General features: G+C 39.0%; 1 protein-coding gene and 1 long non-coding RNA gene across 2 annotated transcripts; one reads left to right on the top strand and one right to left on the bottom strand.

The window, feature by feature from the left end:
- Positions 1 to 25,836: 25,836 nt before the first annotated feature.
- Positions 25,837 to 34,742, bottom strand: LOC120874297. The gene is made up of 3 exons (XR_005723628.1): positions 34,654 to 34,742; positions 30,962 to 31,162; positions 25,837 to 28,412 (listed from the first exon to the last, which is right to left on the bottom strand). It is a non-coding gene; the product is annotated as an uncharacterized LOC120874297 (long non-coding RNA).
- Positions 34,442 to 133,353, top strand: ANO5 (anoctamin 5). Its single transcript, XM_040255648.1, has 22 exons — positions 34,442 to 34,816; positions 44,469 to 44,512; positions 48,337 to 48,384; positions 59,632 to 59,673; positions 62,529 to 62,642; positions 69,006 to 69,074; positions 70,568 to 70,852; positions 77,469 to 77,582; positions 82,467 to 82,582; positions 88,597 to 88,731; positions 89,939 to 90,044; positions 90,141 to 90,201; positions 100,354 to 100,505; positions 102,512 to 102,586; positions 104,369 to 104,591; positions 108,433 to 108,602; positions 109,503 to 109,600; positions 120,310 to 120,440; positions 122,753 to 122,958; positions 124,605 to 124,783; positions 126,363 to 126,468; positions 131,247 to 133,353. The coding sequence occupies exons 1-22, from the start codon at positions 34,513 to 34,515 to the stop codon at positions 131,475 to 131,477; spliced, it is 3,009 nt and encodes a 1,002-aa protein (XP_040111582.1). The 5' UTR covers positions 34,442 to 34,512; the 3' UTR covers positions 131,478 to 133,353.
- Positions 133,354 to 144,179: the final 10,826 nt, after the last annotated feature.

Here is a 144,179-nt window from a genome sequence, read left to right as displayed (position 1 = left end):
CCATTCTCTTCTCCAGAGGATCTTCCCCACCTAGGATCGAACCTGGGTCTCCTGCATTGCAGGCAGATTCTTTACTGAGCAGACAATATCATCATTTAAGAGAAGGCACAAGAATTATGTATATTTATATATAAATATATATGTATATACACACACACACAAGTGCTCCTGTCACTTGCCACCAATAAATCAAATTTGCTGTATATACCGAACTAAGCTAACAGTGTTTCTCCCTGGTTGAAGTAGAAGTGCAGCCACTTGCCTGAGGTCAGTACCTCTGTCTATGCTTTCAGTCTCATCACCATCACTCTTCTCTGGAAAATGGCATGACTGATTATCCCCCTGAATCTTTTTCTTTTTTCTATATATTGCAACATCGCTCTGATTCGTCTATTAGTATTTAAATATCTTCAAGTCTCTCTAATGTAAAAATAGAAATCCCAGAAATTCCCTGGTTAGGATTCTGTGCTTCACTGCCGAGGGTGCAGATTTGAACACTGATCAGGGGACGAAATGGCACCCCACTCCAGTACCCTTGCCTGGAAAATCCCATGGACGGAGGAGCCTGGAAGGCTGCAGTCCATGAGGTTGCTAAGAGTCGGACACGACTGAGCAACTTCGCTTTCACTTTTCACTTTCACACATTGGAGAAGGAAATGGCAACCCACTCCAGTGTTCTTGCCTGGAGAATCCCAGGGACGGGGGAGCCTGGTGGACTGCCGTCTATGGGGTCACACAGAGTCAGACACAACTGAAGTGACTTAGCAGCAGCAGCAGCAGCAGGGAACAAAGATCCTATGAGCCATGCACACAGCCAAAAAATAAAAATAGAAATTCTCTCCATTCTACATCCTGTACCAGTTAACAGCGTATCTTTTGTCTCATCTTTAAGGTCAAACTTCTATAATAAAAGGTTTCAACTCACCTCCAACTCACTCCTCTAACTACAGCAGTCTAGATTTTTGCCTCTATCATTCTGCTAAAACAGGTCTTCTAAAATGCACTCAGGACCTCCTACTGCTAAATCCAATGGGTATTTACAGGCCTTATCTTCTTTAACTTCTCAGCATTGTTTGATTCTTCCTTGCACTCCTTGAGATACTTTCTTCCTCAGGATCCCAGGACTCAATATTATCTTGATTTGGTTGTAGCTACAGCTGTTAACTTTGAACTCCTTTTGTCTCTTTTACTTAGCTGTATAATGTTGAAGCTCTCGGAAGTTCTGTTCAGTTCAGTTCAGTCCAGTCGCTCATCTGTGTCCGACTCTTTGCAACCCCATGAACTGCAGCACACCAGACCTTCCTGTCCATCACCAACTCCTGGAGTTCACTCAAACTCACGTCCATTGAGTCAGTGATGCCATCCAGCCATCTCATCCTCTGTCATCCCCTTCTCTTCCTGCCCCCAATCCCTCCCAGCATCAGTCTTTTCCAATGAGTCAACTCTTCGCATGAGGTGGCCAAAATACTGGAGTTTCAGCTTTAGCATCATTCCTTCCAAAGAAGTCCCAGGGCTGATCTCCTTTGGAATGGATGGTTGGATCTCCTTGCAGTCCAAGGGACTCTCAAGAATCTTCTCCAACACCACAGTTCAAACGCATCAATTCTTTGGCGCTCAGCTTTATTTGCAGTCCAACTCTCACATCCATACATGACTACTGGAAAAATCATAGCCTTGACTAAATGGACCTTTCTTGGCAAAGTAATGTCTCTGCTTTTCAATATGCTATCTAGGTTGGTCATAACTTGCCTTCCAAGGAGTAAGTGTCTTTTAATTTATGACTGCAGTCACCATCTGCAGTGATTTTGGAGCCCCCAAAAAAATAAAGTCTGACACTGTTTCCACATCTATTTGCCATGAAGTGATGGGACCAGATGCCATGATCTTAGTTTTCTGAATGTTGAGCTTTAAACCAACTTTTTCACTTTCCTCTTTCACTTTCATCAAGACGCTTTTTAGTTCCTCTTCACTTTCTGCCATAAGAGTGGTGTCATCTGCATATCTGAGGTTATTGATATTTCTCCCGGCAATCTTGATTCCAGCTTGTGCTTCTTCCAGACCAACATTTCTCATGATGTACTCTGCATAGAAGTTAAATAAGCAGGGTGACAATATACAGCCTTGACGTACTCCTTTTCCTCTTTGGAACCAGTCTGTTATTCCATGTCCAGTTCTAACTGTTGCTTCCTGACCTGCATACAGATTTCTCAAGAGGCAGGTCAGGTGGTCTGGTATGCCCATCTCTTTCAGAATTTCCCACAGTTGATTGTGATCCACACAGTCAAAGGCTTTGGCATAGTCAATAAAGCTGAAATAGATGTTTTTCTGGAACTCTCTTGCTTTTTCCATGATCCAGTGGATGTTGGCAATTTAATCTCTAGTTCCTCTGCTTTTTCTAAAACCAGCTTGAACATCTGGAAGTTCATGGTTCACGTATTGCTGAAGCCTGGCTTGAAGAATTTTGAGCATTACTCTACTAGAGTGTGAGGTGAGTACAATTGTGCAGTAGTTTGAGCATTCTTTGGCATTCCCTTTCTTTGGGATTGGAATGAAAACTGACCTTTTCCAGTCCTGTGGCCACTGCTGAGTTTTCCAAATTTGCTGGCATATTGAGTGCAGCACTTTCACAGCATCATCTTTCAGGATTTGAAACAGCTCAACTGGAATTCCATCACCTCCACTAGCTTTGTTCGTAGTGATGCTTTCTAAGGCCCACTTGACTTCACATTCCAGGATGTCTGGCTCTAGGTGAATGACCACACCATCATCATTATCTGGGTCGTGAAGGTCTTTTTTGTACAGTTCTTCCGTGTATTCTTGCCACCTCTTCCTAATATCTTCTGCTTCTGTTAGGCCCATACCTTTTCTGTCCTTTATCAAGCCCATCTTTGCATGAAATGTTCCCTTGGTATCTCTAATTTTCTTGAAGAGATCTCCAGTCTTTCCCATTCTGTTGTTTTCCTTTATTTCTTTGCATTGATCACTGAGGAAGACTTTCTTATCTCTCCTTGCTATTCTTTGGAACTCTGCAATCAGATGCTTACATCTTTCCTTTTCCCCTTTGCTTTTCACTTCTCTTTTTTTCACAGCTATTTGTAAGTCCTCCTCAGACAGCCATTTTCCTTTTTTGCATTTCTTTTCCATGGGGATGGTCTTCATCCCTGTTTCCTGTACAGTGTCACGAACCTCATTCCATAGTTCATCAGGCACTCTATCTATCAGATCTAGGCCCTTAAATCTATTTCTCACTTCCACTGTATAATCATAAGGGATTTGATTTAGGTCATACCTGAATGATCTAGTGGTTTTCCCTACTTTCTTCAATTTAAGTCTCAATTTGGCAATAAGGAGTTCATGATCTGAGCCACAGTCAGCTCCCAGTCTTGTTTTTGTTGACTGTATGGAGCTTCTCCATCTTTGGCTGCAAAGAATATAATCAATCTGATTTTGGTGTTGACCATCTGGTGATGTCCATGTGTAGAGTCTTCTCTTATGTTGTTGGAAGAGGGTGTTTACTATGACCAATGCATTCTCTTTGCATAACTCTATTAGCCTTTGCCCTGCTTCTTTCCATATTCCAAGGCCAAATTTGTCTGTTATTCCAGGTTTTTCTTGACTTCCTACTTTTGCATTCCAGTCCCCTATAATGAAAAGGACATCTTTTTGGTGTGTTAGTTCTAAAAGGTCTTGTGGGTCTTCATAGAACCATGTAACTTCAGCTTCTTCAGTGTTGCTGCTTGAGGAATAGGCTTGGATTATTGTGATATTGAATGGTTCGCCCTGGAAACAAACAGAGATCATTCTCTTGTTTTTTTCTCTTAAGATGTAGATTAAAATCCTTGAGTAGTTTACACGATTCTGTCCCGGCCCCTACTCATATCATCTCTCCTCTGGCCTTTGTTTTCTCTGTTTTAGCCACACTGACCATCTTCAGTTAATTAGCGCGTCACACTCCTTCACACCCTGTGTATCTGCGTGAGACACTCCTACTTCTTTGTTTTACTCAGATAACTCCCAACTTGTCTTTAGCTCCCACTACACTCATCTCCCCCAGAAAGTCTGCCTGATATTCCTGTCCAGATCAAATCTCCCAGTCATATGTTCTCCTGGTAACAATGACCTTTCCTTCATTAAATGGGTCACCTTCATAATGTTATATTTTTTATATTGAAACTGAAAGTCACTCACTTGTTTCCAACTCTTTGCAACCCCATGGACTATAGAGTCCGTGGAATGCTCTAGACCAGATTACAGGATTGGGTAGCCTTTCCCTTCTCCAGGAGATCTTCCCAACTCAGGGACTGAAAATGGGTCTCCTGCATTGCAGGTGGATTCTTTACCAGCTGAGCCACAAGGGAAGCCCAAGAATACTGGAGTGGGTAGCCTATCCCTTCTCCAGCAGATCTTCCCAGCCCAGGAATCAAACCAGGTCTCCTACATTACTAGGCAGATTCTTTACCAACCGAGCTATCAGGGAAGCCCCTGCTATAAATGCTTTTTTATATTATCATTTCATTAATCTTTATCTTCCCTACAGGACTATATACTTGCAAGGACAGGGAACATACAAATGTATTCTGTCCCCAGCACCCACCATAAGATCTAAGTTCAGTCACTCAGTCGTGTCTGATTCTTTGTGACCCCATGGACTGCAGCACACCAGACCTTCCTGTCCATCACCAACTCCTGAAACTTGCTCAAGCTCATGTCCATTGAGTCAGTGATGCCATCCAACCATCTCATCCTCTGTCATCCCCTTCTCCTCCTCCTTCAATCTTTCCCAGCATCAGGATCTTTTCCAGTGAGTCAGTTCTTCATATCAGGTAGCCAAAATATTGGAGCTTCAGCTTCAGAATCAGTCCTTCCAATAAATATTCAGGACTGATTTCCTTTAGGACTGACTGGTTTGCTCTCATTGCAGTCCAAGGGGCTCTCAAGAGTCTTCCCCAACACCACAGTTCAAAAGCATCAATTCGAAAGCACCATAAGAAAAAGTTATCATTAACTATTTGTTAAGTATATAAATAAATGAAAAAATATCACTAGTTTCTGAAATGCAAAATCAGTACAGAGAGTTGACTTACTGGCTTGAGAGAAACGTTTACCCACGTGTGAAGAGGAGGCATTTTGTGAATTTCCCTTTTGCTGCCCTTACTGGTCAAAATGTGTTCCTCAAGAACTTGGAAAGCCTTAGAGGTGATCCAGAGGTCAACTAGGAGGTAAACTAGAAGTCAACTGGCAGGGAACCAAACACTTCCTAAGCTCTGTGTTCCATTTGAACTAGATTAACTTTGATTTTCCCTGTGTTTTACACTAGACTTCCATGGGTTTTATAAGTGCCTAGTCTTCCTCTTCCCTCTCAAAACGTTTCAAAATTACTGAACTGGGTAAATTTCAGTGTGCAGATAAAAACTGAAGCCCACATTAAATTAATGAAATAACCCAAAGCTGCAAAGGTGATGAGTGCAGACTCTCTACATTAGATGGAAAAACGAGGCAAATCCCCTAGGAAGAATATGATAGTGGCTTCCCTGGTGGCACTCATAGTAAAGAACCTGCCTGCCAGTGCTGGGGACACAGAAGACACAGGTTCGATCCCTGGGTTGGGAAGCTCACCTAGAAGAAATGGCAACCCATTCCAGTATTCTTGCCTGAAAAACTCAGTGGAAAGAGGAGCCTGGTGGGCTACAGTCTGTGCGGTCACAAAGAGTCAGACATGACTCAAGCAACTTAGCTTAGCACTGACAAGAAAATAGAAATTGTTATTTTCCTTCTCCTTCTTTCTTCTCCCTGGTAGTTCCCTTTCCCTCCTGATGCTTTCATTCTTACATTATAGCCACATTATTAAGAAAAAGACTCTTACAGACTGAATGTGAATATTTCAATTGATGACTTTGTAAAGGAGAGCCATTCCGGTAACTAAGTTTCCCAGGCAATTTTCATTCTGTCATTTGCCAGATGAAAATGCCAGATGCTTTTTAATGCCAGAACGCTCCCAAAACAACTGGCTGTCACTCACTTTTATTTCTGAAGTTAATATGAAAATATTGAAACATTAGCTCAATCTGTATTGATACAATTCATCTATGCCAAGAAATTCCTAATAAGCAGGAAACAAATTGGAGGTAAAATATATTGCTATCCCTTCTTTTCAGACACCAGAGGGCACTAAATACTGAAAAAGAAGCCAGAAATTTTTACAATGCATACATAAATAGATTTTCTCACTAGAGGGAGCAAGAAAAAGTTAAATTAAAATAATATAGTATATGTACTCTTAAAAAATTATCTCTCTATAGAACACATATGCTACTTTAAGAGAACAAGTATTTATGTTAACCTAGAGAATCATATTACTAATAGAAGAATTACAATAAAAGTCAACCAGAAAAGATAATCCTTTCTCAGGTATCTTAAAATGAAAGGAAATTTATATCTACATCATATATTTCATTGCTATCTTCTCTCTGTCTCTCTCCTTCCCTTCCCTTTTCCCTCCCTCTAAACTTATGCCTCTATTTCTATTTACATCTCCATTTACAGGTCCAGCTTTATACCTTCAGTATAATATATTAATGTGTATCTCTAACTCTCTCACTTTGTCTGCTCTTTCTTTCTCTCTCTATATATGATATGTATATAATAGAACCAAAACTGAAGTATTAATGCTGCTGCTGCTGCTAAGTCGCTTCAGTCCTGTCCGACTCTGTGCAACCCCATAGACGGCAGCCCACCAGGCTCCCCTGTCCCTGGGATTCTCCAGGCAAGAACATTGGAGTGGGTTGCCATTTCCTTCTCCAATGCATGAAAGTGAAAAGTGAAAGTGAAGTTGCTCAGTCATGTCTGACTCTTAGCGACCCCAAGAACTGCAGCCCTCCAGGCTCTTCCGTCCATGGGATTTTCCAGGCAAGCATCCTAGAGTGGGGTGCCATTGCCTTCTCCCTTAAGAAAATGAGAGATATGCAAAATATGAATGTACAGACATTTGCCAGAGAAACACAATAGTAACAAAGTAGAAACAAACCTTATACCTTATAGTAAAGAAAATGGTATGATAAACTGCTGTTTCAGCCATAGACCGAATATTATGCTGTCATTAAAATTTATTCAGAAGTTATTAAATGACCTGTGACAACATTATGACATAATGTTAATTTTTTAATAGGAAATAAAACTATATGAAAATATGTTCTCAATATAATTTCAAATGTTATTTTATTAATAGCTGTTAGATTTATGTAGTAAGGTTACAGATAGATGGTATTTTCATTTTAAATTTTTCATCTTTTCTAAATTTTCTTGAATGGGCACAAACCAATCTTCTAGTTAGAGGAAAGAAATATTTGTGCATTTTATCTTAGAAAAAAAAAATCAAAGTTTCCAAAAAGATACAAGAAAAGTAAAAACAGCTCTTATTAGGATACATTTAAGAAATGAAAGTATTCAGGTTAGATGATATATTGCTCTTTACCTGTCTTCCAGTTCATCCATCCAGCCAGTCATCCATCAAGACATACACATCATTGGTGTATCAGAGTACTTATTTTCTTACGTACTTAACCAGCATTGAATAATATAATGTATTTCTGTTTTATGTGAAAGCTGCTCTGTCGTGTCTGACTCTTTGCAACCCCATGGGCTGTAGCCTTCCAGGCTCCTTTATCCATGGAATTCTCCAGGCAAGAATTCTAGAGGGGATAGCCACCTCCTTCTTCAGAGGATCTTCCAACCCAGGGATCAAACCCAGGTCTCCCACATTGCAGGCAGATTCTTTACGGTCTGAACCACCAGGGAAGCCCTTAGTCTCCTTTCATCTAGAACAGTTTATTAGGCTTTCTTCGTCTCTGGCAACATGGATTTCTTGGAAGACCACAAGTCAATTATTTAAGTATAATGTCTCGCAAAACTTTGTGTGTTTTTTTCTTCTTATAATTCAATTCAAGGTACAATTTTGTCTGGGATACTAATGAAGTAATGTTTTCTCCTCAGGGAATCACATCAGATGTCCCATTTTTGGTGACTAGGAGAAGGCAATGGCACCCCACTCCAGTACTCTTGCCTGCAAAATCCCCTGGACGGAGGAGCCTGGTAGGCTGCAGTCCATGGGGTCTCACAGTCGGACACGACTGAGCGACTTCACTTTCACTTTTCACTTTCATGCGTTGGAGAAGGAAGTGGCACCCCACTCCAGTGTTCTTGCCTGGAGAATCCCAGGGACGGGAGAGCCTGGTGGGCTGCCATCTATGGGGTCGCACAGAGTTGGACACGACTGAAGCGACTTAGCAGCAGCAAGTAATTTCTGGGGAAATACTTTGAGATATGTACGTATCCTATTTCCCTTTAAAATTTATGTTATAGCTCTATTATTCTTTGATGATTCATGTCTAAATCAATTATTGCTATCATAATCACAAAATGGTGACTTTCTAAATACCATCATCCCTTCTACTTTTAGTAGTTGACATTCTTCTACTATTATAAGATTTCCTTTCTCTCTCATTTACTTATCAATGGGTTATAATTCATTACTATATTTTTTTTTTTTTTGAAATTTCAATTTTGCCAGCTTTGGCCACTGAAAGCCCCTTCAGGCTTGCCCTTTGTTCTTTGGACACAATCTCATCTTTTTTTTATTTTTTATTTTTTTTTTTTTGAGCACTGTCATACTTTAGGGCACCATAAGATGGTCCAAGTTCATTTGTACTTTTCCTGTTTCAACCCTGGAAAATTCTAATCTGATACTATGGAGTTCTTGTAGCCTTCCTCTATTCCATATTGGTATCTCCCTTCTCCAAGATCTACAACTCTGGTCATCAGTGTCTTTAGTCATTAGCTTAACACTGCAATACACAAAAAGGTAGTTTCTGAATTGCTACCCTCTTGCTACTGTGAAATACAAACTTACCAAGTAGAGCTCAAAATTAGTTTATAGTTCTTTTGTCTTTAGAATAAAGGTACGGTTCAAAAGTTATTAAAATATTATTTAAAGTTATTTGGTTAGTTCTTTTTGTCCCTCCAAGTTCTACAATTTGAAAATATATGTTTACAAAGCTAATTATAATTTGTTATATTTCAGTTCAGTTCAGTGGCTCAGTCGTGTCCGACTCTTTGCGACCCCATGAATCGCAGCACACCAGGCTTCCCTGTTCATCACCAACTCCCGGAGTTCACTCAGACTCACATCCATTGAGTCAGTGATGCCATCCAGCCATCTCATCCTCTGTCATCCCCTTCTCCTCCTGCCCCCAATCCCTCCCAGAATCAGACTCTTTTCCAATGAGTCAACTCTTCACATGAGGTGGCCAAAGTACTGGAGCTTCAGCTTTAGCATCATTCCTTCCAAAGAAATCCCAGAGCTGATCTCCTTTAGAATGGACTGGTTGGATCTCCTTACAGTCCAAGGGACTCTCAAGAGTCTTCTCCAACACCACAGTTCAAAAGCATCAGTTCTTCGGTGCTCAGCTTTCTTCACAGTCCAACTCTCACATCCATACCTGACTACTGGAAAAACCATAGCCTTGAGTAGACGGACCTTTGGTGGCAAAGTAATGTCTCTGCTTTTCAATATGCTATCTAGGTTGGTCATAACTTTCCTTCCAAGGAGTAAGGGTCTTTTAATTTCATGGCTGCAGTCACCATCTGCAGTGATTTTGGAGCCCAGAAAAATAAAGTCTGACACTGTTTCCACTGTTTCCCCATCTATTTCCCATGAAGTGATGGGACCAGATGCCATGATTTTCGTTTTCTGAATGTTGAGCTTTAACCCAACTTTTTCACTCTCCTCTTTCACTTTCATCAAGAGGCTTTTTAGTTCCTCTTCACTTTCTGCCATCAGGGTGGTGTCATCTGCATATCTGAGGTGATTGATATTTCTCCCGGCAATCTTGATTCCGGCTTGTGCTTCTTCCAGCCCAGCGTTTCTCATGATGTACTCTGCATAGAAGTTAAATAAGCAGGGTGACAATATTCAGCCTTGACGGACTCCTTTTCCTATTTGGAACCAGTCTGTTGTTCCATGTCCAGTTCTAATTGTTGCTTCCTGACCTGCATAGAGGTTTCTCAAGAGGCAGGTCAGGTGGTCTGGTATTCCCATCTCTTTCAGAATTTTCCACAGTTTATTGTGATCCACACAGTCAAAGGCTTTGGCATAGTCAATAAAGTAGAAATAGATGTTTTTCTGGAACTCTCTTGCTTTTTCCATGATCCAGTGGATGTTGGCAATTTGATCTCTGGTTCCTCTGCTTTTTCTAAAACCAGCTTGAACATCAGGAAGTTCATGGTTCACATATTGCTGAAGCCTGGCTTGGTTATATTTGGCTTATGTGAAATAGTTAATATGAAGGTTCTTCTGTAGTTACTAACGCATTTCAATATGATATCAAATTAGAAATATTTTCATTTACTTCATTTTTTACAATATTACCCCAGTTCAGTTCAGCTCAGATCAGTGGCTCAGTCGTGTCCGACTCTTTGCAACCTCATGAATTGCAGCACGCCAGGCCTCCCTGTCCATCACCAACTCCTGGAGTTCACTCAGACTCACATCCATTGAGTCAGTGATGCCATCCAGCCATCTCATCCTCTGTCGTCCCCTTCTCCTCCTGCCCCCAATCCCTCCCAGCATCAGAGTCTTTTCCAATGAGTCAACTCTTTGCATGAGGTGGCCAAAGTACTGCAGTTTCAGCTTTAGCATCATTCCTTCCAAAGAAATCCCAGGGTTGATCTCCTTCAGAATGGCCTGGTTGGATCTCCTTGCAGTCCAAGGGACTCTCCAACACCACAGTTCAAATGCATCAATTCTTCGGCACATACATTAATTGTCAATGTGTCCATTACAGGTACAAGCAATGACTGAGCAAGTAATGAGGAAAGAAAGTGAAAGTGAAGTCGCTCAGTCGTGTCAGACTCTTGCAACCCCATGGACTGTAGCCTACCAGGCTCCTCCATCCATGGGATTTTCCAGGCAACAGTGCTGGAGTGGATTGCCATTTCCTTCTCCAGGGGATCTTCCCGACCCAGGGATCGAACCCAGGTCTCCCACATTGTAGACAGACACTTAACCATCTGAGCCACCACCAGGAAAGTCCTATGAGGGACCAGAAAGTAAATGAGGGGCTAGAAATGAATCTCCTATGCAGAAGAATTCCAAACAATCTATGCAGTTTTGTTCCCAAGAAGGTGGAGCCTAACTCCTTACTCCTTGAGTGTGGGTTATGCATTGTGACTTTCTGTCAAACAGGATAGGAGAAAAAGAGATAACACGAGTAAATTAACAGTAAAGAAATCTGCTAAACACTATCTCTGCTAGGTAATTAAGACTAACCTCAATAATGATAAGTCATTCTGATAGTACTTATTCTTGATATATGGGATTAAAATAGCATATCTGTGATCTTCCTCCTCAAAATACTTTACCTCAATCTAACCATGAGAAAAACATCAGACAAGTCCCAACTGACTGATCTTCTAGAAAATATCTGACCAGTACTCCTCAAAACTGTTCCAGTCATCAGACACAAGGAAATGATGAGAAACTAGAGCAAACAAGATGCTATAGAGACATGACCTACTAAATGTAATATGACATTATGAGTGAGATCTTGGAATAGAAATAAAACATTAGGTAAAAAGTAGGGAAATTTGAACAAATATGAAGTTTAGTTAATGATAATATATCAATTTTGATTTATTAATGTATCAAAAATACTCTGCTCATTATGTTAATGCAGGATCCTTGTTGTGGGACATAATAGAACTCTTCCTATCTTTGCAATTTTTCTGTAAACTTAAAGCTATTATAAAATTAAAATTTTATTTTAAAAATCAGTATAAGCTATTTGGAAAATACAAAATGTATGAAGAGGAATACTTAAATCATCTTTTACACAATTCCTACATAAATACCTTTAATATTTTTAGCATATTTCTCTCATTCTCTCTCTCTTCCCTTTCCTTCTTTCCTTTTTCCCAACCTCCCTATTTATCCTTGTCCTTTTATTCCAGGTATTGCAGTGGTAAAGAACCCTCCTGCCAGTGCAGGGGACACAGACCTGAGTCGGATCCCTCGGTCAGGAAGACCCCCTGGAGGAGGGCATGGCAACCCACTCTAGTGTTCTTATCTGGAGAATCCCATGGATAGAGGAGCCTGGGGGCTAAACTCCACAGGGTTGCACATAGTCGGACATGACTGAAGCAACATAGCACTCTATTTCTATTTCTATCTCTTTCAATATTTTTCATCCTTCCCATTCTCTCTCTCACAGTCACGGATTCTCTTTGTGTAAGTGTATGTGTGATTTGACCAGATTCCAAAATAAAATAGATGAGAAATTTTAACTGGTTTTTGAAAGTTGCAACCAAATCAAAAATATAGAAGGATTAGAGAGTAGGCAGAAGAATTACTGAAGAGATTTCCTTAGAGAAAGCTGTCTTTGTACTGTGAGTCCTCCATTCACCCCACCCCACCCCAGACCCTGGCTAAACCTTTACTTGAAGCTCATAGGACCACTCACAAGACTTAAGATTTGTTATGAGAAACTTCCCCAGTGGTACAGTGACTAAGATGCTGTGCTCCCAATGCAGGGGGAGTGGGTTTGATCCCTGGTCCAGGAACAAGATCCTGCATGGTGCAACTAAGGGTTCACATGCTGCAACTAAAGATCCTGCATGCTGCAGCTAAGACCCAGTGCAGCCAAATAGACAAATATATTTTTTTAATGTGTCACTGTAAAAGACTCTAGGTCCATCTACATTTCTGCAAACGACCCAATTTCATTCCTTTTTATGACTGAGTAATGTTCCACTGTGTATATGGACCACATCTTCTTTATCCATTCATGTGTCAATGGACATTTAGGTTGCTTCCATATCCTGGCTATTTTAAATAGTGCTTCAATGAACATTGGAGTACACATGTCTTTTTTGGATTATGATTTTGTCAGGGTATATGCCCAGTAATAGGACTGCTCTCTGGTGACCTAGACGAATAGAATGAGACTGGGGGTGAGAGTATTGAAAAAGATAAAGAAGGCTGAGTGCCAAAGAATTGATGCTTTTGAACTGTGGTGTGGGAGAAGACTCTTGAGCCTCCCTTGGACAGCAAGGAGATCAAACCAGTCAGTCCTAAAGGAAATCAGTCCTGAATAGTCATTGGAAGGACTGATGCTGAAGCTGAAGCTCCAATACTTTGGCCACCTGATGTGAAGAGCTGACTCATTTGAAAAGACCCTGATTCTGGGAAAGATTGATGATAGAAGATGAGATGGTTGGATGGCATCACCAACTGGATGGACATGAGTTTTAGCAAGTTCCGGGAGTTGGTGATGGACAAGGAAGCCTGGCATGCTGCAATCCATGGTGTTGCAAAGACTCAGACATGACTGAGTGACTGAACTGAACTGGGAATGAGAGAAAGACCCAAGAGGGAGGAGATATAGGTATACAAATATCTGATTTGCTTTGTTGTACAGCAGAAACTGAGCCACCAGGGAAGCCCATAACAACCATACCAATTTAAAAAATAATATATGGTTTCAAAGTAAAATTGTTACTGTAATCAAGAAAACTTGATGACCACTAAATGATTTGTGCCAATATAGAATATGGCACAAAGTAGAGAGAGTTACACTGGGATAGGCCTGAACTCTCAAGCTTCATTGAAGTGAGGGGATGAGAGAGTTTTTCCATTATCCAGTTGTAAACCATGCAAAAGCAACAGGCAGTATTGTGTTATCCTAGGGCTTGTCAACAAAGCTGTCTAGAAGGGCAGAGGAGCCCTAGCTGCAAGTAGCCGGATATGGCCAGTACAATCTTGGGGTCTAAGGAAATGTGCTTTAAGCAACCACTTGGAATAATAAGGAGGCAGCCATCAGTGAAGGGAATTGCTGGACAAAGGTGCTCACCAATCACCAAAGGTAGTCACTAAGGATCCAATAACATTTGCTAGCAACTGAGATCATAAAGCCATGCAGCCTAGCCAGGATGCCTCTGTGCCTATTATGGGCTGAATATTTGTGTTCCCCAAAATTCCTATGATGAAACAGAAACCCCCAGTGTGACTATATTTTGAGGCAGGACCTGGGGAGATAATTAGATTTAGACTAGGTCAGAAGGATGGAAACTTCATGATGGGATTAATGCCCCTATAAGAAGAGGAGGAGAGATCTCTCTCTGTCCTCCCACATACTTTGAAGAAAGGCCATACGAGAACACAGTGAGAACGTGGTTGTCTACAACCCACGAAGAAAGCCCTCACCAAGAAGAAACTGGCCAGCACCCTGATCTGGGACTCCCTGTCTCCAGAATTGTGAGAAATAGATATATGTTGTTCAAGACACCCAGTCTGTGGTGTTTGTAACAGCAGCACAAGTTGACTAAAGCAGCGCCTTTTCTCACTTCTACTAGCTTTCTTCTCCTCAGCTTTGCCCCCAGAAACCAGAAACGTCAGTTAGCAAGTGGATTAGGGGAAGGGCAGAGGGATGAAGAGGTCAATCATACAAGCTCTTTCCTAAAGGCAGGCAACTGCCATCTACAGACCTTAGCATGGACGGAGGTAAGAAGTCTTATCTTTAAAAAAATTTTTTTTATGTATTTATATTTTTGGCTGCACTGGGTCTTCATTGCTGCCTGCAGGCTTTCTCTAGCTGCAGTCCACAGGCATCTCACTGCGACAGCTTCTCCTGTTGCAGAGCAAGGGCTGCAGAGCGCACAGGCTTCTGTAGTTGCAGTGTACAGGCTTAGCTGCCTGCAGTACGGGGAATCTTCCCCAGCCAGGGACTGAACCCATGTCCCCTGCCTTGGCAGATGGATTCTTAACCCCTGGACAACCAGACAAGTCCAAGAAGTCTTATCTTTCAATAACAATTGAATCAGTTGATGGATATCTGAAAATGCAAAATTCTAACTACTGAACTGAAATAATATTTTGTAAACATGAATGTAATAAGGTTTTAAAAGCTGAAAAGTATTGACTCATTCCAAACACCATCCAGGGCTAGGCACTGTTTACTTCTATCAAACAAATATTTAAGAGACAGTGAAAGATTAACATGAATTAGTGCTTCAACTGTACGTGAAATCATGCTTGCTCATTATCCTGAATATACATCTGTCATGATCTGAATTGTGTTTGCTCCAGATTTTATATGTTGGAGCTCTAAGCCCCAGTACTTCCGGATGTGACTGTATTTGGAGATAAGGTCTTTAAAACGTTAAAATGTTAAAATAAGGCTGAAAGGGTGGAACTTAATCCAATATGACTGGTATCTTTGTAAGAAGAGGGAACCTGGATACACAGAGAGACACCGGGGGCATGTGTGTGCTGAGCAACAGCCATATGAGAACACGGAGGAAAGATGGCCATCTGCAAGGCAGGGAGAGGGCCTCAAGAGAAACGGAACCAAAGAGAACCTACTAGCACCTTATCTTAGACTTCTAACCTCTAGATCTGTAAGAAAGTAAATTTCTGTTTAGCTACTCCATGAAATAAATATATATGTGAATGTATATATGTGTGTATATATTTGACATGTCACAGTTATTTCCCCAACACCTTCTAGTTCTCTGTTTCTAACCCTAAACACATTCCTCAAACTAATTCATTCTCCTTTTCCTCTGTTATTGTCCTTGGCTTTCTTCCTAAGCTGCAGTTGAAATCCATTCTGCACTAGGCCTTCTTTTAGCCTCTATAGGGACAAAATGAGCAGATATAAATGGAGGCTGGCATTTTTCCTAAAGCCTCTTTTACAGGGCTCCTGCAATCACCAGATGCTATTTTTTTTTCCCCCATCCTCAACCCAAATCCTGTGGTTGAACCAAGCCAAAGTCTGCCAGCTATACCTTAAAAATATCTCATCGACTAATACCCCACCAAGACTAGGAGATGTGAACTTCCCCTAGGCACTGGAAATACATTTGCAAGTCACATAAAAGCTGAACTACCAATTCACATTCTTTGATGGCTCATTAGCACAATAGGATCAACCTCAGGAGAGGAGGTGTGATATCTGACAGCTGCAAATATGCTCTACACCAATCATCCTCTTTTTTCCTTCTACTTTTCTCCTTATGAGATCTGTGTATTGCCTGGAGTAGAGGTGTGTGTGGCTAGGTGACGGTCCTCTCTCTCGCCAAAAGTTCTCTGTGGCTGGAAGAACAGTTTTTTTTTTTTTTCTTTTTTTCAAGAATGAGATGTCAAGTCAATGAAAACGATGGAAAGAATAGAGGCACCGGGACCATGTTTGCTGCCCATCACGCCTCTTGGGTTATATGAGAGCTCCTGGGCAAGAGAAGAGTTAGGGCCAGAGTATGAAGGAGGCCCTACCATAAGGGACCTAGTGAGAGTTGAGGAACTGGCACTGCTCCTATGGGACTCAGTTGCCAGAAAATTGAGCAGAGGATCATTCCCCTCCCTTCCTTAAAATAACCAGTGTTGGCGACTACCTTGGAGAAGGAATACCACTCTGGTATTCTTGCCTGGGACATCCCATGGACAGAGGGGCCTGGTGGGCTCTGGTCCATGGGGTTCCAAAGAGTTAGGTGTGACTTAGCAATTAAATTGGAGAAGGAAATGGCAACCCACTCCAGTATTCTTGCCTGGAGAATCCCAGGGACAGAGGAGCCTGGTGGGCTGCTGTCCATAGGGTTGTACAGAGTCAGACACGACTGAAGCAACTTAGCATGCCTGCATGCATTGGATAAGGAAATGGCAAACCACTGCAGTATTCTTGCCTGGAGAATCCCAGGGACAGAGGAGCCTGGTGGGCTGCCATCTATGGGGTCGCACAGAGTTGGACAGGACTGAAGTGACTGAGCAGCAGCAGCAGGGGACTACCTTGGTGGTCCAGTGGTAAGGCTCTGAGCTTCCAATGGGGGTCTGGGTTCAGTCCCTGGACAGGGAACTAGATCCCACATACAGCAACTAAAAAAAATCCCCACATGCCGCAGTGGAAAGATCCTGCTTGCCACATCTAAAAGCCAGCACAGCCAATAAACAAATTTTAAAACTCCTGCTTTGACCTCCAGGGACCTCAGCACCTTTATTTTAGCTACATGCATGTATAATCACAGGTGCACTGAGATTCCCTCAAGCAACTGTGAAACATTGGGTTTTGACAAGGGAGAGGTGAGTGAGATGTAGCAGGCGCTATACGTTGTTTGCGGCCGGACAGAGAGAGTGAATGCATTTTGAGCATGTTCGACAGGTGCTCTTTGAGGATCCCTGAAAATGGGAAGGGAAGATACCTCGTTGACAGAGGGGACATGGGAGTACACTGGAAGTACTGACTGGGGGTAAAACTAATGTGGAAATCTACTTCCTTTCTGCTTTATCTTTCCATGTAGCTTGTGCCTGCGCTCAGTTGTGTCTGACTCTTTGTGACCCTATGGACTATAGCCCACCAGGTTGCTCTGTCTATGGAATTTTTCAGGTAAGAATACTGAAGTAAATTTCCATTTCCTTCTCTAGGATATCTTCCCAACCCAGGCATTGAACCTGTGTCTTCTGCACTGCAGGCAGATTCTTTACCACTGTACCACCTGGCAAGCCCCATGTAAAATAACTTCTAAATCCACAACAATCTCATCCCAAGATACACAATTACATCTACAAAGAGTCTTATTTCCAAATAAGGTCTCATCCACAAGGACCAGGGGTTAGGACTTAAATATACCTATTGGTGGGGACACTATTCATCCCACTACCTATCCTGTGGAAGTGTTCCTTCAGCTGAGAATCACTTCCTTTTTCGTTCATCCCAGTTAGGCAAGGCAATTTTTGTAGTCTGTATTATCAAAATTTTAGCATTTATTCATTTTCTAGAAAAAATTATATTTAGCTGAACTTTGGTTTTCAAAATACGTCTGGTCTTTATTCACCTTTCATAGGTAGGAGGGGCTTCCCAGGTGGCTCAGTGGGTAAAGAATCCACCTGTAATGCAGGAGACGGGGTTTCGATCCCTGAGTCAGGAAGATCTCCTGGAGGAGGGCATGGCAACTCACTCCAGAATTTTTGCTAGAGAATCCCGTGGACAGAGGGGCCTGGAGGGCTGTAGTCCATAGGCTCACAAAGAGGCAGACACGACCAAAGCAACTTAGTGCACAGAGTGCACACACACAGCATGGGTAGGAAGCCTTAAAACGCCCGCCAGTTACACTGTGCTCTGCTACTTACCAAGAAAGACAGCCTCAGACGGTTCACTACACTGACCAAGGTTGATTGAACTATTTCCTTTTATTCCTGGGCACGGTGCAGGCAGCATTTCCCACTTTCGCTTCCAGCTGGCCCATAAACCCTCTCCTGAGGTCACCCATTCACCTCTCTTTCCCAACTCCCTAACACACTCCAGTCTGGATGTCTAGATTCAGGGCAGAGTTGAAAGATACAGGATGATGATGGTGAATCATCTATCAGTCTGAGTTCCTGAATGATTAAGTAAAACAGAGCTCCCCAACAGTGATCAGGAGCACCACTTTGGAATTTCATGGAGTAAGAAATGTACTTCTATTTCACTCAGGACTAAGTGACTAAGATTTTGAGGGTTATCTATCAGGTGAGTAAACATTTTCTTAATACAAGTAACAAAGGTGATGAGTAATCTATTCAACTGGGTTCTTCCTAACTGGGAAGTGTGAAGCCCAAAGACACAAAATAGAGAGGATAATCTACAAAAAGTGAAAGGGTAAAATTCATACACTTCACAGTGACCCCTTAGAGTCTTAACGAAAAAGCACCTACGTGCCCCTTCTACCTCCTCTCCTGCCATTCAAACTGGTCTCTTTCCTGAACTTGAACATACCATATGCCCTTTGTGTATACAGCTTCCTCCACCTGGATTACTCATCTCTCCCAAGAAGACTTCCTTCCTGGCTGTCCCTACATTTACCATATGCCCCCAACCAATACTTTTCTATCATGTTATTCTGTCGTTGCTCCTATAACCCTTTGAAAGTGATCATTTTATTTTTTTACTTGTTTATTTCTCTCTCCCTAGACACCAGAAGTTTCATTAGAATAAAAAGACCTTATTTGTCTTGGCCATTGTTGTGTCTCCAGCACCTTGAACAATACTAATCAATACCAAAGATGCTCAGTGATATTTGTTGAATGAATGAATGAGAGAAAGGGGGAATATAAAGGAGAGAAAGCAGCAGTAGAACACGCAAGAAGATCACTTGTAATATACTTATAATAAACTATAATAAACTTTCATTAGTTAAGTCCTGAGTGTATCTCTTTCTTATTGTATGAAAGGACTAACATATACTACACTATACTGAACTATGCTATACTATACTATGCTATATATACTATTGGAGAATGATATTCTTTCAAATTCTTACCTATATTTTTCAATGTATGTACCTCATACAGTAATGGGCACATTTCAAAAAGAAGAGAATATTTCATTCAGATCATAGATATCAGAAAATGCTTGAGAGATTGCTGTTCTGGATTAAGCAATAAAAGGAGCTTTAATGAAAGACTACTAAGACTCAGTGGAGAAGGCAATGGCAACCCACTCCAGTACTCTTGCCTGGGAAAATTCCATGGATGGAGGAGCCTGGTGGGCTGCAGTCCATGGGGTCGCTAAGAGTCAGACAAGACTGAGCGACTTCACTTTCACTTTTCACTTTCATGCATTGGAGAAGGAAATGGCAACCCACTCCAGTGTTCTTGCCTGGACAATCCCAGGGATGGGGGAGCCTGGTGGGCTGCTGTCTATGGGGTCGCACAGAGTCCGACACGACTGAAGTGACTTAGCAGCAGCAGCAGCAAAAGCATTACGACTCAGAGATTCAACATTTCACATGAAGGCCAGGTTTAGCAAAGAGACAGGAATCAAAGCAGTTTTGAAAGGCCCAGGAACAGGAGGGACAATAACCATTTTATGATAGGAATGGTCTAGCCAAGATACCTGCCATCCTAGATATTGCTGCTGCCGTCATGACACATCTGAGTATGGCCCCTCTGCTGGATTCCATTTCAGTTCAGTTCATTTGAGTTGCTCAGTCGTGTCCGACTCTTTGCGACCCCATGAATCGCAGCATGCCAGGCCTCCCTGTCCATCACCAACTCCCGGAGTCCACTCAAACTCACGTCCATCGAGTCGGTGATGCCATCCAGCCATCTCATCCTCGGTCGTCCCCTTCTCCTCCTGCCCCCAGTCCCTTCCAGCATCAGAGTCTTTTCCAATGAGTCATCTCTTCTCATGAAGTGGCCAAAATATTGGAGTTTCAGCTTTAGCATCATTCCTTCCAAAGCACACCCAGGACTGATCTTTAGAATGGACTGGTTGGATCTCCTTGCAGGGACTCTCAAGAGTCTTCTCCAATATCACAGTTCAAAAGCATCAATTCTTTGGTGCTCAGCTTTCTTCACAGTCCAACTCTCATATCCATACATGACCACTGGAAAAACCATAGCCTTGACTAGATGGACCTTTGGTGGCAAAGTAATGTCTCTGCTTTTGAATATACTATCTAGGTTGGTCATAACTTTCCTTCCAAGGAGAAAGCGTCTTTTAATTTCATGGCTGCTGTCACCATCTGCAATGATTTTGGAGCCCAAGAAAATAAGTCTGACACTGTTTCCACTGTTTCCCCATCTATTTCCCATGAAGTGATGGGACCAGATGCTGTGATCTCAGTTTTCTGAATGTTGAGCTTTAAGCCAACTTTTTCACTCTCCACTTTAACTTTCATCAAGAGGCTTTTTAGTTCCTCTTCACTTTCTGCCATCAGGGTGGTATCATCTGCATATCTGAGGTTATTGATATTTCTCCCAGAAATCTTGATTCCAGCTAGTGCTTCTTCCAGCCCAGCGTTTCTCATGATGTACTCTGCATAGAAGTTAAATAAGCAGGGTGACAATATTCAGCCTTGATGTACTCCTTTTCCTATTTGGAACCAGTCTGTTGTTCCATGTCCAGTTCTAATTGTTGCTTCCTGACCTGCATAGAGGTTTCTCAAGAGGCAGGTCAGGTGGTCTGGTATTCCCATCTCTTTCAGAATTTCCCACAGTTGATTGTGATCCACACAGTCAAAGGCTTTGGCATAGTCAATAAAGCAGAAATAAATGTTTTTCTGGAACTCTCTTGCTTTTTCCATGATCCAGCGGATATTGGCAATTTGATCTCGGGTTCCTCTGCCTTTTCTAAAACCAGCTTGAACATCTGGAAGTTCAGTATCATAAAGGAATTCAGATCTGTGTGCGTGTGTGTGTGTATATGCACCCACCCCATTTGCTCAGGTTACCAAAAACTAAATTGGTGTATCTAATTGGTAAACTTCCCTGATGGCTCAGTGGTAAAGAATCCACCTGCCAATGCAAGAGACACAGATTGGGTCCCTGGGTTGGGAATATCTCCTGGAGAAGGAAATAGCAACCCACTCCAGTATTCTTGCCTGGGAAACCCCATGGACTGAGGAGACTGGCGGGCTATAGACCATGGAGTCACAAAGAGTTGTATTGTGGACACAACTCAGCAACTAAACAGCAAGGACATATCATGAGACTGGTCTTTAGCTGCTACTTTATCATCTAGTATGTTAGGAGTAAGGAAGGAGAGGAGTGCCCTCAAATGACAAACATATTCCAGAAAACCGTACTTAGAAAGCACAGGCTTGCATGTTGAGTAGCTGGATGGTCTCAGTGAGGTCAAAGTGAGGAGAAGACAAGAGCTCTAGGACAATGAGGAAGGCTATGATCCACTTGGGAAGAGCCTTGGGGTCAGGCTCAGAAATTTTGGGTGTTATCTAGGAAAACATATGCATATTATTTCTCTATCCAGATCATAAACTTCTTGATTTAGGGAAAAAAAAATCTCTCCACCCAACCCCTACTCCACACTGCCAACTGCATACATATATAGCAGCAAGCACAGTATATTGTGCCTGCAACACAGGAGACCCAGGTTTGATCCCTGGGTTGGGAAGATCGCCTGGAGGAGGGCATCCCACATACAACCTACTCCAGTATTCTGGCCTGGAGAATCCCACAGACCAGCAGGCTACAGTCCATGGGGTCGTGAGAGTCGGACGTGACTTAGCGACTAAACCACCACCATAGTACATTGTACAACACAGGTAATCAACACAGTGAGTAGAGCAGAATATAAGGGATAATAAGTTGATATGAATTCATAAAAGAGTAGAAAAAAAACAGTTGAAGAACAGGTCATCCTTAGAAACTTAGAAAGAGGTTTTTCTCTAAACTCTTGTTTCACCTTTTAAGTCCCTAGATACACCACTTCCCCCGTTTCTCCTCTTCCTTAGAAGGGTATTGGAGGAAATAGTACTTGAACATGGGCTTAGTTAGACACAGTTTCCAACCCATGCTGTGCTACTGACCAGCTTTGTGACCATGGGCAAGTCCTTAACCTCTCTGATGTTCAGTTTTCTTGTTCACAAACAGGGCCTTATGGTGATGACAGTTCACCTAACAGGGAAGCTCCTTTCTGTCCCCTCTTTCTCTCACTGAGGCACCAAATCTAGTCATGCGCTCTGAGTAGTTCTTCAATGCCCTTGGGATTCGTTTCTCTCCTTCCTGGCCCCAGTTCAACCTTCATACATCTTAAAGGAGGAAACTTGTGATGCAAATAAATGAAACTTTATTGCTGCAATGACAGGCAGTCAGAGAGTTATTTTTCTCAGGGCATCCTCCACGGTCATTTACATAATACGAATTGGTAATCACTTTTGCTGTAACACATGTGCTAGGTAGTAAGACTTTTCAGCTGTAATATATGAAGTTAGTAAACCATTAGGAAGCCAAAAAGTGCAGAGAGGAAGAGCATAATCTCCCGAGCTTATCTGCTGCTGCTGCTAAGTCGCTTCAGTCGTGTCTGACTCTGGGTGACCCCATGGAAGGCAGCCCACCAGGCTCCCCTGTCCCTGGGATTCTCCAGGCAAGAATACTGGAGTGGGTTGCCATTTCCTTCTCCAATGCATGAATGTGAAAAGTGAAAGTGAAGTCACTCAGTCGTGTCCGACTCTTAGCGACCTCATGGACTGCAGCCTACCAGGCTCCTCCATCCATGGGATTTTCCAGGCAAGAGTACTGGAGTGAGGTGCCATTGCCTTCTCCATCCCGAGCTTATCTACCTCCATGTAAATCCTGGCTTTAGCACTTGCCTTTTGTGTAACCAAGGGCAAGTTACTGAAACCCTTTGCACCACAGTTTCCTCATGAGAAGAAGAGGGAGAAGAGTGCATATTGTATGAGGTATTAGATTAAACGATATATAAAGTCCTTAGACCAGAGTCAGAACTAAAATTAGTTGAATAAAATGATTGAAGTGAAGTGAAGTGAGTGAAGTCGCTCAGTCGTGTCCGACTCTTTGCGACTCCATGGACTGTACCCAAACAGGCTCCTCCGTCCATGGGATTCTCCAGGCAAGAATACTGGAGCAGGTTACCATTTCCTTCTCCAGGGGATCTTCCCGACCCAGGGATTGAACCCAGGTCTCCTGCACTGCAGACAGACGCTTTAACCTCTGAGCCACCAAAGATCCCTAAATATGAAGAAAATGATACCTGTTCTTTTACTATTAACCTTCTTTTATTCAAAACAGCTAAGCCTGTAGTTTGAGCAGATATGTGAGCTCTGACTCAGAGATAAACACGTTATGCTTAACCAAATGAAGGTTAGGCACACAAAGCTTTATGAAGGGTGACACATAATAGCCACTCATCACACACTGAGAAGAAAAAAACAGGTGAACCAAGCCCAGACACAGAAAACTTTACCTTCTATTTCTCTCTCAAACACACACACACATCACACACATATCCTTTTTTCTGTCTATGTCCTATATAAGTGCCATATAATATTGTATGAAAGACTGTTAATTTTTAAATGAGTTGAGTTAAAAGCTATTATAAAAACTAATTAGGAACTAACTTAAAATTATAGTATAGTGTTTATGATCGTGAACTCTGACTCATATTTAACCCCTTTATCTGTTTCCCCTGTTTTTCAGATAAGCAGATTAAGTTACAGAGATGTTACAATACTTACACAAAATGACTGGGGAGAGGAGATACTTTTATTGGTCTGTAATAGGTTTCTGTTTAAAAAAAAAAAATAGGTTAGAGTCTTAAATTCTCCACTCACCTAATCTCCACAACAACCCTCCAAAAAAAGACATAGACCCAACACAACTGAGGGAACTGAAATCCAACAAGAATTGGAAGTTTGTGCAAGATTTTAAAACTGGTAAGTAACAGAGCTATACTTTAGACTTCAGTTTGCCTACCCAAATGCCTCGAGTTTTTTCCTTGGTTTCTCAGTTTTTCTCACTTTCCATTAGCTGGGTGAAGCCATATGAAATTAATATAGAGTTTATAGATCAAATTTGGGATTTGCATGTAATTCAATGTCTATTCAGAGATGTGCCGTGCATAAATCATCATGACTGTTTACTCTCATTCTTGCTTCCTTACCTTTCCTTTCCTTTCTCAAGTTCACAGCTTAACATCCTACAGGTATGGACACTGATTTGAATAGAATACTATTGGAAAGGATTTTCGAGAAATATAAGATACAGTCTTTGCTCTCAGATGACTATGGTCTAGTTAGCAAGAAAAAATCCTCATGAAAGAAAGGACAGAGAGGAAACCAATGAAGGAGATTCATTTGGGTATCAGTTCATCTGAATATTCATATGTCAAGCCCTATGCTTGCCCCTGGTGGATGCAGTGATGAGTAAGTGACACAGTCTGAGTCCCTGTGGAATCAGAGGTGAAATCAGTCAACAAATAATGAAATAATCACAGATATAAAATCTGTTCAGAGTGCCCCTCTGCTCTGGGGTAAATCTCCAGGAACTTCTCTGACCTCAGTAGAGCAGATATTGATCAGTTAACTTTTGAAGCCGCCTGTTTTTCTTTTACAGACTCCCATTTCTTTGTCTTTGAAGATGACTTTTCTGGCAATTTTGGGATAGAGTCCTCCCTTTAATGTACAGCAGGTATGTAATCAAGCAGGGTGGGAGTGACTGCTTGCAACTACAAATAAGTATCTAGCTTGGGGGAACTAAATAAAGAATGTGATTAAGAACTTTCTCCTTAAAACATGAAATTACAAACCACAGCAGGCTCAGTTACAAGCTTGCTTGTGATTTGGGGACAGTCAAATATATTCTTGATGCTTCTTATGCCTCTGGTTATAACCACGTAGCCATTGGGTGGAGTACTAGAAAGAGGATTTAATTAGGTACATAAAATGCCAGATGTAACCGTTGAGGGAGGGACACACTTTAATTACATTTTCTTTGTACTTATGGTTGAAATTGTAACCAAATTAGGTACTTTGAAAATAGACAAAGTTTGCACAAACATATTTTATAAAAGGCTTGACAAATGTCAGTGTACAAAATTGTATGCTTTCACTAACTAGAAGCTCCTGTATTTCAGTCAAGTTTGGTTTTCTATTTAACCCAAGTTTTAAGGACTCCTTTAAAATTTCAATTGGGGTTGTCATTTATTTTAGGAAATATGAATTGGAGGACAGCATATTTAAATCCAAGCATTAAATCATCTTTTAATGGGAAATTACTGTTTCTTGGAAGCTTTTATTTCATTGCCACAGCACTGAAGATCATCTGAATGGTACAAGATGGAGCATTTTAGTCAATAATGCGAGTCTGCTGGGTCTTCAGGATTCCTTCCATTACTTCAAGCAATATTTGTATTGACATTTTTATGCATGACACACATGATTTCAAAATTCAGAAATTGTTTGGTTGCTTCATATATTATAAAAATATTAGACTAATAAAGATAAATTCGTTCCTAGAAATTAAAGGCATGAGTGTATATATATATATATATATATATATTTTACTTTTTAAAATTTTTTGACAGTGCTGTGTGGCATGTGGGATCTTGGTTCCCCAACAACAACAAGCCAGTGCCCCCAGCAGTGGAGGCACTGAGTCTTAACTGAACCACCAGGGAAATCCTGGAATGAATATGTATTTAACAATAAAAGGCTCCAGCTTTTCAAAACTTTACCACTTAAAATCAACTCAATGCCAATAATAGCAAAGGCAATAAAGTGAAGATGGCATCCCATGGTTTAATATTTGAACAAGTGAAAACATATGCATTATTATATTTATTGAACCAAAACAATCTTGTCAGTTAGGAATTATTTTATCCATTTTATAAATAAAGAAACTGTGGCTCAGAGAGGTTAAGAATCTCATCAAATATCACTTGGTTAAGGACTGAGACAGCTAAGATTTGAGATCAGTTTCATCAGGGCTCAGAGCCAACACGCTCAACCATGAACAATATAGCCTGATGAGAAGAAAGAAAATCAACTATCAGCCTGCATAGTAAGCAAAAAGGGAGGCTATAAAGTGAAAGCAGTAGGAAATTACCCAGTGTGACTTCCAGCTGGGTGAGATCACTTTCAGTAACTGCAGAGTGAGATATTTCAAAAGACTAAATATCAGAAAGCTGGCAATTTAGATGTACATTATGAAAATACTGCACAGAATCTAAGTTGAGTTTAGTTTCCACCTTGAAAAGCTATGTGGTGATTAAGAACACAAATTGTGGAATCAAGCTATTCTGGGTCCAAGCGCTTGCTCTGTTAACAGCTATACAGTTGTGGACTGATAACCTTTTTAAGCCTTAGTTTACAAAATATTTTTTAAACAGGGATAAAAATAATAATTCTGTCTTCACTTGGGTTTCCCCTAAGAGGAGAGCCCAAGGTAAGACTTCTATACAGGAAGGTTTTTCTGGGAAATGACCTTAAGGAAGACTGGGAAGAGTCAAACATGAACAAACATGAAAGGAAGACAAGGCAATCCAAGGGCAAATGGAGGTAGATCCCTCTGAAGAACCCTTGAAGCGTTATGTTAAATGCACCTCAGAATTGCCTCTCCAAGGACAATGGAAAAGGGGAGTATTTATCCTTCATTTCCAGTCGGTCAGAGTTGCCTTATGTTGTGTTAACATTCTCCTACTTAAAGGTTTGCGTGTGTGTCAGAATAGTGTGCAGTGGAGGAAACCTACTTCATGGCGGTGGAGAAACACCAGGGCAGAAAGGATGAGATACTCCGTAGAGTCAAAGTAAGATTCTTTCAAACTACACATATGCATAACTAACTGCTATAGTAAAAACTGGAATAAAAAGGTGAGCCGCAAAATTGTGATAGAATATCAGTAATTGTCAGAGGCCAGTGGATTGGATACAGGAATTGACTTCAAATGTGTGGAACAGTTTTGGCAAGTGTTCTGGTTTGTGAATGTGGTGATTGTTACATAACTATTTATGTCATAAAGTTATCTAACTGCACACTTAAAATTAATGATTTTAATTGTTAATATAATTACTAATAAATATTATACCTTAATTAAAAGAAAAGGTGAGCCAAGCTGAGCAATACACACAGAGATGTCTGATGATAAATGCCTACCTCACATCATCATGAGGAATCAGTGTAGTAATATACCCAAAGCACATTAATTAATACTTACATGAATAACAGTGGCTATTATAATTACTAATCACCTGCTTGAGATAATCCTGATGACTTTGAAATAAGTGGTAGAGTTGGGAAGTTGAATTAGTTTGGAGAAAGATTGATTTAGCCTGGTACTTATTCAAATTAGATGACTAATATTAAAACATACAAGTGACTTAAGACTTTAGAACTTTCCAATGAGCACTTGGTGTGGAGCTGGATATTTGAGTAGGAGCCTCAAAGAAGAGATAGTTAATGGGAAAAAAAAGAGTAAATGAGAATAACAAGGGAGAATTTGCCGAAAGAAGTTCATCTTTCGATTTCAAGGAAATCGTTGAAAGTACAAAAGAAAGATGAAAACTGACATCCTTTTAATGAATACTTTGTGCCAAGGACTTAGCATTATTATTTCCCATAACCACACTGTTGGGTGGATATGATTGTTTCTATTATAGAGATGAGGAAATTAAGGATTAGAGAGGTTAACCCACTAGCTAAAGGCTACGCAGTCACTTCATACTTGGACAGGTCTGCCTGATCCAGAATGTCTGACTGTAAACTAATTCAACTTCCCAACTCTACCACTTATTTCAAAGTCATCAGGATTATCTCAAGCAGGTGATTAGTAATATAATAGCCACTGTTATTTATGTATTAATTAACATGCTTTGGATATATTACTACACTGCTCTTTCTTGCATATCATGTTTCCAGAAGAGTTAGAGAGTCAGAGTTATGGATGGAGACTCAGAGTGGCACAGGTCCATTGTGAAGATATGGAAAGACATGCTGGATATAATGGCTGATAGAAGGCAATGGAGGATAACCTTTCAGGAAACGATTTCTTCCATTGGCATGACGAGGTTCTAAACAGATATGATGGTAAAGAGAATGTAGAGCCCGTGGGTGTAGGTGTCCTGATGGAAAACTTTATCTGTGAAAGAGGAAAGGGAAATATAGTAATATAGGTATCCCCATTCAAGGTCCAAGATCCAGATTTTTATTTGATGCAGCCAGTGTAGACCATATGGGTTCATTTGATTTTTCATCTCCTGTGTATGTATATGCCAAAGACAAATTACAATCCTAAGCATCTGGCATTTAAACAAGAAGATGTGATTGCTTTACACCAAAGGATACTTGTTAATACAGGAACTCAGCAGCACTAGAGCACAAATGGGTCTTTGCTTTCTTCTTGAGCTTCCCTGATAGCTCAGTTGGTAAAGAAAGTGCCTGCAATTCAGGAGACTGCGGTTTGATTCCTATATTGGGCAGATCTATTGGAGAGGGAATAGGCTACCCACTCCAGTATTCTCTGGCTTCCCTTGTGGCTGCCACCACTGCTTGCCAAAGGTCTACTCTATTTTCAAAGAGCAGCCAAGAGATTGGTGCTCAGATAGTGAGGCAAAGTCCTGACTATTGTCTCTATCTCTGCTGATTCTAGTTGTTTCTTTATGTAAATTTTAGAGGTGTTTTTTTTTTCAAAATTAGAAAATTATTTCTTAGAATAGCATTGAGCCACAAGCCACTGCAAACGTGTAATCCAATTATTCTCCCAGATGCAGGAAAGTGAGGGGCAATGAAGAAGACAACTAGTGACTCAAGGAATAGGAAATGTGATGATAAACCTTTGACAAATCATTCATTCAACAAATATTTATGAGAACCTTTCTATGCCATTCTAAGTGCCATTGATATATGAGAAAAGAAAACAGAAAACCTCAGCCTCCAGGGAGCTTATACAAAAATAAATATGCACACGAAATTAAATGTTACAAAGTCAGAAAGAGACCAGCTCTAAAGAAAAACTTTGGGCTAAGAGGATAGTAATGTGAGGTTATTGACTCAGGGTGGTCAGCAAATTCTTCATTCAGATAGAAAAATGATGGAAGAGAGTGAACCATCAAATATCTGTGTAAAGAGCTTTATGGAGAAGAGAACAGTGAGTACAAAGTGCTTGGGAAATGATGGGAAAAGTCTTATTCAGTTTGCGGAACAGCAAGACGGCAAGGCTAGAACATGATAGCAGAGGTGGGAACTAGGCCTAGATCATGTAAGGATAGTGCTGCAGTCCTCCTGGTAGGAAAGGTGGTTAGATTTCCCCTTACATGTGATAGAAAGTCACTGGCAGAGCTAAGCTTGGTGCTCTCTGATGACCTAGAGAAGCTGGACAGTGGCAGGGGCGGTGAGTAGGAGGGAGGCTCAAGGGGGAGAAGATACATGAGAATACTTACAGCTGATGCATGCTGTTAGTACAGCAGAGACTAACACAACATTGTAAAGCAATTATCCTCTGATGAAAAAAAAAAGGCATTGCAGACAGCAAGAAGAAGGGCATCATTTATGATCTCAGGGGCTGTTGCAAGCAGTCATGAGAGAGATGAAAACATTTTGTTTCTCATCTTTTGCTGAGACAGTTCCCCATCTCTCTAGACTGGGAACCAACTGCATCTTTCTAGTTATATGGCACAGTAGACATGCCACCCTGAGTCTTTACATTGGTAAATGGTAAGGTTGCATGTGAGTACTCAAAATTGTACTGGTGTTTCTGCTGATCATAATAGCCCCAGAGGCCAACCTGTAAAGTGAGTTTTTCTAGGAAAGGGAAGAATGCCAGATGGTAGGCAGTCCTAGTAGATAGGGCTAGAGTTCACTGAAAAAGTCTAGGACCTAAATAATCAGGATTCAAAGAAACAAATATTGCAGTATTTAAATATTACAAATAAGGAGACTTGAGCCCCCCACTGACACCAGTGCTTAGTGGTGAGGAATCTGTGTAGAGTCAGAAAATGCCTGCAAATCCCAGAGAAATGGTTGAAATGGCATTTTTGTTGGGTGGAGGAAACAACACCCCTCAACTAGTACCTACTGTTAAATCTATAACTACCTCTGCCAGTCAATAAAACTTTCTCATGCTTGTTACATTTTTACTGTTTCCAAAGTCCTTTCATGGATATGATTTGTTTGACTTTTACAACTTTGGGAGATGGGTGGAACAGGTTAAGATCCTTAATAGTCACAGGCAAGGAAGGAGGGATGCAGAATCACCTGTTCAAGGTCATCATGCCCTTTAGCTCATAAGGGACAGAGAGAGAGATGCAGGTCTTTCGACTCCTGATTCAAAGATTCATACCTGAGAGCAGGCCATTTTATGTGGATTGTAATGATGTTGAAAATATATGGACTAAATAAAATTTTTGTGTGCTGTGTGCCAAGTCGCCTCAGTCATACCCGACTCTTTTGTGACTCTATGGACTGCCAGGCTCCTCTGGCCATGGAATTCTCCAGACAAGAATACTGGAGTGGGTTGCCATGCCCTCCTCCAGGGGATCGTCCCAACCCAGGGATCGAACTCATGTCTCTTAGGTCTCCTACACTGGTAGTCTGGTTCTTTACCACTGCTGCTGCTAAGTAGCATCACTTAAAAATTTTAGGAGTTAAAAAATAAATGAATGCCATGTAGCCCAAAAGGAGAACACTTACTATAGAAGTTGAAACCTTGGCACATGGATACCAAGAAAGCAGACTGATCCAGACCACAGACTGGAGGCACCATATCTTTGCCTTAAATACCAACAGGGAGAAGAATTCATTGCATGACTTTCCAAAATCCTTCCTGGTTTCCAGAGTGTAGCTCATGAACTTGTCCTCTTTAGCCTTAAACCCATCTATTTAACAAGGCTGCTAGAATAAAAAAGAATATTCACATGCAGGTTGTTGCTCATTTTTATACATTTAACTTTCACACAGCCCAGGCTGGCATGTATTATATACTGACACTCATAAAGGGTCTTTTCTACAAAGAATCCATACTTTGACTTACTAGTTATTGTTGTTTAGTTGCTAAGTCGTGTCAGGCACTTTTACAGACCCCATGGAGCCCACCAGGCTCCCCGGTCTATGAGATTTCCCAGAATACTGGAGAAGACTCCCATTTCCTTCTCCAGGGGATCTTCCTAGCCCATAGATCAAACCCATGTCTCCTGCATTGGCATGCAGATTCTTTACCACCAAGTCACCAGGGAAGCCTACTTACCAGCTGGCAAACAAGTATTTTAAGCAATCATTTGACAGTTTAGCACCCAAAGTATCACAATTTTTATATTTACAGCTGTGTTTCTATTGTCATTTAAACACTTGCATACCTCCCTTAGGATAGGACACAAAAGGCTAATTAAAATTAAAAGGCAGTACCAAATGATGCAATAACGCTGAAACAAAGGCTGAAATAATTTGGAGGGCTAAAAAAGATAACTTTCTGGTCTCAATACAACACTTAACTGTGTAACCAATTACATTAAAAGAATATATATTCATTATTCATAACATAATTCTGGAAATAGATGGTTGAAGATTGAGTTTAAAGAGGCAGGGTGTAGCAATGGAAGAAACTGACAGATCCTAAAATTATGAATGGATAAGCAAAATAAAGTATTTCAGTGATACAAATACAGAGAAAATGTTTCAAGATCTCAGGCATTATGGAGAAAATACATACCTTTATCAAAAGAACACAAGAAAGATCCAACTTTTTTGTTACCAAGGCTTAGAGGGGATGAATATCAGCAAAATCAGCATCAAAATATTCAATTTTGCACAAAATCATCGTTAAATATCTTTTTCACGTGTCACTTCAAATACAGTGCAGAATCAAGAAATATTAAGTATACAATTCTATAAAATTATAGAATAATTATTTTGTTTTTATTTTTATTTAATCTACATAAAGCAAAATCTGTACCATGTGTTAAATCACAATATCTACAGCACTTAGCAGAGTACCTAGTATATGGGAAGAACACAAAACAAATCAGAGGGTAAATAGTTTATTAGACTCAAACAATGATTAATCAAGACGTAAATACCAACACTTGTCAGATAACTACCAATTTATTATAATTACATGTAAGTCCACGGCATAACTTATGAATACTGTTAGGTAGTTAGAATAGGGAAAAGGAGTCCAGAATGGTGGTGTCTAAAAGATAAGGAAGACAAAAGCCCGCAAATATAGAACAAAGGAAGGTCCGAGGGGAGTGAGGACTTCTGGTAAAACAAACAACACTCCTGGCTGGCCCAATTTACGTAGGACAGGCGGGGGGCGGGGGGGGGGATGGGGGGGTAGGGTGGGACATACAAAAAGAGGAGCCAAAGCTAGCTCCCCCCCCCCTACCCCACCCCCCCACCCCCCCACCCCCGCACTGGGGCGCTCTTCTCTTCGGGTCTTTGGGTCGACACACCCTCACGCCTCAAAGATGGATTTTCCTGTTATTATCTAAATAAAATAGAGTTGTAATACGGAGCTGTGACACTGATTTGTCTAAGAGCTATCACACAGTCCATTCGAGATCTGAGAGCTATAACATGGTCTGTCCAAGACCCGAGAGCTGTGACATGCTGAGGGCTTTAATGCCCATCACTCCAAATCTTTGTTGTGACAAGACAGAACCGAGGAGTATACACTTGCTTGACAAATAACATTTCAAACACCATTCCAAAACACATCAAGTAAGCAATTGCCTATAGTCTGAAATAGAGAACAGATAGCAAGGCATAGGAAAAAAAGAGATGATTTCCAGTTCCACAGTTAACCATGGACTTCACCAAAACACTTCTCTCAAGCCTATTTTCTCATCTGTAAAAGATACTTCTAGGCTAAAAAATGTCAATAGAAGGGGGAAAAAAATAGTAACATGACAATTCAAAAAGATCAAGTCTTCCTTGGTTATGTTCTCCTTATTCTTAAATCTGCCCATACCTGCCCCAAACTCAGTCACTCCCTCCTTAGCGCTCTCAAGACCCTCAGCCCAGACCTCTACCTCACCCTTAGTTCATCACCACTTATCTATTTTTCCTCTTTTAGACAGTGATTTTTATCTCCCAATTATTGGGGAGCTGGTAGTTGTTAAGGTCTCAAAGACATAAATCAATTCAGAGGAACCTGTGAAGAGTGTGACCATTCACTCTGCTTGAGGTCGAAATGCTCAAGCCACTAAGAAACTCTGAGATGGAGCAGGGCTCAGTGCAAAAGGGCTTCGTCTGGAGAGCATCTGAATTCTTAACTCATTACAGCCGCACTGTACAATGTGCCCCTCACAAGTCCCCAATTTGGGTCCTAATAATGGTTCTCTTGAAGAAACAAGCCAATGTCTCCTGAAGAAACTTGACCAATGTCATCTAACTTCTAAGGGGCAGAGGCTGAATTCGAATTTTGGACAAACTTGACTTTCCACCAACTGTGCGAGATGGGATTCCCTCTGAAATGCAGGAAACCTGGGTTTGATTCCTGGATGGGGAAAATCCCCTGGAGAAGGGCATGGCAACCTACTCCAGTATTCTTGCCTGGAAATCCCATGGACCGAGAAGCCTATGGGGTAGTAAGAGTCGGACACGATTAGATACTAAACCACCACCAACCGTGTTGCTGCTACCAGCTGCAAATAACCCTCCGCAGGATTCCGGAAGGAGGGGCTGCTAGAATCTCGCAGAACTGGCCACGCGCGGGCCTTTTAAGCGGTGGGAGCCCCTTAAGGAAGGCAGGTTTTTTCTCACCCGACAAAAAATAACTCTTCAACCGGGAAGGGGGTTCTCTCCGAGTGCCGCCCATTCTAGGCGGAGGGCCGGGCAGATAGATGGACGAGGACCAGACCGACAGGCTGAGGGCGCAGTTCGCCCATCGGCTGGCAACAGAGATTGGTTCGGAGAGAGGGGAGGCGGCAGCCCAGGAGAACCAGGAGCCCGGGACGGGCGCCAACCCGGTGGGATGGGACCAGCGAGGCCAGTTGAGAAGCGAACTGCCGGACCAAGAGGGCCGGGAGGCGGCCGCGGGCCCGGAAGAGGAACGGGAGGCGGAGGAGCCCGGGCCGAGTGAGGCAGGGGGCGGGAGCGAGTGGGAGCCTGGTAGCCCGCAGCCCAGCGGGTCGAGGGGCGGAGAGCGGGCGGGGAGGGGAGAGAGGCGGGGAGAGCCGCGGGAGGGCCAGAACCGAGAGCACTGGGGGAAGCCGGGAAGCTTTCATGCCGGCACGATCCGGGAGATGTTCTCAGAGCGGTCCAAGAGGCGCTACCGGGAGAGGGCGCTGAAGCTGAACATCAAGAACCCGAGCAAGTGGAAGTACCGGCAGGATAAGAAGCTGACGCCCCCGAGACCGGAGGAACCCAAGACGATCGACGCTTACAAAGAGGACCTCTTGATCCCGCCACAGCGGCACACCGTCAGATTCAACCTCCAGGCCAAATTTCGCAAGTCGTCGCAGTGGTCGATCGTCTCCGCCTCGGGCAGCGTCATCAACGAGCTGGCAAAGATGGGCGACCCAGACGTCCTGGAGATGGTGCATCAAGGTGGGAGCCGGCTTGCGTGGCGCGGGGACCCCGGGGGGACGTTGGCGGCGCCGCCGCCTGGATCCCAGGGTCGTTCGTGGATGCGCTGCGCCCCGCGCGAGACAGCGCCCGCCAGGCGCACGGTCCCTGCCCGGGTGGGTGAGCATGGGCGAGTGAACCGAGGTTCCCCGGCCTCTGAACTTGGGCAGAGGAAAGAAGGAGCCTCCTACCAAGGGGAGAGCCCAAGCTTAGGGCGCATGACAGCAGTTCCCAGTGTGGGCCCTCGAGTCCTGTTGCCTGTTTCTATTTGCCAATTACTGCTCCAGCTTTGATATCCTTGTTAATTATGGGAGGAGCAGACCGAACCCTAAGGTCCATCAGTTTGAGATTCCTATGCACGTGGGGACGCTGCTGTTTCACAAGGTTTTATTGAATTTTTAGTGTCTTTGGAAAAATATTTGTCCATCGTTTGCTCCGGGCTTTTCCATCTCCCCCTACCCGTGATACTTGGGCTTTCCTCTGGAGCCATGCCAGAGGCCCCAGGAACCATGCCAGAGGCCCCAGGAACCAGCCAGAAGCTAAACAGGTGTGGGTCCAGGAAAATATCAAGCCCTCTGGGACAGGATGGGACAGAGACAGGGCCAACCTCTGGAAACTCCCCTTGTGGCCGTCCCGGACCCATGTTCTGTGGTTCTGTTTTAGTACACATTTCCTGAAAATGCACATATTTTCCTAGGTCTGTCTCCAGGGCCTTCGATGATATTCACTTCTCTCAATGACACTTTACTTTCATGTCTTGTTAAGTGTTGGATCTGAACATGGAAGCGGTGGGGTGTTTTTTTGTAAAGTGATAAATGATCTAAGAAGTCATACTATTTAGTCTTCAAAGACACCAAAGAAATAAAATGCCTTATTTTATTATGCATCCTCCTTCTCCCCTTAACAGCTTGAGATATAATTTAAATACAATAAGAATCACCCACTTTAAAGGTACAGTTCCAATTTTAGTATATTTACAATTTTGCCATCATCACCATAATCTAATTTTGGAACATTTTCATTACCCCAAATAGAAACCTCTTAGCTGTCACTCCCCCTTCACCCCCTCCCCACCTCAGGTACCCCCAGCCCTAGGCAGCCTCTAATCTATTTACTGTCTCTAGGTTTACCAATTCTGAACTTCTGGTAAAACAGACTCATATAATATGTGATCTTTTATAACTGGTTTCTTCCTCTTAGCATGTGTTTTTGAATTTCATGCATGCTATCACTTGTATCATTGCATGATTCCTTTTTATTGTCAAATCATATTCCATTGCAGCTGTATTCATACTTTATCTGTTTATCGATTGGTGGACATTTGAATTGTTTCCACTTCCTTGACTACTGTGAATGATGCTGCTATGACCATTTATTGCAAGATTTTGTATGAAAATACGTTTGTATTTTTCTTGGGTATATACCTAGTATTGGAATTACTGAATAATATGGTGGCTGTATATTGAGCATTTTGAGAAATTGCTGAACTGTTTTCTGCCTCATTTTCATATTTTCACAAGTAGTATATAGTGACCCCAATTACTCCACGTCTTCACTAACATGTGTGATTGTCTGTCTTTTTTATTTATAGCAACCCTAGTGGGTGTGAAGTGCTGTCTCAATGTGATTTTGATTTACATTTTCTCAGTGACCAAAAGTGTTGAGTATCTGTTTCAGTGCTTATTAATTATTCATGTATCTTCATTGGAAGAAATGTCTATTCAAATCCTTTGCCTGTTTAAAAAAAATTAGTTGCCTTTTAATTATTGTGGTGTAAGAAGTCTTTATATATTCAGTGTATATGGCTTGCAAATATATTCTTCTATTTGTGGGTTCTCTTTCCATTTTATTGATGGTATCACTTGAAGCAACTCCTCCCTTTTTAAACAAAAATAATTAAATACAGAGGGAAATACAACTACCACCAGGGAAGTCCCCCACAGCATGAATTTTTAAGAGCTACTTTTATTCTTGTGTTTTAATATAAAATGGATTTCTTAGAGTAAATTCCCCAATATAGGTAAGCCTGAATCTGTATATTACATATTTTCTAAATCATCTTTGAAGAGAAAGTTAAACAATTGATTTACATGTGATAAACTTTCTCCTTGGAGAGAGAATATTTACACTGTGCCTTTCAGACATAATAGATTTTTCTAGGATTTGTTATGTTTTCTGTTTATTTTCTTTACAGTTGAACATAGAAACACTCAGTGATCTCCAATTAACTGTTTTCCCACAATTAATAATTTTTAAAGTGAAATTATAAGGGCAATGTGTAATAGAACATTAAATTGTTATCTAAAGAAATGCTGCTAGTAAAATGTCAATGTTGCTAAAACTGACTTATTGACTGATCAACATTGTTAGCAAGTTCTGATTTGAAATATTCGTTGGTTTTTTTTTTTTTTTTTTGTATGTGGCCGTATTTATGTTTATGTTATTTTATACTCCTGGAAGAAATGTAAACTGAGAAGACCATTTGGTAAATCCAAGGGCTATTTTTGGGTTCTGGGTTCACTGAGTGTGTATTAGTAATGTGCTTTCAGTGAAAACTCAAAGCTGTCTTTGGGCTGGCATAAATTTTGACTCATATTTTATGATTCTCCATAGTGATCAATAGGGCTTCCCTCATAGCTCAGTCAGTAAAGAATGTACCTGCAATTCAGGAGACCTGGGTTCGATTCCTGGGTCTCGAAGCTCCCCTGGAGAAGGAGATGGCAACCCACTCCAGTATTCTTGCCAGGAAAATCCCATGGACAGAGGAGCCTGGTAGGCTACACATTACATGGGGTCGCAAGAGTGGGACATGACTTAGCGACTAGAGAGAGCGAGAGATAGTGATCTATACTGAACCTTTCGTAGTTCTGGTTTCTAGGCCACAAAAGTGGCCTAATCAATTCTATTGACTTGAGAGGAAGTTGCAGGAATAGCAAGAAGCTGATCCATTTGTTGGCTTCAAATTCTGCCTCTTCAGATACGCCTCTGTGATGACAGAGGTTTGTAGATTATGCAGTTTCTTCAACTTTATATTCTCTGGGTGTGAAAGTGTATCTGGATCTCTGACATGTCGCGAACATCTGATTGTGTGTGTGAGAGAGAGCGCAAATAGGTGAGCGCTATGTGAGAGAGGGAGCATGGTGTGTGAGGAAATACATCTGTCTTCTTTAATGTTTCTGCTTTTCTGAAAGGGATGCTGTTTACAACGTGCGCTCCACCTGGTTCTCAGGGAGTTTGCAATCTTATAGAGGGTGGTGGGCTGCAGTCCGTGGGGTCGCTAACAGTCAGACAAGACTGAGCGACTTCACTTTCACTTTTCACTCTCAGGCACTGGAGAAGGAAATGGCAACCCACTCCAGTGTTCTTGCCTGGAGAATCCCAGGGACGGGGGAGCCTGGTGGGCTGCCGTCTATGGGGTCTCCCAGAGTCGGACACGACTGAAGCGACTTAGCAGCACCAGCAGCAGAGGGTGGTAGAACAGGGCTTACTTACATCTCTTACTCTGATGCTGGGAGGGATTGGGGGCAGGAGGAGAAGGGGACGACAGAGGATGAGATGGCTGGATGGCATCACCGACTCTATGGACATGAGTTTGCGTGAACTCTGGGAGTTGGTGATAGACAGGGAGGCCTGGTGCGCTGCGGTTCATGGGGTCGCAGAGTTGGACACGACTGAGCGACTGAACTGAACTGACTGAGAATAGGGCTGTGCTGTGCTGTGCTTAGTCTCTCATTCGTGTCCGACTCTTTGCGACCTCGTGGATTTTAGCCCACCAGGCTTCTCGGTCTATGGGGATTCTCCAGGCAAGGATACTGGAGTGGATTGCCATGCCCTCCTTCAGGGGATCTTCCTGACCCAGGGATCAAACCCAGGTCTCCTGCACTGCAGGTGGATTCTTTACCATCTGAGCCACCAGGGAAGCCCAAGAATATTGGAGTGGGTAGCCTATCCCTTCTCCCGGGGATCTTCCCAACCCAGGAATCGAACTGGGTCTCCTGCTTTGGAGGCAGATTCTTTACCAGCTGAGCTACCAGGGAAGCCCATAATGGGGCTACATTTCTCAAAGAGCTAAAGCCAGGGTGCTATGGGAGTAGGGAGGAGGCCAACCAGGGGCCAGAAGAGGAGGTTTCTGGTGAGGCTTGAAAGGAAGATGTCGAAACTGTTGTAAAGTGGAAAAATAAGCAAAAATTAGCTAAAAAAAGAAACAGTTGTTAGATCCAGGGTGAGGAATCAGCAAATTGAAAAGCAAAAGCATGAGAGAACTATTATAGATTGGAGATAATCTGAAGGAACTATATCGTCATCTGGTAAAGTATCCACCTGCAGCGTGGGAGACTTGGCTTCGATCCCTGGAGAAGTGAAAGTCTACCCACTCCAGTATCCTGGCCTAGAGAATTCCACAGACTGTATATAGTCCATGGGATTGCAGGATCGGACACGACTGAGTGACGTTCAGTTCACTTCACTTCCACATTCTGAAATAAACACTTTGCATCCAGTTCTGATAACAGTTTGAAAATATTTTTTAAACTATTTGTTTTATGTTAAGTACAGCAAAAATAATTAGAGGAAGTAAAGGTGTTTCCAGTTTTTCTACTTTCTTTTCTAAAATATGGAATTATAAAATATTCTATAACTCAAGCTTAAGGTGTACATTTTTTTCTCTGTGCTTGGAACTGTGTTTAATTCTATGCATGAATGACTGTTTCTGTCCTCAAGAAAATAAAAGCCTCCCTACGCCAGTGTGCAAGTACAGTACATTGAGAGACAAGGCATGTATTTTCTTAGACTTCTATTCTTTATCTACTTATTCTGAGTTTGCTAGATTGGTTTCCTTTCTTTTTTTTTGGAAAGTCCAATGAGAGGTAGTCAAGACATTGTGGAATTTTTAGCTATACATCTAGACAGTAGTCGTGAGTAAAACCCTTTGATAATGATACTGTGTGACATTTTATATATGTCAAATAATTTTTACTTATATTTTAAATCTTTTAGACAGAAAACCTATACTCAGAAAAGTTAAATGATATGGCTATATCTACAGCATGTTAGTTTTGTACTTTGCTTACACTAGCCATTAACTGTTTAATAGATCCTGCAACAAAAAGACCTGAATACAAAATATATTCTTTTATCTTTATTCTGACACTCTACAACTTATCCAAAGACTTTCAAATGGTTTTAAAAATTAATAAAAGTATAGAATATATGTTAATAATAATAACAATATCATCAAGAATAACATTCATGATTTCTGTGCCTGCGACTGGCTGCATGAAGCAATTTATATGCATTTTCATTTAATGCTTACGCACATCTTAGAATATAGTATGGACATTAAAGCCATTTATATGATATTTGGTAGCTTTGAATTTGGACTTCCCAGGTGGCACTAGTGGTAAAGGACTCGTCTGCCAATGAAGAAGTAAGAGATGCATGTTCAATCCCTGGGTCAGGAAGATCCCCTGGAGAAGGGCAAAGCAATCCATTCCAGTGTTCTTGCCTGGAGAATCCCATGGACAGAGGAGCCTGGTGGGCTATGGTCCACAGGGTCGCAAAGAGTTGAATGCGACTGAAGTGACTTAGCACGGCACAGTACACAGCTTTGAGTTTATGCTGTATTCTTAGATTGCAAGGAAGGCTAGGAAATGTGTTTTTTTTTGTTCTTTTTTGTGTGTGAGAGCTCATTGCTGCACCATATAATTAGTATTTTGTTAGTAAAGAACAAGGAAGAGAAAGGATATTTGTGGGGAGCCAGCAGCATCTGCTGTATTAATTGCCTACCATTAATAATCTTCCCCATTTCAGTAAATGGATTCACAAATTGCTCAAGTCTAGTAATCTTTCATCTTCTTTGTCTCTCCACCTGCACAGCTGCAATTTGATAGCAGTTTGTTTTCCATTTTTACTGAGATATCTACAGTCCTCTTAGGTGCCTTCATTTGCAGTGTTTCCAACTGCAGGCTAGACCCCCATCATCTCTTGTGATTTATTGCAGCAACCTCTCATGATTTATTTCTTTTCTCAATTCTCACTATCTTTTAACACATCCTCCAGTCAGTAACTAGTGCTTTTCATAAAATTTAAATGTAAATACTATTTAAATACTTTTTCATGGTTTACTATTTCACCAAAGAAGAAATCTAGTCATACAAGGTCCTCCACAAATGGTCCCCCACTCTATGCCTTTCTAACACCTTCTTATACCTGTCTGCCATTTACCTACTCATCTTTAGCTTGGCCTTTGTTTCTTTCAACACCTAAAAAACTGTTCCTGTCTTGCAGCCTTTGGGTGTTCTCATGTTTCTTGTATCCTCTCAACTTTCACATCTCAGTATAATTATTACCCCCTCAGAGAGATTTTCTGAGTTCCTTATGTCTAAACCGCATCCCTCCTTGTTTTTCTCACTTTCTCTGTTTGCTCTTTTAGTCTCTTGTATAGCATTTATCACAGTTTGGGGTCTGTCTCCTCTCATTTCAGTCACTAAGTCATGTCTAATTCTTTGAGATTCCATGGACTGCAGCATGCCAGGCCTCCCTGTCCATCACCAACTCCCGGAGCTTGCTCAAACGCATGTCCATTGAGTCGGTGATGCCATCCAACCATCTCATCCTCTGTCTTCCACTTCTCTTCCTGTCTTCAGTCTTTCCCAGCGTCAGTCCTTGCAGTGAATATTCAGGACTGACTTCCTTTAGGATTCACTCTTTTGACTCCTTGCAGTCCAAGGGATTCTCAAGAATCTTCTCAAACACCGCAGTTCAAAAGCATCAACTCTTCAGCACTCAGCTTTCTTTATAGTCCAACTCTCACATCCATACATAACCACTGGAAAACCATAGCTTTGACTGGATGGACCTTTGTTGGCAAAGTAATGTCTCTGCTTTTTAATATGTTGTCTAGGTTGGGTCATAGCTTTTCTTCCAAGGAGCCAGAGTCTTTTAATTTCATGGGTGTGGTCACCATCTGCAGTGATTTTGGAGCCCCCCAAAATAAAGTTTCTCACTGTTTCCATTGTTTCCCCATCTATTTGCCAGAAAGTGATGGGACTCAATGCCATGATCTTAGTTTTCTGAATATTGAGTTTTAAGCCAACTTTTTCACTCTCCTCTTTCAGTTTCATCAAGAGGCTCTTTAGTTCTTCTTTGCTTTCTGCCATAAGGGTGGTGTCATCTGCATATCTGAGGTTATTGATATATCTCCCAGCAATCTTGATTCCAGCTTGTGCTTCATCAAACCTGGCATATCGCATGATGTACTCTGCATACAAGTTAAATAAACAGGGTGACAGTATACCTTGATGTACTGCTTTCCCGATTTGGAGTCAATCTGTTGTCCCATATCCAGTTCTAATGATTGCGTCTTGACCTGCATACAGATTTCTTAGGAGGCAGGAAGGTGGTCTGGTATTCCCATCTCTTTAAGAATTTTTCAGTTTGTTGTGATCCACACAATCAAAGGCTTTCATGTAGTCAATAAAGCAGAAGTAGGTGTTTTTCTGGAACTCTCTTGGTTTTTCCATGATCCAGCAGATATTGGCAATTTGATCTCTGGTTTCTCTGCTTTTTCTAAATCCAGCTTGAACAACTTGAGGTTCACGGTTCACAAACTATTGAAGTCTGGCTTGAAGAATTTTGAGCATTACTTGGCTAGCATGTGAGATGAGTGCAATTGTGCAGTACTTTGAACATTCTTTGGCATTGCCTTTCTTTGGGATTGGAATGAAAACTGACTTTTTCCAGTCCTGTGGCCACTGCTGAGTTCTCCAAATTTGCTGGCATATTGAGTGCAGCACTTTCACAGCATCATCTTCCAGGATTTGAAACAGCTCAACTGGAATTCCATCACCTCCACTAGCTTTGTTTGTAGTGATGCTTTCTAAGGCCCACTTGACTTCACATTCCAGGATGTGTGGCTGTAGGTGAGTGATCACACCATCGTGGTTATCTGGGTCATGAGGATCTTTTTTGTATAGTTCTTCTGGGTATTCTTGTCACCTCCTCTTAATATATTCTGTTTCTGTTAGGTCCCTACCATTTCTGTCCTTTATTTTACCCCTTTTGCATGAAATGTTCACTTGGTATCTCTAATTTTCTTGAAAAGATCTCTAGTCTTTCCCATTCTATTGTTTTCCTCTATTTCTTTGCATTGATCAGTGAGAAAGGCTTTCTTCTCTCTCCTTGCTATTCTTTGGAACTCTGCATTCAAATGGGTATATCTTTTCTTTTCTCCTTTGCCTTTTTTTCTCTTCTTTTGTCAGCTGTTTGTAAGGCCTCCTCAGAGAGCCGTTTTGCCTTTTTTGCATTTCTTTTCTGTCTCCTGTTCTGTACTGTAAATTTAACAATAGAGAATGAATGCACATTAGTGATTATCACCACCATTATTATCATCGTTGTACTGACAATCAGTGACAAGAACTCTGAAAAGTCTGAGACTTGACTGCATTTGAAAGTTGACAAAGTAGCCTGTTACAATTTCATGGTTACTGGTAGAAGATTATGAGACACCTGGATGGGAGACAAAGAACAGTTTACTATTCACAGCATTAGCAGTAGCCAGAGTAGCAGCATATGTCAATTTCCCGAGCCCAGGTTGTCACAGGTCAGTGCAGAGAGGGCATAAATATTTGGTGTGTGGTTTGCAATACAAGACAGCAATCTGAGCTTAGGCAACTGGAGTGTTTTCTTCACGAGTAATCATATTAATTGTATCCCAACATTTACCTACCCTTCAGTATTCATCCGTAAGTAACATACTTTGGTTCTGCATAGTTAAACTTTATGTAATTGAAATAATGCTAATTATTTCTGCCTTTTGCTGAACTATTTCTGGGAGATTTATGTTTTTGCATCTAATTAAAACTAAGTCAATTTTATTGCTAAATACCATACGTGGTGTGATTATACTACATTGTACTGATCCACTTTATTGTTTCTGGATATTTGGGGTGATGCTGGTTTTCTGAGTGTTGTATGCTTAGTCATGCCCAACTCTTTAAAACCCCATGGAGTGTAGCCCACTAGGCTCCTCTGTCCATGGGATTTTATCCAGGCAAGAATACTGGAGTGGGTTGCCTTTTCCTTCTCCAGGGGATCTTTCCAGCCCTAAAAATCGAACACACATCTCCTCTGTCTCCTACATTGGCAGGCGGGGTTTTTTTGTTTGTTTGTTTGTTTGAACCACTGAGCCACCTGGGAAACCTTGGTTTTCTGGTTATTACCAATAATACTGTTATGAATGTTCTTGTACCATTCCCATAGTGCCTGCATTTCTACTGAATTTATAGCTAAAATAGCAGTTGTCAACTTTTTTTTTTTTGTTTTTAATCTCAGAACCCCTTTATACTTTTAGTACTTGTTAGGAACTTCAAGGAGCTTTTGTTTATGAGTTAACTTTATTGGTCAGCTGAGGATATTCTCTTCTGTCACTTCTATTCAGCATAGTACTAGAAGTTCTAGCCAGACCAGTTAGGCAGGAAAAGGAATAAAAGACATCTAAATTGGAAAGGAAGAATTAAAATTGTTTCTGTTCACAGATAATATGATCTTTTAATTTTTGAATTCTCCCTATTCAGAGTTTTAACATATTGTGTTCAGTTGGCCATTTTAACATGACTTTTTTTGTTGTTTAATTTAGACAGACAATTCAGTAGAGAAGACGGTTATTCCAAAGCAAATGAGGTAAGTTAAATATATGTATTAGCTCCTTATAAGTCAGAACAAAAATTGAGGCAAGGTTAGATATGTACTTCATATGAATACTTGGGTCTTTGTACTTCGGTTATTTATTCATGCTACATTCTTCATGTTTCGTCCTCCAACCTATTACTTTTTAAGTATAGCAAATTCCATGTTTCACGTAACCTTAATACTGAATCTTTCTGGGTGTTATAGGAGAGAAAACATAAGTTTGGATTTGTTTTGAGGCTTTCTGTGATATAAACTCAGATATGCTGAGACTTGATATGCAAGATAATAGTATTTAGCTTAACCCTCTGCTTGATAATGCAAGGAATAATATTTGATGGCTTTTTTTGTCAGCATTAGCAGTATCTGATTAGTGCCTTTTTACTGAGGTATAGTTGACACATAATCTGATATTAATTTCTGGTGTGCAGCATAATGTTCGTATTTGCTCATACTGCCAAATGTCATCACAATAAGTCTAATTACCATCCATCATCTTACAGAGTCACAGATATTTTTTCTTGTGATGATAGCATTAAGACTTATTCTCTTTTAGCAAATGTGCAATACAGTACCATTGACTGTAGTCACTGTATCATGTATTATATCTCCATGACTTACTTGTAACTGACTGTTTATACCTCCTGACACCTTTCAAACTTTTGCCTGTCTCCAACCACCTCTTTTCTGGCAACCACCCATCTGTTCGGTATGTCTGTAAGTTGTGTTCTATCTCGTTTGTTTGTTTTATTTTCTAGACTCCTCGTGTAAGTGAAATCATACAGTATTTGTCTTTCTCTGTCTGATTTATTTCACTTAGCATAATGCCCTCAAGTTCGATTGATGTAGCAATTGGCAAAATTTTATTCTTTTTCTTATGGCTAAGAAATATTCCATTGTGTGTGTATGTGTGTGTGTCCATGTTATTTATTACCTTATCCATTCATAGGTACTTCAGGTAGTTTGCATATGTTGGCTATTGTAAATAATGTTGCAGTGACCTTTGGGGTTCATGTATCTTTTCAAATTAGTATTTTCTTATTCGTTGGATAAATAACCAAAAGTGGGATTTCCAGACCCTGTGGTAGTTCTGTTTTTAATTTTTTGAAGAATCTCCATACTGTTTCCCATAGTATCTGTACCAATTTATATTCCCATCAGCAGTGCATAGGGGTTCTCTTTTCTCCATATTCTTGCCAACACTGTTATTCCTTATGTTTTTGATAGTAGCCATTCTTACAAGAGTAAGGTGATATCTCACAGTGATTTTGATTTGCATTTCTCTGATGATTAGTGATGTTGAACATCTTTTCATGTGCCTGTTGGCCATCTGTATTTCTTTGGAAAAATGTTTATTCAGATCCTCTGCCCATTTTTTCAGTTGGATTGTTTGGCTTTTTTGCTATTGAGTTATATGGGTTTTTTATATATATGTATATATATTTTGGTGTTGACCTCTTATCAGGTGTATGATTTGCAAATATTCTCCCATTTGGTAGGTTGCCTTCTCACTTTGTTAATGATTTCCTTTGCTATGCAGAAACTTTTTAGTTTGGTGTAATCCCACCGGTTTATTTTTGTTTTTACTACATTTGGTTTTAGAGTCAGATGCAAAAAATTATCTCTGAGACTGACGTCAAGGAGCTTACCACCTATATTTTTTTCCTGGGTTTTATGATTTAAGATCTTACACTCAATTCTTTAATGCATTTTTAATTTTTTTCTGTATGGTGTGAGATAGTGGTCTAGTTGCATTATTTTGCGTGTGACTAACCAGTGTCCCTAACACTCCTTAGGGAAGAAGACACTATCTTTTCCCCATTGTATTTTATTGGCTCCTTTGTTATAAATTAATTGATCATATATAATAGGTTTATTTTGGGGCTCTCTGTTCTGTTCATCTGTGTTTCAGTGTTTATATCAATACTATTATGTTTTGATTACTATATATTTATAATATAGTTGGAAATCAGAAGGTATGATGCCTCTAAATTTGTTCTTCTTTCTTAAGATTGGTTGGGTTATTCGGGGTCTTTCGTGAGTTTAGGTAAATTTTAGGATTGTTTATTCAGTTCTGTGAAAAATACCATTGGAATTATGGTTGATTGAATTAATCTTAGATTGCTTTGTGTGATATAGACACTTTAACAATAGTAAGCTTCCAATCCATGAGCACAGACAGCTTTCTACTTATGTGTGTCTTCAATGTCTTTCAGCAATGTGTTCTGGGTCTTTCACTTACTTGGTTAAATTTATTCTTAAGTATTTTATTCTTTTTGATGCAATTGTAAATGGGATTGTTTTCTTAATTTCTCTTTATGATAACTCTTTACTAGTGTGTATGGAAGTGCAACTGATTTTTGTGTATTTTTATACCCTACAGGTTTACTAAATTTAATAATGAATTCTAACAGTTTTTTGGGGACAGTCTTCAGGGTTTTGGTTATATTAATTCATGCCATCAGCATGAGTTAATATAAATAGTGACATTTTTACTTTTCCTTTTAAATGTAATAGGCCTTTTATTTATTCTTCTTGCTTAATTGATCAGGCTAGGACTTGCAATATTATGTTAACTAAAAGTGTCAAGAATGAGCATCATATTATTGTTCCTGATCTTATAGAAAAAGGTGAAAGCTTTTCTTTTGAGCATGATGTTCGCTGTGGGTGTGTCATATATAGCCTTTCTTATGGTGATATATAACTTAATAATTAATCAAAAACTTCTCAACAAACAAAATTCCAGGACCAGATGGCTTCACTGGAGAACTCTACCAAACATTCAAAGAAAATTTAGTATCTATCATTCTCAAGCTCTTCCAAAATATTGAGGAAAAGGAAACACTTCCAAATTCATTTTATGAGGCCAGAACTATGCTGATACAAAAACCAGACAAGGACACCACACACACACACACACACACACACACACACACACAAATTACAGGCTAATATACCTCTTGAACACATATACAAATATCCTTAACAAAATATTAGCAAGAAGAATTCAAAAATGCATTAAAAGGACCATATGCCATGGTCAAGTGAAAATTTATACCAGGGATGTAAGGATGGTTCAATACATGCAAATCAGTCAGCATAATACATCACAGTGACAAAATGAAAGACAAAAATCATATGATCACATCAAAGATAAAAAGACTATGATACCAAAAACCATTTGACAAAATTCAACATCCATTTATGATAAAAACTCTTCATAAAAGTAGGTAAAGATCAGAACAGAAATAAATGACATAGAGACTAAAAAGACAATAGAAAAGATCAATGGAATTAAGAGCTGATATTTGAAAAGATAAATGAAATTTACAAGCTTTCAGTTTCAACTAAGAAAACAAGAGAACCTAAATAAAATCAGAATTAAAAGAAGAAAAGTTGTATCCATGCTGTGCTTAGTTGATCTGCTGCTGCTGCTGCTGCTAAGTCACTTCAGTCATGTCCGATTCTGTGCGATCCCACAGACGGCAGCCCACCAGGCTCCCCTGTCCCTGGGATTCTCTAGGCAAGAACACTGGAGTGGGTAGCCATGCCCTCCTCCAGGGGAGCTTCCCAACCCAGGGATCAAACCCACATCTCTTATGTATCCTGCGTCGTCAGGTGGGGTCTTTACCATTAGCGCCGCCTGGGAAACCCCATGTACATACAGAATTTTGCATCCAATTTGATGTGTTTCATAGCTCCCCTGAATTGTATGTTTCGATTTTGCATAGAGAATCTAGAGTTTTTGTTGTTGACAGTTGTATGCTCTCCATTGCCGCCTTATTAACAGTGCTGTGTCTTCTCCATGGTGCTATTAGGACCTGAGAAGCAGCGAGTCCAGTTTTCTCATCTGTCAAGAACCACGGGTAAGCAGCCATCAGTAGCACACTTTCTTGCATGGACATGATGGGTTATCTTTGTATAATCAGCAGTTATGACTCTTACTTAGTTCACAGTTATTTTTCAAGTTCTTATACATGATATTTGATACTTTATTTGCAGATAATCCATTGCTTGTGGGGGAAAAGGTGTCATCAGGCACATTAGTTAGAATGGTGCATAACGCATAGCACTTTGCTTGCATTTTACTTTCTCAGTTTTAGAGATGAGAAAATGAAGAGTGTGAGACGTTTAATAATTTGACCAAAATTAAGGGGGCATATCCTGGACAAGATTAGAACTCAGGTTTCTGAGGTCTAATTTAGTACTCTTTCTCCATACATCTCTCGTCTTACCTGTAGGTACACACCTAAGAATAATCATGAAGAAGTACAATTTATTTAGCAAATCTGAATGTCAATTAAGAGGTAAATAAAGGCATTCAAAATTTTATGTTAGTTGCTTAGTAACTAAAAGATACCATTTGGGAAGATGGGGGAACAGAGTTATTTTCTTACTGACAATTTTGATACAAATGTTTTCCTTTTCACCAGCATACTGATCTTTATGTTCCAGAATGAAGGTTGTGTGGTTGATCAAAGTAAAATACTGTGGAGATTTTATTTTTTTTTAATTTTTAATTTATTTTAATTTATGTTTATTTTTTGACCATGCTAAACACTTACCTGACTGCCAAGTTGAAAACCATAGATCAAATAATGTTAAGTGGAGCCTAAAGCTTATGCATCCAAGTACTGCATCTCGGACTCTTTTGTTGACCATGATGGCTACTGCATTTCTTCTGAGGGATTCCTGCCCGCAGTAGTAGATATAATGGTCATCTGAGTTAAATTCACCCATTCCAGTCCATTTTAGTTCGCTGATTCCTAGAATGTTGACGTTCACCCTTGCCATCTCTCGTTTGACCACTTCCAATTTGCCTCGATTCATGGACCTGACATTCCAGGTTCCTATGCAATATTGCTCTTTACAGCATCAGATCTTGCTTCTATCACCAGTCACATCCACAACTGAGTATTGTTTTTGCTTTGGCTCCATCCCTTCATTCTTTCTGGAGTTATTTCTCCACTGATCTCCAGTAGCATACTGGGCACCTAATGACCTGGGGAGTTCCTCTTTCAGTATCCTATCATTTTGCCTTTTCATACTGTTCATGGGGTTCTCAAGGCAAGATACTTAAGTGGCTTGCCATTCCCTTCTCCAGTGGACCACCCTCTGTCAGACCTCTCCACCATGACCTGCCCGTCTTGCGTTGCCCCGCAGGCATGGCTTGGTTTCATTGAGTTAGACAAGGCTGTGGTCCTAGTGTGATTAGATTGACTAGTTTTCTGTGAGTATGGTTTCAGTGTGTCTGCCCTCTGATGCCCTCTTGCAACACCTACCATCTTACTTGGGTTTCTCTTACCTTGGGCGTGGGGTATCTCTTCATGGCAGCTCCAGCAAGGCACAGCCGCTGCTCCTTACCTTGGACGAGGGGTATCTCCTTACCGCCGCCGTTCCTGACCTTCAACATGGGATAGCTCCTCTAGGCACTCCTGCGCCTGCGCAGCCACCACTCCTCGGGATGCTCCTCCCGGCCACCGGCCCTGGCCTCGGGCTCAGGGTGGCTCCTCAGAGTCACCGCCCCTGGCCTCGGGCGAGAGGTGTCTCCTCCCAGCTGCCGCCCTTGGCCTCGGGCTCGGGGTGGCTCCTCAGGGTCACCGCCCCTGGCCTTGGGTGCCAGGTGGCTTCTCCTGGCCGCCCCTGACCTCGGATGCGGGGTGTCTCCTCCTGGCCGCCCCTGACCGCATACGGGGGGTAGCTCCTCTCGGCTGCCGCCCTGACCTCAGACACAGGGTAGCTCCTCTCGACTGTTCCTGTGCCGTCGCAGCCTGGCACTCTAGGCCGCTGCCCCTGACCACAGACGTGGGATAGCTCTTCTCGGCCGTGCTTAGTGCGCCAGCTCTCGCAGCCGCCTGCGCTTAGTGATTATACAGTGGAAGTGAGAAATAGATTTAAGGGCCTAGATCTGATAGATAGAGTGCCTGATGAACTATGGAGTGAGGTTCGTGACATTGTAGAGGAGACAGGGATCACGACCGTCCCCATGGAAAAGAAATGCAAAAAAGCAAAATGGCTGTCTGCGGAGGCCTTACAAATAGCTATGAAAAGAAGAGAGGTGAAAAGCAAAGGAGAAGAGGAAAGATATATGCATCTGAATGCAGAGTTCCAAAGAATAGCAAGGAGAAATAAGAAAGCCTTCTTCAGTGATCAATGCAAAGAAATAGAGGAAAACAACAGAATGGGAAAGACTAGAGATCTCTTCAAGAAAATTAGAGATACCAAGGGAATATTTCATGCAAAGATGGGCTCGATAAAGGACAGAAATGGTATGGATCTAACAGAGGCAGAAGATATTAAGAAGAGGTGGCAAGAATACACAGAAGAACTGTACAAAAAAGATCTTCAGGACCCAGATAATCATGATGATGTGATCACTTATCTAGAGCCAGACATCTTGGAAAGTGAAGTCAAGTGGGCCTTAGAAAGTATCACTACAAACAAAGCTAGTGGAGGTGATGAAATTCCAGTTGAGCTGTTTCAAATCCTGAAAGATGATGCTGTGAAAGTGCTACACTCAATATGCCAGCAAATTTGGAAAACTCAGCAGTGGCCACAACTGGAAAAAGTCAGTTTTCATTCCAATTCCAAAGAAAGGCAATGCCAAAGAATGCTCAAACCACCGCACAATTGCACTCATGTCACATGCTAGTAAAGTAATGCTCAAAATTCTTCAAGCCAGGCTTCAGCAATACGTGAACTATGAACTCCCTGATGTTCAAGCTGGTTTTAGAAAACACAGAGGAACCAGAGATCAAATTGCCAACATCTGCTGGATCATGGAAAAAGCAAGAGAGTTGCAGAAAAACATCTATTTCTGCTTTATTGACTATGGCAAAGCCTTTGACTGTGTGGATCACAATAAACTGGAGAATTCTGAAAGAGATGGGAATACCAGACCACCTAACCTGCCTCTAGAGAAATGTGTATGCAGGTCAGGAAGCAACAGTTAGAACTGGACATGGAACAACAGACTGGTTCCAAATAGGAAAAGGAGTACGTCAAGGCTGAATATTGTCACCCTGCTTATTCAACTTCTATGCAGAGTACATCATGAGAAACACTGGACTGGAAGAAACACAAGCTGGAATCAAGATTGCCGGGAGAAATATCAATAACCTCAGATATGCAGGTGACACCACCCTTATGGCAGAAAGTGAAGAGGAGCTAAAAACCCTCTTGATGAAAGTGAAAGAGGAAAGTGAAAATGTTGGCTTAAAGCTCAACATTCAGAAAACAAAGATCATGGCATCTGGTCCCATCACTTCATGGGAAATAGATGGGGAAACAGTGGAAACAGTGTCAGACTTTATTTTCTTGGGCTCCAAAATCACTGTAGATGGTGACTGCAGCCATGAAATTAAAAGATGCTTAGTCCTTGGAAGAAAAGTTATGACCAACCTAGATAGTATATTCAAAAGCAGAGACATTACTTTGCCGACTAAGGTCCGTCTAGTCAAGGCTATGGTTTTTCCAGTGGTCATGTATGGATGTGAGAGTTGGACTGTGAAGAAGGCTGAGTGCCGAAGAATTGATGCTTTTGAACTGTGGTGTTGGAGAAGACTCTTGAGAGTCCCTTGGACTGCAAGGAGATCCAACCAGTCCATTCTGAAGATCAGCCCTGGGATTTCTTTGGAAGGAATGATGCTAAAGCTGAAACTCCAGTCCTTTGGCCACCTCATGAGAAGAGTTGACTCATTGAAAAAGACTCTGATGCTGGGAGGGATTGGGGACAGGTGGAGAAGGGGACGACCGAGGATGAGATGGCTGGATGGCATCACGGACTCGATGGACGTGAGTCTGAGTGAACTCCGGGAGTTGGTGATGGACAGGGAGGCCTGGCGTGCTGCGATTCATGGGGTCGCAAAAAGTCGGAGATGACTGAGTGACTGAACTGAACTGAACTGAAAGCTTATGCTGTTTTGGTGTCACTTTTTAAGAAGAATAATAGGACAATAATTTACTTTAAAATCTTTACAAAAATGTTTGACTGTGAGGACAAACATATTGCTAGAATTCTTCCTAAATGCTTGAAGGGACTGATGTAAGAGGCACTGAAACTTTGACTTCATTATTTGAATGTAAATCCATCTCCGTTTGAAACTATGAATCAAACATTTCAAAGGAAATTTCTTCTTTCTTTTTTCCTTTTAAGGCTTCTGTAGTAAGCATTTTTATTTAATTTGTCCTTCCAGTGCACCCTTTACTTTTCTGTGTGTCCATGTCTAAATTCATATGTGTATTTACATTTCTTCTGCTTCTTACACTAAAGATGGCATACTCTATGTATTGATCTGTTCCCTGGTTTTCACTTAAAAACATCCTGGAGTTCCCTCTGTATTGCATATCAATTTTACTTTCATTTGCTAGTATGTGACATAGTATTCAGTTGTGTGGGTTTAGGATAATGTATTCATCCAGTCTTTTACTGATGGACCTTTGGGTTGTTTTTAATCTTGGAAATCTTTTCTTTTTTTCAGTCTTTAACCCTTGGGAATTAGGCTTATAATATTTTGGCCAAGTGTATCTTTCTAAATACTATTTAACCATCAAAAATAAAGGCATATGTAATTTTACCATATACTACCAAATTTCCCTCTCTTTTGCATTTCTAAGAAATATCCAAGTGTTCTCTTTCTCCAGAGCCTTACTAAGAGTGTTTAGTGTGTTTAGATGTTTGCCTGTCTGTTAGAGAGGTATAGATAGTGGAGCTTTTTCATTTACTACTGTATCCTAGGATAATTTAAACTTTCATACCTCTCAATTTATCTTTTTTCTGCATTCATGGTCATTTTCATTTATTTTGCTAGATCATTCTGTTTATATACCTTGTCTGTTTTCCTGTCAAGCTGTTAGGTTTTCTTTTTTTTTCTTTTTTTTTTCCTTGATTATTTTGGGGAAACTGTTTACATATTTATTATCACCCCCTTGCCCATGAGGGAAATTGAGAGGGGACAATTTTTAGAACCCAGGAGACAGTCAGTGAGCTTCAGTGGAGGGAGGGTTAGAGCTCTCCTGAATCCAGCCTCAGAAAGGAAGAAATTTATACTCTCCTTCCTCCCTTCCAGTCATCTGTAGGAAGCCAGAGATGAGAGGAACTCTTTGATATCTATATCCAGTCACCCTCCCAAGGGAAAAACAAGCAGGGTATCGAAGGATAGAAAAGGGATCTGCTGAGACAAGCCGAAGATATTAGCTGCATATCATTGGATGTATTTCCCCTTTGGGAAAAAAAAATGTAATCCAACCATTATTATGCTATAACTTACCAACTAATGATTCTACAACTTCGGAAGAATTCACACAATTTAACCTTTTATTTTAAGGTTAAAGTAGAAGACCTGCTGGAAGAGGGCATGGTAACTCGCTCCAGTATTCTTGCCTGGAGAGTCCCCATGGACAGAGGAGCCTGGTGGGTTACGGTCCATGGGGTCACAAAGAGTCAGACATGATGAGCCTCTAAGCACAGCACAACACAATCAACAGTGGAATTGATTGAGTACCTAAGTGTTCTTGAAAGTGTTGCTCGCTCAGTTGTGTCCAACTCAGCAACCCCATGAACTGTAGCCTCTAGTCATAGAATTCTTCAGGCAAGAATACTGGAATGGGCAGTCCCTTCTCCAGGGGATCTTCCCGACCCAGAGATTGAACCCAGGTCTCCTGCATTGCAAGCAGATTCTTTACTGTCTAAGCCACCAGGGAAGCCCTCTCAGCCACCAGGAAGTCATCAGTACCTAAATGGCTTGCTGAATAGCTAGGTTAGAAGGATGCTAAAACCATTAAATGAGATACAGAAAAATGAAGATTATACCTAAAAGAACCTGTCTTAGAGTGAATGCCATTTGTGTTTAAAGGGAATAATTTGAAAAGCTATTAGGGTTTAAAGGAGGAGGAATGGGTATTAGAAAGTACACTAGAGGCATGCCTTCATAACAACCAACATGCTGTTAATGGTTTTAAGGGGGTGTCGATTTTACTCACCTCAGGGACAATTGTTCAAATATTTTATGACATGTATGGCATAGGTGCAAACCATCCAGAATGTATATTTGGATAAATGAACCAGAAGCAATTACCATCAATATAGTTTAGTATTTATAATTGGTCCATGTATCTACTTAGGATTGCTCTAGGACTCAAGACATTTAATTCCATCTCCTGGGGATCTTATTCAGTTTCATGGTTCTAATTACCATTGATATGTTGCCACACTCAATTTGAAGTTCCTAGTATAGACATCTCTCCTGACATTCAACCTTAAATATCCAAGTCTTTCCCCACCATATGCATTTGAAGTGAAGTGAAGTGAAGTGAAGTCGCTTAGTCGTGTCCTACTCTTTGCGACCCCATGGACTGTAGCCTACCAGACTCCTCAGTCCATGGGATTTTCCAGGCAAGAACATTGTCTAAAGACATTCCAAAATTTATGTGTCTAAAATGTAATTTTTTTTCCCCAGACAAGAAGCTGCTCAATTGAAATCTTTCATATCTCAACTACGCACAATCTATTCTTCTAGCTGTTCAAGTTAAAAATTATCATCACTATTGTTTATACATTACATACAATAAAATGCATTTTAGGTGTACAGTTTGACAAATTTTAACAAATCACAGCAGTCAAGGTATAAATTTCCATTACCTCAGGAAAAAAGCTTCCTTTTTTCTGTTTTACCCCTGCCCTCGGCAAGCTCTATTTAAAAAAAAATTTTTTTCTAAAGTGATATGTCAGCAGAATCATACTGTATATACTATATTTTATGTCTGGCTCCTGGACTTTTTGTTCAGCACAATGTTGCTGAAACTCACCCAGAATTCCATGTGATACTGATAAATTGAATCTTGTTGAATATCTCCATAATTTTTTGGTTTCTTTTGTTTTATTGCTAAGTAGTATTCCATTGTATGGATATACCAGAATTTGTTTATCCATTCACCAGTTTGATGGATATTTGAATTGTTTTCAGCTTTATAAATAAAACTGTTAGGAATATTCATATAAGAGATGTTTGTATAGACATATATTTTCATTTCTTTGCATTAATTTTCTAGGAGAAATTGTCTGGGTCATATGGAAAGAGTATGTGTAACTTTATATGAAATTGCAAAAATGTTTTTAAAAGGGGCTGTGTATTTTTCATTCCCACCAGTAATGCATGAGAGTTCTAGTTGCTCTGCGTGCTCCCCAGCACTTGATATTATCAGCTTTTTAATTTTAGTGGTTGGGTGAATAATACCTCACGGTTTCAGTTTTCATTTCCCTGATGAATGATAATGTTACACATTTTTTCATGGGCTTATTGACCATTCATACATCTTCTGTTATTATATGTTCAAATCTTTTCTGTATTTTAGAAACTGGATTATCTTTTACTGACTTTTAAAAAGTTTGAAGGCAAGACCTTTGTCAGTTTTGTGTATTCCAAACGTCTTCTCCCAATCTGTGACTTTCCTTTTTTTTTTTTTTTAACTTAACACTGTTTTTAAAAAAAACAAATTTTCAAAGTTCAGATTCTCATTCTTTTTTTTTTTTTTAATGAACCATGCTTTTTGTGCTCTAAGAAATATTTGTCTGTACCAAAGTAGAGGAGATTTTCTCAGATTTTCTACAGTTTTATACTTTTAACTCTTACCTTTTCTTTGGGATTCATTTTGAGTTAACTTTTATAGATGATTTGTGGTGAGAATTAAATTTATTTGCTTTTTACTATGCATATGTAGCATGTGCTATCATTTCCTCATAGAACCTTTGTGGAAACTGACTATGTAGGTGTGAGTTTATTTCTAAACTCTGCTTTGCCCCATCATATGTCTATTCTTCTGACAATATTACACTGTCTTGATTACTCTCAGTTCAGTTCAGTTGCTCAGTCGTATCTGACTCTCTGCAACACCATGAACTGCAGCTTGCCAGGACCCCTGTCCATTACCAACTCCCAGAGTTTACCCAAACTCATGTCCATTGAGTTGGTGATGCCATCCAACCATCTCATCCTCTGTCATCCCCTTCTCCTCCTGCCCTCAATCTTTCCCAGCATGAGGGTCTTTTCCAATGAGTCAGCTCTTCGCATCAGGTGGCCAAAGTATTGGAGCTTCAGCTTCCACGTTAGTCCTTCCAATGAACACCAGGACTGATCTCCTTTAGGATGGACTGGTTGGATCTCCTTGCAGTCCAAGGGACTGTCAAGAGTCTTTTCCAACACCACAGTTCAAAAGAATCAATTCTTTGGTGCTCAGCTTTCTTGATAGTCCAGCTCTTATATACATACATGACCACTGGAAAAACCATAGCCTTGACTAGAAGAACCTTTGTTGGCAAAGGTTCTACTTCTACTTTGCTTTCACTTTATAGTAAAAGTATGAAAATCAGATTATTTCCAATTTATTCTTCTTTATCAAAATTGTTTGGCTACTCTAGAATCTACATTTTTCATATAAATTTTACAATCAGCTTGACAAGTCTAAAAAAATTATTATTGGTGTTTTGATTGGTATTGCTTAGAATCTGTAGATTAATTTCAGGAGAATTTACATCTTAACGATATTGATCATTTTCAGTACATGAACATAAAATATATCTCTGTTTTGATATGTTTTAGTATATATCAGTAATATTTTCATTTTTAATGTGGAATTCCCTGATGGCTCAGAGGGTAAAGTGTCTCTGCCATGCAGGAGACCCGGGTTCGATTCCTGGGTCATGAAAATCCCCTGGAGAAGGAAATGGCAACCCACTCCAGTACTATTGCCTGGAAAATCCCATGGATGGAGGAGCCTGGTAGGCTACAGTCCATGGGGTCGCAAAGAGTCGGACATGACTGAGTGACTTCACTTTCACTTTCATTATACATATATGTTAAATCTGCCCAGAGATGCTTCATATTTTTGATCCTCATGTAAATATATCTTTTTTTCATTTCCAACTGGACATTGCTCTCGTTCTGTCTCTCTTTTATCTCTTATCTTGGATTTTAAAAATATACAGATCTAAAACACCTGGCATAATAATTCAAAAGTTAGGACTTAAGATGTTCAAGTTATGTGTAATGAAAGAAAGATGTTATTGCCAACTTCTGTGTAGCACCAGTAATAAAAGTTTTCAACTCTATTTATAGAGAAGAGGCTCTAACATATCTTTTTACAAATAAATTAGATTAAATTTAATGAATTGAAAAGACACAGACAAGTTATGCTTATGGTAAGTTTATAATAATATGAAAACTAATTTTAATATCATGGCAATATTATTAAAAAGGCAAGAAAAATGTGTGCATTAAATGTAGCCACTTACTATATTAAAAAATTCAGTGCTTAGACAAAACTAGAAGTAAATACACCAAATGGTTACAAAGTAGCAAAGAAATAGGAATGATTTTAAAAATACATTTTTAGTAGGCTTAGTGTTACTATTTTATAATGAAAAGTGAACATATTTGGCACATGATGAAAATATATAACAAAGTTATTAATTCTAAATTTTTAGTCTATGGAATGTTAATTGTATCATTTTGTAATCAAGTCCTTTGGTGATTTTCATTTAATATATTTAAAATGTTAAGTCAGTACTTTTTCAGGACCAACTGTTGATACTGAGCTCACTGATTTTTATATTGTGAGGATATTGTGTTTTGGAAAGGCTGCAGAGTAACCTGACATTAGATGTATTTATCACAGAAGGCTTTTTACCAGTCATTTAGGTAAATTTTTATACCTTGCATTCTCAACATTCGTAATGTGGTAGTACTAGTTAAACCATGACTCCAGGGCCAACTTATTCTTTAGGCCTGTGAGGCACAAAATACTTTTTGGAGCCCATGGAAATGTATTAATTTTAATATATTTTAAAATCAGAGTAAAAAAAAAGTATAATCATATATATTATTTTTTATTAAAAATTTTAATAGAAAAAGGGACCCATGAAAGTCATAATATGGTCCTATATGGCATCTTAGAGTATGAGTGTTTCATTTCCCTTAACAATTTTGTGATGACTTCTGGTAAAACATCTGAGAAAAGTAGTAACTTATGGATCTCATGAGAGATCCCAAGAAAATTAAAATGCTAAGTTGAAATATTTCAGCCCAACACAATATAATATGCTTTATACAGTGACCAACACCCATCATGTATCTGTCTTTTTTTTTAAGTAAGGGCAGTCATCTATACATAGTAGGCTCTTCAGTTTACAGAGCTGAGACTTTCCCAGCTCACTCACCAGTTGCTGGGTCTCTCTAGCATATTCCAGAAAGACAACAGTTTAAACAAAACTTTGCATGGCAAGAACTGAAATTCTTTATTGATAATTTAATTAGATAATTTATAATTTCACTTTACTGTGAAATATAGTACTTGCCTTTTCGTGCCATAGGTTGTTTTCCTTCCAAATATCATTGATTATCCCAGATGTTTTTTAGTGAATTGCTTTGGTATTCTAAAAATAATGGTAACTGAAGATTGAAGATAACTCAGCGTTTAAGTAATTAAGTGACTTTTTCCCCCCAGCATTCTGATAGTGAAATGTTTTATTTGTAATGAAAGATTGTTAATCTTTTAGATCTGATTAAAGCTTGGAACCTCTTTCTAAAAAAAAAAGTAATTGCTCACACACTTATACGGTGATGGTAATTTCAGTATTTTTTTCAGTAATGAAATATTTTACACTATTGGGTGAGCTTTTCATACCATACATGGTCCCAGAATAACTGTAATAACTCTGCTATCTTTGCCTGATATATATAGGCATACATAACAGAATTTCTACTACATCTATTTTACTTGACATTTCCATTCTCATGTTTTCCTTCATTATTTTTTCTGTTCTTTCTTTCTTAATCCAGGTCCACAGATGTGTACTGTTTAAAGTTACTGTAAAAAGATTTAGGGAAATTTACTTGAAAGTCCCCTGTTTTTCTTTCATTCATTCTGTATCGTCTTCTTCCCGTTTTTGTTCTTTTCTTCTTACTGTCTTCTCCCACCTTCCAGATCTTAAGTATCACACATACACATGCATATTCACGTGAGCGATCACACCAGGGTTTGTTTGTTTGCATGTCTGTTTGGGGGGAAATCTTTAATTCTGGGCAGGATTTGCTAACATTCTATTGATTGCTTCACAGTCTGCCAAGCGATACAATTTGTTCCTGAGGCGGCGTCTTCTGGTAACCAGTGTGGAATGATAACTGCCTGTGCTTTGGATGGCTACATTGCTAGCCTGAGTCATTTTTGTTGTATGAATGCTATTAATTTGAGGGACTTTGTCATTGGTTCCTATTCCCCAGGCAACTGAGATTTTAGAATGGCGATTCATAATCTTTTTGGGGTCTGATTTAAACTTTGGACCCTCTTCCTTAAAAAAAAAATGTAATTGCAAACACACAAATACATGCACTTGCAGTTACACACTTTGAATTTACATACAGTTTCAGAAGTTTATGAATTCCCATGAAGAATCCAAGTTTATGAACCTCAGAATAACTACCTCATTCAATAGCCACACAGATGTTTGCCTCACTATAAACAGGCATTTCCAAGAACAAATACAAATACAATCAAATATAAATAAAAAGATACACACACACACTACAAAAAATGATCTTAATGTCATGTTTTTTGCAAAACAAAAGAATAAGATGTTCTCATAGTTTTCAGTTACATGTAACAAAATTATCATGTTTTTCTGTCCCAGTTGACTTCAGCCAGTTTCTGTGAACAGTGCTAAGGACGTCTGCCACTGCTGCTGCTAAGTCGCTCCAGTCGTGTCCGACTCTGTGCGACCCCATAGACGGCAGCTCACCAGGCTCCCCCGTCCCTGGGATTCTCCAGGCAAGAACACTGGTTGCCATTTCCTTCTCCAATGCAGGAAAGTGAAAAGTGAAAGTGAAGCCGCTCAGTTGTGTCCAACTCTTCACGACCCCATGGACTGCAGCCCACCAGGCTCCTCCGTCCATGGGATTCTCCTCATAGCGTTTGCAGGGCTACCAGTGATTTCTCTGTATTTTAAATTTTTTTTACAGTTTATAGTTAGGGAATGACATAATAATAGAAATGTGGGTTTTTCTAGGTAGCCTTTGGTTTTTGAGAGAAGGGAATTACATATGCTCATGGACAGAGGAGCCTGGCAGACTACAGTCTGTGGGGTTGCAAAGAGTTGGACACCACTGAGCAACTAAGCACAGCACATTTCAACTGAACATTCAGGAAATAATTGGATTAAATAGTCTAGCTACTTTGTTTGTTCCCTAATGGAAAAAAGCTCTGACTGTGGTTTTTGTTGATTTCTATATGCACATCTTTTGTCACCAGAACTTCTTTTTGTGGACCTAAATTTAGCTGTTCAAACAATATGAATTCTTACCAATATATGTCATTAAAAAAAAAAAGAAAACTCTACCAGACAAAATATGATTGACCCAGACTTAGCGCAAAGAGATTATTTTTCCCTCTAATTTTTTGCTTTGATTGTATTTCATCTAATTAGTATTAGTTTCCCTTCCCCAGTTTGGTAATTTCATAAAATATGCTAATCCTGTGACAACTTACAAGAGCTCAAATAATTTTTCATTTTGTTCACTTTTTTTAGTGATTTATAATCAAGATCTATAACATGGTAACAGTTTGAATTTTTCTTTCTTTTTTTTTTTTTTTTACTTTCTTTTATGAGAAGAGAGATGACTATGTATCCTTTGGGGTGCAAAAAACTCAGACATAACATTTAAATGACTATATCTTGATATGTAATCTTCACAGTCCTTGAATATTTTTTGTTTCTTCATTCTTTTTTCACTCATTTCCTCCTGGGCATTGGGAGCTAGTTCTTTCTGAGACATACCAGTTATGCATTCCTATAACTAAAATACAGTTGTTCTGTTCATAAACCACAGATCAAATGAGATTTTTGTCTTATTCTTACTTGACTGATCTACATCCAGTCCTTTTTATGAGTGACTTGCCTGGCCTGACTTGAATGAAAAACAGCATCAGTTCCCTATAGAATACCATAAAAGAAGCTCATACACTGAAATAAATACTAGTTATGAAAATTAAAAACCCAGTTCCCCATTCACTAGTTAGCTCAAGCAGTTGGGAAGTTGTCTATATTATGGATTTGCATCGCAGGGTTAGAGAGATCACTGATATGCACTCTATCATCTATTTACATCATTCTAGGTATTAGATGTAGACGATTACAAATATTAACTATTACATATTACATGTAAACTTCCAAGAGGACCAAATCAGTCAAACTTAAAATCTCTTCTTTTTGAAGCTCTGATGTTTTTGTAGTTTTGAAAGGGGAGGAATTGATGAACTATACATGTGAAGAGTCAATTTGCAGATTTGACCAATTTAATGAGAGAATTGATAACACAGATTTAAACAATGGATTGATTTTGGCTCACTTAAGTAATTGATGTTGAAAAGGAGATTTGTATGCGAGTTTATTTGAATTGAAGCCAGCTAGCAAGCTAACTTGCTTTCTAATTTTTAGCTGCATCTTGATTTTATTTTAACCCTTCAAAATGTTAATTAAAAAGTAGCAGTTTTATGAAAACATAGCATGAGCATTAATTATGTTTTTGTTCTTGCAGTGTTCTTGTACTAATTCATGAATTAGTCTGTAATTAATTATACCCCTAAAGTAGTATGTGACCATGAATTATTTGTTGGACTAATTGTTATTTTGCTTAATGAAGTAACAAGTCTCTCTGAATATGCTTTTGGGATCAATGTATACATGTATTCATTTTGTAAATCTTGTAGCATTTTTATTATATGTGCAAGTACTCAATATGCTTAGTTTCATCTTGAGTCTTCATTGTTTAATATGTAACTTCTTTATGAATGTGACTTTCTAAAATAAGCATGATCTTCCATTGATGAAACCTCTGTCTTCATCTGTCATTTTTGGAAAATGAAATTAGTTGGTGACCAAATTTTAATTTAATTTCTTTCATTTTTTGCCATCTGAAAATAAAACTGTAATTTAAAGCTGTGCCATTCATGTCTCCTGCAGTTTAAAAAAGATGAACAAAGCAAAGATTCTATCTTCTTCAGAGATGGGATTAGGAAAATTGATTTTGTGCTTTCCTATGTTGATGACATAAAGAAAGAAGCAGAATTGAAGGCGGTAAGTATTTACAAGAGAGAGAGATGGGAACAATAATAAGAAGCACATTCCGTAATTTGACAGGGATGTTTCCACTGAAATTAATTTTGTAAGAGTTAACAGCCCCAGAGTATTTCTGGAAGCAGAAACTGAGTGGAAAGACTACAAAATATGCAACCCAAAAATGCATATGTAATTTCAACTTTTTTTTTTAACATTTTGGACAGTGGCTTCTTTTTGTAGCTCACCTTTGTTCTTAAATATGACCACCAGAATTTGAGGTGTATGTATGAATATAATATTTATCTTTTGTATTCAATTTCATTTCAGCTTTCATTAATCCATTCTATCTGAAGTAGCCTTGACATTATGTTCTTTCTGAACTTACATTATCACTTTCTAAACTTACATTATTTGTGTTTTTTTTTTCCACTTGTTTACTGTCTCCAACACCATAAAGTAAGTTCACAAAACCAAAGACTTTGTCTTTGTTACTGTGTGCTCAAATGCCTAGAGGAGTAGTTGGAGAATAATGGATGCTTAATAAATATTGGTTGGTTGGTTTAGTCCCTAAATTGTGTCCAGCTCTTTTGTGACCCCGTGGACTGTGTAGGCCACCAGGCTCTTCTATCCATGAGATTTTCCTGACAATACTGGAGTGGGTTGCCATTTCCTTCTCCAGGGGATCTTCCTGACCCAGGGATTGAACCTGGGTCGACTGCTTTGCAGGCAGATTCTTTGCTGATTGAGCCATTAAATATTTGAGGTGTCCTGCAGTCCATGGGCAGAGAAAGCAATGGCACCCCACTCCAGTACTCTTGCCTGGAAAATTCCATGGACAGAGGAGCCTGGTAGGCTGCAGTCCATGGGGTCACCAACAGTCGGACACGACTGAGCGACTTCACTTTCATTTTTCACTTTCATGCATTGGAGAAGGAAATGGCAACCTACTCCAGTGTTCTTGCCTTGAGAATCCCAGGGACTGGGGAGCCTGGTGGGCTGCCGTCTATGGGGTCACACAGAGTTGGACACGACTGAGGCGACTTAGCAGCAGCAGCAGCAGCAGTCCATGGGCCCTCAAAGAGTTGGATATGACTTAGTGACTGAACAACAGCAATGGGTAAGCATATAAACACACATTTACTAACATGCTTAACATAGGAAATAAATGTCCCATAAAGTAAAAAACTAGAGATATTATCTAAGTCCCTGTACATATCCCTCCCTGTCCTTTTCTTCTACTCTTTCCCTGGCAGCTCTTCCACCAGGGCACTAAAATTCATTCACTGTCACCACTTTCAGCTCTTGTCTGAATGTCTCTTCAAGCCTAGCTTCTCTTGGGGATTTGATGCCTTCCCCAGCAGCCCGCTTAAGTGGTGGCGGTTTTTCCCTGCAGACTGTTTTTCCGGAGATGGATGAATGCCTGCTTTCCTTGTATCTAGTTGTTGATTCCAGTCCATCCTCCCTTGCTTAGCCCTAAAACTCCTGAGCTTTAAATCTCATCAGCGTTATCACTACCTAGCACTGTTGCTACCCTTATTCTGTCCCTGATCTTCCAACAGGGAAGATTTTGTTAACAAAAAGTTTCTCAACAATTTTAGCTCCTGGTTCACTATTACTCTACACCCAAGCTCCTTTTTTAATTATTTGTAATCTCAGTGCATGTGTAGATGATTATTTTGGCATCCGGCCTCTCTGTTCCTTGAACTCCCTTTTCCAGTTATCTTAGTCTCTAACTCAGCTCTTCATTCCCCTAGAACTTGCCATTACTAATAGCTACAACTCTTTACAATCTCATTCCAAGTATCCAGCTGTCTGACCAATACCTGTCTTCCTTCAACTCAGCAGGACCAGATTAAATATAGTTATGTTAATCTTTTTACTGCTGCTTCTTATCTTTATGCTCTTTTTTATGCTTGTTCAGTTTAAACCTCATACCAAATTATACCTTATGGCATATGCCATCAAACCCCTTGATCCTCTTTCAGTCATACTTAACTTTGCAAAACAACTTCATTAAACCCAGCTGTCTACCTACTACATGCCAGAACCATGCAGAAAGAAAGACATATAACTCACTTACTGACTTTATCTCGTATTTGTGCCAATGGACCTCAACTAGGTCCTTAATGCTATCTGGCAGTCACACTTTACTTCTTTAAATTATTCAGTTTCCCAATCTGCTGGATGACTGTTTTATAACCTTTTCTCTCTCTTATCTTGAATGTATCCTCCTCATTTTCAAGCTTGGCTGACCACTTTTCTAAGTCACTGAGAAAACTGAAGCAAGTAGAAGAGAAATTATTAATTTTCATTACCATATCTGCCCCTCTACCAGTATCTTCATCTGTGTTATCTACCTTTCTTTCTATTACCACAGATGAGCCGTCTGTCCTTCTGTCTAAAGCCAAGAACTCTGCTTGTGTCCTGAATCCATTTTTAGGGATCAGAAAGACTACCCCAGGTTTGCTGTTTCATTAAAAGACCTCACAGGACACAGCATGCAGCCATACTCAGTGGCGATGATATGTTGCAATGAAATAAGTAAAGCAAAATCAGCAAAAGGAAAAGAACGCATGGGACAAAATCCAGAGAAAACCAGATACAAGCCTTTAAGAGTTCTCGCCAGGTGCAGGGGAGTCATGGGACACACTTGATTTTTCCAGTAACAGTGTGTGACATTGCACTGGAAGTGTTGACTGCTAGGGAAGCTCATTAATGGTGCAGTGCTGTAGGATTTTACTTGTCACCTTCTGCTGAGCTCATACCGATATTTCATAGTCCCGAAGGGAAGCAGGTGTTCAGTATAAATGACATAGTTTGTACAAAACAGGTGAAGTAAAGTCAGCCACTCTTAGTAGTTCCGAGAGTGGTGGGAACACTCCCCAAAACCAGTTTCCAAACACCAGAACCAACTTGCAGCCAGGCCTCTCTATCTTAGAGCAGTTTTAAGCCTGTTAAGCCTGCTTTTATGATTCTTTCTCCCTTAAACTGCATTTTGTGTTGTTCTTTACTGAATCATTTCTTTCAACAAATGAATGTGCTGTTGATTTTTCCTTATTTAAAAAATAAAAATTAAAAAAGCAAGAACAAAAACCTCTTGATCTCAGTTTCCCTGCCAGCTACTGTCAGTTTCTCGGTTTTCTTTTGGCTCAGCTTTCTCTTAAACCCATTCCTATCAGGCCTTAACCTCACCCACTCTGCTCATCTTTATATAAATGAATCTAGCGTTCAAGTCTCAACCCTCATTTTGCTTGACCTGTTAGCAGCATCTGCCACCACTTAGCATTCCTTTCTCTATGCTGCACATTCTTGATGCGGCTTCCAAATCTCCACATTCTTTCAGCTTTCTTATTTCACTAGCCACCCCTTTTCAATCTTTTCTTCTCCCTCATCCCTTGTGAGCATAGTGCTCTGTCCTTGATCCTCTTCTTGTCTCAATCTGTCTTGATTTCTTTGATGATACATCCAGTCTCACAGTTTTAAAATCTAAGACCATGTTTATGCTAATTCTGTTTACTTTTCCACTTCATACATCTTTCCTATATGGCTGTTCTGTATCTCTACTCGAAAGTCTTACAGAATCTCAGACTCAGCAGGTCTAAAATGAACTGCTGGACTTCTCCCCAAAGCCTGATTCATCTACAAGTCTTCCTTCTCTACAGTTATTTATCATATACTCAGTAGTTATAAAGGATAGAATTTATAGTGTATTGTAAATGGTCCAGTTAAATCACTTTTTAGTTTATATCCCTAGAAGGTAAATGTCATGGCAATTTGGCACCCATCATCATTTATTTTAAAAAAATGAATTATATGAAGAAACTCTCTTAACACTTCAAATTTTACATAATTTACTTTTCTCCACCTAAAATTTTCCTTGCACTTTTTTCTGTGTAATTTTTTCCTAATTTAAATGTGTTTTATATTTAGGAGGCTTCTATCGTTTGTTCAGTCAAGTTTGCTACAATAAATGTGTATGTACATTGAAGGGTTTTTATTTCTTCATCAAAACAGTCTAAGCCTTAAGCTTTCTCTTTTGTTTTTTGAGGGATTTTTTTTTAATACAGTTGTACAAGTACATAATTGGTAAAACTTGAAATACTACAATATTTGACAAGTAATTATCAAACATCGAAAGTAAACTCATCCTAAATGCATCAGCTAACGAAATGAATGCAGGGGCTTTAAACAATATCTTCTTTTTCTTTTAATAATTTTGTTGATTTATTCAAATGTGACTGTGCTTGGTCTTCATTGCTGCTGCACAAACTTTCCTCTAGCTGTGGCTATCAGCAGCCACTCGCTCCTGCGGGTTTCAGGCTTCTCGTTGCGGTGGCTTCTCTTGTGGAGGAGCACGAGCTCCAGGGTGCGCAGACTTCAGTATCTGCAGCACGTGAGCTTCCAGAGTCGCTTCTCCCAGACTCTAGCGCACAGGCTAAGTAGTTGCGGCACACAAGCTTAGCTGCTCTGTGGCATGCGGGATCCTCCGGGACCAGGTGCTGAACCCATGTCATCTGCCCTGGCGGGCAACTCCTCAGCACTGAGCCACCAGGGAAGCCCAGCCGAATTTTCTCTATTCGTAGATGAATGAGAATTATTCCTAGAATGAGATGAGGTCCGTCTAGTCAGCTTCAAGTATATTCTTTTTTTTTTTTTTATGTTAGTATAAATTAGGCTTGTTCAGATAAATAAGTAGATTGGAATAGAAATGGTACTGTTTTAGCAGCTTTAATCTTTTTGGGTGAACTCCTGAATTACAGCAGCAAATTGCAAAGTGATTTGTCATAAAGGTAATATTTAATGGTCAATCACCTAACAATACTTAGCTCAGCTTTCAATTTTACTGAAGTCAGAGAACTGGTGTCCACATGTCTCACAAAAGCATTTGTTACTGTAATGAGAGGAGGTTTTCACTTTTTTTGGAAGAAAAGCTATGACCAACATAGACAGCATATTAAAAAGGAGAGGCATTACTTTGCCGACAAAGGTCCATCTAGTCAAAGCTATGGTTTTTCCAGTAGTCATATATGGATGGGAGAGTTGGACTATAAAGAAAGCTGAGCGCCAAAGAATTAATGCTATTGAACTGTGGTGTTGGAGAAGACTCTTGAGAGTCCCTTGGACTGCAAGGAGATCAAACCAATCTTAAAGGAAATCAGTCTTGAATATTCATTGGAAGGACTGATGCTAAAGCTGAAACTCCAATACTTTGGCCACCTGATGGAAAGAACTGACACATTGGAAAAGCCCCTGATGCTGGGAAAGATGGAAAGCAGGATCAGATGGTTGAATGGCATCACTGATTCCATTGACATGACTCTGAGTAAGCTCCAGGAGTTAGTTATGGACAGGGAAGCCTGGCATGTTGCAGTTCATGGGGTCACAAAGAGTTGGACATGACTGGGTGACTGAACTAAACTTATTCACTTTTTAAATACTGATAATGTACTTTGAATGTCCTTCTTGCCCCTTGTTTTTTTGTTTTGTTTTTGCTTTCCTGGAGGATTGCAGCCTGCTTTTTCTTTTGGTTATATAGGAGAAGGGCAATTGTGAGAAATATCAGATAGGGGAGAATTGTTCATAAGCATATTTTCACATGTTGTAAATGTTGGATGTTAGAGAAAAAGAGCACATTAAAATTATATTCCTTGTAAAGTTTGAAGAGCTCTCAAGATGGACATATCCATTTGAAGATATGTCCTGTGATATCCTAGTAAAACCTTTTAAAATTTCATTTACTATTTTACATAGTTACATCATAATTTTTTACATTTAAGTCACAATTGCAATTTTTCACACTTGCATAAGGGTTAACTCATATTTGAATTATACTCAAATCACAGTTACAATTTTTCACACTTACAGTTAAAGCCAAAAGCATTTTGAACAGTTAGTTATTGTTTTAAAGCTCACAAGTAATGATTATTTGCACTTAATTGAATTAAATTTAATTTTACTTTTTCTGAGTAAAACTATTCTTCATGATTAAAAAGTCATGATGATATTTTGCCTGAAAATTGCATTAAATATGTCATTTGTTTAAAGTGTCTGATATCTTTGTAGGACTGAGTCTTCCCAACTAGAAGTGTAATATCGAAATGTTTTATTAATTTAGTAAAGTTTTCTGTATTTTTTTTTTTTCAGAGAGCAGTCCTGCATATTTCCTGGAGATTATTCCTAGATATATTGATTTTTATAGTTATAGTGTGAATTATAATACAGGTGAAAAGCCATTCATGGCACTCAGATGGGGGTAATACATAGATTGCTTTTATATACAACCAGGGAACATCGGAAGGCCCAGTCATTGTGTAACAAGTTTGTTTATCACTGGGCAAATAAAAGTATCTTACAGAATTCTACTGATTTGTTTTTCCATAGGAGAGAAGAAGACAATTTGAACAAAATCTCAGAAAAACTGGTCTTGAGTTGGAAATTGAAGATAAAATGGTAAATGTAGTTATTAGTCTATACCAGAGTCTTGGTTTTTTAAGTTTTGTTTCCTTGTTCTCTGACCTTTGACTGACTAGACTTGTGTTTGAGAGCAAAATAAGTTTTTCTGCTTACAGACATTTACACTGGGGTTGATAGGGCCTGTGATATTCCAGGTAAATAACTAGGTCAGTGCTCTGAAATTGAGATGATGAGTGATGAGTGGAATGCTTTAAAAATAGGCTTGCATAGTTCTCATCAGGATCCAGAGAAAGTAAAGACATGGTTTTTGTTTCATGTCTGTCTCATTTTGAAGGCGGCCTGTCATCTAACACCTTGACTAGTTAACCTGGCTATCTTGCAACACAGACTTTTAGTTGAGGCCTAGACATTTTTTTCTGTTCATTAACATGACATTTTTTCCCCCTAACCTAGCATTTACTTGTTTTGAATTTTTTTCCAAATTGCTTTTAAAGACCTATTTCAGATCCAACCCTGTCCATGAAATTCTAATACTCTAGTTCTAAATTAATATTCTCTACTTCGTATTTAGTGCTGATTTTTTTCTTACTAAACTCTAATACATATGAATTATACCACGTATTCTATCTGTAACTTAACTATTCTCCTTTGTAATGAACTGTTGTTACCTAAAGTTCTTCTTCTAGGTAGAGGCAATACATTGAAACTGGGTAAGAAGAGCAAGTACATTTTATACTTTGTGTATATTTCTCATATATCCTAAGCACAGTTCTGAGCTAATAGCTAGTTATTAAAAACTTAAGAGATTGTCCAGAACCGCATGTGTTTCTATGGATATCAGGCTAGTGCACGTTGACCCTGAAATATATATATTTTTTAAATTCTCACTTTGTTTTCCTATGTCTCTTTCTTTTTCACACACATGAATAATGTGTGTGTATACATGTGTGTGTGTATATGTGTGTGTGTGTTGTTATTTTTAGCTGCCAAGACTCTTTTGCAACCCAGTGAACTGTAGCCCACCAGACTCCTCCATCCATGGGATTTCCCAGGCAAGAATACTGGAATGGGTTGCCATTTCCTTTTCCAGGGGATCTTCCCAACCCCTGGATTGAACCTGTGCCCCTCCTGCATTGCAGGCAGATTCTTTACCACTGAGCCACCAGGAAAACCCACATATTATACATATATATATATATACACATGTATCTCGTGTATATATATATATATATATATATATATATATGAGAAAGAAATGGCAATCCACTCCAGTATTCTTGCCTGGGAAATCCCATGAACTGATGAGCCTGGTGGGCTACAGTCCATGGGGTTACCAAAGGGCCAGATACAACTGAGCAACTAAATAAGAAGAAGGTATGTACCACTGTTTTAAGCATTACTTTTCTAGAAATTTTGCTGAAAGTTTTCAAAAAATTGAAAATGCTGTGACAGCTTTGAGGTTTTGTAAAAATTTTCTTTCTTTAATGAGTTGAGTAATCTTTCCACTATTTTGCCTCCATTTTCTACAGAACTCCGAAGATGGAAGGACTTATTTTGTCAAGATCCATGCCCCTTGGGAGGTGTTAGTTACTTATGCCGAAGTGTTGGGAATCAAAATGCCTGTTAAGGAGAGTGATATTCCCTCAGCTGACAGAACCCCTTTTAGTTGTATGCTTGAGCCTCTGAAGCTCCCAAGGGATGTGAAGCATCCTTCTCCGGATTATTTCACTGTTCAGTTCAGCAGACATCGGCAAGAGCTCTTCCTCATTAACGATGAGTCAAGCTTCTTTCCATCCTCATCAAGAAACAGAATTGTAGGTAGAGAAGACCTTTGGGTACATCCCTTCAAGTGTGCTTTTATATGTGTACATGTGCAATACTATGACTGCAAGGTGTTTCTGTGTAAATTTTGATGTGTTCCACGATATTGGGCAGATTTGAATGTCCATCTTGGACCACAGAACCCTGTCAACCTCCCTACTTCTCAAACTGTTTAAAAGTAAATAGTTGACAGTGTGAATATAGCAAAGAGAGGCCTCATGCAATATTGGGGAAATCACTTAATTAAGACCTAGAGGACTTTGATGTTGTAAGATTTCTGTAAAATCATTCTATAATTTTAGCATTTGGTTTTATATATTCAGTGCATATTAGGAGAAATATTGGTCATTCCAAATGGAAATGAAGTGTTTTAATTTCTTTATATATGGTGTTGACTGGAAAAAAAACACAACCTAAATGTTGAGAATTATGTTTTATTCAGGGACATTGTCATAGATTATAGCCTCTGAGAAACTGTTGCAAAGAGGTCATGGAGGACCCGGGATAAAAAGGAGTTTTTGCTAGGAAAAAAAAAAAGAACATGTAATGGAGCATTAAAAGATTACTGCTAATCACAAAATGCAGATATCTCAAGTTAATAATTTTAGTGCTTTTCTGGGTATGGGAAGATTCAGGAGTCTGGGCTTGTTGAAATTATTACTTTGATATACCTCTTAACTATGTAGGACCTGTATCCTGCTTTTCTCTCTCCTGAATTCCCCCTTGTGGCATGGCTGCAGTAGTTAATGGCTTGTTGGCAGGCAACATTCTTTGTTGATTGAAATGGAAGGCATTATTTTATTTTGTCTACAATAGACAGCATTTGAGAAACATCAGAGCTTTTCCCTTTCATTTAAAACCATTTTCAGTCTTTTTTATAATAATATTTCCTCCCTGGTTGTAGTCCTAGAATCTAAATTTCTCATTAAAAATCTCTCACCATTTCTTTGTCCCTGTTTCTTCTTGTTAAAATAAGAGTAATGCCCACCTCATAGGTTACCCTGAGAATTAAATGAGTTAAGGTGTGAATGACTTTGAATAGTTTCTGGAATGCATGAGGGATTTACTAAGTGTGAGATCCTATTATTATTGATGTGACTTTAGAGGAAAAAAATTCAGGTTCTTTGTTACTATGTATCTCTTACTTTGTTACTATGTATCTATTACCTACTAATGAAATCACCAGGTTTCTAACAATGACAAGAGTCTTCTTGAGATTACTTACTCCTTCCTTGAGGAAGGAGAGACTTCATTCCCTTTAGATTCACCACTGCTGAGTGTCTAAGAAGGATTTTGATATAATCATTCTTCTAGTCCCTAGATCTGGTTTTTGAAAAATTCACTGACAGGAATATTAAACAAAATGTAATACCTAGAATTTAAATAAAAATGCAAATCAACAAACTAAAAGTTTTCTCCCGTGTCTTACCTGGATTAAAAAGCACCAGTAACAGGAACAGCAGATCTAAGAGGCAACATTTAAGGGGATGTTGAGCACATGGCCTGAAATCAGAAGGCCAGGTTTCAATTCCCAAGTCTACTTTATAAACAAGATAATCTGTCTTAAAACAGAGAATGGTAAAGACTAGCGTTATTGGAAAGATCAAATGAAAGACGTACATGAAATCCTCTGTAAACTAAATGCTTTAAAAAATTGCTAGCAATAGGCAACTGAACTTATACGAATAAGTTAGTAACTTGTTCAGGTATAGAAAGGTCAGTACTCATTTAGCTTTACTTGTTTTTTGTCACGAGTGCTATACGTTGGGTTAATTCAGCCTTAAAACTCAACAACTTCCCCTCCTCCATAATGGAGCAATACTGTTCTTGCTCTACTCAGGAAGTTATTTGGAAAACTGATGTAGGAAAGACCCTTCCTTCCTATCTTCAGCTGGAACACTGTAGTTCGTGTATGTATATAAATGGTACAGTGTTACAAGAGCCTCTTTCATTGGTACAGGATTTCATACTTTTCAAAGCATCTTTACAGTCATCATGATATCTGAGCCTCACAATGTGTATTTCACAGATGACCCCTCTGTTAGGCTTGGCTGTACTATTTGCCACATAATTTCTTCTAAGTTCATCTACTAATTGAAGTGTTCATAATAATAAAGCTTCTCGTATATCTATGTGAAGCAGATAGCTGCAACTTGGGACCAGATGCCCAGACTACACTCCCGTATAGAGACAAGGCAACAGCGATGCTGCCTTTCTTGATGTTTTCATTTGAAAGAGATGGTTCCTAGAAAGCTTAAGAAAAACATTCCTGAATTAGAGAACTGGCAAAAAGTTTATTTAGCTTTTAAAAGGATTTGCATACATCTCTGAGAGAAGACAAAAAGAATTTATAATTATAAGTCTCTGAAGGAAATGCTCGAAGAATTGGCACCAGGGAAATGTCTGTTCTTTCATTCCTTCCTCCATCCCTCCATCCTTCTGTACTCTCTTTTTTCCTTCCTTTCTGTCTTTCTTTTTTACTATTTTGACATATACCAAATGCATGTATCCAAATTTGTATACTTCTCAGTCATATTTGCAAGTATATACTTAAAACAGTGACACCTCAAATGTGCAAAATAGTCTTGGGTTTCCTTAAAATACTATTACTGTTAATAATAGCAAGTATTTAAATCAGTTCAGTTCAGTCGCTCAGCTGTGTCTGACTCTTTGTGACCCCATGAATCGCAGTACGCCAGGCCTCCCTGTCCAACACCAACTCCCAGAGTTCACTCAAACTCATGTCCATCAAGTCGGTGATGCCATGCAGCCATCTCATCCTCTGTCGTCCCCTTTTCCTCCTGCCCCCAATCACTCCCAGCATCAGAGTCTTTTCCAATGAGTCAACTCTTTGCATGAAGTGGCCAAAGTATTGGAGTTTCAGCTTTAGCATCAGTCCTTCCAATGAACACCCAACACTGATTTCCTTTAAAATGGACTGGTTGGATCTCCTTGCAGTCCAAGGGACTCTCAAGAGTCTTCTCCAAAACACAGTTCAAAAGCATCAAGTCTTCAGCACTCAGCTTTCTTCACAGTCCAACTCTCACATTCATACATGACCACTGGAAAAACCATAGCCTTGACTAGATGGACCTTTGTTGGCAAAGTAATGTCTCTGCTTTTGAATATGCTATCTAGGTTGGTCATAACTTTTCTTCCAAGGAGTAAGCATCTTTTAATTTCATGGCGGCAATCACCATCGGCAGTGATTTTGGAGCCCCCCAAAATTAAGTCTGACACTGTTTCCACTGTTTCCCCATCTATTTCCCATGATGTGATGGGACCAGATGCCATGATCTTAGTTTTCTGAATGTTGAGCTTTAAGCCAACTTTTTCACTCTTCTCTTTCACCTTCATCAAGAGGCTTTTTAGTTCCTCTTCACTTTCTGCCATAAGGGTGGTGTCATCTGCATATCTGAGGTTGTTGATATTTCTCCCCTCAGTCTTGATTCTAGCTTGTGCTTCTTCCAGCCCTGCATTTATCATGATGTACTCTGCATAGAAGTTAAATAAGCACGGTGACAATATACAGCCTTGACGTAATCCTTTTCCTATTTGGAACCAGTCTGTTGTTCCATGTCCAGTTCTAACTGCTGCTTCCTGACCTGCATACAGATTTCTCAAGAGGCAGGTCAGGTGGTCTGGTATTCCCATCTCTTTCAGAATTGTCCAGAGTTGATTGTGATCCACACAGTCAAAGGCTTTGGCATAGTCAATAAAGCAGAAATAGATGTTTTTCTGGAACTGTCTTGCTTTATAGATGATCTGGTGGATCTTGGCAATTTGATCTCTGGTTCTTCTGCCTCTTCTAAAACCAGCTTGAACATCTGGAAGTTCACAGTTCATGTATTGCTGAAGCCTGGCTTGTAGAATTTTGAGCATTACTTTACTAGCATGTGAGATGAGTGCAATTGTATGGTAGTTTGAGCATTTTTGGCATTGCTTTTCTTTGGGATTAGAGTGAAAACACCTTTTCCAGTCCTGTGGCCACTGCTGAGTTTTCCAAATTTGCTGGCATATTGAGTGCAGCACTTTCACAGCATCATCTTTCAGGATTTGAAATAGCTCAACTGGAATTCTATCACCTCCACTGGCTTTGTTCGTAGTGATGCTTTCTAAGGCCTACTTGACTTCACATTCCAGGATGTCTGGCTCTAGGTGAATGACCACACCATCATCATTATCTGGGTCGTGAAGGTCTTTTTTGTACAGTTCTTCTGGGTATTCTTGCCACCTCTTCTTAATATCTTCTGCTTCTGTTAGGTCCATACCATTTCTGTCCTTGATCGAGCCCATCTTTGCATGATATGCTCCCTTGTTATCTCTAATTTTCTTGAAGAGAAATTTACCATCCTGTTGTTTTCCTCTATTTCTTTGCACTGATCCCTGAGGAAGGCTTTCTTATCTCTCCTTGCTATTTTTTGGAACTCTGCATTCAAATGCTTATATCTTTCCTTTTCTCCTTTGCTTTTCACTTTTCTTCTCACAGCTATTTGTAAGGCCTCCCCAAACAGCTGTTTTGCTTTTTTGCATTTCCTTTCCGTGGGGATGGTCTTGATCCCTGTCTCCTGTACAGTGTCACGAACCTCCGTGCATAGTTCATCAGGCACTCTGTCTATCAGATCTAGTCTGATATTTAAATAGCACTAATATTTAAATAGCACTCACTATATCCTAGACACTGTTTTTTGTACAACATAGTGATTCAATACTTTTGCTGGTTATGCTCCATTTAAATGATAAAATACTGGTTATATTCCCTGTGCTCTATAATATATCCCTGTATCCTATTTATTTTGTATATAACAGTTTGTATCTCCTATTATTCTCCATATCTCACCCCTCCCACCATCCTTCTCTTTATTGATGACCACTAGTTTGTTCTCTCTGAATCTGTTTCTTTTTTGTTATATTCATTGATTTTATTTTATTTTTTTTTTAGATTATAGGTATCATATTCTATATATTTTGTCTTTCTCTGACTTATTTCACTTAGTGTACTACCTTTCAGGTTCATCAGTGTTATAGCGGATGGCAATATTGAATTCTTTATTGTGACTGAGATCTATACTTTCAGATCTATACTTACCCTTATAGTTTTCCCTTTTGTTATTACTTTAGGATCCTAAAGTTTAAACACAGGCCTTCCATATTCCTCTTCTGTTTCATAAATTGTTATCTGAACTATTTATCCTCGTCAATCCTGTGAAACAAAGTACTTACCAGGTGAATTAACCAAACTTCAATTGGACTTCTTTCTTCCCCCAAAGACTCTGATGTACCCATAACCTCAGCCAGTGTTGGCATGTAGACTAGCCCTTCCTTAACACAAAGAAAGACACTTCCTGAACCTGGCTTACTTCTCCGTGTTCCCATCTCTCTCTATTGCAGTAGTATGCTTCATTCTCTTCCTATAATCCTTTAAAGTCTTTCCTAAGTCTAAATTTGTTTTTATTTGACAATACCATGCTGTATTTATTAACATAGCTTTATCATAAGTCTTAATATCTGGAAGAATTCTACTTTGTTAGCTCCCCAATATAGAGTTCTTTTTGGTGAATCTTTCCTTGGGAAATAATCCAAAATATGTAAAATAGCTAATATTTATCACATTATTTATAAAATTAAAACTACCTCCCATAAATTATCATTTATTTATCAAGATATAAGTATTAAACAGCCCTTAAAATGAATAACTAGATTAGATAAAGATTCAAGAATGACAGACCTTGCACTCAGCAGTTCCTTAGATAATAAAATGCTTAAAATGTGAGGAGGAGAGAAATAGACCCACACAGTGTGAAAAAGGCCGAAATCAGAAAAGCAGAAATTTTGAAAAGTTTCTGAAAGACAAAAAAACAGATGAGATTGAACTGACAAATATACAAGAACACAGCCCAAGGAAAATATAGAGTTTTATAAAGGATAAGACTGATAAAAATTTATAAATGATCCCATAGTAGTTATATAGAGAGGAATGATCTTCTTGAGTTAATATACTCATCATCTTGTGTTAATATTAGGAAAAGGCCCTGTATAAAACATCAGAGGAATGAATTAGGAAGCATGCAGGACAACTTGGCCAAGTGTCACTTCTACTCTCTATTACCCTAACTCAACTGTTAGGAGCAGTGATATTAGACTCCAACTTAAAGCCCCAATTATACTATCAATTCTGGTACAAAGAACTCCCAGAGGAGCTTGGGACATGAGAAGAAAAGATAAGTTATAAGCCATTCTCCCTCTCCCTGAGGGAATAAGGAGCTCTCATACCCAGGAGGCATGGTACCTATAACTCTACACAACCCCACCTTCTGCATCTTCCCCCAAACAGCAAGGGGAAGATTCCTTCCATTACCAGAGTCTATCTGCATTGAGAAAAACTGTGTGTGTGTGTATGTGTGTGTGTGTGTTTAGTTGCTCAGTCATGTCTGACTCTTGCAACCCGATGGACTGTAGCCTGCCAGGCTCTTTTGTCCATGGGGATTCTCCAGGCAAGAATACTAGAGTGGGTTGCTATGCCCTTCTCCTGAGAAAAAGTTAAATTGTGATTTTAAAAAATGTGGAAAGCATACATTTCTGAAAGGTGTATCTATGCTTATCTCATAGGTTTATTATATTCTCTCACGGTGTCCTTTTGGCATGGAGGATGGGAAGAAAAGGTTTGGCATTGAAAGATTGCTAAATTCCAACACTTACTCATCTGCCTTTCCACTCCATGATGTAAGTATATGCTTGGTTTTGAAATACTGAGCCTGTTTTTGCTTTCCCACATTCAGAGGCTTACTTGTTGGGAGACAGAATCTTCCATCTGCTTCCTTTTTCACGACAGGTTGCTTAATCTCACTTACGTTGGGGAAAATCCCTTGGATTCCCTAGGTCCAAGCTGAGAACTATGCTGAAACACATAGTTAAAACCTCTCCACATTGAGGTTTCAATGGAAATTTATTAAAACATCTTTACATTTATTTGCACATGAATTTTCTTTAGAACCCATATTGAAAATGGACATTATATGATTAATAAAAGAACATTTTAGAACATAACTTTTGAAAATTTGTATTCAGATATTTTCTTTTCTTACTTGTAAAGTTTTAAAGTTGTAAAGGACTTAAATTGCATGCATTCTTGAATTCATTCATCAAATGTACAGTTGGCTTTAGTTATAATGTAAAAAATTCCATGGACAGAGGAGTCTGGTGGGCTGCAGTCCATGGAGTTGCAAAGAGACAGACATGACTGAGCAACAGAGGACGCATCTTTGCAGAGCGTTCTGTTAGGTATTATTGGAACACACCATGAATCCAGGCTCGCAGGCTAGGAATTTCTGGGAAGTAAAGCATAAATACAAATGCAAAACAAGCTAAAGACTTCAGTCCATAGAAAGATTCAAATAACTGAGATTGTGCAGAAGGATTCCTTGGGCCTGGCAGATCATGTTTAGTTCAACAAAGAAGTGACATTTATATCATGCAACCATTCAACCAAACCTACAGCTTGACTTGTCAACCAAGACAGCCTAGTTTCTGGGGGTATCTGAGAGAAATCTTTCCTTTTGGATATTTAGTGTTTAAATTTCATCACCTGTTATCAGCAGGCATTATTTGGCTAAATTCATGTGAACTACTTAGGATCATTTCCTGGAGCTTTGCTTTCCTTTGTTCCTGTTTAACTCTTCCACAGTTATAAAGGCTTTTTGATGATGATCTCTTTTTGATAAACACATACCTTTAGAATATAGAAGAATTAGCTATTTCTGTTTAAACAAGTGGCATCTTAATCATTGCCCATGTTTTTGAAAATTATATTGCTCTCATGGTTTCCAAAAGCCCAAAGGCAACCTCTTTCTTTTTCAGCTATCCTCTGTCAATATTTATTCAAGTGTTAGCTGTTGACTCTAAGTCTGTTCAACATTGGTTAGTTGATTATCTTTCCTATGTTAGCTACAAGGGTATAGAGGAATTTTCCACAATGAGTGGCAATTCTCAATACAAGTATCAATTGAGGTGAATTAAACTTGTTTTAGTGAACTCCCCCCAGAGCCCCCCCCCCCACACACACATATTTTTTTCCCCTGGGCCCAAGAACTTCTAGGGGATTATGTATTTTAAACAATGCCAAGACATTTGATCAAGTAAAGAGATCTATAGTAGTTTAATAAACACTTTGCAATGCAGTCTTTGTACGTCTTTCTTCACCAATGGGTTCATTCTTTTTTGTGTGTGTGAAGATTTTAAAAAATATTTTCAGTTCCTAGCAAGCAGAAAAATCAGTTTCGTTGACTTTCATCTTTTTAAAAAATATTATCTATATTTATTTGTGGTTGCACTGGGTCATTCTTGCTGCAAAGATGACTTGCAGCATCATTTCTCTGGTTGTGGCAAGTGGGGGCTACCCTTTGCTACCCTTTGTTGCGGTGTGCAGGCTTCTCATCACGGTAGCTTCTCTTGTTTCAGAGCACAGGCTTGAGGTGCCCAGGCTGTAGGAGCTGCAACGCGTGGGGTGGTCGCGGCAGAGTGTGGGCTCTTGGGCAAGCAGGCTTCAGCACTTGCTGCGCACAGGCTCAGGAGTTGTGGCTTGTGGGCGCTATAGCTTGTGGGCTTTAGTAGTTGTGGCACATGGGCTCAGGAGTTGTGCCACGTGGGCCTAGATGCTCCACGACGTGGAATCTTCCGGGACCATGGATCAAAGGGCTGTCCTCTTCTTTGGCAGGCAGATCCTTATCCACTGTGCCACCAGGAAGTTGCTTTTGTTTTTTTTTCTCCCTCAAAGATTTTGAGGATTGTTTGTTTTCAGGGCATTGATTCTTTTCTAACTATCAAACTGTCTTCAGTAACCAGCAATTTTAATCCATACATCTAGCCTTCTTGTAGAGTCCTCCATGCTCTCTAGAAAATCAGTCTTACTAGGCTATTGCTAGAGAGAGCTATCATTTACTGTTAATTTTTACCTCTTTTTCTTTATTCTCTCCTCAATACAGATTTAGGTACTAGACTTTTCCCTTATGTGCTTTAAAGAAACTTTTTTTTTAAAGATATCCAAATAGGCTACTTTTTTCTTTTTTCTTTGTCATTTCTCAAGATTCAGTAGGACTAGCTACAGGAGACAAAAGTTGGAATCTGGATGATATAAAATTTTATACCTTGTCATGTGAGTTTAATTTTAAATTAGGTGTTTGCTCCATGTTGTCTTCAGCAGTTTGCTTTTCTAGGCAAACAGTTAAGGAAACAACATTGAACAAATATATATAGATAGTGCTCTGCACCGGTACTCAGCACTCAGTCACGTCCCACACTCTGCAATCCCGTGGACTGTAGCCCACCAGGCTCCTCTGTCCTTGGAAGTTTTCAGGCAAGAATACTAGAGGGGGTTGCCTTTTCCTACTCCAGGAAATCTTCCCAACCCAGGGATCAAGCTTGTGTCTCCTGGATTTTCTGCACTGGATGGCAGATTCTTTACCACTGCACCATCTGAGAAACCCTAGACAGAGCTCTGCTAAAACCTAATGAACTTTATATAAATAAGGCTACTTGTAGCTTACCTAGTGGTTCAGTGGTAAATAACCCACCTGCCAAGGCAGGAGACATGATTCCATCCCTTGGTGGGGAAGTTCCCCTAGAGAAGGAAATGGCAACCCATTCCAGTATTCTTGCCTGAGAAATCCCAAAGGGAGAAGAGCCGGGTGGGCTACAGTCCATGGGGTTGCACAACTTAGCAACTAAACAACAATAGTAAAAATTGGTACCTAAAAATGGGGGAGGAACTTATATGTGAAATAATGTTGAGGCTCTGAAGTGCCTTTGACTGTGTGGGTCACAACAAACTGTGGAAAATTCCTAAAGAGATGGGAATACCAGACCACCTTGCCTGCCTCCTGAGAAATCTGTATGCAGGTCAAGAAGCAACAGAAACAGGCATGCAGTAACAGACTGCTTCCAAATTGGGAAAGGTATACATCAAGGCTGTATATTGTCACCATGATTATTTAACTTATATGCAGAGTACATCATGTACAATGCCAGGCTGGATGAAGCACAAGCTGGAATCAAGACTGCTGGGAGAAATATCAATAATCTCAGATATGCAGATGACACCACTGTTATGGCAGAAAGAGGAGAGAAACTGAAGAGCCTCGTGATGAAAGGGAAAGAGGAGAATGAAAAAGCTAGCTAAAACTAAACTTTCAAAAAAACTAAGATAATGGCATCCAGTCCCATCACTTCATGGCAAATAGATGGCGAAACAGTAGAAACAGTGACAGACTATCTCCTTGGGCTCCAAAATCACTGCAGATGGTGATTGCAGCCATGAAATTTAAAGATATTTGCTCCTTGAAAGAAAAGCTATGATCAATCTAGAAAGCATATTAAAAAGTACAGACATTACTTTGCCCAACAAAGGTCTGTCTAGTGGTTTTTCCAGTAGTCATGTACGGATGTGGGAGTTGAACCATGAAGAAAGCTGAGAGCTGAAGAATTGATGCTTTTGGACTGTGGTGTTGGAGAAGACTCTCAAGAGTCCCTTGGACTGCAAGGAGATCCAACCAGTCAATCTTAAACTAAATCAGTCCTGAATACTCATTGGAATGACTGATGGCGAAGCTGAAGCTCCAGTATGCTTATGTTCTCCAATATGCTTCAGTATGTTCTTATGCGAAGAACTGACTCATTGGAAAAGACCCTGATGCTGGGAAAGATTGAAGGCATGAGAAGGGGAGGGCAGAGGATGAGATGGTTGGATGGCATCAGCAACTCAATGAACATGAGTTTGAGCAAGCTCTGGGAGATGGTGATGGACAGGGAAGCCTGGCTTGCTGCAGTCCATGGATTCCTAAAGAGTCTGGTACGACTGAGCGACTAAATTAAACTGAAGTGCTAAAAGTCTGTTTTATATATTTTAATTAAGTTTTTCGGGGAAATGGGTGTCAGTGATAGCCAGTGACTTTGGATCATTCACTAACTTTGCTTGAGGTTGTTTTTTCCATCAATAAAATTAAAAAGTCAGCCTATTTTCAAAGTCCCAGCCAGTTATAGTTGTAGGAATCCCTGAACTATGACTGTTGGAACTTGAGTAGGAATGAAAGGAGCATTCCACATCAAAGGAGCAGCTTGAGTTAAACCAGCCCTAGGCTTCCACTTGTGGTTTTAGATAATCCGGTGTGAGAATTTAATAAATAAAGCACTGTTATTTTCATTTGTTACAGACTGTAGCAAATATACTACACTCTATAGTACACTAAAGTGAAAGTGAAAGTCACTCAGTCGGGTCCGATTCTTTGCGATCCCATGGACTATACCCTCCATGGAATTCTCCAGGCCAGAATACTGGAGTGGGTAGCCATTCCCTTCTCCAGGGGATCTTCCCAACCCAGGGATTGAACCCAGGTCTCCTGCATTGGAGGCAGATTCTTTCCCAACTGAACTATCAGGGGAGACTGTAGTATACTAAATGATACAGTAATTTACATAGATGGAATATGAAAATCCAAATTGAAAAATGAAAAAGAACATTTGCCTCATTCACTCGCCTTCTTATAAAAGCAGTGCTCCTTTATTATCCTTTGTCTTTTGTTTTGCTGTTCAGTAATTTCTTCTTGCCTCCTGTAGGGTCAATATTGGAAGGCATCAGAACCTCCTAATCCTGTCAATCAAAGGAACATACTCTACCAGAACTGGGCTCGGTTTTCTTATTTTTACAAGGAGCAGCCTTTTAATTTGATTAGGTAAGTTTCTTACACAAACTCAAACTGATTAAAACTTGATTATGTCCTTTTTATTCACAATAGCATCACAGTCCATTCTTTTTACTATTTTCACCCACCGTATTTCCCGTCTGCCCGATTTTGTATCTAAACTATCATTTAGTCATTCATTTGTGAGAAAAACACTGTTGTGAGACTAGTCTTAACCACTATGCAGAGATAGCTCGATGGTTCAGAGGTTAGGCCTTAGTATTTAGGTAGATTAGGTTCAAATCCAAGTTCTTTCTCTTAGAAACATATAAACAAGTTCAAGTTATTTAACCTCTAGGAGACTCACCTGTAAAATAGGAATAACAATAGTACTTTCCCTTTGGGGTTATTTGATAATTAAATGATATATGTATGGTTTTTAGAATGGGGTTAGCACTTAGTGTTTAATATATTTATTTTTTGTTCGTTTGTTTTTCTCTGGGTCCAGGAATTTAGAAGATAACAGAAAAGTTGTATATAGTTTGTATATATCGATCTCAGCTGTGAAGGCAGTTGTTCTGTTATTTCAATTCTTAGTTTCATTCGCTTTGCAAGAAGACTCTGGTTGCAGGTTCTTGCTTTACACCATAACAATGCTACGTACATACAGGGGGTTAGGAGACTCCTGCTATGGTTTCAGTAAAGAAACAATCAGATGACAGAACCCCTGGTCGTGGTATTTTTACTCAATGATTTATGTTTTAACTGCTCTGCTTGCACAGCATCACAGCCTCTTTTTCATAAGACCGATTTGGATGTGTATACGGAAGTCAACTGAAATGTTATTCCAATAGTTTCATTAAAGGCAAATAAGAGGGGAAAAATTTAAGAATAAATAAAAGACAGCTAGCATATAAACAACGGTTTCTATAAATCATTATATGAACTCTTCTTTGGATGGATATTTTAGTTGTTCTGATTAGTAGTCATTTAATTTTTTAAGTTATAAAAGTAGGACATGTATCTGAAAAAATTCTAAGCAATAAAGATGTGTGCAAAGTTTTAAGTGAAATTCCACCTCCCTTAAACTCCACCAAAGTAACTATGCTTGATTTGGTGATAGCCATTCAGCTTTATTTTTATGTGCATGTATAACAAAATACATAAACAAACGTTTTTTTCCTGGAGCATGGGAATCTTTACTTACATTTTGCTAAGATTTTCTTTTATCACTAAATAATATATTGTTCGTTTACTTTCCTGTGAATGCACCCAGATCTATCTTCTGCTTTTTAACAGAACACAGAGTACCATATTATAAATTTTGCATAACTCTTTTATCTATTTTCTTTTGAAAAAGATTAGGCTGTTTCAAATTTTTCACTATTACAGTCAGTGCTGTTAAGAACATTTGCAGACACTGTTTTCAGAGAATGTTTTCATAGTATACTTTCAAATAAGCAAGGTTGTCAGAATAAGGCTTACATATTTTACATTGTTGAAAATATATTGAGAGTACTTAGCTGTCTACAGATATTTCTGCTATAAATATTCCCCAAAGGTGTATTCTTACAACCTTTGATATAGACGAACACATTACATCTAAGATCAGTACCTTGTTAGCACTTTCTGATTTTCTTTTAGAACAAAGTGGAAGCTCAGATATTTCATCAGATAGCAGTACCTAACTTAAAAATAACTTTTAAAAGTTTTTCATCATATTATAGCTTTTTATTTATAGCAAATTGTACTGCTTTTCCATTTCAGTAATGAGATAATCTTTAAAATAAAGTTAAAATTTTAACAAAATTTATGTAAAGAATTAATGAGTAGGTGTGAAGTGTTTAACCAAGTAAATAAAAAAGACAGGAAAGAAAACACCATGTTATCACAGAGAAAGGAATTGCAGAAAGCAGTTATTATCCTTAAGGTTGCTTCTCAGTGATTATGTAGGACAGTATCCTTATTCTTACTAATAGACAATGAAGTATTTAAGGTAAATGACCATGAAGTATGCATTCAAACAACTTATTTCTAAGTAATTCAAATATATATATGCAGCTACCCACTCTAGTATTCTTATGCTTCCCTGGTGACTCAGACGGTAAAGAATCCACCTGCAATGCGGAAAACCTGGGTTTGATCCCTGGGTCGGGAAGATTCCCTGGAGTAGGGCATGGCAACCCACTCCAGTATTCTTGCCTGGAGAATCCCCATGGACAGTGTGTATACACACACACACACACACGCACGCACACACACGTGTGCGTTACTTAGTCATGTCCGTCTCTTTGTGACTCCATGGACTGTATGTAGCCTGCCAGGCTCCTCTGTCCATGGCATTCTCCAGGCAAGAATACTAGAGTGAATTGCCATTTTCTTCTCCAGGGGATCTTCCTGACCCAGGCATCAAACCCTGGTCTCCTGCCTTGCAGGCAGATTCTTTACCACCTGAGCTATAGGGAAGTTCGTACACACATATATATGGGGCAATATATGAAGAGATAAAATGCAATGGAACAATAGTTTATTTATAATTAAAGAATTAAAGGGTACATAGGTATTATTTGAATTATTCTTACAACTTTACCTCTATATTTGAAATTATTTCAAAAAAAATTTAATAAAAGGAGAGTCCTGAAATAGATCCATATATATATAGATAGATAGATTTTCAATAAAAGTGCCTGTTGTTCATTGGGGGAAGCATAGTCCTTTCAAAGTATGATACTAAAACAAGTGGCTATCTACATGAAAAACATGAATCTTGACTCTTTCCTGTATAAAAATTTAAACTAACTTGAAATAGATAAGATAACTAATTATAAGGACTACAACTATAAAACTTCTAGAACATATAGGAGAAAACTGGTCTGGAGTTAGGCATGGACTTTTCAGATAAAATGCAAAAAGCATAGTTTTAAAAACATAAATTTAATTTCAAAAATTAGAATGTATGCTCTTTAAAAAACACTATTACAGAAATAAAGAGCAAACCATAGGCTGGAGAAAATGCTTGCACAACACACATATCAGTAAAGGACTTTTATCCAAAATATTTAAGGAACTTCTACGACTCAATGATAAGAATAAAATGGAAAAAAAGGTTATAAAAGATTTTTCAGCAAAGAAATATGTTTATGGATTGCCAGTAAGTATGTCCAAAGATGTTGTTGCTGTTCAGTCGCTAAGTTGTGACTCTGTGCAACCCCATGACTGCAGCACTCCAGGCTTCTCTGTCCTCGACGATCTCCTGCAGTTTGCTCCAGTTCATGTCCATTGAGTCGGTCAAGCTATCTAACCATCTCATCCTCTGCTGCCCCTTTCTCCTTTTGCCTTCATTTTTCCCCAGTATCAGGGTCTTTTCCAATGAGTCGGCTCTTTGCATCAGGTGGCCAAAGTATTGGTGCTTCAGCAAGTGTCCTTCCAGTGAATACTCAGGGTTGATTTCCTTTAGATTGGCTGGTTTTATCTGCTTGCAGTCCAAGGAACTCTCCAGAGTTATACACTATCTTTATTCACTAAGGGTATAACAATTAAAATGCCATTGAGATACCACTGCACAGCCACTAGAATAGCTAACATTGAAAAGATTGGCATCAATAAGGGCTGTTAGGGATGTGGGACAACTTGAAATCTCAAAGGTTGGTGATGGTGATACAAAATGGTATAGCAACTTTGAAACAACAGTTTTGACGGTTTCTTATAGAGTTAAATACGCACTTTCTATTCAAAGGATAGATCTACTTTTATCTACTTGTCCCAAAAATATTAATATTATTAAAACGTTTATCATTGCCACCTGTATCACATGTGCTCTGTCACTCAGTGGTGTCTGACTCCCTGCAACCCCATGGGCTGTAGCCTGCCAGGCTCCCCTGTCCATGGCATTCTCCAAGCAAAAATACTGGAGCAGGTTGTCATTTGCTCCTCCAGGGGATCTTCCCAACCCAGGGACCGACCCTGTGTCTCCAGCATCTCCTGCCCTGGCAGGCAGGTTCTTTATCAACGTGCCGCCTGGGAAACCCTTTATCGTGTGCTAGGTTTCTGTATGTATTCTAGCTGATCTCTGGATGTTCTGTCTATTCGGTTGATCTTGCTAACTATACATGCACCAGTAGCAGGCTGTTGTTTTTTTTTTAATTTAATTTTTAGTTTATATTATGGTTGATTTGCTATATGTTGTGTTAGTTTCAAATGTATAGTGAAGTGATTTGAAGGCTGTTTTAATTGTAGTGGCTTAGCTCTAGTGTATTTTAATATCTAGTTGCGCTAATAAGTCATCATAGTCAGTGTTTCTTGGTACATTCTACAAGTTTATCCTTTCATATAAACTTGAATCTCAACTTGTCTGTCTTGTTACTAAAAAAGATGGTTGGAAATTGCATTAAGCTTATAAATTAACTTAGGTAGGCTGGTAGGCTCATCTTGAGACATTCTAATCAAGGAAAAGTTATGTCAAGGGAAAAATGTGTCTTTGTTTAAGCCTACTTTGGGTTTTTTTCAAGGGTATTGTAGAGTTATAAAACTTTCTTAAGTTTAATCCTCAGTACTTAATATTTTGTTGCTGTTATAAATTATATATTATACATATTCAAACTATAGAATCAGTAATTTTAAGGTAAAACATCAATCTTACTGCTATGCACCTAACCAGAAAATTACTAGGGAACTCATAAACTGATATTCAGATATTTTTATTCTTTTTATTTTGATATTATGCAGTATCATAATAATTGCTATATTCTTCAGCAAAAAAAAGGGAGAAAAAGCAAGTTCACTCATCTTCTGTGAGTGAACCTAAGGAAGTTGTAAGTAAATTAACAAGGGAATACAATGGAATCATAGTTTAATTTCAGGTTTATAGTAATTTGAAAAGCAGAACAAGGAGAAACAACCATGTAAAAATGTTTATTATCACTGAGAAGAATAGAAGATGGTACAAGCAGAAAGATCCCTCTTTTGTTAGAAAAGATTAGAAATTTTGAAAACTGAAGGATGGGAAGTTCAATAAAATTAATATTGAGTGAGAAAAATACTTTAAAACCTTCTCATTGGGAAATTAAGTTTATGTTAAGTTTGTATTATTAAAAGTTAAACCCTTTATGTTTAGATTTGTGTGTTTTTGAGTGTGGAAATTACAAGTTAATCATAAATGGTATGATAGATTTATGTATACCATGCTAATAGTGTCCATGAAGAATCACATCTCTCTGACTAGGAAGCTATGACAAGACGGCACATGTTTTGGTGAGCTGAACTCTATATGAGTAAGGGAGAAGATTAACCTGTTTTGTGTTTTTTTAATTTTTTTTAAAGAAATCTAGTTTTCTGAGGCAGAAAAAAACTTGTTTTCTGGGTCTTTGAGAGTTTCCTTAAGGGAAGAGTTAGTTTAAAAAACAACAGCAGAAAAAAGATAACAACTTGATTATAAAATTTCAACATTTGTGCTAATGCTGTGATTTTTTAACTCGTAAAGCAAGAGCTGAGCCCATATATTCTTTGGAATATTATTGCACACTCATTTTTTATTCCTTGATTTGTACCCTATCTTACTGTTCTGTATGATCCATCAGAGGTCCAGATTTAGAGGAAGATAAAAGATCATACGTAAAACTACCCTTGTCCATTGTGATCCGAGTACTTTCTTCCATCTTAGAGATAAAGCAGAAATCTTGGCACATATTGTGAATGTGATTTTGATTTGTTAATTGCTAGAAGCATGTTCTGTACTTTATTTCAGAACATTTGAACTCTCTTTAAAACTTCAAAGTTTTTCAAATTAATTGATTATTTAAAAATAAATCTTAACTTCCACTCAGTTGGCTTCTTATTTATATGTGTTGTCTCTTTCAATCCTTACACCAAGTCTATAGATAAGCATCATCCTGCATTTTATGATGTGGAAACTAAAGTTTAGAACATTGAATAACTTTATCAACATTACAGAGCTAGAAGGCAATGGGGCCAAAGCTAGAATACAAGGGTGTCTGAATGGAAAACCAAGACTCTCTGAAGTGCATTATTCTTGCAGCCTCTGATTTTATTTTTACCTTCTTTCACAGGGATTATTATGGAGAAAAAATTGGCATCTATTTTGTCTTTCTCGGATTTTACACAGAAATGCTGTTTTATGCAGCTGTGATTGGCTTAGCTTGTTTTATTTATGGTTTATTAACGATTCCTAAGACCTCAAGCAGGTAAGTGCAACTAAGCTGTCCAAACAGAATCTTATGCTAACCAAAACTGTATTTTTCTGGAATTTGTGTCAGAATGTATTTTATTACAGCAGATAATTGGTATTTCTGAAAAAGACCCAAACGCAACAGCTACCTCTCACTTGATACTTTATGGAAAGTCTGTTTAAGAATGGGCTCTAAAGATTCTGTTCCTTAAGCATGATTTGATCTACAAAAATTGCTGCAATATTGCCCCGGTCCCATAAGTGAAAAATTGTATAAAGGTGTTTCAATAAGAATAGCTTTGGATTTTCACCCAAACACATCACTTTTTTTGTTTTTGCTTGGAATGTTTTATTTATCTTTATTTATTATTAATTAATGTTTATTGCAGTATAGTTACTTTGCAATGTTGTGCTAGCTTCTACTGCATGGCAAAATGAATCAGCCATAAGTATATTTACAAATACTCCCTCCCTTTTGGATTTCCCTTCTATTTAGGATACCACAGTGTGTTAAGTAGAGTTCCTTGTGCTATATACTATGTTCCTATCTGTTGTCTATTTTATACATAGTATCAATAGTGTATATGAGTCATTCCAACCTCCCAGTTCCTCCCACCCCACCCCTTTTCAGGGTTTCTCCAGTAGCACAGCACAGTAAAAAATCTGCCTGCAATGCAGGAGCCGTAGGAGATGCGGGTTTGATTCCTGGGTTGGGAAGATGCCCTGGAGGAGGGCATGGCAACCCACTCCAGTATTCTTGCCTGGAGAATCCCCATGGACAGAGGAGCCTGGCGGGCTAAAGTCCATGGGGTCGCATAGAGTTGAACGCAACTCAGGTGACTTAGCACGCATGCATACCCCTTTCCCCCTTGAGAACAAATGTGTGATACCAAACACATGTTTTAAAATAGCACTGCTCTTGGGAATTCCCTGGCAGTCCAGTGGTTAGGACTGTGTACTACCACTATACAAGACATTGTTTCTGTCCCTGGTTGAGGAACTAAGATTATTTATGCCATGAGGCATGGAGAAGGAAATGGCAACCCACTCCAGTATTCTTCCCTGGGAAATCCCATGGACAGAGGAACCTGGCAGACTACAGTCCATGAGGTTGCAAATGAGTTGGACACTTAGCAACTAAGCAACAAATGCCACAAGATGTGGCCAAAACAAAACTCAAAAAAAAAAAAAAAAACCAAGCAACTTTTCTCTTCCTTCTGCAGCATTCAGATCTGTGATCCTAAGATTGGGGGTCAGATTATCATGTGCCCACTCTGTGATGAACTGTGTGACTATTGGAGACTAAATTCAACCTGTTTGGCTTCTAAGGTATGTATGTATTGTGGTATGCTTGAAGACTTGCAGTTTACTTACTTTTTATTGCATTTGATACTAAGTAGTCTTTCTGATATTGTTGTTTTGCAGATCTCCCATTTATTTGACAATGAGTCAACAGTGTTCTTTGCCATTTTCATGGGAATTTGGGGTAAGTAAATTGGCAACCCACTGTAGTGCTCTTGCCTGGAGAATCCCATGGATGGAGGAGCCTGGTGGGCTGCAGTCCATGGGGTCGTGAAGAGTCGGACATGACTGAGCTACTTCACTTTCACTTTTCACTTTCATGCATTGGAGAAGGAAATGGCAACCCACTCCAGTGTTCTGGCCTGGAGAATCCCAGGGATGGCGGAGCCTGGTGGGCTGTCGTCTGTGGGGTCGCACAGAGTCGGACACGACTGATGTGACTTAGCAGCAGCAGCAGGAGCAGCAATAGTTACATAAAAAGAGCTTTTTCTGTCTTATGTGTTATATGGCTATTCATATAACATACATAGTTGGCATACCTTATAAACCAAAAGTAATTTTACATCTTTATGTCTCTGCAAGCATCACTACCTTAATGGAGTCTACATCCGTGGTTGTTAGTCCTTGGTCCAGAAAGGTCCCTATTAATCACCTACTCATTTCTCTGAAAAACACTTTAATTTTTGAAACTTCATATGAATTCAGATCACATTCTCTCTTAGCATTGTGTAAAAATAAGCTCAATAATTGCTTAATTCAGGAGAATAAATGTTAAGTATTTGGTGGCTGGAGGATATTGAGTCATAGACACAAACTTGAACAAGACTCAGAAATTTCTGAGGGCTCATGTATCAACATTTGAATTTAAGTTCCCTGTGTCAAATTCTACTTGGTTAAAAGCTGCCATATAAAGTGGAATCCCCCTTGATTTTGGAAATGTCCCACTATCTCTTCTCTTTTGTATCCAATGGGAAGTAGACGTGTCATGAAGTTTCTCCCATTGTCAGAGAGGAAAGTATTTTCTGTAAAAGTAACTTATCAAGAAGAGGCCTAAAGACTTCTAAGACATGTCTCAAAATGTGGGGGACTCTGGGAAAGGTAGACTTTTTTCTCCCCAGTTTAACAAACAGTCTTTAACAAAGCACAAGTATGTGAAAAAAATTGGCCAAAGGAGCAGGGTAACTTGATTCAGTCAAAAGGACGCCTAAATTTGTGAGGGCGTGTGTGTCTCAGAGGGGGTTATGGGTTTCTGTCACCTCTGCTTGATTGCTTGTCTGAAGAGAAAAGCCCAGATTCAAAGAGAAAATGGGACAGTGAGGTCTTGCCCACAATTCTCCAACCTCCTCTGCTTAAGTTAGCGTATCAACATCTCTTAATCATGTGCCAGACAGATCCTGCCTCTGTCATTTATTGGAATCAAATGGATGACAGGTATGTATACAAATTACAGCAGATGTAATAATTTTCAATTCTTTCCATTGAGAGAGCTTGTTCACCAGCACTAACGTTACACATCGTAACAAACAGACGAGCAACCATCCATGGAGCACCCAGCAGCGGCAGTGAATGGGGGTGAAGGTGTCTTCAAGAGAGTGATTTTATTTTCTCTGGATATGTGCTTAACAGTGGAATTGCTTCATCACACTATAGTTACATTTCTAATTTTTAAGTCACCATCATACTGTTTTCCATGATGGTTCTATGCCAATTTATGTTCCTATACAGTGGTTCCCTTTTCTTCAGTTTTGTCCTGCAAACAAATATCCAGTTGCCCCAAAACCATTTATAGAAGAAACTATTCTTTCCTCACTGAATATTCTTGGACCCTATGTCAAATATTAATTGACCATAATACATGGGATTATTTTTGAGCTCTTGATTGTGTTCTCTAGGTCTGTGTGTTTCTTTTTATGACATGCCAATTGTACCATACTATTTTGATTACTATAGCTTTGTAATATTGAGATCAGGAATAAGATGCCTAGTGCTTTGTTCTTCTTTCTCAAGATTGCTTTGTCCATTTGAAGTCTTTTGTGGCCCTATACAAATTTTAGCATTGTTTTCTCTATTTCTGTGAAAAATAGCATTGGAATTTTGGTAGGAATTGCATTAAATCTGGAGATCACTTGGGCAGTATGGACATTTTTATATTAATTCCTCCAATCTATGAGCATGGACTATCTTTCCATTTGTTTCTATCTTCAATTTCTTTCATCAGTATCTTATATTATATAGTGTACATATCTTTCACTTCCTTGGTTACATTTTTCCCTGGGTATTTTGTTCTTTTTGATGTTATTATAAATGGGATTGTTTTCTTAATTCCTCTTTCTGATAGTAGTGTATAGAAACACAACTGTTTTTAATATATTTATTTTTATCCTGGAACTTGGCTAAATTTATTTATTCTAACAGTTTTTTGATGGAGACTCTAGGATTTTTTTGTAACTTAATGTTATATGAAAATAGAGACAGTTTTACTTCTTTCCTTTTTCTTTCTAATTTACGTGTCTTTTTTTTTTTTTTTTTGAGTAATTGCTCTGGCTAGACTTCCAGTGCTCAGTTGAATAGAAGTGGCACGAATGGGAATTTTTTTCTTATCCTTGATGATAAAGAAAAAGTTTTCAGCTTTTCACCATTGACTATGATGGTAACTGTGGACCTGTTATGTATAGCCTTATATTGAAATACATTGTATTTATACCCATATTTTTGAGAGTTTTTATCATAATGGATGTTGAATTCTGTTAAATGCTATTTCTGCATTTGTTGAGATGGGTTTTTGAAAAAAATCATTTATTTTGTTGATATACCATGTTGATCGATTTATAGGTATTGAACTATCCTTATATCCCTGGAATAAATCTCATTTGATCATGGTGTATGATTCTTTTAATATATTGCTGAATTTGATTTGCTGCTGTTTTGTTAAGGTTCTTTGTATCTACATTCATCAAGTGTAATTTTCTTTACTTGTATTGTCTTTGTTTGACTTTGGTGTAAGGGTAATGATGCCTCATAAAATGAGTTTGGAAGGTTTCTTTCCCTTTCTAGGTTCTGGAAGAATTTGAGAAGGATTATTTCTTCTTTACCTATATTATAGAATTCACCATTGAAGCTTTGAGGCCTGGACTTTCATTTGTGGGGAAGTTTTTGATATCCTTAATATTTTCTGTTTGTTCTTGATTCAGCTTCAACAGGTTGGATGTTCCTAGGACTTTATCCATTTCTTCCAGGATATCCACCTTGTTGCCATGTAATTGTTGAAAGCAGCCTGTTACGATCCTTAGTGTTTCTGTCATGTCAGATGCATCAGTTCAGTTCAGTCGCTCAGTCTTGCCTGACTCTTCGAGACCCCATGAACTGCAGCACGCCAGGGCTCCCTGTCTGTCACCAGCTCCCGGAGCGTGCTCAAACTCATGTCCATCAAGTCGGTGATGCAACCCCGACTACATCAGGTGCATGTCTCCTATTTAACTTCTAATTTTATTTATTTGAACCTTGTCTTTTTTTCTTGGTAATTATGGCTAAAGGTTTTTTTATTTATCTTTTCGTTGATCTTTTCTGTTGTCTTTTGTCCCTATTTTGTTTATTTACACTCTGATCTTTGTTATTTCCTTACTTCAACTACCTTTGCTTAGTTCTTTTTCTAGTTCCTTAAGGTCTAAAGTTGGCTTGTTTATTTTAGCTTTTTCTTGTTTCTTAATGAAGACATTTATCTCTCTGAACTTCCCTCCTAGAACTGCCTCTGGTGTATCTCATAAGTTTTTGTGTATTGTGTGTTTAGTTTTATTTGTCTGAAGATACTTGTTGATTTCTCTTTTCATTTTCCTAAGGCACATTGTTTGTTCAGTAGCATGCCCTCTATTCTCCATATATTTGTGAATTTTCCAGTTTTTATTTTTCATATAATTCTAGTTTTATACCATTGTGGTCAGAAAAGATACTTGATATGATTTCAAACTTTTGAAATTTATTGGCTTGTTTTATGATGGCAATATATGACCTTTTCTGGAGAACATTCCATGTGCACTTAGAAGAATATTTATCCTGCTACTGTTGGATGGAATGCACTGTAAGTGCCTGTTAAGTCCTTTTAGCTTAACAGTAAAAGTAATTTAGTGAAAAAGTAATTGCAATTTTGGACAGTGAATTTTAAATCATTATAACTAGGTTCAAACACATCTTTATTAATCAAATAGGAACCATTACAATCAACACATTTTTGCCAACAAGAAATAAGATTGTTTATTCCTGTAGTGTAAAAACTCATGATTCAGATTTTGATGAACTCTTGGAAAGCATTTTCTACCTCCTGCTGGTTATGGAAGCATTTTGCCTGCAAAAAGTTGTTGAGATGCTTGGAGAAGTGATAGTCGGTTGGCGAGAGGTCAGGTGAATATGGCGGAGGAGAGAAAACTTCATAGCCCTATTTGTTCAACTTTTGAAGGGTTGGTTGTGTCACATTCAGTCAAGCATTGTCATGGAGAAGAACTGGCCTTTTTCTGTTGACCAACACTGGCTGCAAGTGTAGTATGTGGTGCATCTCATCGGTTTGCTGAGCATAATTCTCAGATATAATGGTCTCTCTGGGGTTCAGAAAGCTGTACTGGATCAGATGGGCAGCAGACCACCAAACAGTGACGATGACTTTTTTTTTTTTTTTTTTTTTGGTGTAAGCTTGGCTTCGGGAAGTGCTTTGGTGCTTTTTCTCAGACCAGTCACTGAGTTGTACAAAATTCGCTTTTTGTCACATATCACAGTCTGATTGAGAAATGGTTCATTGTTGTTGCATAGAACAAGAGAAGATGACACTTCAAAATGACAATTTTTTTAATTTGTGGTCAGCTCATGAGGTACCCACTTATAGAACTTTTTCACCTTTCCAGTTTGCTTCAAATGCCGAACAACTGAAGAATGGTGGACTTGAGTTCTTTGCAACAATTTTGTTAATTGTTTTGTAATTCCTTTGTTCCTTTCTTCCTCTGTTGCCTTCTTCTTTGTGGGTGTAATAATTGTCTGTAATGTTATGCTCAGATTCCTTTATCTTTTGCATGTCTTTTATGGGTTTTTGCTCTGTGATTACAAAGGGGTAAAACATCTTGTAATTATATCATTCTATTGCAAGCTAAAACAAATTAATTTGAAATACATATAAAGCTCTATAATTTTACTTTCTGTCCTGTTTTATGTTTTGATGTTGCAGTTTATATCTTTCTAGTGTATCCTTTAACAATTATTTTATATATATATATATAATATATAACCAATTATTATAGTTATACAATTTTATTGTAGTTAGAGTTATTTTTACTACTTTTGCCTTTTAACCTTCATAATAGATTTACAAGTGATTTACCCATCACCATTATAACATTAGAGTATTTTAAATTTAACTGTATATCTACCTTTACCAGTGACATTCATACTTTCATATGTTTTCATTTTAGTTTAAAGAGGTCCCTTTAACATTTCTTCAAAAGCCACTCTAATTGTGATAAACTTTCCACTTTTACTTGTCTGGAAAACTTTCTAGGTAGAGTATTCTGGGTCCTCAGGTTTTGTTTTGTTTTGTTTTTCCCCAGTATTTCAACTCTATGCTGCTCCCTTCTGGTCTGCTAAAAGTCTTATAAGTGTTGCCTTGTACATAACTTGGTTTTCTCTTCCTGCTTATAAAATTCTCTCTTTTTCTTTAACTTGTGAAGTTTTCATTATAATGTGTCTCAGTGTGTTTCTCTTTGTTTTCATCTTTTTTTTGGAACTCACTGGGTTTCCTAAATCTGATATTTTTTTCCCCCTATGTTAAGAGAAGTTTTTACCCATTATTTGAATATGTTCTCTCTCTTTTCTCTTTCTGGGACCTCCTCTAATGCAAATGTTTGTCTGCCTGACATTGTCCCATAAATCCTTTAAGCTAACTTCACTTTTTAAAAATCATTTTCCATTTTTATTTAATTCATTTTTGCTCCTCTGACTGGATGAATTCTACTTCCCTTTCTTGGAGTTGGCTGATTCTTTCTCAGTTTGATCTAGTAAGCTGCCAAACACTTCTGTTGAATTTTGCCATAAAATTCTTGTGTTCTTCAGCTCTGTTTAATGCTCTTGATAATACTCTTGATTTTTGTTTATTACTTTCTTAAATTTTCTGTCTCTGTTCACAGTCTCACTTTATTCATGCATTGTCCTCTGTACCTGGGTAAGCAGGTTTGTGACCCTTATTTCAAACTCTTTGTCAAGTAAATCACTTGTCTTCATTTCATTAAAGTCTTTTTCTGAAGTTTGTTTGTCTTATTCTTTTTCTTGGAACCTATTCCTCTGTTTTTTCATTTAGCTTGCCTCTTTGTGTTGATTTCAGTGCATTAGGTAAAATAACTACCTCTCCTAGCATTAAAAGTGTGGCTTGTGATTGGCCAAGCTGCCTTCTTTGTTCTCAGTGGCTCCCAGTATTTGGGGCTGTGCCAAGACCCAACAGGGTCCCAAATGGGAAGATCTCAATCAGCACCTGGATGCAGGCTGTTTAGAAGGTGGACCCTAAGGCAGCAGCTTTTAAAGTTTGCAAGTTAATCTCTTTCAAGGAAATATTGGAAGATGGGTGTTTGTGTCTGCTGCTTCCGCATTTAGCCCTGGGCAGAAAACCAGTTAGAAACTGTTTGTTTGCTACAGCAATCAAAACAGTATGGTACTGACATAAAGATGGACATGTAGATCAATGAAACAGAATGGAGTCCAGAAATAAATCCCTTTGTATATGATTAACTAATTTTCAACAGGATTTCCAAGAAAGCAAAATGAACAAAGTATAGTCTTCCAGTGGTGCTGGGAAAACTGGATATTGACATGCAAAAGAATGACATTAGATCCTTATCTTTGTCAGCTGAAAAAAAAATTCACAACCTAAAAGTTGAGAATTATTTTTCATTTAACAGACTTTTGAGGACTTCAAGCCTGGGAGGCAGACTCTCAGATAGCTCTGAGGGACTGCTCCAAAGAGATAAGGGAGGAATCAGGGTAAAAAGGAGTTTTGCAAGAAAGACCAGGTAGATGGTACATCAAAAGATTACTGTTAATTAAAGAAAGCTATATATATCGAATTAGTGAATTTAGCAGTTTTCTTGGAGAAGGCAATGGCACCCCACTCCAGTACTCTTGCCTGGAAAATCCCATGCACGGAGGAGCCTGGTAGCCTGCAGTCCATGGGGTAGTTAAGAGTCGGTCACAACTGAGCGGCTTCACTTTCACTTTTCACTTTCATGCATTGGAGAAGGAAATGGCAACCCACTCCAGTGTTCTTGCCTGGAGAATCCCAGGGACAGGGGAGCCTGGTGGGCTGCCATTTATGGGGTCGCACAGAGTCAAACATGACTGAAGTGACTTAGCAGCAGCAGCACTTTGCTATATATGGGAAGATGCAAGAGTTTGGATTCACTGAAGTCATTCCTTTGACACGCACCTTAGCTCTCTTGTCCGGTGACTCAGCTGGTAAAGAACCCACCTACCAATGCAGAAAAAAATAAGAGATGTGGGTTCGATTCCTGGGTTGGGAAGATCCACTGGAGAAGGAAATGACAACATACTCCAGTAGTCTTACCTGGAAAATTCCATGGACAAAGGACCCTGGTGGGCTACAGTCCATAGGGTGGCAAAGAGTCAGACACAACTGAGTTGTGCATGCACACTCATTACTTCGATTCGCTTCTTAACTCTATAGCAGTCGGCATTCTGTTCTTTCCTATCCTGAGTTTGCTCAAGGCTCATCACCTGGATGGTTGTAGTGGCTTGATGGCAGAAATATCCTTTGTTTACTGATGTGACAGACAACATTTTTCATTTGCATTTTGTGTGCATGCGTGCCAAGTTGCTTCAGTCACGTCAGACTCTTTGTGACCCCATGGACTGTAGCCCGCCAGGCTCCTCTGTCTATGGTATTCTCCAGGCAAGAATACTGGGGCAGGTTGCCATGCCCTCCTCCAGGGGATCTTCCTGACCCAGGCACTGAACCCATGTTTCTTACATCTTCTGCATTGGCAGGCAGGTTCTTTACCACTAACACCACCTGGAAAGCCCCTCATTCACATCTTATACTATCGCAAAAGTTAATTCAAAATGGGTTAGACTTAAACATAAGACCTGAAAGTGTAAAACTCCTAGAAGAAAACATAAGGAAAATCTTTATCACATTGGACTTGGAAATGATTTCATGCAGATGACACCAAAGTCCAGGCAACAGAAACAAACAAAATAAGCCAGAGTACATCAAACTAAAACACTTCTGAACAGCAGAGATAACAATCAACAGAATGCAAAGGCAACCCATGGAAAGGCAGAAAATATTTGCAAACCATGTTTCTGATAGGGGGTTCAGTTCAGTTCAGTTGCTCAGTCGTGTCCGACTCTTTGCGACCCCATGAATCTCAGCACGCCAGGTATCCCTGTCCATCACCATCTACCGGAGTTCACTCAGACTCACGTCCATCGAGTAATCTCTAATATATATGAGGAGCTCTTGTAGCTCAACAGTAAGAAAGAAAAAAAAAAAGAATAACCTGATTTAAAAATGGACAAAGAACTTGCATAGGCATTTCTCCAAAGAAGTTATACAAATGACCAACAGATAACATGAAAAAAAAAATACTTAATGTCTAGTTCTCAGTTCAGTTCAGTTCAGTCGCTCAGTCATGTCCGACTCTGCGACCCCATGAATCGCAGCACGCCAGGCCTCCCTGTCCATCACCAACTCCCGGAGTTCACTCAGACTCACATCCATCGAGTCAGTGATGCCATCCAGCCATCTCATCCTCTGTCGTTCCCTTCTCCTCCTGCCCCCAATCCCTCCCAGCATCAGAGTCTTTTCCAATGAGTCAACTCTTTGCATGAGGTGGCCAGAGTACTGGAGCTTCAGCTTTAGCATCATTCCTTCCAAAGAAATCCCAGGGCTGATCTCCTTCAGAATGCACTGGTTGGATCTCCTTGCAGTCCAGGGAAATGCAAATCAAACCACAATGAGATGGTATCTCATACCTGTCAGGATGACTGTTACCAATATTAAAAAAAAAAAAAAAAGGCATGTTAATGAGGATGTTGAGAATAACAATGAACTCCTGTATACTATGGATGGGAGTGCTAAATGGTACAACGAGAACAGGGTGGAAGTTCCTCAAAAATTAAAAGTAGAACTGCCATGTTCTGCAGCAATCCCATTTCTGGGCATTTACCCAAAACAATTGAAATCAGGATCTCAAAGAGATGTTAGCATTCCCATACTCACTGCAACACTCTCTATTAATACATTAACCAAGGTGTGGAGTGGAAACAGCCTAAATGTCCACTGATAGACAGATGGTTAAAGAAACTGCTGTGTGTATGTGTTTTGTATATTCATATATATATACATATATATAAACCAGTTACATCTATGCCTTAGGATTCTAAGAGTTTCTGGGGGTGCTGATCACATTTGTGTGCTTGTCTGTAAATATATTATTCTTTAAGTGATAGTTTATTTTAAAAACTATATATATTGCATATTACACTATATATAATAATATATAGTACACATATATAGTATATGTACGTATAGTATATGCATATATCCTCTATAGTATATATGTATAATATATACATTATGCATCAGGTGCTTCCCTCGTGGCTCAGACGGTACAGTGTCTGCCTGCAATGCAGGAGACCCGGGTTCAACCCCTGGGTCAGGAAGATCCCCTGGAGAAGGAAATGGCAACCCACTCCAGTACACTTGCCTGGAAAATTCCATAGACAGAGGAGCCTGGTGAGCTACAGTCCATGGGGTCGCAAAGAGTCGGACACAACTGAGCGACTTCACTTTCATGTACAGAGAGAGACAGACCAACAGATGTAGACAGAGGAGAGAAGCACAGAGGCACGAAGAAAAATATTGTGCTGTGAAACGGCTCTTGTATTTTCCTTAAGTTTTCCTAAGCCTGAGAGAGTGGTACTGTTGCTTGAATGATTTCAGTAAAACACATGTAAGCAAAATCAAGGTGATAGTAAAATGTCACATTCAAATATTATTTCAAGTTATCTGAATGAAGAAAGAGAGAATACTGTGCCTAGAAAAATTTTTCTGTGTTTATCTAAGAAACTAGTTTGTATTTATATATAGAGTTATTTCAATACTATTTTGTAGTATTATACTAAAATTCACAGTATTATAATTTTATCATAAAACATAATAGTAACAGAATAACCATCATACAACCAAAATGATTTTTCTAAAGGAAAGAAAACCCGGTTACTGACTTCTTATTCATTTATTGTGCCATCTCCTTATTATATTTGTTTTTATATATTTCTTTGCCCATAGTCACATTGTTTTTGGAGTTTTGGAAGCGACGACAAGCCAGATTGGAATATGAGTGGGACCTGGTAGACTTTGAAGAGGAGCAGCAGCAGCTCCAGCTAAGACCTGAATTTGAAGCTATGTGCACAAAAAGGAAACTGAATGCAGTGACTCAGGTATATTAGGAAGCTGAAATAGGCAGTGTATTTCAGTGGACACACTGCCTGTGGGTGGCCTCTCAAATAATGATGTCCATTTTAATCTGCTGTTAAATATGAATATTCTCCAACATAAAAATCACATAAACTTATTTACTTGATTCTAATATGCATTTTGAACACGTGAAAAAGTAGGTAGAAAAGAGTAATGAGTCCCAGGATGGAGTCATCACCCAACTTCAATGATTATTAATTCACGGGCAATCTTTTTTCTTTTACACACCCAACCAACCCCCCCTCCCCCACCACTAGATTGAGCATGCGTGCGTGTGTGCTAAATCACTTCAGCCATGTCTAACTCTGTGTGACCCCGTGGACTGTAGCCCACCAGGCTCCTCTGTCCATGAGATTCTCCAGGCAAGAATACGGGAGTGGGTTGCCATGCCCTCTGCCAGGGGATCTTCCCGACTCAGGGATCGAACCTGCATCTCCTGTGTCTCCCGCAGTGGCGGGCGGGTTCTTTACCGCTATTGCCACCTGCAATTATTTTGAAGCAGATCCAAGCCATCATACATAAAACACCTAGTTTTAATGCTAAGTGGAATAAAATGAAATGGAAAGTAGTGTGTTGTGGACTTTATATATAAATTTAAATATATATGAAACACACAGACATATATGGAAATGATACTAAGTTAATGTGTGAAAATTAAAATGGTATTAAGGTAGTGAGCTTATGATTGATTGCTTTATTAGACCAAAGTTTATCCATCTAGACCATACTAATTGACTATAATGGGAAGATAATTGCACTGATGTCTAGAAAGGAAAGTCTAGATTTAGGGATAACTGGCAAACTGGCTGTATGTTGTTAATTGAGTTTTTTGACTTCTTGTTATCTCATTTTTGTTTCATGTGAAAATGAAAGGTACTTGGTAACTCTTGGCTGCATATTCTTAGAGTTCTCACCTTGCCATACTCTATAATCACCATGTTACCTGATGATATTAAAGGAAGACTAGAAAGCCTCTAAAATCTCTTCAGTACAATTCCCTACTCTGTTCAGGACACTATTCTTAATGTATAACACTCAAAATCCTCACAGTTCAAGCATTCACTAAAGATTTATTAAATTGCATTGAAACAATACAAAAAATTCAGTAAATGAAGAGAAAAATCACCTCAGACAATATATTAATAATTGAAATTGATTGACATATATTAAAAGAAATATTATCCTAATAATGATTTGATGTATATCTGTTCATACTTCATGGGATAGAAAAAGAATATAAAAGCAGTTCAGCTGGCTTTGCCAAAAACTATTGACCTAAAACTAAGATGTACTGAATGTTTACATTTGAAACCAGTTAAAAAAACATATGTATTAGTTCACTGTGAATCATCTACTTCACTTAGCTTTAATGGTTTTGAAATGAGGTTTTTAACTTCATTGCAGTACTCCTTCAGTCGTTAAGCACAACCTAACCTCTTACACTTGAGTCTGTTAGGGACATGCACATGCCTGCATGAAAACCCACACAAGTGTACATGCAAATATGCACACACAGACAAACACACAAACGTTGGAGACACACATGTACATCATCAGATGTATGCACACACATCCTGAAGTTCAGGAGAGCTCTTGGGCAGCGTGCCCAATTCAGTGTAACTCAATTAGAAAATTTTAACGTCATTAAAGCATATCCACTGAGCAGCAGCCTTCAGGTTTGGGGTTTGTTTTTTCCTGTCTATGTTGCCCTGAATACCACTAGAATTCAACACTCAGGAAATAATGTATATCTTATAAGTCTTATCATTTGTAGAATATTCCATCTAGGAGCCCTAAAGGTTTCTACCTAAATGTAAGGAACCACTACTAGAATGTAGCTTTCCATGAGCTACGGTGAATCCACTGATTCAGAGCTACTTGAACTGGGCTTTGTGATTTTGACTACTCATTGGAATCCCAACTTTGAGGATAGATTTTTAATTTTGCTGTGATTTCTTCAAAATTACAGGAGATGGAACCTTACTTGCCTCTATGTAGCCGTCTTCCATGGTACATTTTATCAGGAGTCACAGTGACATTATGGGTGAGCATTCTTTAAAACTGTTGTGATCTATTTGATTTCAGATCATATTGGGGTTACTTCAACAGTTTCATCTGCAGTGGCCTGCATCCCTCTCTTCCCTCCCACTCCATGGTATTTTGTTTTTATCTTGAATGGAGCACTTACATAAAATAAACTGTAATTTACATGGATGTGTCATAATTAAAACTTGGAAAAAGTGTTGTGGGGAGAGAGAGGTGCTTTATATTAAGGCCTATTCCTCCTCCTCCCCCAGCTCTTTGTTAATCTCGTGATAACTTGAAATCAGAACAGTATAATAAATAATGTGATTACAGGCTATTTGGTTAGTTTTTTTTAAAAAAATATTAATTTGTCTTTATACCCATCTAGAGTATCTATACAATACCATTAAGGTTCATTCTCTTGCCAAAATAATGGAAGAAAATGTTACATCTTCTACTTAAAGAATTTAATGAGTATATTCCATTGTTCTCCATGCCTTTTACCTAATAGCTTCCTCCATCTTCATAATCTATTTCCTTCCTTCCCTTTCCAAATCTATGCCCTCTTACAGTTGACCTTTAATTTTAGGAAACAGACAAAGTTACCCTCTGAGATGTTAGCCTGTTGAAGTATAAATAATTTACAATTGTAGACTATTGATTAACCTCACTACTCCATGTTGTCCCATAATTTTTTAAATCTTTAACCTTTTTTATTTAAAGGCATTGGTTTTTCTATTTAAATGTGTATTTTCCTAGATGATATAACAATCATTTTAGGAGAGATAATAGAATTAAAAGGGGTTATAATCAATCGGGGACACTAAATGAATAATATTTTAGAGTGTGGTAAGATCACTGTCATTTATTTCTAGTACTCATTTAATTTTATTCAGTTCCTCAACTTTCTCAATAAAATTCTCCAATCATTGTTATAAAGATCTTTGTGATTTTGCAGTATGGGAAGGTATAAAATTTATACTGGATCTATACAAATATCTAAACTACCAGGCATATCAGACTGCTAATGGCAATATTGTAAGGGGAAATAAAATTGAATTTTTAAACATATTTTTCTTGAGAAAGTATTAATCTTCACAATACATATTTAACTAAAGCAGAGGTTACCAAACATTTGCTGTAAAGGATATGTTATAGATTTTGTGGGCCACAAATACTCTCTTACACATAATTGTCTTCTTCTTTATAATCTTTTAAAAATGCAAAAAAAGGAAAAAATCTTAGAGGGCTACCCAGGAACAGGTAAGGCTACAGTCAGATGCTGGCTTGCTGGCAAATTTTCCAGCTTGTTCAAGAGGGTGGACTTAGAGGATGAGCAATGAGCACTTTTCTATTTTCTACTTACTCAGCTGCTACCATATGCCTTATCTCTAACCTTTTTACTTTTCCAGTTTTCATTTCCTGTTATTTATACCATCTACAGTGAGAGGGGGCTTCCTTGGTGGCTCAGCGGTAAAGAATCCGCCTGCCAAACAGGAGATGTGGGTTTGACCCCTGAGTCAGGAAGATCCCCTGGAGAAGGAAATGGCAACCCAGTATTCTTGCCTGGGAAATCCCACGGACAGAGGAGCCTGGTGGGCTACAATCTATGAGATGGCAAGAGCTGAGCATGACTGAGCAACCAACCAACAACAGTAGTGAGAGGAACTGGCTTGGCTTGCTCTCCATGTCAGACCTGCTAAGCTTAACATATGAGCTGAAGAGAAGAGTATGTTTCAGCCGTGTATGCGTCGCACAGATACAGAGACCAGAGTGACCAGTTTTTGTTTCCCTTCCCCAGATGGCTCTGGTTGTCGCGTGTATGGTAGCTGTGATTGTATACCGCCTGTCAGTCTTTGCTACATTTGCTAGCTTCATGGAAAGTGAAGCATCCTTAAAGCATGTCAAAAGTTTCCTCACTCCCCAGATAACCACATCTCTCTCTGGATCGTGCTTGAACTTTATTGTCATCTTGATCTTGAATTTCTTTTATGAAAAGATATCTGCCTGGATTACAAAAATGGGTAAGCTGGCCAAATCATTAGTATGACTCCGAAAAAGAATTCCTACCAATGTTACACCTTCATTCTGGATCAGCCCCCAGGGAGTTCACTTTTCAAAGCACATTTCAAGACAGTTTTGCTCTACAGGTAGACGCATAGCCTGGTACTTCAGAATTCCTGAACAGCTACATTCAGGCCTATTATAAGAATATGCAAAGAAGATCTACAGAATTAGGCCTCTGTAGATCTTCTTTGCATATTGTTGCCTTAATCCTTCCTTGATGGGATTAATTGAAGCCTAAATAAAATCCTCACACATTTCTCAAGACACAGATAATTTTTATTTCTTGTATATGGTTTTTGGAAGGTGTTGAATTTTGAAAGCCTGTTGTCAGAAAAGCAGATCAGGTCCTCCTGAATAAATCTAAAAGTTAGTGCTTTTCTTTTCAGTTGGCATGTCTTAAGACCTGGGTTATGTTCTTGTGAAAATTTCTCCTAAAGCCATGAGGGAAGGTGAAGAGGTCCCAGGTGGAATGGGAGGTTCAGTTGGGGAGAGTAGCACAGTTTTTTCCTGCCCTTGCCCCCAGCAAGCTGGAGATGAGATCAGAGACTTAGCTCCTGCCTCACCTTCTTCTGTGACTGCATTCTCCGAGAACTTCTGCGTCTTCTCCAAATCTGTGCACTGTCATTAGACCAATGGTAACCGAAAAGGCAGCACAGTATTTACTCAGCACTAGGATAAACACTGGAGAAGGAAATAGCAACCCACTCCAGTATTCTTACCTGGAGAACCCCATGGACAGAGGAGTTTGGTGGGCTGCTGTCCATGGGGTCCCACAGAGTCGGACATGACTGAAGCGACTTTAGCATGCATGCATGCATTGGAGAAGGAAATGGCAACCCACTCAGGTATTCTTGCCTGGAGAATCCCAGGGACAGAGGAGCCTTGTGGGCTGCCGTTTATGGGGTCGCACAGAGTTAGACACGACTGAAGCGACTTAGCAGCAGCAGCAGGGTAAACACTGGGAAGTCACTTCTATTAAATATTGTTTCAAATTTGGAGTTCACAACAGTGTGTGTGTGTGTGTGTGTATACATATATATGTGTCTCTGTGTGTGTGTATATGCACCTAAAACTCAGTTCAGTTCAGTTCAGTTCAGTTCAGTCACTCAGTCATCTTCGACTCTTTGCGACCCCATGAATCCTAGCACGCCAGGCCTCCCTGTCCATCATCGACTCCCGGAATTCACTCAGACACGTCCATCGAGTCAGTGATGCCATCCAGCCATCTCATCCTCGGTTGTCCCCTTCTCCTCCTGCCTCCAATCCCTCCCAGCATCAGAGTCTTTTCCAATGAGTCAACCCTTTGCATGAGGTGGCCAAAGTACTGGAGTTTCAGCTTTAGCATCATTCCTTCCAAAGAAATCCCAGGGCTGATCTCCTTCAGAATGGACTGGTTGGATCTCCTTGCAGTCCAAGGGACTCTCAAGAGTCTTCTCCAACACCACAGTTCAAAAGTATCAATTCTTCGGCGCTCAGCCTTCTTCACAGTCCAACTCTCACATCCATACATGACTACAGGAAAAACCATACCCTTGACTAGACAGACCTTGGTCGGCAAAATAATGTCTCTGCTTTTGAATATGCTATCTAGGTTGGTCATAACTTTTCTTCCAAGGAGTAAGCGTCTTTTAATTTCATGGCTACAGTCACCATCTGCAGTGATTTTGGAGCCCCCCAAAAATAAAGTCTGACACTGTTTCCACTGTTTCCCCATATATTTCCCATGAAGTGATGGGACCGGATGCCCTGATCTTCGTTTTCTGAATGTTGAGCTTTAGGCCACCTTTTTCACTCTCCACTTTCACTTTCATCAAGAAGCTTTTTAGTTCCTCTTCACTTTCTGCCATAAGGGTGGTGTCATCTGCATATCTGAGGTTACTGATATTTCTCCCGGCAATCTTGATTCCAGCTTGTGTTTCTTCCAGTCCAGCGTTTCTCATGATGTACTCTGCATAGAAGTTGAATAAGCAGGGTGACAATATACAGCCTTGACGTACCCCTTTTCCTATTTGGAACCAGTCTGTTGTTCCATGTCCAGTTCTAACTGTTGCTTCCTGACCTGCATACAGATTTCTCTAGAGGCAGGTCAGGTGGTCTGGTATTCCCATCTCTTTCAGAATTTTCCAGTTTATTGTGATCCACACAGTCAAAGGCTTTGGCATAGTCAATAAAGCAGAAATAGATGTTTTTCTGGAACTCTCTTGCTTTTTCCATGATCCAGCGGATGTTAGCAATTTGATCTCTGGTTCCTCTGCCTTTTCTAAAACCAGCTTGAACATCAGGAATTTCACGGTTCACGTATTGCTGAAGCCTGGCTTAGAGAATTTTGAGCATTACTTTACTAGCATGTGACATGAGTGCAATTGTGCGGTAGTTTGAACATTTTTTGGCATTGCCTTTCTTTGGGATTGGAATGAAAACTGACCTTTTCCAGGCCCGTGGCCACTGCTGAGTTTTCCAAATTTGCTGGCATATTGAGTGCAGCACTTTCACAGCATCATCTTTCAGGATTTGAAACAGCTCAACTGGAATTCCATCACCTCCACTAGCTTTGTTCTTAGTGATGCTTTCCAAGGCCCACTTGACTTCACATTCCAGGATGTCTGGCTCTAGATGAGTGATCACACCATCATGATTATCTGGGTCATGAAGATCTTTCATGTACAGTTGTTCCGTGTATTCTTGCCACCTCTTCTTAATATCTTCTGCTTCTGTTAGGCCCATACCATTTCTGTCCTTTATCGAGCCCATCTTTGCATGAAATGTAAAAACCCAAGCACCTAAAAATACCTTAGCTTTCATCACTGAGAAAAATCACCTGTACTCACATTAGAGATTTTGTAGGAATGCAACTAAATTTTAGTAAAGTTTAGGAGTTATCTGTGTCTTCAGAATATGTGTTACCATTTCCATGTTGCTGAACATGTCATGGTTTTGGCTGTATCAGCTCATACCCTTGGAAGATATCATCTCAGAAAAACATGGTCCCTTACTCTTCGTGGCTCATGCCATTCTCCTGTGGTGTGAAGAGACTCTTAACATTTTCTTATCTTTGGAGTTTATTAAGCGATAGATCATGATCATCCAATTCAAATGAAGGAGAGGGGAAATGTGTACTATTGCTGCCACTGTTTGCATGACATTGTTTTAAAAATTGATAAACCCATTTAATTCATGAGAGGGAAGCACAAATCAATGTGGAAATCACCCTTTGCCCTTTATATGATTTACTTTGTTTAAACTGGATTGGAAATAGACAAGAGAGATCTTAAATATTTACAGGATATCATATAGTGATATGGAGATGAAAATGGCAACCCACTCCAGTACTCTTGCCTGGAGAATCCCTTGGACCAAGGAGCCTGGTGAGCTACAGTCCATGGGATTGCAGAGTTGGACATGACTGAGCGACTGACACACACACACACACACACACAAACACACACACAGATATCCTGGGAATCATGGAGATGAGCAGGAGGCACTTCAGTTTGATAAGGGTTTGAATTCCGTATTCTGACTGTGTGGCCCTAGGCAAGTATTTCACCCCTCTAAACATACTAGTGATGGCTTCCCAGGCTTCTCTGGTGATGAGATTAATGCAATGCTGGTCCTAGAAAGCTTGGTACACATCCATAGCTAGTTAGTATTGGTCAGTTATGAACTGAGTGGGGAGCATTTCAATAGACTCTGAGTAATATGACTAGCTATCCATCTGTCCCAGGGAGTAAAACACTTTACGAAGAAACAGGAAGGTGTGTTATTAAACCTTGTTGCTGTTGTTTGTTTTTTTCTCAGAAATTCCTCGGACTCACCAGGAGTATGAGAGCAGTCTTACCTTGAAAATGTTCCTGTTTCAGTTTGTAAATTACTATTCATCCTGCTTCTACGTAGCTTTCTTTAAAGGGAAGTTTGTGGGATATCCCGGAAAATACACATATTTGTTTGGTGTGTGGAGAAGTGAAGAGGTAAGAGTTCTCTAGAGGGGTGATATTTATGGCTTCAGTAACTCATTGTTAATCCAATACCTTTTTGGTGTGCCCCACAGTTACTCAAATTTTATCACATTTCAAGAAAAGTCTAAGATACGGACTCTGTCCATGGAGCATATTGGTCTTAGAATCCTGCTATCTGATAAACTCTCCAGTTTATTTGGGGAAGGAAAGTTATATTGTACCTATTGTTTGATATAAAATATGAGCTATGAACTGGAATAAGTAAGTTCTATATTCCTGAAGGCTTCCAGCAAAGGATGGATGATAACTTTCTAGAGGTACAGCAGAAAGGGCGCCCCACATGGGTGTAGAATTAGACCAGCTCAGTCATTTCCAAATCTGGCTTGCAACCAGATCACATGAAGAAAATAACAACTTCCAGCCCTAACACAGATAGAAAGATTCAGAATTTTCTAAGAATAAGGCCCAGAAAAGTGTTTTGTGTGTTTTTTTTTTTTTTTTTTTAACATATTTCACAGCTGAATCTGCTAGCTTCCCTTAGTAGCTCTGTTGGTAAAGAATCTGCCTGCAGTGCAGGAGATGTGGGTTTGATTCCTGGGTGAGGAAGATCCCCTGGAGAAGGAAATGGCTACCCACTTGAGTATTCTTGCCTGGAGAACCCCCATGGACAGAGGAGCCTGGCAGGCACAGTCCATGGGGTCTCAAGAGTTGGAGGACACGACTTAGCAATTAAATTACCACCACCACCACTGTGATCATGCTTGAAACTTGGAAGTAAATATCCCTTTGTATCATTTAATATCTGTTCCAATGCAAATCTTCAGATTCTCACCTTCTGGTTTGAGATTTCTTTTGTTGCAGAAGTCCATCTTTCATCATTCACTTAATTTTTCTCCTTTTTCTTCCTGCTAGTGTGATCCTGCAGGCTGTCTAGTAGAACTGACAACCCAGTTGACCATCATAATGACTGGGAAACAGATCTTCGGAAACATTAAAGAGGCCATTTATCCGTATGTATGACTTACAGGTTTTTGCTTGATTTAAGTAACCATGAGAGATTTCCTCTGAAAGAAGGTGGAATTCTTTGATTATCACGGTGCCTTTGTTAGCTAACGTCTAAGTCAACAGTAACAACAGCAAAATATTCACTTTAAAAAATGATGTATTTTAATTGGAGGATAATTGTAATATTGTGGTGGTTTTTGCCATGCATCGACATGAATCAGCCATGGGTGCACATGTTTCCCCCATCCTGAAGTCCCCTCTCACCTCCCTCCCCACCCCATCCCTCTAGATTGTCCCGGAGCATTGGCTTTGAGTGCCCTGCTTCATGCATCGAATTTGCATTGGTCATCTGTTTTACATGGGGTAATATACATGTTCAGTGCTAGTCCACTTTTAATCAACAGTCAAATGTATATAAAGGTAATACAGACTTTTAAATATGCATCTCTCTTTGCTTCAGTGAAGTTTAGGGAAAGATAATTATCCCTGTCTCCTGTGAATATTTCACTGGGAAATCTAAATGTTATATGCCCTGTAAATTATTCTATAGTTGCATTTTATTTCTCAAAATTACTAGAAGTCAAACCCTTTGAAGATATCTGTGTGTCATGGACACATCTGTTACTGAACCAAACTTGGGTCCACTTGCCGGCCCACAGTAAAGCCAATCTACCAACATCAGATTGTGGTAAAGGAAAGTGTAGTGTTTATTGTTCAGTTCAGTCACTCAGTCGTGTCCGACTCTTTGCGACCCCACGAACTGCAGCACACCAGGCCTCCCTGTCCATCACCAACTCCTGGAGTCCGCTCAAACCCATGTCCATCGAGTTGGTGCTGCCATCCAACCATCTCATCCTCTGTTGTCCCCTTCTCCTCCTGCCCTCAAACTTTCCCAGCATCAGGGTCTTTTCAAATGAGTCAGCTCTTCACATCAGGTGGCCAAAGTATTGGAGTTTCAGCTTTAACATCAGTCCTTCCAATGAACACCCAGGACTGATCTCCTTTAGAATGGACTGGTTGGATCTCCTTATAGTCCAAGGGACTCTCAAGAGTCTTCTCCAACACCACAGTTCAAAAGCTTCAATTCTTCAGCGCTCAGCTTTCTTTATTGTCCAACTCTCACATCCATACATGACCACTGGAAAAACCATAGCCTTGACTAGACGGACCTTAGTTGGCAAAGTCATGTCTCTGCTTTTTAATATGCTGTCTAGGTTGGTCATAACTTTTCTTCCAAGGAGTAAGCGTCTTTTAATGTCATGGCTGCAGTCACCATCTGCAGTGATTTTGGAGCCCCCCAAAATAAAGTCTGACACTGTTTCCACTGTTTCTTCATCTATTTCCCATGAAGTGATGGGACCAGATGCCATGATCTTTGTTGTCTGAATGTTGAGCTTTAAGCCAACTTTTTCACCTCTTTCACTTTCATCAAGAGGCTCTTTAGTTCTTCATTTTCTGCCATAAGAGTGGTGTCATCTGCATATCTGAGGTTTATTGTAATGTGCCATAAAATAGTCTGGGACAGCTAGTGCTGAAAAAGCTTGGACTCCTTGATGGGTTTCAGGAAAGCATTTTCAAAGTCTGGGTGACCTCAGGGGTGGTCATAGGATATGTGATCAACTTGTGATTGGTTGATGGTGAGGTAACAGGGCAATGTCACAGGGGTAAACATTATAAATCCTAAGGCTATAGGAATCCTGGGGGTATATGCTTATAGTCATCAAGTAGTTAACATCTTCCATTTGGTGGAGGTTTTCATATCTGTAAAACAACTCAGGAAATGTGCCTCAGATAATATTATCTAATTCCTTCAAAGAGGAGCTAAAGCAGACGATATGGGGAGGAGTCTGTCCCAGGAAGGCTCCACAGGGTCCTGCTCAGTTATACATTTAGGCGTGAAAATCGGTTATGAATTAAATGCTGGCACATGAAGGCATTGTTTAAAAAAAAAGAAGAAAGAAAGCAAACCAAAATGACAGTTGTAAGATGAAAATTCCCATGGATAAAAAGAGAGAATTATAAGCCTATAATATTGCCAGGCTCCGAGTTAGGAAATGACACTTTTGGGGTATTGACACCTATAGGATGAACCAGACTAAAAGTGGAGCATTTAAGACAGGGGACTAGTCAGTTTAACAGTACTTACATCCAGAGGCTGGGTTTATTCTTACTCATGAAAGATGATTGAAAGCCCCCTCCCACTCTGCTCTCACCCACCCCAACAGTTTCACAATACTCCTGGGGTCTATTTCATGTGCCGACAAAGGAAGAACGTAGATGTTATCCTTTCAATCAGTATTTGATATACCGCATCCCTAATATTGCCACAGAGAAATAATGCCAAACAAATGCCAAGTTGTTATGTTAAATCCTAGCTCTAGATTGAGAACCAGGAGGGCAGAATGGAGTTAAACCCCTAAACCAAACAAGAGGAAAATTAATATTGGCAGAGAGGAAAGGAGACAGACAGGGCAGTAGAAGAAAAGAGAAACAAGTAAATTTAAGCCTACAAACCAAAATTTGAAAAGTTAAATGAGATTTAATGCTACAAAGGTCACTAACAAAATCAGTTGTTAGAAAGTGAACTTCCTCCAGGTGGAAGATTCTGACAAAGTCTAAAAACATAGAAGGAGGTGATATTGTCAATAAAAAGGATCAGGAAATACTTAAATATAGATATAAATAAGAAAAGTGAATATCAAAAAGAATCAATTATTAATATATATAAGTGAAAAATCATACTTTAAAGAGTACAATAGATGGGATCCATTACAGACTGGACACAATTGAAGAGTAAATTAGTGAATTGGAAAACAGTACTGAGAAATTCCCACATTGTACAGTGGAACAGAGAGACAACGAGGTTAAAAAAATTAAAGTGGCAGGGGGGCTATATAAAGTGGCTTCCACATTAATATGCTAGTAGTTTCAGGGGGAGAAATGAATGAATAGTGGAAGAAAAAATTCTTTGAATAGGTAGTTGCTGAAAATTTTCTGAAATGCATAAAAGCATAAGTTCCAGAAATGAAAACGAATCCAAAGTATGAAGCAAGATAATTTAAATTCAAAATTGGATATGTTATGGTCAATACATAGAACATCAGAGATAAAAGCATCTTAAAATCTTTCAGAAGAAAAAGGAATGCTATATTCAACAGATTTCTTACTAATAACATTATACACAAAAGTATTCTCAAGATTCTTAGTGAAAAATAAGTTCACCTTAGATTTCTAGAAGCATTTTAATTATTACATAAAGTACAGGTGAAATAAAGAGATTTTTAGACATGAAAAAAAATAAGAGTTTACATTCATAGACCCTCATTGGAAGGACTACTGAGAGAAGAAATGAAGTATGGAATGGAAGAAACAGTGTCAGTACAGTGATCGGTAGTTCAGAAAAATTAAGCCCTTTGATACAAATGTTAAAAATGTGCAAAATTTGTATGCTGTAAAACCACAAATCCTGTTGAAAAAAATTACATCTGTGTGACTGGAGAGGATTATTGTGTTGATGGATTGGAAGATTCAGCTTAGTAAAGATGCCAATTATCCCCCAAATTAATAAATAGATCTGTTACTCCAATCAAAATATCAGCAGGATTTTAGTAGATATAGAGAAGCGTATGCTCAAATTTATATTGAAGGCAAATGAACTAGAATGATTAGAGCAAATTTGATAAAGAAGAATAAAGTTGGAGAAATTAACACTATTCAATATCTCTCAGTCGTGTCCAACTCTTTGCGACCCCATGGACTGTAGCACTCCAGGCTTCACTGTCCATGGTTTTAAGACTTAACTATAAAACCATATTCCTGGAGAAGCAACCCACTCGAGTACTCTTGCCTGGAGAATCCCATGGAGGGAGGAGCCTGGTAGGCTACAGTTCATGGGGTCGAAAAGAGTCGGACACGACTGAGCAACTTCACTTTCACTTTATCAAACCATGTTAATCAGCTCAGGACTGGTGAAGGGATAGACATATAAACCAAGTGGAACAGAGACTGAAGAAATGAATCCACACAAATATAGCTATTTTACTTTTGACAGAGGTTCAGAAACAATTCATTAAAGAAAACTCCTTTTTCAATAGCTAGTGCTAGAACATGGAGAAGGAAATGGCAAGCCACTCCAGTGTTCTTGCCTGGAGAATCCCAGGGATGGGGGAGCCTGGTGGGCTGCCATCTGTGGGGTCGCACAGAGTCGGACACGACTGAAGCGACTTAGCAGCAGCAGCAGCAGCAGTGCTAGAACAACGGCATCCATATGCAAAATAACAGAAGTCCATGTACTCTGACTCTTCATTCAAAAATTAACTCAAAAGGATCATAGATGATATAACCATTTTTTCTTTTTTGGAAAAAGCAGGGAAGTGATTACAGAATTCAAGATAATGGTTACTAATAGGTAATTAAGGGGTTTGTAATTAGAATGGAGCACATAGACGTGCTTCTGTGATTCCTGAAAAAATTCTTTCTTGAATTGGTTGGTCTCCTTTCCTTTGTGACTCCAGTTACATGCATGCCCATCTTGTTGGTATTGTCTCAAAAATCTCAGGAGTTCTCTTCCCTTTTTATCATTCCTTTTGTTCTTTGTATTTCAGTTCTGATATAAGCAGCATAGAAGTGTTCCTTTTAATTAACAAATTTGACACGATGCTTTTATATTGCTTATTTGTTGATTTTTTTCCAGTTTGGAGAGTATAAATAATATCTCATTTTGCTCTTATTTTGCATTTCCTCAATTAATAACGTGAATAAGTCTTTTGACCATACAAATGAGATGCTGTTCATGTTGTTTAATCATTTTTCTCCTTGTCTGTTTATATTTTTTCTAATAGATTTATAGGAATACTCTATAACTTTGGTTACTGTGTTTTTGTTTGCTTGCTTTTTGGTTATATGTGCTGCAAGTACTTTATCCCAGCACAAGTTTTTCTAATAGTATCTTTAATCAGTTTCTCATCTTCAGTACTATATACATTTTGGACCAGATATCCGTTTGCTGTTGGAAGCTCCCTTTGCATTGTAAGATGTTTAGAGCAGCATCCTAGAACTCTACCGACTAGATTCCAGTAGCCCACCTTTTCCCCAGTTATGACAACCAGATACTTCAAATAATGCCCCATGTGGGCTAAATCACTTCCAGTCTGGAACCACTTCTGTAGATGGACAAAAGTCCATACTTTTAATATAGTAGAGTTTTTATCAACTCTTTCTTTAATGGTTTAGCTTTTTTTTTTTTTTGGTGATTCTAAGTATTCACTTTATTTATTTTTTTAAATATAAATTTATTTATTTTAATTGGAGGTTAATTACTTTACAATATTGTATTGGTTTTGCCATACATCAACGTGAATCTGCCACAGGTATACACGTGTTCCCCATCCTGAACCCCTCTCCCTCCTCCCTCCCCGTACCATCCCTCTGGGTCATCCCAGTGCACCAGCCCCAAGCATCCAGTATCATGCATCGAACCTGGACTGGCTATTCGTTTCATATTTGATATTATACATGTTTCAATGTCATTCTCCCAAATCATCCCACCCTCGCCTTCTCCCAAATCATCCTACCCTCGCCTTTTCCCACAGAGTCCAAAAGACTGTTCTATACATCTGTGTCTCTTTTGCTGTCTCACATACAGGGTTATTGTTACCATCTTTCTAAATTCCATATATATGTGTTAGTATACTGGATTGGTGTTTTTCTTTCTGGCTTGCTTCACTCTGTATAATCGGCTCCAGTTTCATCCACCTCATTAGAACTGATTCAGATGTATTCTTTTTAATGGCTGAGTAATACCCCATTGTGTATATGTACCACAGCTTTCTTATCCATTCATCTGCTGATGGACATCTAGGTTGCTTCCATGTCCTGGCTATTATAAACAGTGCTGCGATGAACATTGGGGTACACGTGTCTCTTTCAATTCTGGTTTCCCCGGTGTGTATGCCCAGCAGTGGGATTGCTGGGTCATAAGGCAGTTCTATTTGCAGTTTTTTAAGGAATCTCCACACTGTTCTCCATAGTGGCTGTACTAGTTTCCATTCCCACCAACAGTGTAAGAGGGTTCCCTTTTCTCCACACCCTCTCCAGCATTTATTGCTTGTAGACTTTTGGATAGTAGCCATTCTGACTGGCGTGAAATGGTACCTCATTGTGGTTTTGATTTGCATTTCTCTGATAATGAGTGATGTTGAGCATCTTTTCATGTGTTTGTTAGCCATCTGTATGTCTTCTTTGGAGAAATGTCTATTTAGTTCTTTGGCCCATTTTCTGATTGGGTCATTTATTTTTCTGGAATTGAGCTGCAGGAGTTGCTTGTATATTTTTGAGATTTAGCATTTTTAACATCTTGTTCAATACATCCTTTCTTACCTCAAGATCAAAAACCAATTGTCATGTACTTATATTTAAATATTTTTAATATTGTAACATTACTATTGCCTTTCTCTTTAAAATTCTTAATATACTATGGAAGGGATTTTCATGTTTGCTATAAAGGCCCAATTTCATTTCTTACACACATAATTTCATGTTGCCATTTATTGAAAGTCCCTTTTCCCCACTATCTATGATCTGCAACACTGTTTATACCAAACAGCAAATGCAAGGTTATACAGCCTCCATTCTGTTCTTATTACCAAATTCAGAGTTAAATTGAAGAAAGTGGGGAAAACCACTAGACCATTCAGGTATGACCTAAATCAAATCCCTTATGATTATCCACTGGAAGTGAGAAATAGATTTAAGGGCCTAGATTTGATAGATAGAGTGCCTGATGAACTATGGAATAAATTTCGTGACATTGTGCAGGAGACAGGGATCAAGACCGTCCCCATGGAAAAGAAATGCAAAAAGGGAAAATGGCTGTCTGGGGAGGCCTTACAAATAGCTGTGAAGAGAAGAGAGGCGAAAAGCAAAGGAGAAAAGGAAAGATATAGGCATCTAAATGCAGAGTTCCAAGGAATAGCAAGAAGAAATAAGAAAGCCCTCTTCAGTGGTCAATGCAAAGAAATAGAGGAAAACAACAGATTGGGAAAGACTAGAGATCTCTTCAAGAAAATTAGAGATACCAAGGGAATATTTCATGCAAAGATGGGCTCGATAAAGGACAGAAATGGTCTGGACCTAACAGAAGCAGAAGATATTAAGAAGAGGTGGCAAGAATACACAGAAGAACTGTACAAAAAAGATCTTCACGACCCAGATAATCATGATGGTGTGATCACTAATCTAGACCCAGACATCCTGGAATGTGAAGTCAAGTGGGCCTTAGAAAGCATCACTACGAACAAAGCTAGTGGAGGTGATAGAATTCCAATTGAGCTGTTTCAAATCCTGGAAGATGATGCTGTGAAAGTGCTGCACTCAATATGCCAGCAAATTTGGAAAACTCAGCAGTGGCCACAGGACTGGAAAAGGTCAGTTTTCATTCCAATCCCAAAGAAAGGCAATGCCAAAGAATGTTCAAACTACCGCACAATTGCACTCATGTCACATGCTAGTAAAGTAATGCTCAAAATTCTCCAAGCCAGGCTTCAGCAATACATGAACCGTGAACTCCCTGATGTTCAAGCTGGTTTTAGAAAAGGCAGAGGAACCAGAGACCAAATTGCCAACATCCACTGGATCATAGAAAAAGCAAGAGAGTTGCAGAAAAACATCTATTTCTGCTTTATTGTCTATGCCAAAGGCTTTGACTGTGTGGATCACAATCAACTGTGGAAAATTCTGAAAGAGATGGGAATACCAGACCACCTGACCTGCCTCTAGAGAAATCTGTATGCAGGCCAGGAAGCAACAGTTAGAACTGGACATGGAACAACAGACTGGTTCCAAATAGGAAAAGGAGTGCGTCAAGGCTGAATATTGTCACCCTGCTTATTTAACTTCCATGCAGAATACATCATGAGAAACGCTGGACTGGAAGAAACACAAGCTGGAATCAAGATTGCTGGGAGAAATATCAATAACCTCAGATATGCAGATGACACCACCCTTATGGCAGAAAGTGAAGAGGAACTCAAAAGCCTCTTGATGAAAGTGAAAGAGGAGAGTGAAAAAGTTGGCCTAAAGCTCAACATTCAGAAAACGAAGATCAGGGCATCCGGTCCCATCACTTCATGGGAAATATATGGGGAAACAGTGGAAACAGTGTCAGACTTTATTTTTTGGTGCTCCAGAATTACTGCAGATGGTGACTGCAGCCATGAAATTAAAAGACACTTACTCCTTGGAAGAAAAGTTATGACCAACCTAGATAGTATATTCAAAAGCAGAGACATTCCTCTGCCGACTAAGGTCCGTCTAGTCAAGGCTATGGTTTTTCCTGTGGTCATGTATGGATGTGAGAGTTGAACTGTGAAGAAGGCTGAGCACCGAAGAATTGAAGCTTTTGAACTGTGGTGTTGGAGAAGACTCTTGAGAGTCCCTTGGACTGCAAGGAGATCCAACCAGTCCATTCTGAAGGAGATTAGCCCTGGGATTTCTTTGGAAGGAATGATGCTAAAGCTGAAACTCCAGTACTTTGGCCATCTCATGTGAAGAGTTGACTCATTGGAAAAGACTCTGATGCTGAGAGGGATTGGGGGCAGGAGGAGAAGGGGACCACAGAGGATGAGATGGCTGGATGGCATCACTGACTTGATGGACGTGAGTCTGAGTGAACTCTGGGAGTTGGTGATGGACAGGGAGCCCTGGTGTGCTGCGATTCATGGGGTGGCAAAGAGTCGGACACGACTGAGCGACTGAACTGAACTGAACACCAATACCACGGGGCTTCCTTTGTGGCTCAGTGGTAAAGAATCCACCTGCAGTGCAGGAGCCCCAGGAGACACAGGTTCAGTCCCTGGGTCGGGAAAATCCCCCGAGGAGGGCATGGCACCCCACTCCAGTACTCTTGCCTGGAGAATCCCATAGACGGAGGAGCCTGGCGGGCTACAGTCCATAGGGTTGCAAAGAGTCAGACACCACTGAGTGACTGAGCACCAGGCACCCCAGTACTACACTCCCTTAGTTAAGACAGCTTTATAATTAGCTCTTCATATATGGTGGAGCCAGTTACTTATTTTCTTATCTATGGAAACATCTTCACTCTCCTTTGTCTTTCATCTTTCTGTGTAAATTTTAGAAACATCTTGGCAGAATTCACATGGAAAGTATTTGGGGGTTTTGATTGGAATTACATTTCAGTTGTTTCAGTAAAAACATTTGACATTTTATTATGCTGGGTCTTTTTATTCACGAACATTTATTTTGAACATTAATGACTTTAAATACCTAAACTTCGGCATACAGGTCTTATAAATCTCTGGTCAAATCCATTTCTAGATACTTTTAATTGTAAATGGTACCTTTTAAAAATTATATTTTCAAAAAAAAATTATATTTTCTACTATGTTTTGTGGATGTATTGCTAATTGCTGCTGCTAAGTCGCTTCCGTCGTGTCCGACTCTGTGCGACCCCATAGATGGCAGCCCACCAGGCTCCCCCACCCCTGGGATTCTCAAGGCAAGAACACTGGAGTGGGTTGCCATTTCCTTCTCCAATGTATGAAAGTGAAAAGTGAAAGGGAAATCGCTCAGTTGTGTCCGACTCTTGGCGACCCCATGGACTGCAGCCTTCCAGGCTCCTCCATCCATGGGATTTTCCAGGCAAGAGTACTGGAGTGGGGTGCCATTGCCTTCTAGGAATGCAATATATTGATAAACTCTTATTATTTGTAATAATTTTTATCTATCTTCATTTGAGTTTTCTAGGCAAGCAGTCCACATTACTGCTTGTAATCATAGATTTCTCTTTCATTTCCAGTTCTTTTGACTTTTTCTTTTTCATTTTATTGTTTGGCTAAGATCTCCAATAAAGTCTTGAATGTGATCATATACGCTCTTATTTTGATCTTCATTCTAAGGGAATTCTGCTAATTTTTCCCTATTAAGAATTATGTTTAGCCCAGGATTTTGGTAGATGCTTTTGGTCAGACTGAGGCAATTTTCTTCTTGTCCTTCTTTTCTATCATAAATAGGTTTTAATAGGTAGTCAAAATACATCAAATGCATTTTCCTACATTAGTCACCATGATTTTATAATTTTCTCCTTAAATGTGTTAATATGATCTCTTACATGGATTGAGTTTTTAATTTTGAAAAAGTCTTTTCTTAAGTAATCAAATATATCATGATATATTAAATTATATATATAATATATATATTCTGTATATATTTGTACATAGAATTGAGTTAGGTAATATCTTATTTAGGATTATTATATTTATTATCATGTGTTAGATAAACTTCTGTATTCCCTTGTCATACATTTTCTATTGTAACCCATTTCTCATTCTCCCAAGTGGCCTTAGTATCACAACATTGTTAAGGTTAGTGAATTAAATATATAAAAACAGTCCTGTGGTGACCTCCCCTCCATGTGCTCTTTAAAGAACTGTCTCTGAGTAAATACATTACCCTGCAGAGGCAGGGTTGTCTTACTTTCTTAATCATCCAAATAAAGATCTTTCGCCCTTAGCAAGTAGATGTGAACAGAACACTAGATTTTGACTTGGGCTTTAGTTGCAGTCATGTCTGTCTCTACTTGTTCTGTGATCTAAACTTACTTGCCCTCCCTCACCTCCATTTTTTAGATCTAATACTCTGACTCTCTGACCCCTTTCTCTTAATTCCTATTTCATGTTTACTTTATCACTTCCAACAGCTTGGTTCTGAATTGGTGGAGACGCCGAAAAGCCCGAACCAACTCTGAAAAGCTATACAGTCGATGGGAGCAGGATCATGACCTTGAAACTTTTGGTTCTCTTGAGTTATTCTATGAGTATTTGGAAACAGGTAATTTTCAACCTCTGCCTTGAAACATGAAAGAAGCTGAGTAAATTAAGTGTTTTTCATCTAATATTTCTTCCTACCTTGCACATAGTAGGTGTTCAATAAATCATTGGATAGTGAATGAAGAGATTGGTGGCTAAATATGGAAAAAAATTGGCTCAGTATTTCTATTTTCCCCAAATATAATGCAGGATGAAATTTAGTTTCAAAACAGCAATCTCAGAGATATTTTTCCTATCAATTTAATGTTAATATTGTTGAACAAAATAAAGTAAGGATCACTTTTTAATACTTGTCTCAAAATAGTTTAAATAGCTTTCTGCTTTTTTTTTTTTTTTTTTTGCCTTGGTGATTGTTCATAGAGGGAATACAATGAAAAACATTACTAGAGTCTGACATACATTTAGTGTGTATCCTTTTTTCAGGCTGAAAAGAATGAAGCTAAAAGTAGATATGCAAGGGAAACCCAAACTGGACATAAGAAATGCATAAAATATTCTAAGGATTGAAGAGAGGTTGGGGTGAAATTTTAAGAGAGAGAACCCCAGGACTCATTGTGGAATCTACTCAGCGTGTTTCCTCTCAAATGACCTTCTCTGCTGTTTTGGTGAAATTAAAGAGGATAGTTTTCCCACCTAATTTTCATGGCCCATAAAAGTCATGGTAGAATAAATGAGATGACCTGAATTTGTTACCGATTCTCCACTGAAATATGTACATATGATACCTGAATTAAAATAGGTATATTTGGGCAAATAGGAAGATGTCTACAGTTATAAAACTAGGCAGTCCTTGATTTGTGGAGTCATAAGGCTCTAATTTTTAAATAATTGTGTATGTTTCAAGTGAATTTTTGCGTAAATGTGTCAGAGGTTATAACTGAAAGTAAAAGATGAAATCAGTGTTTCATAACAAGATTAATTATCGAGATACAACTAAGAATTAATTTATTCTGGTTGTTTTACATACTGTATCTCTAATCTTAAAACATTCTACAGAACAGTCATTATTCACTGCATTTTATTTGAAAGACTACTGAAGCTTGGAGAAGTTATTTGCCATGGACCATAGAGATTATAAGTAATAGAGATAGAGATTTGAACCTAGAAATTCAAGCTGTTTCTGCATAATACCTCACCTTCATTTTCTGTTTCTTGGTTCAGTAGAGAAGTTAGGAAGGAGGCAGTTTGTTCTCTTGGATTAGTAGATGAAAAGACTGATGCTAATCAGAAAGTATTATGAGAAATGCTGAAATCCAAAAACATTCAAGATCTATCTAAAAATAGAGGACTAGTGGAAGATTCCTTTTTCTTTTTTCCTACGATGGAAAGCCATCTTTGTCTCATTGTTTTTTGGTTCTCTCCTGTGGGAAGTACAGTCTGCCAGCTACGTGGATTCTTTTACCCCAAGCACTGATGGAAACAAGAGAAGAAACATAGAGAAATAAGCCAGCTTATATAGGTGTTAAGCCTTAGTGAGGAAAGAGAGTAAAACATACTTAGAAAGATGTCAAGATAGTACAGAGGATTGGGACCTTAAAAAATACCTCATTCTAGGATATCTGTATTTCCTTTGCCCACATGCAACTTATATATATATTTCTGATGTTTATGTGGTTCATTTTCTGATTTATTCTCAAATATCTTGTTTATACTACCTTCTCCTCTGTTAGCATTTTCAAATCTTAAAAAATGCATTCATTCATAAGGCTTATAGTTGAATACTTTCATATACTCAGATCATACAAATGAGTCAGTAATTATTTCTGATCTTAAAAAGTACATAGGTTAGCAAAATAGAAAGCTTGATTACCCCACAGATGTGCCAATACCAATATAAATACTAGACTGCGGCTGCTGCTGCTAAGTTGCATCAGTCGTGTCTGACTCTGTCTGACCCCACAGCCGGCAGCCAACCAGGCACCTCCATCCACAGGATTCTCCAGGCAAGAGCACTGGAGTGGGTTGCCATAGCAGACCTAAACATAGGCCATAATAATAAAAGACTGTGTTTTACGAATAAGGAGACTATCTTCTCTAATAAGAATAGGTGCTTTCTTCAGACAAGCAGATCTTAAAAGAAAGAGCAGGGATAGAACTGAGCTGTGCATGACTAATTTCTCCATCCTATTCTAGCAAGCAATGAGTCACTGTGCTTCCTCTAGGAAAGGGGAAGAAGGCAGATGGAAGGAGGCCTGGAGTGTTTTGCTGGTGTAGATCCCTTCAAAATGAAGGAAGTGACAGGAGTCAGGCCAACCGTTCCCCCTTTTTCCCTCCACAATGATGAGTTTGTGAATTTCTCTTTTATCCCCGCAGTTATCCAGTTTGGATTTGTTACACTATTTGTGGCCTCTTTTCCTTTGGCCCCTCTTCTTGCGCTCTTGAATAACATAATAGAGATTCGAGTGGATGCCTGGAAGCTTACGACTCAGTACAGGAGACCTGTAGCTGCTAAGGCTCATAGCATAGGTGTTTGGCAAGACATTCTTTACGGAATGGCTGTCCTTTCTGTTGCAACTAATGTAAGTAGACCTATTTCAATGGAAACTGTACCTGATGATTTTTTTTTTCTTGGGGATAGGGAGATTGTGAATAATGTTTAACTCAGTATTTACATTGATTTCATCATGGTGACCTTCCTAAAGACAAAACATCCCTAAACTGTTATGTGCTAAACAACACAGACAAATCTGTGACATGCAAACTCTTAGAAATACAAGGAAAATTGTAAAAGCGTGCTTATTAAAATACCATGATACCCATGCCACGTGACAGAGTAGACAGATAATAAGTAGTGGTATAAAGAATGTAAGTAATACAATTAAAGCTTGATTATACATAAAGTTATGTAGTACAAATAGAATATATAACATCTACCTGTTATTTTTATGGAGCACTTATTTAAAATGGTAATAAAACTGAATTCCCCAAAGCTGAAATTTTACAATGCATATTCACATACAATAATGGTATAAAAAATGAATTTGATAAAAGATAGCAAAAAAAAATTTAGCCACTTAAGATTCATGCTTCCAAGAAAGCTTATTGTACAAAGAAGAAATAAAATTGAAATTACAAGGAGAACTTAATTAAAATGAAAACTCATATGAATCAGCTAAAACCATATTTATAAAAAGTGTATACCAATAAGTGCTTTTATTATTGAAAAGAAAGAAAGTATGAACTGAGCCTGTTATATGAAACTAAGAAAAGATGTAAAACTAATCAATAGAAAGTGGTAAAAAAGAAAGAATAAAGATATATGCAGAAATAATCTCATTAGAAAACAAAGAAAAGGTAATATAATTGCTAAATAAACCAAGAGTTGGTTCATTGAAAAGATAAACAAAATTCTGACAATCTCAAGAAAGAATTACAATGTACAGGTGAGAAAATTATAAAAATGCTATATATATATTTATTCTAATGCATTTTAAAATCTGTTTGAAATTGTCACTTTTTTAGAAAAGGAAACTGCCAAAATTTGCTTAGTAAGTGATATAAAACATGAAATGTACCAGTGGCTATAGGAGCAATATTAAAATATTTATAAAATCTATCACTAAAAATGTAGATGGCAGAGCAAAATGATTTTAAATTGACTCATCTTACCCAAAGGAAACATGACATTTACACTATTCCAGAGCTTAGGAAAAGATGGGAGAATAGCATTCCTGCAGAGTCAAATACTGAAATTAATTGCACTGAACTATGGGAAACTTACCAGTACATGGTCTGCTGTTTCTCCACCCTCATTCACTATACACCCCCCAACACACACAAACAAAGTCGGTCCTATCTTATGAAATTGATCCCGGCAAGTAAAATTTGGTTAAAGAGAGTAGAACTGTATTATGAAATAGTAAGAAATGTAAGAAATAGCAAGGTAAGATGGAAAGAGACATACAGGTATGGTGATTTTGGAAACAAATAGTGAGGTTAAATTTTCAATGTAACTCTTTCTAGCTGTGAAATCTTGTAACACTGATCATACAGCATAAATGAACTATTTTACGTTTTAGGTCAAAGACTCATATGTTAACATGATTAGTAATAGCATACTAGTAATTTTGCATCCTTAAGGCACAAAGATCTGAACGATACACAAATCAGACTTTCATACAACTGCGTTATTAGCTCATGGTTTTCCTCTTGCTTTGTCCTTTAGGCTATTATTGTTGCATTTACATCGGACATGGTTCCCCGTTTAGTTTACTACTATGCCTACTCAGTAAATGAAACTTGGCCTATGAGAGGGTATATCAATAACAGCCTGTCAGTATTCCTCATAGCCGATTTTCCAAGCAACACTGTACCTTCGGAAAAACGAGACTACAACACTTGCAGGTTTTCTCTTGTTTTCATTTTGCTTTTTAAATGTATTTCTTAAGTTCTCTGTTGTCTTCATGTCTTAACAAAAATTTACTTGGATAAAGTATAGCCATTCTAAAATTCACACATTGTGTGGTTCTGATTTGAAAAAAGTAGAATACTCAAAAGTAAGAGAATACTATCGGTAAAGATAATGTCACTTTTGAATTGTTTCTTATTTTCTAAATTTATTGGAAAAATTTTCTCCAACAAATGTCCCCTTGATTCAGGCTTTAATGTCTATAGATCACACAGCATGGTCATAGTATATGTGCATTCAACCTACTTGAATTTAACTATGTGTCCTCAAACAGAGAGAGGAAGAGAGAAAGAACAATATAGCTGGTTCATTAGCCATCCCATTTGAAAGGTTTCTTCGATGCAGGGAGTGTGAAATTGGATTTGTAAACCTGCTCTTTTCACACTCTGTGTCTCATGAACTGTGCGGATCTTTTTACTTTAGGATTTAAAGATCATTTATACATATACACACACACGTGTGTGTATATGTATGTGTGTGTATATATGTATATATATATGTATGTATACACACATACACACACACGTATATATGGTACATCAAAGCTTTTAAACTTAAACCTTAAACCAACTGCTTCATCTGGGATTCCAATAGAAACAGCAGTATCTGTTTTGTCTACCTGCAACACAGGTAGACAAAAATATTTTTAGATTCCATATTTTTTATTTATTTTTGGCTGCCCACGGGCTTTCTCCAGGTGCAGCAAGTGGGGCTTAGTCTCTAGTTATGGTGGGCTTCTCATTGCAGTGGCATCTCTTGTTGCAGAGCATGGGCTCCAGGCATGCTAGCTCAGTAGTTCTGGCACACAGGCTTAGCCTCCATGGGGCACATGGTATCCTCCCTCACCAGGCTTTGAATCTGTGTCCCCATTGACGAGGCAGACTCCCACCACTGGACCACTAGGGAAGTCCTATTCCGTATTTATATAGAGAAGAATCATAACAAGTGTCAGATTTCTTGATGCCATCACTTCCTAGCTGGACTGAATCTCTAAAGAACAACAATATCTAGACACATTATAGAAAAAAAAAATGAACTCACAAATTGAACACCAGGGAAACCCCTGAAAGATAATAAGTAACACGAAAACAATGCAACGTCATGTAAACCAAAAGAAAACAGAGTTTCAAGAACATGAGAATGGTCCACAGTGTCAAGTTCTGTTCTTCAGTTGGTGTCAGTGGAGTGATGGTAGAACTGAGTTGTTAAGGAATAGGAGGAAAGGGAATGAGATGAAAAGAGCAAATTAAGCTAACCCCTGAGAAACGTGTCTTCATGGCAAGAGAGAAGTTTCCCTTGTGCCTCCTGCTACATCTATACTATATATTAGTAGCATATGGCTATGATTGTTATCTGTATAGGAAAGATAAATGTTTGGTAGTAGCAGTTATTTTCCTTTGACTTGACTTTTGTAGTCAACTAAAAGGATCTCTTACAAGAAACAATATGAATTTATGCTAGGTCTCTTTGTTTGAAGTTGTAGCTTATTTTTTGCATTGACGTCCATTGTTTCAGATACAGAGATTACAGAAATCCTCCTGACAGTGAGGACAAATATGTTCATAATATTCAGTACTGGCACGTCCTTGCTGCCAAGATGACCTTCATCATAATCATGGAGGTAAGCCTTTCTTAACTTTCGGGCCAGTAAGTCTCTTCTCACCCTTCAGGCATATATTTCTAAGAGTATCTGTTGAGCAGAAAATTAGCATTATCTTACTAGAGTGTTTTGAAGGAAGTATTTGATGTCATAAAAAGTAAGTTAGGAATAGTTTAAGTACAGTGATTGCCTGTTATTCCTTGCTATTGTTGAAGATACCAAGGTCACAGAAAAGAAAAATTAAGACCTCTTCCCCTGAGGTCAGAGGACCCACCAATTTTACTGAACATCTATTATGTACCAGCTCCAGAAGCTATAATAATAACTTTCTACGTTCAGCCTTATTATTCAGCCTTGACAAATAAATCTGACAGTCAGCAAAATTAAGTAGTTGGTTTAAAGATAATCAGCTAATATTAAAGCTGAGTTTCAATGTCAGATGTCTCACTGCCAAACCTCCATTCTTCCCACTATAGTACATTTCCTTCCTTGTAGAATAGCTAGTATAATTATGGATATAAGATAAAAGAACCAATACAGAAAGGGTGTTTGACCAAGGTTTAAACCAAGGGCCACAAATCATAAGACATTAAGACCTATAAGGGAGAGATAGATAAACATAGGGCTTCCATGGTGGCTCAGTGGTAAAGAACCTGCCTGCAAATGCAGGAGAGGCAGGTTCGATCCTGCGTCAATCCTCTCCCGAGGAAGATCCTCGAGAGAAGTAAGTAACAACCCATCGAGTAGAAGTAGTAGCAACCCTTGGAGTGAGGAGTCTGGCAGGCTGCAGCCCATGAGATCACAAAAGAGTCGGACACGACTTAGCAACTAAACAACTAAGAAATATAAGGCACTTATTCACTTGATTGTTGTTGGTGGTGTTCCGTTGCTAAGTTGTGTCTGACTCTTTGTGACTCTTTGCCATCCCCATGGATGATAGCACAACAGGCTTCCCTGTCTTTCACTGTCTTCCAGAGTTTGCTCAAACACATGTCTATCATGTTGGTGATGCCAGGCAACCATTTCATCCTCTGTTGCCCCTTCTCCTCCTGCCTTCAATCTTTCCCAGCATTAGGTTCTTTTCAAATGAGTCAGCTCTTCACATTAGGTAGTGAAAGTATTGGAGCTTCAGTTTCAGTATCAGTCCTTCCAGTTAATATTCAGGAGTGATTTCCTTTAGGATTGACTGGTTTGATCTCCTTGCACTCCCATGGACTCTCAAGAGTCTTCTCCCAACACCACAATTCAAAGGCATCATTCTACGATGCTCAGCCTTCTTAATGGTTCAATTCTCATATCAGTACATGACTACTGGAAGTATCATAGCTTTGACTAATGGGACTTTTGTTGGCAAGGTGATATCTCTTCTTTTTAATATGCTGTCTAGGTTTGTCACAACTTTTCTTCCAAGGAGCAAGTGTCTTTTAATTTCCTGGCTGGAATCAACGTCTGCAGTTTTTGAAGCCCAGTCTGTCACTGTTTCCACTGTTCCCCACCCCCACCCCCCCATCTATTTGCCATGAAGTAATAGGACTGTATGCCATTATCTTAGTGTTTGTTGAATATTGAGTTTTAAGCCAGCTTTTTCACTCTCCTCTTGCACCTTAATCAAGAGGTTCTTTAGTTCCTCTTTGCTTTCTGTCATTAGGGTGGTGTCATCTGCATATCTAAGGTTATTGATATATCTCCTGGCTCTTGATTCCAGCTTGTGAGTCATTCAGCCTAGCATTTTCCATGATATACCCTGCATAGAAATTAAATAAGCAGGGTGACAATATATATACAGCCTTGATGTATTCCTTTTCCAATTTGAACCAGTCCATTGTCCCATGTCTGGTCCTAACGGTTGCTATTTGACCCGCATACAGGTTTCTCAGGAGGCAGGTAAGGTGGTCTGCTATTCCCATCTCTTTAAGAATTGTTTACAGTTCATTGTGATCCGCACAGTCAAAGGCTTTAACATAGTCAATGAAACAGAAGTAGATGTTTTTCTGGAATTCTCTTGCATATGGATGTTGGCAATTTGATCTTGGTTCCCCTGCCTTTTCTAAATCCAACTTGAACATCTGGAAGTTCTTGGTTAATATCCTGTTGAAGCCTAGCTTAAAGGATTTTGTGTATTACCTTACTAACGTGTAAAATGAGTGCAGTTGTGTGGTAGTTTGATCAGTCTTTGGCATTGCCCTTCTTTGGAATTGGAGTGAAAACTGACCTTTTCCAGTCTTGTGGCCACTGCTGAGTTTTCCAAATTTGCTGGCATATTGAGTGCAGCACTTTAACAGCATCATCTTTTAGGGTTTGAAATAGCTCAGCTAGAATTCCATCACCTTCACTAGCTTTGTTCATAGTGATGCTTCCTAAGTCCTGCTTGATTTCACACTCCAGGCTGTTTGGCTCCAGGTGTTCTCCGTTCACATACTGCTGAAGCCTAGCTTGAAGGATTTTGAGCATTAGTAAAGGCCAAAAATAGGCTAGATAAGTCTAAGGCAAGAAAACGCAAATTCCAATCAGTTTTTGTTTAATTTTATTTTTATTGAAGTTATGTATATAATTTAAATCTCTACCCCTCTCAGTTCTCTGCGAATCTGTCACTTTCATTCCCACATTTTCCATCAGTGTTTTAGATCACCTTTCAGCCTGGTAAATTACAAAATGAATTCTTTTGAATTTTTGTTCTTTGTTTATTTATGATTTTCATTACAGGTTCTGACTCACCATCATTCTGGGAGTTTAACTTCTCTTGTATTAAATACAGTATTTTCTTCAATCTATGTTTTCCCCATTCTCAGATTACTAGTTTATTTAGATGAAGCACATCTTTTATTAATTTTCTGAGGAAAATGGGCAGTTTTTGAGAACTTGAATATTAAAATTTCTTCTTATTCTCATAGATGGTTAATTGGTATAGTATTCAAGAGTAGAAGTCATTTTCCCTAAAAATTTTGAATCAACGTTAAATATTCCTGAAATTTTAAGACATTGCTCTATTTTCCATCAGCTTCCAGTGTTGCTATAAAGATACAATACCATTCTAATTTTCCAGTCTTTGTTTATGATCTGTTTATATATCAGTAAACTTTGAGGATTCTCTCACTAGACCTTCTTTCATGAAACTTCACCAGAAAGTCATGTGATATTGTCATATTCATTGTTTTGGACATTCACTAAACTCCTTGGATCTGCAAATGTTATTATCCTTTAAGTTGAGACAATTTGCTTGTATTATTTCTTTGATAATTTCCTTTTTTTCTCTGTCCTATGTTTCTGAGACTTTTCTTATTCAGATGTTAACAACTGTTTTGAAATTCTAATTATCATTTATTTTCTCTCTTATAAATAGTCCAGTTTGTGTCTTTGTCTTGTTATGCTACTGTTCTCTCATTCCCATGATTCTCTCTATATCCTCTTAGATATCCTAAATGGACAATAGATCCTATTCGTCCATTTCCATCTTACTCTTCCATGTTAGAGTCTTCCTTATGTATTTGGTTGTTCTTGGCAATCTGCTCGTATTTAAGAGTGAAACAATGATATCTGATCATGAGCTTTGTTTGCATACAAGAGGAAGATCATTTGGGGTTGGTTTCACTATAGGCTGAAAAAGGGGCCTTTTGATTTGAGACCTACAAAATTTTGATATCTATAATTCTAATTTCTCTGATTAGGTATATTTTCTAGAGGAAAAAAAAATCATTCAACCTCCTGCTTGTTGAGTTATTTCGTGGCTGTTTTGAGAGCCAAGAAGGGAAGGAGGAATTAGAGATCTCGTGATTTAGAATGCTGAACTTCACTGAGTGGTCCTATTTTCAGTATGATGCCACATCTTCATCTTCTGCCGTCTCTGCTGCCACTGAGTGCACAGCTTTCTGTTTTAATTTCTGCAGAAAATAAAGCACTCAGTTGCTGCCAGGCGGGGGTTGGAGAGAAGTAATACCCAAATGTTGATGAGAGAGAGGTTCTGAAAATTCATCTGCCCCTTATACAGATTTTTAAATAATCCTCTTATTTTTAACTCCACCCACACTATGAATTCACAGTCCTTAGCACAATCTTTCCTGAACTTTTTTGATGATTCAAGACAAAATTGGCTTTTGTCTTGGTTTCTACCATCACAGTATCATCAATTGCAAATTTAAGTGCCAGCTTTCTTCACTCTCCAGTCTGTTTTCACTGATTCCTCCCCTTTTTTTGTTTCTTTGTGAACAATACAATTTATTAATTTCTTTTACAAATATTTGATTAGGTTTTCAGGAGGAAGCATAGATGAAGAGTATATTCAATATCCCAGTTCAACTGGAATCTCTGTAATTACATATTTTAGTATATATTTCAGAGAAGGCAATGGCAACCCGTTCCAGTACTCTTGCCTGGAAAGTCCCATGGATGGAGGAGCCTGGTAGGCTGCAGTCCATGGGGTCGCTAAGAGTCGGCACGACTGAGCAACTTCCCTTTCACTTTTCACTTTCATGCATTGGAGAAGGAAATGGCAACCCACTCCAGTGTTCTTGCCTGGAGAATCCCAGGGACGGAGCCTGGTGGGCTGCCGTCTATGAGGTCGCACAGAGTCGGACACGACTGAAGCAACTTAGCAGCAGCAGCAGTAGCAGTATATATTTATTTATTTGCTTAATGTTGGATTTATAGGAAAGTTAAGACCAAGGACTAAATCTTCTTGCTTTCCCTTCTATCTACTGTGTCAAGCATAGTTTATTGAATTAATGGAATGATTTGTAAGGACATTTTGCTGAACATTTGATAGCTAAACAGTGTCTCTGATTTTCTTTTTTTGTTTCCTTTAGCATGTTGTGTTTTTAATTAAATTTTTCTTGGCCTGGATGATCCCTGATGTTCCAAAAGATGTTCTGGAAAGAGTCAAGCGAGAAAAGTTAATGACCATCAAGATTCTCCATGACTTTGAACTTAACAAACTAAAAGAGAACTTGAGGTTGAATTCTGCTTCTTCTACTGATTTTACCAAGCATTTTGCTATCCAGGAAAACAAAGCAAATCTGGCTGAATCAACAACCTAATTAACACAATGAGCAAGTGGTTGGTTGCCTATCTGGCTTCACAGTTTATCTGGATTTGGAGCCAGAAGCCAGAAGCCATGTGTCTTTTACCCTTTTCTTCTTCTTTTTTTTTTTTTTTTTTTTTTAAACTCAGAGTTTTTGTACACTTTTATGGAGGCCTTTGTACAGCTTCATGGAGGTTGGAAGAACACCTGTCTGCTTCACTGGCTGGACCCTCCCTAGATATTGTTTCTGGGATTCTATAAATGATTGTTAAATGTATGTGTGAAATCAGAATATTGGAAAATCATGGGATGTTGCAGTTTGGAATTAAACACTGGACGTAGGCTCTCCTATCACCTTCCAGTGAAGGTGCACATTTTCATGGTCTTCTTTTGGGTTGTGTTATATCTCTACCCTATCAGAGAAAGTACTGGCACAAAAAGAATAGAAGTGAAGGGGTCTACTGAGCCCTATCTCCTGCCATTTTAGACTATGCAGATGAAAAACCAAAATCAGATAAGATAGGAAAACTTACATATTAAAAATACTGGATAGATATCATGGCAGAGCTTTGTTCTGAAATCATCCTGAATAAGGTAAACTTCCATCAAAATTCCAGATAGTCCTTCCAGGTGAACACAAAATTGATTTTTCAAGAGACTGAACATTTGGATTTCAGCCAAGGACTAATTACTCAGTTTTTTAAATATAACACTTTGGTAGAAGTGGTTTTAAGACTGAATTGTCTTATCTGGGAAACAGCATGAAGAAGGTGTTTGTTAGACTGTTTCAGGTGTTTAAGTCAATGAAAGATACAGTGAAGTGATTATGTCTTCTTAGTAGTTTAAGAATGCAAGACAATGTATATTAACTTACTGACTTCAGTCTAAAAAATCGCTGAAATATTTTTAAAAACCATTTTTCTTCCACAATGCCTATTTTACATCATGAAGCGAATCTGAGCATTAACTATTCCTGTAAGTTAGGTACAAGTCATTTATGAAATTTTATCTCATTGTTTAAAGCAGTCTCAAGTCTTTTAATGGATTTACAAGTTTTTCTATTGATGCACTGCTGTACAATGTTCAGTGCCTTTGACCCACAAAATGTGGTTGTACTGTTGATTTGATGATGTAACATCTCAGATGTGAGCTTCTTTCAGAGAAATTGTTAGTTTAACATCAATCACAGAGTTAACACCAAATGTGGATCAACCAAGTAAGAATGCAGTGATGGATTTGACAGCTAAGTGAAAAAAAAAAGTATGTTCGTTGAATTACTTCTCTAATGCTTTAGCCTATGGCACAGGTACTCCAGTTCTTGTTCTTCTTTCTCTTAAAAATACTTACTATGTATTTTAAACACTATAGAGAGATGTTTAATTATACAACATTTGAATCTCTAGTTTCAAATTACACTTCAGTTTCAAAAGAATAGTGTTCTGTAATTGCCCACAAAACAAGAAACCATTTAAGATTTTGTTCAAAGTAGCATTTCATTATTTGATTCTAACAGTTTTTATAAAATTTCCAATATTAAGTATATGGAAGGTAATATTAACTAATGATCAGTATTAAGCATTCAGAACTGAAGATTATGAATTTTATAAAACCATGAGATGGTTACCCCAATATGGGCAGTAATTGGTCATCCAGTAGGTAGATTTTATGAGTATTTTTGCATAATTTTAAATGTTCTTATTATTGAAGAATGATTTCACTTATGGAAGAGATGTATTTTCCTGCTTGAGAGAACCAGTTAGTGATACTATGAAATTAGCCACAGATGCAATATCTCTGTCAAATCAAACTCTGTTATTGCAGTGTTGTACATTTTGTACAGCTCATATTGCTTCCTTCCTGGGTGCTAATAAAAATAAGGAAGAGCATGGAAATTGGCTTCTTGTATATAAGCTTTAATTATTATGGCTGAAGAGTGTTTGCAGAGCTAGGTTGTAAGATAAATAAAGACAAATTTAATTCACAAGGTTATCTGTAATACTGCAATCTGAAACCAACTCAAGTGTTGAGTTTCTAGGATGTACAGAGAAACTAGCAAGGGAGGAAGTAGTTTTTAAGGTAAGTAAATAGTTCCTATGAGGTAGATATTTTCCTTTTAAAATGTTTTGTACTCACCTTTCAGTTTTCTACCAAGAAATTTCTCACATTTTAAAAGGAAATACAAGTATTGGTCACTTTCCTAAAAAATAAACAAAATCCAAAGCCAAAAAATAAAATCTGATGCCACATCGGTTCTGATAGATTTGTCTTATCTGTCTCAAGTTGCAATAGGGGAGTCTGTTCTCCTCTTGAGTTGTGAGGGAGACATCAATGTTCCTCTTGTGTTGCAGCAGGGAGTTGGTCCTCCTCGAGCTGCGAGGGGAAACTCAGGATTCCTCTCGATTTGCAGCAGGGAAGTCGGGGTTCTTCTCAAGATGTGGCAGGAAATTAGGGGTTCCTCTTGAGTTGTGATGGGGAACTCAGGATTCCTCTCGAGTTGTGACAGGAAACTCGGGATTCAACTCATGTCGCTGCAGGGGAATCGGGCCTCATCTAGAGTGGAGGCAGGGAACTCAGGGTTCTTCTCCAGTTGCAGAGGGAATCTCAGCTTTCTTCTCGAGTTGCCATGGAGCTCTAGGGGTTCCACTTAAGGTGCAAAATGGTAGTCAGTCCTCATCTTGAGTTGAGGTGAGGAACTCGGGTTTCCTCTCAGTTTGCCACAGAGGACCCATTAGTTATTGTGAGAGGGCTGAATTGAGCATCTAACTACCAAATGCAGGTTGATATTTATCAGCGTGGCAGATGTTTTTATCATTCACTCAAACCCATAGCTGTTTTATTTTTTTTAAATAAATGTTCCAGAAATCATTTGAGATTTTATTCAAAATAACAGTACAAAATTAAAAAAAAAATTTAAAAAAAAACGACTCTTCAAATGTCATCTCACATCCTTGCCTTCATCAGTTTTGCTTTGCACAAAAGAAGCAGAATCCACTTCAAAACATTACTTTTACAAGAATCCATCAAAAAGGGGGTGGCGACTTAAGAAATGGAATGCTCTCTTATTTTTGCTATATTTTATGATCCCTTGACTTTAACAGTTTTCTTTTAACTAAGCCATCAAGCAGATTATCAAGGAAAAGAAAAAGGAAAGAAGATAAACAGGAGGCTAAGAGGAAGGAGCTAGAGTTCTTTCTTTATGAAGAGCTCTTTCCTTATGAAACTTTGTGTACCTCTGTGGGGAGAGAGGTGTTGGGAGGTGCGTGGTGCAGCTGTGTGTCTTTCCTAAGCCATCTAATGAGGGCGAGAGAAAAGTCAAAGACATTTCAAGTTAAAAGCTCTTATGTGTCAAAATAAAACTTTTGATTCCAAACTGACTTTGTAATGCCAGGTGCCCTGTGTAGCCCTGGGATCTCTGTTGATTTACTCCAGTTGTAGGTAAGGAATTTGTACTACTGATTCAGAAGTTGAATCTGTTGTTGTGAAAGAACCTCTCTAATAGTTGTTGTTAGTTAGTGATAGTTATTATGTTTCCCTGGTAGCTCAGTCAGTAAAGAGTCTGCAATACAGGAGACCCAGGTTCAATCCCTCGGTTGGGATGATCCCCTTGGAGAAGGAAATGCCAACCCACTCCCGTATTCTTGCCTAAGAAAGCCCGTGGATAGAGAAGCCTGGTGAGCTAGTCAATGGGGTCTCAAAAGAGTCTGACACAACTGAGTGAATAAACCACCAAAATTATTATGTTATCAAAGAGTATCATTAAGGAAAATAGCACTGTGAGATGTACCATTTGCCAGGCTTAGAGCAGCCTGCTCCCATGAATCACTATAACTATTATGTTATTTTTTTTCCTAGACAATATTTAACCTCCCTAATTTGTGTGTGATAATTCAATCACATCACTTATTCCAGGATTATGTGAAAATTCAGAATATTAAAAAAGATAGTGTGTTTCAGTGTGTATGATATACCTGCTTCCATTCCCCCAAAACTGACTGGGTATGACTTTCCTATGAATGATTCATGGTGTTAACCAAGAAAACAAGTGCTTTCCTTTCTTCTCTTTTTTTTTTTGAAAAGAGGGTGATATGAGGTACACAGGAAATTTTGCTCTTATGTTGTCTGCTCAGTTGACAGTCATGTCTGAGTCACGTCTACTCAGTCATGTCTGACTCTTTGAAACAACCTGGACTGTGGACTGCTAGGCTCCTCTGTCCATGGGATTCTCCAGGCAAGAATACTGGAGTGGGTTGCTATTTCCTCCTCCAGAGGATCTTCCCAACCCAGGGATTGAACTCCTGTCTCATGTCACCTGCATTCACAGGCAGGTTCATTATCACTAGTGCTACCTGGGAAGCCCATAAACATAAATTTCATTCATCTCAAGAGATTCAGGAGAAGGAAATGGCAACCCACCCCAGTATTCTTGCCTAGAGAATCCCATGGACAGAGGAGCCTGGTGGGCTGATGTCCAGAGGGTCACACAGAGTCAGACACGACTGAAGCAACTTAGTGGGCATGCATGCTTTGGAGAAGGAAAAGGCAACCCACTCCAGTATTATTCCCTGGAGAATCCCAGGGACAGAAGAGCCTGGTGGGCTGCTGGTGGGGTCGTACAGAGTTGGATAGAGCTGAAGCGACTTAGCAGCAGCAGCAGCAGCAGCAGCAGCAAGAAATTCAAATAGGCATGATGAATAAAATAATACTTAATTTTAAGTTCCATTTTGATGAACTCAATTTATTCTTATAGTAAAATATTGGTAATAATTTTTTTTTCTGAATTTGAGTGTTCTAAGAGGATTTTAAATCATTTTTGGTTGTCTAGAAACATTAAAATGCATTATATGGAACATGTTCAATTCACAAAATTACAAGTTTGTCACATTTAGCAATGCACATTCCTTGAAGAAAGAGTCAGAATTGTTCAGAAAAAAATGGAGAAGGTGGTAATTTTTTCTTGTTTTGCCTTTTTAATCTTTCCTAATGAACAGAAAAGTGCAAGAAGAAAAATAGTGTGTTGAGATATATTACAAAATTTTTCTAAGTCCGTCTTTCCCCCAAAGAAATCCACAACAAGCTTCATTGGAATTGTCTGGGCTACTTGAGTGAGATAATGCATTTCCCTTGTTTCTGTCCCATATCCCTAGGAATATAGTCTATGCTGCTGCCAAGTCACATGGGAGAGGAGCTTTAAAAAATCTTCAGGGTTACTTTGGGGGGTGGGATATAAAACTGGTAAGAATTTCATAAAAGTAACATTCACTAGCCAAGAGCATTTTATGTAATAACTCCCAAACATCTATCATAGGAAAAATATGCAAAGGCATGTAGACTCAGGCCTTCCCAATTTGTCAAATTGTTCTAATCCAGCAGTGTGAGAAGTGGCTGAAATCTTACACCCTCAGAACCCTAGGCCTGTGTAGTTAAGAAAATAATTAAATAAAATAACTATGGAAAATCTTATTTAAAAGAGATAAGATTCAAGAAATAAAACTGCACATTGGTGAGAAATTAAATACATCACATTCTAAGTTTAAACAATACAAGTTGATTCTCGGGATATAAGCAGGACCCCAACAATTTCAGTGGGCTAAAATCATTCTTTGCAAATTCTTTGTTCACAATAAAAGTCAAGCTAGAAAACAATAAAAAAAAAAATAACTAGGAAAATGATGTAACAAATTTTGAAATAACTCACAGATCACATGATGGAATTTAGAAAATAATACTGTAGAACAGAAGATTCGCTGTAAAGATAGGGCTTTTGTATTGTGGAAGGAACTAGGAAGTAATTTTCTGGGAGGGAAGTTTTGGATGGGCAGAAGAACAGTACCGTTCAGCGCTACTGAAACACCGCCATGTTGCGGACACATTGGACCATGTGCGAACGTGGGACGCTCAGCAGAGTCTGCGTAAAACTTTGCCTGCTGTGTAACTACTGCCCTGAGCTCTCAGTCAAGCTTCACTCAGGGACTTGGGGCCACTTGCTGACTAGAAAGGTGTGAACGTGGAGTAGAAAAGATCTTGGACAAGTAGAACCCACTGGATCCGTTTCTCTGCGCCCTTCCTCATGTGCTGGGCTCTGTCGCTGCACGTGTGTCCAGTTCTGTGAGACCCAAGGGTGGAATATTAACTATTTTACAATATTAAAACCTTAGTGATTGAGAGCTGGCGAGAGCTGGCGAAAGACTCTGAGTTAAGATCACAAAGTTGGGAAAGGTTTTTGCCACAGTTCAACCACAAAAATGTGAATAAACGCAAGGAACCAAAGAAGAAAACTGTTAAGAAAGAGTATACACCATGCCCACCACCACAGCCAGAAAGTCAGATTGATAAAGAATTGGCTAGTGTTGAAGGCAAGTCAAAAGAAGAGACAGAAAATGGAAGCCATAAAGGCTGAACAAGCAGAAGCTCTTAGTAAGAGACAAGAGGAAGGAAACAAAGCTTTATTCCACCTAAAGAAAAACCAGTTCACCTAAAGAAACCTAAGGAAGCTTCTACTGAAACTAAGATTGGTGTGGCTGCCCTCAAGGAAAATGTTAAGAAAGCAAAGAATAAGAAACTGGGAGCTCTTACAGCTGAAGAAGTTAAGCTTAAAATGGAAGCACATGAAAAGAAAAAGAAGAAAAAGTAACACAAACTCTGAACTAAAATTTATTAAGCTATCTCCTTTTGTAAAGGATTTTGAAATACTGTAGTTGGCAACATTAGTTGCCTTATTCATGAGAATACCCTGATCACTTTTTTCTGAGTTTGTGCTTTATTACAGTGTTAATATAAACAACTGTTCTTTATATTGTGTTGTCCATATGTTTTTTGAAAAATTTCAAACTAGAGAGTGGTATATGTGTGTTTATATGCATTGTATCTAATCTATTCCAGGCAGGTTTTACCTAAGCATGATTTTAGGGGTAGTTTTTAAGGTTGTTTAGACTTTAAATATTGGAGAAGGCGATGGTACCCTACTCCAGTACTCTTGCCTGGAAAATCCCATGGATGGAGGAGCCTGGTGAGCTGCAGTCAGTCCACAGGGTCACAAAGAGTCGGACACGACTGAGCGACTTCCCTTTCACTTTTCACTTTCATGCATTGAAGAAGGAAATGGCAACCCACTCCAGTGTTCTTGCCTGGAGAATCCCAGGGACGGAGGAGCCTGGTGGGCTGCCACTATGGGGTCACACAGAGTCGGACACAACTGAAGTGACTTAGCAGCAAGGGTGGAAGCTCACCAGGCTCCTCTGTCCATGGGATTCTCCAGGTAAGAATATTGGAATGGGTTACCCTGCCCTCCTCCAGGGGATCTTCCTGATTCATGGATTGCACCCGCTTCTCCTGCATTGCAGGCAGATTCTTTATCCCTCAGCCAGCGGGGAAACCTCTTCCTTCCCCATAACTGGCTTCAAAGACATTCAGAAAGAAAGCTGCGGCTTCCCTTCTATCTGCCTCTTTTGTAATCTAATGTCACACCATATAAAAGAAAAGACTTCTGGTAAATGCAGCTTCACCAAATTGGCAAAGTACAAACTACCACGGAGACAAAAATATTAAAAAATAAACTGAAAAACTATTGATCATTTGAACAATATGATCAAAAAGTAGACTCTCCTTCATGAAATATTGTACTCAATATCTGAGGAATAGAAATTTCTTTTCATGCACACTCTGAACATTTGTAAACCACATCAAATATCAGTCCACGAACAAACCAAACCCCCCAGCAATTTCAGTGGGCTAAAATCAATCATAATTTTCTTCTTTCACGATAAAAATCAAACTATAAAACAATAAAAAATAACTAGGAAAATAATGTAACAAATTTTGAAATAACTCACAGATCATATAATGGAATTTACAAAATAATTTCAGGTACATGGTACTGAAAATAATGTGCAGCTCAAATATTATTGGTGCAGTAAATACTTCTCATGGCTTTTTAGGGACAATGTGTAGTTTTTAACTAGGCTATTTTAAATGAACAAAGAAAAATAGCATCAAAAGAAGAGGATAGTAATATAAACTTTTTTTAAGAAAAGGAAAAGGAAGGAAAAAATCAATTTAAGAGGAAAAATTGATGAAAAGCATACAGAAAGCATTCTTAATGGGAACATGTTAGACTCATCCTGTTTTTAATCAGCAGCAAGAAATTGCACTTCCCAAAATCCTGGTTCTTGTTCAGATTACTGAGCCCTGAGAACAACTAGAGAAACTAGGTAAAGTGTTTAAAAAATTGATTGAAAACATCAGGAAATTTCAAGGCAAAGGGGGACTTGTGACCTTACAGAACCAGTGTCTGGGAGAGGAAAGCAAAACAACATGCCGGAGTTAAACCTGTGCTTATGGTGATTATTTGATCTTAAGGAAATAGCAGATTTCAAAAGCAAAAATAATAGCCCAAAAGAAAAGTTCAACCAAGCATTCAACAGACTCAGGGCTTAGGAAAAAGTTATCTTTAGGTCCTTCCAAGAATAAGTGCCCCTGATAAAATTCCAGAGTTTCCTTTTGAAACATTGCATATAAGAACACAGGTTGAAAGTAACAGAATGGACCAAAAATACGCCAAGGAAACACAAAACAAAACAGATCTATGCATATATTAGACAAAGAAGATTGGAAAGCAAGATGTAATACTAGAAACTGAGATATTTTATAATGAAAAATCACTCCAAAATCACTGCAGATGGTGACTGCAGCCATGAAATTGAAAGATGCTTGCTCCTTGGAAGGAAAGTCATGACCAACCTAGACAGCATGCTAAAAAGCAAAGACATTACTTTGCCAACAAAGGTCCGTCTAGTCAAAGCTATGGTTTTTCCAGTAGTCATGTATGGATGTGAGAGTTGGACTATAAAGAAAGCTGAGTGCCTAAGAATTGATGCTTTTGAACTGTGGTGTTGGAGAAGACTCTTGAGAGTCCCTTGGACTGCAGGGAGATCCAACCAGTCCATTCTAAAGGAGGTAGTCCTGGGTGTTCTTTGGAAGGACTGATGCTAAAGCTGAAACTCCAATACTTTGGCCACCTCATGCGAAGAGTTGACTCATTGGAAAAGACCCTGATGCTGGGAGGGATTGGGGGCAGGAGGAGAAGGGGACGACAGAGGATGAGATGGCTGGATGGCATCACCGACTCGATGGACATGAGTTTAGGTGAACTCCAGGAGTTGGTGATAGACAGGGAGTCCTGGCGTGCTGTGGTTCCTGGGGTCGCAAAGAGTCCCAACACGACTGAGCAACTGGAGTGAACTGAACTGAACTGAATAAGGAAGAAATTATTAAATAAGTTAGCCTAATGGGATACAGCACAATCATTCACTGAAATTGATATGGAGATTTTACAAAACAGTCATCTCATTTGTGTATAATTGAATTCACAATTTAATTCACACTACAATCAGAGAAGCCACAAAATATTATCTTTTTTTTTTTTTTTTTTTGAATTACTCTTATCTTAATCGCCACCTGCTGGTAGCCAGGGAGAAATATAATTTCTAACCGTTACCAGGTGTCCAACTTTGTTGGCTTCAAAGACATAAACAGTGCTTTTAGTTGGGTCTCAGTAATTCCTGGATAAACATGCTCAGTTTCTCAGAGAGCCTCTCTCCCATCTTGTTTCCACTGCAAAGATGGTGTTACAATTTATTCGTGGAAGGAAATGCGGCATGGGAGAAGGGTATCTTCTTTCATGCTGACTTTAGTCTGTGAGCTGCTTTCTGCTTTTGTTTGGCAAGATAACCCTTGTAGGTCTGGTCACTCGGAGCCCTCCTAGCATTCTATGACCATTGTCTTTTCTGCTGACATCATACGGCAAGTGAATCTGCAGTAGAGGCTTGGATAACACTCCTTGAGAGGAGCAACATCCTCCACTTGCCAACTCCATTCTCCCGGTTTACTTCTCTCCAGATTTATTTGATGCCCCCACCTTGCCTGTGGCTCAGTGGCCTGCTGCCCTCAGCCTCTGCTAGGTAGGGCACTAACTGGCAGTGCCACAGATTCTCCACTTAGGACCCCCTCGTAACAAAAATTGAGGAAGCCTTGAGGAAGAGAACTAGATGTTCTTTCTGATCAGACCTATCTACTCCTTGGTTGTTATGTTGGACTGATCCAAATTAATGTGAAGTCCTCTGTATAACTTCCTAGCTTCCTCCTAGGGACTCCACCTGGAAATGGGGGCAATCGCTCCCCAAGTTCAGTGCCCCCCCTGCTTATTGCAGAGTCTGGAATAAAGATTTGGGTAAAGTACTGTATTTAGGATGAAATTCCAGAGAGTGAGAAAGCGAGACAGAGAGTAAAGCAAATGTTTACCAGGGGGTTACCTTTATGGGAAATTAGAGTTCAGTCTCACTGAGGGTCTTCAGAGAGTGCGTAAAGCAAAGCATAGAATTATTACACTGAGGGATGACAAGGTGGGATATTTACCCACCGATTCCCATCACTAATTGATTGAGGGTGGCTTCTAGGAGTAACTCTTATGCAATTCTACTTGCCCTACTAGGACATTCCTGTACCAGGAAAAAAATAAATCCAGGTGAAGAGTTATAAGTACTTGGGTTAGAATACAACAATCTTTATGGAAATTGTCCACTGAAGCTACAGGCAAACTCTAGGTGAGTGACGGCTTTGGTGGGGTACTGATAGCATCTACTTACATCTACTCACGTTATTAGGATGTGTATTCCTCTCCCACTGAAGCCTAGGAAGATGTAAATGCAATCTACATCTTATTAATATGCCTATCTCCTTCTGACTTTATCTTTCTTCTTGCCATCCTCCAAAGCTATGAGCAGTGGCATTTCCTACTTGTCATATTTTGCTTCTTCCTAGTTCTAAATCCAGTCTTCCTGCTTTTTTTTTTTTTTTTAATGGCAATCGAAAGTTGTCTTCTCTATGAACTAGAACTCTTATGGGTGACACCTGTAAGCTTGGCTTTTAATTTGTCAAGTAGAAGTCAAAAGGAAAGCTTTATTGATACATAAATATACAGCATACAATTTAGTCATTAGTGTGTATAATTCAATGGCTTTTAGTATATTCATAGATATATGTTATCATAGTACAATGAATTTTAGCATGTTTTCATCACTTCAAAAAGTAAACCTGTACCATTTAGCTATCATCCCCTCCCTAGTCTTAAGCAAATACTATTCTACTTTCCGTCTCTCTGGATTTCCCTATTTTAAGCATTTAATATGAATTATATCACATAATATGTAGTCTTTCATAACTGGCTCAGTTAGCATAACGATTTAAAATTCATACATTTTGTAGCATATCCCAGTGTTTTTTTTCTTTTTGTAGATTAGTTATATTCCATTGTATGGCTATATCAAGTTTCATTTGTCCATTGTCAGTTGATAAACATTTTGATGGTTTCCACCTTTTGGCTATTATGAATAATACTGATTTAAACATTCATGTACAAGTTTTTTGTGTAACCATTTTTCATATTTTTGGGGTAAATACCTCAGGTGGAATTATTGGGTCATATGATAAATTACAGGAGAAGGCAATGACACCCCATTCTAGTACTCTTGCCTGGAAAATCCCATGGATGGAGGAGCCTAGTAGGCTACAGTCCATGGGGTCACTAGGAGTTGGACACGACTGAAGTGACTTAGCAGCAGCGTGATAAATTACTGTTTAATCATTTGAGAAGCCAAATGAATTAAGTAAATACTTTTACTATACATAATGCCTGTATTTCAATATTATTAAACTACTGCAAGATTCTATCATGGATTTTAGGAGGTGCATATACCCTATACTTTCTCTACACTTTGCTTTTGTTTTTGAAAAATTCTTAACTGCTCCAATTGGACCAACATCTTGTTCTGACTAAGGTGAATGTTGTCTACTTAAAAATATGGATAAGTTCATAAATAATTTTTTAAATATTCTCTTTACATGTGTAAAAAATTATAGGTATTGACCTGCAAGTATCTTTGTAAGGGTACACACCAAACTGTCAATAGTAGCTTCTAAAGGGTAGGATGAAGGAAATAAGGAAAGCATACTTCCGCCTTTGGGCTTTCCAGGTGGCACTGGTGGTAAAGAACCTGCCTGCCGATGCAGGAAACATAAGAGACATGGGTTTTGTTCCTGGGTTTGGAAGATCCCCCAGGAAGATACCCCTGGAGGAGAGCATGGCAACCCACTCCAGCATTCCTGCCTGGAGAATCCCATGGACCAAAGATCCTGGCTGGCTACAGTGCATAGGGTCAGTCACAAGGAGTCTGACAAAACTGGAATGACTTAGCCTGTCTTCCATTTTTAAGTTTCTGACATGGGTTATTATATGAATTTTGTTGCAATGATTATATAATAAATAGATTAATTTTTAAAGCCTAGATGGAGAGTGTTCAGATTAATAAAATCAGAAATTGAAAAAGCTAATCCTCTAGGTCCCATAAAGAAAAGTGAAAGTCACTCAATCATGAGTGACTCTTTGCAACCCCGTGGACTATACAGTCCATGGAATTCTCCAGGTATACAGTCCATGGAATTCTCCAGGCCAGAATCCTGGAGAGGGTGACCTTTCCCTTTTCCAGGGGATCTTCCCAACCCAGGGATCAAACCCAGGTCTCCCTCATTGTGGACAGATTCTTTACCATCTGAGCCACCAGGGGAGCTCAAGAATATAGGAGAGGGTAGCCTATCCCTTCTCCAGTGGATCTTCCCGATCCAGGAAGAACTAGGATCTCCTGCATTGCAGGCGGATTCCTGACCA

This window comes from Oryx dammah, unplaced genomic scaffold, assembly GCF_014754425.2.
Source record: "Oryx dammah isolate SB20612 unplaced genomic scaffold, SCBI_Odam_1.1 HiC_scaffold_15, whole genome shotgun sequence".
Taxonomy (NCBI): domain Eukaryota; kingdom Metazoa; phylum Chordata; class Mammalia; order Artiodactyla; family Bovidae; genus Oryx; species Oryx dammah.
The sequence above is the reverse complement of the archived record's forward strand: the minus strand, read 5'-3'. Positions and strand labels throughout refer to the sequence as shown.

What these genes read in the sequence shown, in the direction of transcription:
- ANO5 (XM_040255648.1), top strand. Translation starts at nt 34,513, where the DNA reads ATGTTCTCAGAGCGGTCCAAGAGGCGCTACCGGGAGAGGGCGCTGAAG. An exon ending in GTTATTCCAAAGCAAATGAG is followed by an intron (nt 44,513 to 48,336) that starts GTAAGTTAAATA and finishes TGGTGCTATTAG; the next exon opens with GACCTGAGAAGCAGCGAGTC. An exon ending in CCTTCATCATAATCATGGAG is followed by an intron (nt 126,469 to 131,246) that starts GTAAGCCTTTCT and finishes TGTTTCCTTTAG; the next exon opens with CATGTTGTGTTTTTAATTAA.